The 118,296-nt window shown below is 51.9% G+C and overlaps 3 protein-coding genes, 1 long non-coding RNA gene and 1 other non-coding gene across 9 annotated transcripts; 2 read left to right on the top strand and 3 right to left on the bottom strand.

The window, feature by feature from the left end:
• The first annotated feature begins 1,103 nt into the window (after window positions 1–1,103).
• On the top strand, window positions 1,104–11,840 carry RBM22 (RNA binding motif protein 22). The gene is made up of 11 exons (XM_025924128.2): window positions 1,104–1,259; window positions 1,704–1,757; window positions 2,718–2,747; window positions 3,583–3,715; window positions 5,211–5,311; window positions 5,413–5,585; window positions 6,869–7,069; window positions 8,518–8,682; window positions 9,439–9,527; window positions 9,738–9,869; window positions 10,720–11,840. The coding sequence occupies exons 1-11, from the start codon at window positions 1,206–1,208 to the stop codon at window positions 10,848–10,850; spliced, it is 1,263 nt and encodes a 420-aa protein (XP_025779913.1). The 5' UTR covers window positions 1,104–1,205; the 3' UTR covers window positions 10,851–11,840.
• Window positions 11,841–13,895: 2,055 nt separating this feature from the next.
• On the bottom strand, window positions 13,896–37,930 carry MYOZ3 (myozenin 3). Of its 3 annotated transcripts, none has more exons than XM_086684164.1 (8): window positions 37,662–37,930; window positions 37,316–37,469; window positions 35,761–35,822; window positions 28,911–29,065; window positions 27,876–27,956; window positions 27,639–27,774; window positions 27,058–27,220; window positions 13,896–15,069 (listed from the first exon to the last, which is right to left on the bottom strand). In XM_086684164.1, exons 3-8 carry the CDS (start codon window positions 35,819–35,821, stop codon window positions 15,003–15,005), a joined length of 663 nt encoding a protein of 220 aa, XP_086540290.1. In that variant the 5' UTR covers window position 35,822; window positions 37,316–37,469; window positions 37,662–37,930; the 3' UTR covers window positions 13,896–15,002. The 3 variants fall into 3 exon arrangements, with proteins under 3 accessions (XP_086540290.1, XP_086539723.1, XP_086539295.1); XM_086683597.1 differs by lacking the exon at window positions 13,896–15,069 and adding an exon at window positions 21,072–22,059 and having other exon boundaries at window positions 37,662–37,929; XM_086683169.1 differs by lacking the exon at window positions 13,896–15,069 and adding an exon at window positions 21,150–24,063 and having other exon boundaries at window positions 37,662–37,926.
• Window positions 19,935–19,996, bottom strand: LOC147584132 (U7 small nuclear RNA). The gene has a single exon (XR_015241519.1). It is a non-coding gene; the product is annotated as a U7 small nuclear RNA (small nuclear RNA).
• A 1,821-nt stretch (window positions 37,931–39,751) lies between the features above and the next one.
• Window positions 39,752–95,416, bottom strand: SYNPO (synaptopodin). Of its 3 annotated transcripts, XM_086677736.1 has the most exons (4): window positions 95,302–95,416; window positions 77,251–77,889; window positions 47,807–50,163; window positions 39,752–42,548 (listed from the first exon to the last, which is right to left on the bottom strand). In XM_086677736.1, the coding sequence occupies exons 2-4, from the start codon at window positions 77,654–77,656 to the stop codon at window positions 41,844–41,846; spliced, it is 3,468 nt and encodes a 1,155-aa protein (XP_086533862.1). In that variant the 5' UTR covers window positions 77,657–77,889; window positions 95,302–95,416; the 3' UTR covers window positions 39,752–41,843. The 3 variants fall into 3 exon arrangements, 2 of the variants coding, with proteins under 2 accessions (XP_086533862.1, XP_086534491.1); XM_086678365.1 differs by lacking the exons at window positions 77,251–77,889; window positions 95,302–95,416 and adding an exon at window positions 55,588–56,140; XR_015241319.1 differs by lacking the exons at window positions 39,752–42,548; window positions 77,251–77,889; window positions 95,302–95,416 and adding an exon at window positions 70,691–70,958 and having other exon boundaries at window positions 50,024–50,163.
• LOC147584131 (uncharacterized) lies at window positions 91,064–92,722 on the top strand. Its single transcript, XR_015242198.1, has 3 exons — window positions 91,064–91,521; window positions 91,827–91,938; window positions 92,448–92,722. It is a non-coding gene; the product is annotated as an uncharacterized LOC147584131 (long non-coding RNA).
• Window positions 95,417–118,296: the final 22,880 nt, after the last annotated feature.

Below are 118,296 nucleotides of genomic sequence, written 5' to 3'. Positions count from 1 at the left end.
ACTATTCTATATTTGTAGTGAATATATGTAAAAATTCGTAACTATACAACTAAAAGGTAAACTTTTACTGTACGTAAGTTCAACCTGATTCTTTAAAAACTGTGGTGACTTAGGGGCGCCTGGGTGGCTCAGTCGATTAAACATCTGACTTCAGCTCAGGTCATGATCTCACAGCTTGTGGGTTCGAGCCCCGCGTCGGGCTCTGTGCTGACAGCTTGGAGCCTGGAGCCTGCTTTGGATTCTGTGTCTCCTCTCCCTCTCTGCCCCTCCCCCGCTCGTGCTCTGTGTGTGTGTGTCTCTCTCAAAAATGAATAAACATTAAAAAAAAACAAAAACTGTGGTGACTTGAACATAATAGGTATTTTAATGATACACTGTAAGTGTACAGAATGCTTGAATTCCTAAAATATTGGCAGTGCAGTAATGAGTTGTTCAAAAAACGATGTAACGATGCATGTGTTGATGCATAAGACCCTTTAAATTTCAAGAGGGAAAACACTACTATTGTCTTTGTATTTGTGGCTTCACCATTTATTAGCTACACTACCAGAAGAAGCAAGTTAATTACTGGCTCTAAGCCTCACTCTCCTTTTCTATAAAACAGGGACAATCACACTTGCCTAGAGGGTAGTGGTTTGCCAGATACAATAAGGATATCCAGCTAAATTTGACTTTCAGATAAACGAGTCATTATTTTAGTATAAATCTATTTGGGACATATTTATACTAAAATATGGTTGTTTATCTGAAATTCAACTTTAGACGTTCTGTGTTTTTGCTTGTTAAAACCGGCAACTTTACAGAGTTTATTGTGAGAAATAAGACACTGGCACGTCAAGACGTTCGTCCAACGTTTGGCATAATAAACGCTCCACGGGAGCTAACGCTGTTTGAATCCCATCCCCTCATTCCTTGCTTGTTCCTCTATTCTTTCGCTCAATTTTAAAATAAATCTATTGTACTTCGGCTCTTCTTCCTAAGCACGGACCAACTCAAAGAAAGGACCAGGGAAACCCACCAGGCCGCCGAATTGTTAAGCGAAGAAATTCCGGGCGACGTCATTACGCACGAGGCCCGCCCCCAAGGGCGCCCAAGACGCATAAATAAGACGTCAAAGGGCCGGGAACCAGCCTCGGGGCCTGACGGGATTGTGGCGGTCCTCTCTCCCAACTCGGAAGCCGCCACTGCCTCCAGACGCTCTCAAGATGGCGACTTCTCTGGGTTCCAACACCTACAACAGGCAGAACTGGGAGGATGCGGTGAGTATGCCTGCCGGAGGAGGACGGAGAGAGGCGGCGAAGCCGGGCCTCTTTGGGGCGGGCAGGGCCGTGGCTGTGGATCGGCCGAAGGAATTCCGGGAAGGAGCCAGCGCTGCGGCCTAGCTCGGCCAAAGCAGGAGGCTGGAGGGCGGCCCTCCTTCGGGCTTGGAGGCAGGGGGGCTTAGCCAGGGTCCGGGACCTGCCCCCTTCCCACCCCTGCCCTCTCCTCTCATTTCGAGCTGGTCTTTTTTTCCCGCCGCTTGCCGGAAGTGCAGACAGCGCCCCCTCCCGCGACCGGGCCCGTGCAGAACCTCGGGTTCCTGCCCTACCCTGTCCCCCACCCTCGCTCCTCGCCTCCCCTCCCTCCCCCCGTACCCACGAGTGTGGCTGAGATGGCAGGGTCTTCCGAGCCTGGCTTTCAACCAGATTTCCCACTTTCACCAGGACTTCCCCATTCTGTGCCAGACATGTCTTGGAGAAAACCCATATATTCGAATGGTGAGTAATCGCGTGTGAAACGAGAGTTCTTCAGGTTCTGTCATTGTTGTGTTACCTACACGCTGTCCGTGAAATGCTTCTCCTAGCCAAGCCAAAGCAATGATGCTCCTTTACTAACCCAAAACACAGGACGATTTGCAAAGGACTGTCATGCGTATTCTGTCTTTGGAACTCAGCGGCATTCCTGAGATCCAGGAGTCATAACAACAGCTAATATTTGTTGAGCATTTATCTAAGAGTGAGGTGTATTAACCAGGCAAATACGGTTTATGTTTTTTCGGTATGGCAAGCAAGGAGCAGAGCTTGGATATAAATTCAGATAGGCTGACTCCAGGGACCTTAGCAAGGAAGGAGGAGAAACTCGGTGTCCTGATTCCTAATCCAATGCCTTTTGGCCACTGCACCTTGTAATCTGTTTAGTGTAAGGTAACCCCATCCTTAGGAATAAGGGTAAAATCACCAGCAGTTAACATTTAATAATTAGAATAGGGCTGTGTTGTGATCCGTCTCAGAGATCTTGATTGACTGTATACAGATTGTCTGCACAGGAGGGTATAATAGGTACCTCTGACTAAACTTTGTAAAATGGGCTAGCCATAGCTACGTCCTCCATGATTTGGGGACTGTGGACACTATTAGGAATTTTAGTTCTTAAGCGAGAACTTGGGAGCCAGAAGTGAGCAGAAGAGTTGTGGCAGTGGAAACATACATATTTACCCAGTATTAGATCCATAAGATTCTTAAGAGAGTATAATTCATAGCAGGTAGTTAGAATATATCTCTGTCATCCCCTGTCCGCCCCCCCCACCTCCCAAAAGAGGTGGTCCCCACACACAGATACACACCTCATTAGGATGCCGGGGATCTCCAGACACATTCTTAGATTGTATTTAGGGAAGGAGCAGACATCTAGTTTTTTTCTTTCTGTAACCTGCTGTTTTCTATTTTTTTCTGTTTCAGACCAAAGAAAAGTATGGGAAGGAATGCAAAGTAAGCATGTCTCTTAAAGAGTAATGATTTGATTTGATTTTCCTTTTCTTTTCAATTTGCTGGGCTTTGAGCTTCTCCAGTAAAAGTCAATGCTTCACAGACTTTCATTTATCATTTATGTACTCACTGACTGTTAACTGTTTAGTGTGAGAGGTAAGAAAGTGAGGCCTTTAATGTAAAGGTTCTTAACCTGGCATCTGTGAATGGGCTTTGAACCCTCAGAGATGGTATACTGAGTGTTGTTGTCTGACCGTGCACATGAGGATTTAAAATTTTTTTTGACATTAATTTATATTTGAGAGACAGAGCACGAGCCGGGGAGGAGCAGAGAGAGAGGAAGACACAGAATCCGAAGTGGGCTCCAGGCTCTGAGCTGTCAGCACAGAGCTTGAGACAGGGCTCAAACTCACGAACTGTGAGATCATGACCTGAGCCGAGGTCAGATGCTTAACCGACTGAGCCACCCAGGAGCTTCCAAGTGAGGATTTTAGCAGAGGAGGAAGGTCATAGCTGTCATAAGATTCTTAAAGGAGTATATAGCATTCCCCACTGTCCCCCCAAAAGATTAAGGGTCATATGTTAATGGTGGTTACCTCTAGTGTGGGGAGGACTTTGACTTTTGAGTATTTCATTTCTGTACTGTGTTAATTTTTTAACTCCTGGGGATGGGTGTTCTAAATGGAATCAAAATGTCAGATGGTGTTTAGACTACATGATTGCTAAGAGCTCTTCTAAACCCTAGAGTCAAGGATCCTTTCTTTAAATCCCCTGTTGTTATTAAATCCCCTAGCTTGATTGGCCAGACCACCATCAGGGCTCTTATTTTGTTTTCCAGATCTGTGCCAGGCCATTCACAGTATTTCGCTGGTGCCCCGGTGTCCGCATGCGTTTCAAGAAGACTGAAGTGTGCCAAACCTGCAGTAAATTGAAGAATGTCTGTCAGACGTGCCTCTTGGACCTAGAGTATGGTATGTTTGCCCTGTCTAACAGATCTAAAACCATGCAGATGCAGGTGCCCTAGATGACAAATTAGTCTTTGTTTCCTACTTCTCACCCCATCTCCAGTTCTGATCCCCCTTTGGAGTGCCTTTTGTGCTCTGCTTTTCCTAGGAAGAGGAGAATCGTGCCAGGCCATCCTAGAGCCCTTCCGGACAAGGGGAGGAACTTAACTCAAGGAAAAGTTGGGAATTAATCAGGACTGGCCCAAACCTCTCTGTACATCCGTGTAGCCAAAGTGAGGCAAAGGCATTGTTCCTATGGTAGATAATCTCTTTGCCTTGGGCTTCTTTCAAAATCCAAAGCTCTTTCCCACAATCCCTACCAGAAGCATAGGCTAATTGTGCTTTAGATTTCTATGTTTTGGGGACTGATGTGCTATAACTGCTCCTATTTTAAAAGTAATTTGGGAGTGATTTTTTTTTTTTTTTTTAACTACAAGTGACTTTTTGTTTATGAGAAAAATACTTTTTGAATAAGAGTTTCTACTATACAATAAAATAAAAGGGAAAATATAAGTTTATGTATGTTAAGAAAGTTAGCTGCTAATCAGAGTCCTGGTCATATATTGTTTAATATTATTTACTTACATGTTTGTTAAAAGAAGTGTTCTGGGGGCGCCTGGGTGGCGCAGTCGGTTAAGCGTCCGACTTCAGCCAGGTCACGATCCCGCGGTCCGTGAGTTCGAGCCCCGCGTCAGGCTCTGGGCTGATGGCTCAGAGCCTGGAGCCTGTTTCCGATTCTGTGTCTCCCTCTCTCTGTGCCCCTCCCCCGTTCATGCTCTGTCTCTCTCTGTCCCAAAAATAAATAAACATTGAAAAAAAAAAAAATTAAAAAAAAAAAAAAAAAAGAAGTGTTCTGGTTCTGGAATATAGTGACTCTTACTGACTATGACTATCCAAAGGATCTAGAACACCAGCCTAAAAATAACCCACTTTTTATGTTTATTTAAATAAATCCTGTTCCAGTAAAAGCTAGGTACTTCATTAATTACAGGTCAAATCTGACCATAACCAAAGTTTGTTCATCTAAAAGATTTTCTAAAACCTTCATTTCAAATTTCATGACAGCTTAGGAATTTCGACAGTTGCATAGAATGCTCTTTGGTAGTTTTGGCCTGATGGTAATAAAGATTTCGAATAAAAATAAAGCCTCTGGGGGCGCGTGGGTGGCTCAGTTGGTTGAGCATTGGACTCTTAATTTCAGCTCAGGTCATGGTCTCATGGTTCATGGGATTGAGCCTTGCATCAGGTTTGGATTTTCCCTCTCCCCTCTCTCTACTCCTCCTCCCCTCTCACTCTCTCTCTCTCTCTCTCTCAAAATAAATAAACATTAAAAAAATAATAAAGCCTCTGATACCTAGAAAGCTGGAGGAGGGAACAACGATGTTGTATTCCATGTGCATGTTCAATATGGATTTGTTTTAAAATGTATCTTGAGGTTTTTTCCTCCTTTCCTTTGTACCAGGCCTGCCCATCCAGGTTCGGGATGCAGGATTGTCTTTTAAGGATGATATGCCAAAGTCAGATGTCAACAAAGAATACTACACACAGAATATGGAGAGAGAGGTGTGCTGCCACTTTCTTGATGTAATTTTATATTTGGTAGAATCCTAGTGGATTGATACAGTCTGTGTAATTTATCTTTTGAACTTGTCATCCCTCTGTAGATTTCTAACTCTGACGGAACACGGCCAGTTGGCATGTTGGGGAAAGCCACATCCACCAGTGACATGCTACTCAAACTAGCCCGGACCACACCCTACTATAAAAGGAATCGACCCCACATTTGCTCCTTCTGGGTAAAAGGAGAATGTAAGAGAGGAGAGGAGTGTCCATACAGGCAAGAGCTGAATTCCATTTTCATTATTTGCTTTTAGATAATTAGTCATCTAAGAAATGGGAGATGCTAGCTTAAACTATTTCTGCTTTAAAATCTACAAGTTTAGGGGCACCTGGGTGGTTCAGTCGGTTAAGCCTCTGACTTTGGCTCATGATCTCACAATTCGTGGGTTTGAGTCCCATGTCGAGCTCTGTGCTGACAGCTCAGAACCTGGAGCCTGCTTTGGATTCTGTGTCTCCCTCTCTCTCTTTGCCCCTCCCCTGCTTGCACACACTCCGTCTCTCTCTCTCAAAAATAAATATTAAAAAAATTTGGGGCGCCTGGGTGGCTCGGTCGGTTGGGCAACTGACTTCACTCGGGTCATGATCTCACAGATTGTGAGTTCGAGCCCCATGTCAGGCTCTGTGCTGATACCTCAGAGCCTGGAGTCTGCTTTGGATTCTGTGTCTCCCTCTCTCTGCCCCTCTCCCACTCACATTCTGTCTCTCTCCTTCAAAAGTAAACATTAAAAAAAATTTTTTTTTAATAAATATTTTAAAAATGTGATAAACAAGTTTATGCAATTAGTGTCGTATATCTCATGTCTTAGGACTATTAAATTTAGAAGAGCTTGATTAAATTGTTTTTACTTGTAATGGGACTTTTACTCGTAACCAAGCCTTGGGAAACTAAGTTATTTTGCCATGTAATACGATGTTGACTCTAAAAGTTTCTGCCTGAGAAGTCTGTCATGGTTTAAATCTCAGTGTGTAGTTGAAATCAAAGGAAGGCCAGACCTCTCACGGGTATGTGAGTATGTTTCAGTCAAGACCGCCAAGCGTCTGGATCAGAAGTTCTTGATTGGGTATTGGTTAACCCCACACCCACCAAAAAAAAAAAAAAAAATATCTATACTTTTTTCTGGGGCTGGTCCACAGCCTTAATGAGACTCTCCGTGGAATGCAGGACTTCAGGTTCGTTAAGAACCATTGCCCTAGAGAAGGGTAACCATGTTTTGATTACTTTTTGTTTTGAAGCAGAGTGTGCCAAAAGCATTTCTTTATAAGGAAACTCTGTTACCGTAGATGGTCATTTAAATGGCTTTTAGGAGGCTGGCAAGTGTTTGTGTGATACAGTAAATCCTTTTGGTGTTAGCTTTGTTGTGTTACTTATGTTTTGGTATGGCCATGGTTTCTAGTTCAGAAGGCATTTCAGGGTATATGTACGTAGCTACTATTGGGTGATAACCTGTAAATTCTTTTCCTTTGTTTTACCTTCATGTGTTGTTCTGTCTTGAACCATAGGCATGAGAAGCCAACAGATCCGGATGACCCCCTTGCTGATCAGAACATTAAAGACCGATATTATGGGATCAATGACCCTGTGGCAGATAAGCTTCTAAAGCGGGCTTCAACAATGCCTCGTCTGGACCCACCAGAGGACAAGACTATCACCACGCTGTATGTTGGTGGTCTAGGCGATACCATTACTGAGACTGATCTAAGGTTTGTAGATAAAATTTTATGAGCTCTCTGCTTTTAACTGCCCTGAAATACTTTTTTGGGCAAAAACACAGGCAACAGGATAATTCTGTACAAAGTACATTTTTCTTTAGCCTCTCTATAGTTATGCTAATTAGTCATGCTAACAAGAATTTTTATAAACGTGTCCTTTCTCTTGCCAGAATAGTAATGTTCATCAGCAGTGCTTATAGTGCTTACCTGATCCTTCCACGTGATAATAATCACATGAGATTCTATTTGACCTAATAGCCAAGTAGGGTCTTTTAAATATGGCACATATCCAAGAATGATTAATTATGTCAAGGAGGGAGAACTTGGCAGTTATAAAACTCTCATGGTTTAAATTGTTGGCTTTTTAAAGAGATTTCTGTTTGCTATGTTTATATTATTCTTGGCTTGTATTTTGCTTGGCCAATGGGACATCTAGACAGATAGTGATGGAAATTACCCCTTCCAATTACCCACTTATCTCCTATAAGTGTATAACCGGCCCTTGGTAGCCTGTCTCCATTAAACCCGGTCTAAGTGAGCTAGACAGTCCCTACTGCTGGCCGACGCTTTCCCTGCCCCTCCCTTTTGTTTCATTGTTGTTGTTGTTACATAGCCTTAAAAAACTTTTTTAGAGGTGCCTGGGTGGCTGTCAGTTAAACGTCTGACTTTAGCTCAGGTCATGATCTCGCGGTTCATGAGTTGGAGCCCCGCATTGGGCTCTGTGCTGACAGCTTGGAGCCTGGATCCTGCTTCGGATTCTGTGTCTCCCTCTCTCTCTGCCCCTCCCCCACTCACACTCTGTCTCTCTCTCAAAAATAAATGTTTAAAAAGATTAAAAAACGGGGCGCCTGGGTAGCTCAGTCGGTTAAGCGTCTGACTTCAGCTCAGGTCATGATCTCATGGTTTGTGGGTTCGAGCCCCGCGTCGGGCTCTGTGCTGACAGCTCAGAGCCTGGAGCCCGCTTAGGATTCTGTGTCTTCCTCTGTCTCTCTCTGTCCCCCCACCTGCTCATGCTCTGTCTCTCTCTGTCTTTCAATAATAAATAAACGTTTAAAAAAAAAAATTTTTTTTTTTTTTTTTAATTAAAAAACAAACTTTTTACAATGTTCTTGGCTCATGAGCCGCGGGGCTGAGTTTGCCAGCCCCTTATGGAGGGTTTAGGGTCCCTACGAAACCTGGATACTGGAGCCTCTTTTCCTCCATGGAACAATCCCTGAGATGTTTGTTAACCTTTATTTACTCACTATTTTTCTTATACTCTCTCTCAGTAAGTAGTACCCACAGTAGGGCAGGGTACTGGGGGAATTACCTGCAGGTAGTTAGGCAGATGGCCAGGGGGCCACCTGCCTTGTGTGTGAGTGAGTGCAAGAGTGAATAATCCACTGCAACCTCCTGGGAGTGTCATTAACTCTCCTGTTTCTCTGTCTGTATCCCTTCAGAAATCACTTCTACCAGTTTGGGGAGATCCGGACGATCACCGTCGTACAGAGACAGCAGTGTGCATTCATCCAGTTTGCCACGAGGCAGGCTGCAGAGGTGGCTGCAGAGAAGTCCTTTAATAAGTTGATTGTCAATGGCCGTAGACTCAACGTGAAATGGGGAAGGTGAGAATTGGGCTATTTTACGATGTCTTTATTGAGATTTTCAAGGAAGTGTTTCATTATCTGGGGGCTAGTATGCTTTTGGTGAATGGGTTTAAGTCAGTAGGACCGTTAAAAACAATGTTTCATTCTCTGACACTTCTCTAACACTGTGGACATTGGGAGGATCCTGCTTTGGAAATTTATTCAGGGCTTTGCCGTTGTAATCTACTCCTTTGAAGGTTCTTACCTTTTGTGACCAGCTATTATAGGCCAAATATAACATCAGGGCAAGAAAGATTGGATTTGAGAGTTTACAAATGCATTAGACCTAGTTTCTGCCCTCTAGGGGCTGGTTGTCCAATGGAGAATAGCTAATTGAAGTTTGAAAGTGATGATTGCATAAGAGAGACTCAAGTGAAATACCCTGAAGGTTCAAAGGGAGAACATGTTTCCAGCTTGGAACCAGGAAGGAGCGCCCCTTGTGGGTGCTTCCTGTGTGCTGATTAAGCACTGCGCCAAACACACATAGGTCGCTGCTTCTTGTCCTTAACAGCATTTCCAGCAGAGTTTGAATCCAGGTCTTTCTGGCTTTAAAACATTTGCTTCTGTCTACTCTGCACTGTGGCATTTAGGGGAAAAGAGTATTCTCTGAAAAGGAGGCAAGGAGTAAAGGAACTCTATTTGACTGGGAAACATGAGAAGCAGAGGTGTGAGAGAAGGTGGGACAGAGTGCTGACATTGTGTGTGTGTGTGTGTGTGTGTGTGTCTGTTGCCCAGATCCCAAGCAGCCAGAGGAAAAGAAAAAGAGAAGGATGGAACCACAGACTCTGGGATCAAGCTAGAGCCGGTTCCAGGACTGCCAGGAGGTGAGTGCAAACTTCCTGCCTACTGGGTAGCTTGCTGACTTCAAATGCTCACACCGCCCTGCTGTTCCTCAGTGTCAGGAGAGACCCAGGCAGGTCTCTGGCTACTGTAGCAACTCTTTTCCCCCAGCAGGAGCCCCAGGCTTAAAGGAGGTAGAAACATTGTTGCACGGTCGTCTTCCCTTTGACCGTTGGCTGTTTTCTCTTCTCCAGCTCTTCCGCCTCCTCCTGCAGCCGAAGAAGAAGCCTCTGCCAACTACTTCAACCTACCCCCAAGTGGTCCTCCAGCCGTGGTGAACATAGCCCTGCCGCCACCCCCTGGTATTGCCCCGCCCCCACCCCCAGGTAACATCCATCTTCTTTCTTAGTAAATAGGTCTCATTTAGCCCAGAAAAATCTTTGTGAGAGTCCTGTCTCCACACCTCATTATCGTGGCTAAATCCTCTGAGTTTGCCCCGTAGAGGTCTGTAAGTAAGCCTGATTTGTTAGGATCCCTGATCTTTCATTTTTTTCCCTGGCCTGCCAAGGAGGAGAAAGTTGCCAGTTTTCTAAAGATCTGAGTGTGTATGATCAGAATGGGAGTTACTGGATTATAGTGATCGCTCATCAGTTTGTCCCCTGTTTGGCTCAAGTTACATTTGACTTTATCTTGGGGTGGCGGGGGCAGTAATAAGCAGTTCCAGGACCAGCACTTTGTGTAGCGCTGCTCTAGAAAATGTCAGTGGCCATCTGAACAGTGTAGGTAAGTCACAAATAGCCGGTTCTCCTGTGGCAGAGTTCCCATACTCTGTAACAAAGTCCTGGTTTCTGAACACCTTCCATTCTAGTATAAAGCATTGAGGTTGGTGGTGACAGAGTCTGGCATCAGCCTGGTTCCTTCCTCACTTCCCAAATCCTGATTGCATCCTGTCTGGTAGGCTTGGCGTGTTAGGCACCAAAGGCTCAGATGACATACTACCAGATCCCTTTGGGTCCTGTGGAGTTTTCTTTTAACCTGGTCTGAGGGGAAAGCTTTCTAAAGCCGAGGAAGTACTACAGGTAGACATGCCTAAGCAAGTCTGTGAACTGACATTTTCTGAAGCCCCTTGTCAATTTGACTTACGGCTAGGTGGTTTTGACCTTAGAAAGATTCACAGGTTTGAAAGGTTGTCCAGGAAACGGCAAGCCTAACAAATTTGTCCTCTCCCATCTGCAGGTTTTGGGCCACACATGTTCCACCCAATGGGACCACCCCCTCCTTTCATGAGGGCTCCAGGACCAATCCACTATCCTTCTCAGGACCCTCAGAGGATGGGAGCTCATGCTGGGAAACACAGCAGTCCCTAGCACACTATCAGCACGCCAGGGCTTTACGGAAGAAAGGGCGCTCAAAAATCCCAGTAAATGAATCTTGGAATAAATATATTTTTTCCTTCCTTTGTAGTTTCCGTGGTAGCTGAATGTGTTCAGATGTGGGCAGTCGGAGAACGACAGCCATGCTTTCCTACACGTGTTCCAAGGATTGATGGACCTCAAATAAGCTGCCATTAACACATCTGGTTACTGCTATAACATTGCTAATAAAACTCAATGCCTGTTCTCCTTACTTGTATGGCGAACAAGCGACTGGGTGAATTGGAATGTCTAACGGAGTTACCATCCCAATTATATGTTCATTTTGTATCTTTTTTGGGGGGGAAAAATTGACCTGCGCTAAGATCTTTTTGACCATTTTTATGTCCATTGGGTACTTTTCCTTTTTATCATCTGAGAAAAGATTACTAGTACTAATCATTGTAGTGGCATGAGTGTGATTTAACACTTCGGAAGTCACGTTCTCAAGGAGACAAGTAGAAGCCAGCACCCAGCACAGCCCAGATCCTTCCTTACCTCTCCTCTCCTCATTTATTACTAAAGGCATCTGGCGGCTAGTTTCACTTCTCTGCCCTGCTAAAACAAGATGAAAACAAAAACCGCTTTCTAGTTCTATCAGTCGGATGGAAACACCGATGTGGAGCTCTGTGTTGTTGAAGAAATCTGGCGTCTGGGATGAAATGATTTTAAAGAGCTTCCCGTAAACCATGTGAACAAACTGTGAAGTGGAAGTGGTGGCGTGCGTCGGGCTGGAAGGCTGTGGCCCGCGGCTGGGACTGTCCTCTAGCATTCACCCTCGTGTGTCTTCAGCGTCTCTCTCCTCGTAGTCCCCTGCTGCTGGGCAGAGGACTCTGTTTGGTCTTAGAATGTTTGGATATAACTGAATTGTAGACGGCAAGAATAATTTGATGTTGTGTTGTGTGTTTTTGTTTTTAAAAAATTAAAACGGGTCAATTTTCCAAACGTTGTCATAGGCTTATTTCTAGATTTTTGTGCTTTGTCCTTCGGTAGCTCACCTTGAGGTCAGCAGCAGTTAGAATCAAATTATGTATAAATGTAAGTTTTTGGCTTTAGACTGTTCTGATTTTTATCTCTGTATCCATTCTAGGATGGGAAAACGGCCCAGGCCTTTTTCGTAAGTGCTTGTGGTTAGTTGTGAGGTTGGAATAAGAGAATGCACAGAAGGCACTTGGCACGGAGCTGCCAGGAGGTGGTTGAAAGATGGGAGCTTTAAAAAGTCACTGCCATATTATCCAAGTCACTTTAAAGAGAAACAAGCAAAAATTATCCAAAAGTCTATTTTTCCTGAAGCCAATTCCATGTCACTTGGGTAAACTATGTATTTCTGGGATGGACATAACCCACAGGACCCTTTTTTAACTTCCCTGGAGAAAATTGTTTTTTCCTCTAGAGAGCTTCCTCTGGGTTGCTTGCTTTTTTTTAATTTTTATTTTTGTTTTTTAAAGATTTCAAAATTAATCTAGAAGGACTTAGAAAATTTGATTTAATTTCTAATGCCAAATGTGAATCGGTGAGGGTACTTCCAAGTATTTTGACACCGTTTGGGGTAGGGTTTGTTTCTGTTTTGGGCTACTTTTGAACTTGTAAAAGATTTTTAGCCAATTTGTGAATAAGATGTGGATTACGTGTAGTGTTTTAATAATGCCAAGTTTGATTATTTATATCTGTACGTATATATGTATGTAAATATATGACTCCAATTGTATATTCTTTTCGAGAAGGAGGGGATTCTAAATTTTCTGCACTCTCTGGCTGTGGATATATTTTTTTTTGAAAAGCATAATATGCCAGCATAAGTTGAAGTGTAGAAGCGATGCTGTCTTTTCTTGAGTAAATCAGAATTAAGAGCAATTGGATTTTGACAAAAACTCTTAGGTACTTAACCAACTCCGTTTCCTTTTCCTCTAGGGCACACAGCTGGGGGTGCACTTGGTGAAAAGTAACCTTTGCCATTCCCAGACCAGGTCTGTAAAAACATCTCACCCAATCCCATGAATTCTTTTCCCATCTGGCTAAAGACACAGGAGGATGATCCCTCCTCTGGAGGGAGGAAGATGGCAGAGTCACAATGGAAATTGCCTGGGTTCCTTATCACTGCTTTGAGGAGGAGAGCATTATGATGGGGGGAATTTTTGTTATAGTAAAGTGTTGAGACCTGGGGGTTTATCTGTTAGCAGCTAGTGTTACTCGAGTAACAGAGATGTAGTTGAATCTCATCACAAAAAAAGAAAAACCCCGTTTTTGTTGATAACGAGTAATGGTTTAAACAGACTCTGGAGCCAGATGATCTGCATTCAGATCCTCACTTCAGCACCTCCCAGCTGTGTGCCCTTGGGCACATTACTTAACCTCTGTCTCCTGGTCATAATGCCTCCCCTCCCAACCCTTCTCGTTGCCTGTGGTATTTTGGGCTGCTCCCCTCATGGAGGAGGCTCAGAAGGCACTGCATCATGACAGATTAAGGCAGTGACTGCCCATGGGGCAAAGAGTGATGTGACAGATGTTTTAGACAAGTCAGCGAGCCACCACTGTAACCTGAAATAAATGGAAATAGAAGAGTCAAGGATGACCCGCCCCCGCCCCCCCCCCCCCCCCCCAGGTCCCTGGGTTGGTCAGATGGGTGGAAGGGTGCTTTTCCTGACCGAGAATGATGGTTAGGGGAGGACAGTGAGGTTGGGATGCAGGGGTAGGAAAATGAGTCCAATGTGGGGGTTGGTAAGTTTAACCGGAAGACCTATGGAACTTCCCAGCCCAAAGGGAATTGGAGCTAAAGAAAGACCCCAAGACTTGGGAGTTGGCAATGAAGTGGCATTTGAAGCTCTGTGTGTGGAGTGAGATCCTGCATATAGAACACTAGTTCTTAAACGTCAGTATTTAAGTTCCTTCAGTGGGTCTACACAAGTTGGTGAGGCAAAGACCACCCTCCAAGAAACACTAATATGAGATGAAATGGTTTTCTAAGATTAGAAGAAGCTACCCTCCTCAGAGATCCTGAAGTCTTTGTATTCTCCCTAACATTTTATTATGAAAATTTTCTAACATACAGAAAGGTTGAATTTTACAGTGAGCAGTCACCTATCTACTAACCAGAACTACAATTAACATTTGGCCATATTTGCTTCAACACATACCTGTCTATTCATCAATCTGTTTTTTATGCATTTCAGAGTAGACTGAAAACAGCAGCATACTTCACCTTGAAGCACTTAAGCATTTATATAATGAACTTGAGTTCAATATTTGTAGATTTTCTAGGTAAAATTTATACAGATCGAAATGCACATATCTTGAATATGCTACTCAAGAATTTTGACATTGTATCCATCTATGTGACCCAAATCCCTGTCAAGATGTAGAACATTACCATCATTCCAGAAAAATGTCCCCTGTTCTCCCTAGTCAATACCCTGCCCCCATCAATCTCCAGAGGCAACTACTGTTCTGATTTTTTTCACCATAAATTAGTTTTACTTATTTTAGAACTTTACATAAATGGAATCATGCATTGTGAACTCCTTGTATTTGGCTTCTTAACAACATGATGTTTTGGAGGGTCATCCAGGATGTGTATAATTCCTTCTTATTGTTGAGTAGCATTCCACTGTATGATTATACCATCACCTTCCATTGTATGATTATACCATCACTTACCTATCAACTTTTTGCTATCATGAATTAAAGCTGCTTTGGATATCCTTGTATACTTTTTTTTTTTCTTGGTGAATATATGTTTTTATTTCTCTTGAAATAAATAGAGTGGACTTCCTGGATCACAATGCTGGTGCCCATTTAGTTTTAAAGGAAACCGTTGGAACTTTTCACAAGATGGTAGTACCATTTTACATTCCCACCAACAAGAGTTCCAGTTGCTCCAAAACATCACCAAAGTTTCATATAAAAAGTCTTTTGACTTTTAGCCATTCTGATGGGCATATTGTATTTCATTGTGGTTTCAGTTTGCATTTCCTTTTTAAGTAGTTGTTGGTTGTTTATATATCTTCTTTTGTGAAGTGTCTGTTCAAATATTTTGGCCATTCTTACTGGGTGTCTGTCTTTTTATTAACTAGTTATAGGAGTTTTTAAAATATATGTATGTTCTAGATGTTAGTCCTCTGTCAGATATATGTTTGCAAATACTTTCTTCACATCTGTGGCTTGCCTATTAACTTTCCTATTGGAAAGATGATAAGCAATTTTCTTGATGAGCAGAGATTTTTTATTTAATGAAGTCTCATTTATTGTCTAGCATACAAAAATATGTATTAGTTTGCCAAAGCTGCTGTAACAAAGTATTATCAAGTAGGTGGCTGAGCCAACAGAAATTTATTGTCTCACCTTTCTGGAGGTTAGACATCCAAGATCAAGGTGTTGGTAGAGTTGATTCTTTTTGAGGCTGTGAGAATGTGTTCCAGGCCCCTCTTCTAGCTTCTGGTGTTTTTTGGCAAGCTTTGGCATTTGTTGGCTTATGGAACTATCACCCCCTGTTTCTGCCTCCGTTTTCACATGGTTTTCTCCCTGTGTATACATCTACTGTTTCCAAATTTCCCCCTTTACATAAGGACACCGGTCAGATTGGATTCAAACCCACCCCACTGACTTCATTTCTTCTTTGTTGAAAAGCTTTTCCTTTGTTAGGTCTTTTACATTTCCGTATACATTCTAAGATCAGTTTGTTAATTTCTACAAAAACATAGGGCTATGATTGGGATTGTGTTGAATTTGTAGATCAATTTGAGAAGAATCAACATCTTTTTTTTTTTTTTCAACATTTATTTATTTTTGGGACAGAGACAGAGCATGAACGGGGGAGGGGCAGAGAGAGAGGGAGACACAGAATCGGAAACAGGCTCCAGGCTCTGAGCCATCAGCCCAGAGCCTGACGCGGGGCTCGAACTCACGGACCACGAGATCGTGACCTGGCTGAAGTCGGACACTCAACTGACTGCACCACCCAGGCGCCCCTGAGAAGAATCGACATCTTAACAGTACTGAGTCTTCCAGTGCAGAGTGCGGCACGTGTCCCCATCGCGTGAAGTCTGCTGTAAGTTCTCTCAGCAGTATTTTGCACCATCAGCGCACAGGTCTGATGTAATATTTGTTACATTTATCACTAAGAATTTTGCGATTTGTTCCTATTGCAGCTGGAATTTTAAAAAACATACTTTCTAATGATTTCAGCTAATATATAAAACTGAATGGGTTTTTGTATATCAACCCTGTATCCCGTGACCTTGCAAGTTCTAGTACTTGCTTTATAGATTCCTGTGATGATCTATGTAAGAATAATATCTGCAAATATAGACCAGTTTACTTATTTATTCCCAATCTTCATGCCTTTTATTTCTTTTTCTTTTTTTTTTTTTTTACTGAACTGGCTAGCACCTTGAGTAATATATTAAATAGAACTGGTGAGAGTGGACATCTGTATCTTGTTCCCAATACTGAAATACTTCAGCATGTTACCATTAAGTATGATATTAGATGTAGATTTTCTTTTGTAGCTGACTTTTATCAGACTGAAGAAGTTACCCTCCAAATTCTCTGAGAATTTTCACCGTAAACAGCTGTTGAATTTTGTCAGTCCTTTTTTTATGCCTCGTATGGTTTTCTCTTTCACTATGCTAGTGTGGTGAATTACATTGATTTTTAAATCTTTTAGATTAAGTTTATTTATTTATTTTGAGAGAACAAGCAAGCTGGGGAGGGGCAGAGAGAGAGGGAGAGAATCCTAAGCAGGTTCCGTGCTGCCAGAGTGGAGCCCAACACGGGGCTAGAACCCATGAACCATGAGATCATGACCCGAGCCAAAACCAATTAAGTCACTCAGGCGCCCTGACATTGATCAATTTTTAAATGTTAAAGCAACCTTGCATTTCTGGGATAGACCTAACTTCGTCATAATTTATTTCTTTTAAAAATTTATTTTATTTTTTCTACTCTTACTGAGATACAGTTGGCATTGTATTAGCTTAAGGTGAACAATGTGATTTGATACTTGTATTTATAGCAAAATAATTATCAAAGTCAGTCCAGTTTATATCCATCACCTCACATAGTTACATTTTTTCTTGTGATGAGAACTTTTAAGATCTATTCTCTTAACAACTTTCAAATATGCTATATAGTACCATTGACTATAATCGCCATGCTGTACATTACATCCTTAGAACTTAACTTGTAACAAGAAATTTGTACCTTTTGAGAAAGAATGAAAACTTGCCATTTGCAACAATGTAGATGGAACTGGAGGGTATTATGCTAAGTGAAGTAAGTCAGTCAGAGAAAGAGATATCCTATGTTTTTACTCATACGTGGAATTTGAGAAACTTAACTGAAGACCATGGGGGAAGGGAAGGGGAAAAAATAGTTTCAGAGAGGGAGGCAAGGCATGAGACTCTTAAGTACAGAGAACAAACCGAGGGCTGATGGGGGGAGGCGGGGTAGGGGTGCAGGGGAGGGGAAAATAGGGTGATGAGCATTGATTGAGGAGGGCACTTGTTGGAATGAGCACTGGGTGTTGTATATAAGCTATGAATCATGGGAATCTACTCCTGAAGCCAAGAGCACACTGTATACACTGTATGTTAGCTAACTTGACAATAAATTATATTTAAAAAAAAGAAAAAGAAATTTGTACCTTTTGACCACCATCACCATTTGAAGCCCTATGACCCAACATAGACATAATGTATCATAACATATATCTATATATGATATCTATCTATATATATCTATATATAGATAATCTATATATATCTATCTATATACTGTTTTTTGTGTTTATGTTCATGAGAAGTATTGGTCTTGAATTTTTTGTAATGTCTTTGTCAAGTTTCTTCTGGCCTTGTAAAACATGTTTGGAAATGTTACCTCTTCCTCTATATTTTGACAAAGTTTATGTAACATTGCTATTAGTTTTGTCTTAAAGATTTGATACACTTCACCAGTGAAACCATCTGGGTCTGGAGTTTTCTTTTGGGGATTTTTTTTCCTTTAGTTTTAAAACTTTATTTTGGAGTAACTTGAGATTTACCGAAAAGGTGCAAAGATGTACAGAGAGTTGTTATTCTTCACCTAGCTTCCCCTAATGTTAATGTCTTACATAGCCATGGTATCTTTGTCAAAACCAAGAAATAAACATTCGTATAGTACTATTAACTAGACTAAGTCTTTATCTGAATTTCACCATTTTTCCCTCTAATATCCTTTTTTCTGTTCCAGAATCCAACCCAGTCTACCACATTACAGAAAAGTACTGGTGAGCTATTTTGCAGCCTGTCTCTTGACTTGAATTTGTCTGATGTTTTGTCATGATTAGCCTGGGGTTATAGATCTGGGGGAAAATATCTCAAGGAGAAGTGCCCTTATCATGTTATATCATTGATGATGTTAACCTTGATTACTCGGTTAAGGTGATGTCTTCCAGGTTTCTCCTTTGTCAATTTACTGTTTTTCCCTACCTATGCTCTATTTTTTGGAAGCAAGTCAATAAGTCCAATCTATAATCAATAGGATGGGATTTACATTCCACCTCCTGAAGGACAGGTTTCTACATACATTATTTGGAAGTCTTTTGTGGGGAAGAAAGAAGACTTGTTTTTTCTCTCCCCATTTATTTATTTATTTATTCAATAATTTATTGTGGATGCATGGATATTTATTTTTTCTTTGAGTTTATAACTGTTTATTCTGTAGATTGTCTTTTCACCATCTTGATAGTGTCCTTTGATGCATGGAAGTTTTGAATTTTGTGTATTCATTTTATAAAGTGTTTCATAGTAGTTAAAAATAGTGAGTATTCTCTAATTTGGCAGTGCAGTATTCTACATTTTTATTTTATTGTACAAATTTCCTATATTCCCTACTCTGTCTGATAACCAATCAATAATTAAAAGAACTGTGTTAAATCTTCCACTATGGCTTTGGTTATATCCTTATGTAAGGATCCTCTTTATCACAATAATGCTCTTTGAAAGTCTCCTTGTCTGATGTCAATATGACTGGAACACATTTCTTTGAGGTAGTATTTAACTGGTTTATCCTTTTCCATTTTTTTACTACTGTGTCGTAGTTTTAGGAGTGCTGTTTGTGAAAAGCGTAGAGCTGGAATTACTTTTGACTTAAACTGTTATCTTTAAATTGGTGAATTTTACACATTTACATTTATTGTGATAACTGATATATTTGAATGTATTTATACTACCTTATTTCATGTCCCTTTAATTGCTGGTTTGTTTGTTTGTTTGTTTTTCATCTTTCCTGCTGTCTATTGAATTGATTTCTCTGCTCACCATTGCTTCTTAGACTCTATACTTTTATTCTGGATCCTTCCTAAAGCATGTTCTTTTGCTCTTTCAGAGGTTAGTGGGAAATTCTCTCACTACTTATTTGTCTAAAAATGAATTTGTTTTGCTCTCACCTCTTGAAGATGTTTTTCTATTATGGTTGTCATTTTATTTTTTTTTTTAATTTTTTTTTTCAACGTTTTATTTATTTTTGGGACAGAGAGAGACAGAGCATGAACGGGGGAGGGGCAGAGAGAGAGGGAGACACAGAATCGGAAACAGGCTCCAGGCTCCGAGCCATCAGCCCAGAGCCTGACGCGGGCTCGAACTCATGGACCGCGAGATCGTGACCTGGCTGAAGTCGGACGCTTAACCGACTGCGCCACCCAGGCGCCCCATGGTTGTCATTTTAAATACTCTTTTGTAGGTAACCTAGCTTTTGTGTTGGGTAATTTGTAGGCAATATCAACTTTTTTGAAATTTCTCTGTGACTTTGGAGTTCTGCAGTTTCACTACAATGTTCTTTAAAATTTTTTTTTAAGATTTTATTTTTAAGTAATCTCTACACCCAACATGGGGCTCAAATTCATGACCCTGAGATCAAGACTCATATACTCCACCAACTGAGCCAGCCATGTGCCCCTCACTGCAATGGTTCTTTTTTTTTTTTTTTTTTGAGAGAGAGAGAGTGGGGAGGGATAAAGGGAAAGAGAGAGAGAATCTTTTTTTTTTTTTTTTTTTTTTTTTTGGAGGGGGTCTTCCGGTAAAAACCGGAAAACCTGCTAGACAAATTCTAAAAGAGCTGTAACACTGAGAGAGAGAATCTTAAGCAGGCTCCATGCCCAGTGCAAAGCCCAACATAGGTTTCGATCCCATGATCATGAGATCATGACGTGAGCCAAAATTAAGAGTTGGATCCTTAATCGACTGGGCCACCCAGGTGCCCCATAATGGTTCTTAAGTGTGGATTTAATATCCTTTCTCATGATAGGGTGAGAATTGTGTGAATTTATGTCCTTTTATCAAATCTGAGAAAACCCCAGTCATTTTAAAACATTCTGGAATTCCTGTCAGTATTGTTGGACATTTTCATTTTATTCTCCATGTCTTTTAATTTCTCTCTCATACTTTCTAACTCTTTACCTCTCTATGAAGCATTATGGGCACATCTGGTTCACTAATTCTTCCTTCAGTACATCTGATCTACCATTGATTTGTCCATTAACTATTTTTTCTTTTTCTTTTAGAGAGAGAGAGACAGAATGAGTGAGGGAGAGGGGCAGAGAGAGAGAGAATCTCAAGCAGGCTCCATGCTCAGCACAGAGCCTGATATGGGGCTTGACCTCAACTGTGAGATGATGACCTGAACGGAAATCAAACGTCAGATGCTCAACCAACTGAGCTACCCACGCACCCTTGCCCATTACCTTTTTAAAAGGAGGGACTGTTTTGGTAAAACCTAACACATGTACAGAAAAAGTACATAAAACACAGACGTACAACTAAATATTCTAAAGTGAACACCTATGTAACAATCACCCAAATTGTAGCAGAAATTGCCCAGCTGTCCCCAGAATCATTTTATGTGTCCCTTTCTGATCACCACCCTCTCTTTCATCCCGAAGTTAACACCATCCTGACTTTTACATTAACACCTCCTTGCATCAGCAAACATCTATGTTTGTATCTTCCTTCCTTTGCATTTGCCATTTTGTTTCCAAGGTGCATCAGTCTCTGGATGTTACCTGTAGCTGCAGCTCACCTACCTTCACAGCTGCAGGATCTAATGGCTGCTTTCCCAACGTTGTGGCTATGCTCCGTCTGTGCCATTTCTATATCACTGTGCGATTTTATTTATGTAAGGAACAAAACAGCCAAAAGCACAGAATTTTATGTGAATGAGCAAAGAATAGGATTTTATATGAAGGGCTTCCTAGGCCCACAAATTACATGAAAGGCTAAATGGCCTGCTTTTTCAGGATCCAAATTTTACTTACTGTTGAATAAAGGTGCAAAATACAGAATAGTGCACATAGTATGATCCCATTAAAGACATATTTTTGTACCTATGCATCTATGTACGCATCCATGTTTACCGGTTCAAGTAATTCTAGAATTCTACAAGGTCCACACTGTTACCAGTGGTTACCTCTAGTATGTGGGAATCAGGCAGAATGCAGGAGGCTGGGAAAGTCTATCTGTGTGTGTGGGAGGAGCTATGTGGGCAAATCTTTTCACATTTTATTTATTTATTTATTTATTTATTTATTTATTTATTTATTTATTTAAAAAGCTTTCTTTCTTTCTCTTTCTTTCTTTCTTTCTTTCTCTTTCTTTCTTTCTTTCTTTCTTTCTTTCTTTCTTTCTTTCTTTCCTTCTTTCCTTCTTTCTTTCTTCCTTCCTTCTTCTTTCTTTCTTTCTTTCTTTCTTACCTTTCTTTTTTAAACAACATCAGTGAAAGTCATATTATCAGAAGAAGAAAGAGTGAGGATTTGCTTTTGGGAGCAGCCGGCTCCGCTAGGCTCTCCTCTCCTGGAGCTGGTGGTGGCCATCACCCTCCAGGACACAGCAGAGGCAGACACTTTAATGGTTGGTTTTCAGCTCGTGCAAACATGGCTTTAAACAGCAGCCCCCAAACTCAAGACAACACGTTAATTGCAGGCAAGTCTAATGGGCTGCTGGCCCCTTGAGAATGTGTGGGGTGAAGTAGAAGTCCAGAACAAAATGCAACCACTGTCCCATGCACCCTGGGAATTAGCTGGATTTCTCACCTTCTCATCTCCCCAAGAGAGGGAGTCAGGGAAGAGGCAGAAGGAGGCGGGGTGGCAGGGAGTTGGGGGGGGCGGTGAGGAGGTAATTCATGTCCAGAGGGAGCCCTGCAGTGATCAGAGGCTTTCTTTCAGGCTTAAGCTTTACCGATCCCAATGGTCTCTCGCAGACAACTTCTCAAGCTGCATCTGCTACAAGAACGTCTCTTCCAGTCAAGAGCAGGGGCTGCACGGAATCTAAGAATGACTGAGAGCTTCTTAGGTATGTGGCCATCACTGTGCTCGCAACAACCCTACACAGGGCTTCTGGTCTTGCCCTCATGTTACGGGGTTGGTGGGGGGGGGGGGGGTGGGGAGAGACAGGCCCACCAATGAGAAATGGCTTGTTCAAGTTCACACAGCTAACAGTAGCAGTTCATCTGGTCTGACTACCCAGCATGCACTTTTTACCTCTAAACCCTAAGGCGGGACACCATGCTTAGATGATTCCAGAGTGAGTGGGCTTGGCCTGGCCACCCAGTGGAGTGAAAAGGGAGAGCCACTAGAATTAGACAGATTCCCATTTTAGCTCTGTCCCTGAACAAGCCGCTTCTTTTGAGCCTGGATATCCACATCTGTAAAATGGGACCATACCTTTTCCTCAGGGTTGTACTGAAAATAAGAAATAGGACATGTGAAGAGTCTACTACCAGCCCAAGCACCGAGGCACCCAATAAAAAGCAGCCACCAGCACCATCGTCATCATTGTCCTTCCCATCATCACGTGAACTGAGAGGCACTCCTTTCTTTCCTTTTCCGAATGAGCTAGAGCACAGCCCTTGAACTACCCCTGCTGGAAACTAGGACATGATTTACCCTGAGGCTTGCTCAGGATGGGGAGCAGAAGGAGAAAAGAAAGAAGGAGTCCTTATAGGTGCCCCACATTGCACCCGTCTTAGAAGGTGGCCAGAGGCGTGCCCCTTCTTCCCATCCCCGTGGCCACCTGCCTAGTCCAGACCTTGTTCTCTGTAGGCTTCCTGGCTCCCGGCCTCAGTCCTCTCCAGTCTTTGCCCCACTTAGGAAGACCCATCACTCCCCAGCTTAAAAACTGCCCCCATCTCCTTAGCAGAGTGCGCCCCACGGTGGCCCTCACCCCTCCAACACAGCCCTCTCCTTTCTCCAGAACACCTCCACCTGTGCACAATTCCACACTTCGCACGTGCTGGTTTACTCGGCAGGAATGCCCTCCCCATCACTCCCTCTTCCCGTGACGGCTCTCACTCCTCCTCTGGGGTCCCACTCAAAGTCTCTGAGAAGCGGCCCAGAACCCCACCCCACACCCAGGGGTAGGGACCCCCTCCTCTGCCTCACGGCACTTTATTCCCCAGTTAGTGTGCTGTAGGGAAAATTAACACGATTTACTGCTTTCCAAAGCTGGCTTCCCTACTGTCCTCTCTTCCTCTAGGCCACAGCCTGGGCTTATTCACCACACACTCTCCCTGGGGCTGGCAGGGTGTCCAGTGCATAGTAGGTAAGTAGCAAATGTTTAGCACATGAATGAGGGCCAACTGCATCTCAATAAAAGGAAAAGCTTTCTAGTTATCAGAGTTATCCACAGGTAAACAGGTGCTAGTGAGCTCCCTGTCGCCGGAGGAGTGTAAGCTGGAGTACATGAGCAGGGAGGGGTGGTGGCATGGATGTGAATTCATTGGTGGCTTGGATTCCTAAAGACACAAACCATGGAAGAGTTTCACTGGAGTCTCCTGGGAGTGTTGGTTACTAATAGAGATTCCCCGACTCAGGAGATTCTGATGCTGCAAGTCTGGGGCAGGCCAGAAATCTGTGTTCAAAACATCGTCTCCGGGAAATTTGGAAACACACCCCACTTAGGGACTGTCCCCAAGTCTTGGCTCCAAGATGTCACCCGGACACCAAGATAAGGGAATTGAATATTCAGGCTGGGGCTACAGGTCCTCAGATTCGGGGAGGTTGCGGACCCAGCCCTGGGCCACTCTGTTGAAGCTGGGTCTGAGACGGAGGAGTTCTAAGCCACTGATGAGCTCCGGGACGAAGTGGGTGCCTGCCCTGGGAACAGTCTCCCCAACCAGGGGTCCTCCAAAGGGCACCGGGGTCCTGGGGAGAGAAGAGCAGCAGAAGAGGTGGGCTGTGTGGGAGAGGGATGGCAGAGCACTGACATGCGGGTCACGATGTGGGGCCCCCTCCGTGCCTCCGTTTCCCCACCTATACCAGGCTTTGTACTGTCTTTAACAGGTTTCTCTGGCTCTGCCCATTCCCCAGTCTCCTTGTGCGGATGGCTTGTTGCTTGGGAATGGGAATGAAATTTTCAAAGCTAGAATTGGCTGGTCCCAGACAAAACTCTAGGTACCCCTTAAGTATTAAGCTCCAGAAGCCAAAGGAGCTGGAATGGGGTTTTTCCTTGCCCTGCTCATCTCCCCTTAGAACAGGGGAGAATTAGAGAGGGAAGAGAGGATTAGAAAGAGCACTGAGAAGGGCCCCTGGTTGGCTCAGTTGGTTAAGCAACCGGCTCTTGATTTCAGCTCAGGTCATGATCTCATGGTTTGTGAGTTCGAGTCCCAACTGCCCGTGCAGAGCCTGCTTGGAGTTTATAAAGGAGACGCACCATTTGTCACCCATAAGACTGGTAAGAAGAAATAATTTGATAAGGGGGCAAAGTTGATGAGGTGGTGGGGGCAAAGTTTCACTTAGATACTGCTGGTTGGAGGGTAAATTGGTGCTGCTCCCTTGGAGGACAATTTGGCAGGATCTTTTTCACCTAAACATGTGCAAACTCTGTCAACCAGCAATCGCACCTGTGAGCATACGGCTTAGGAAAGCATGTGCACAGACAAACGGCTACAAGCAGTGATTGGTGACAAACCAGAAACAGCCCCTATGTCCACGGCAGAGAAATGGACAAGACAAATGTATATTCACATGGTGGAATACCATACAGCAGCTTAAAAGGCATGAAAAGATCTGTTTGTATTATGTAGGATAGATTTCAAAAGCATACTGCTGAGTCAAAAAGGCAAGCAAGTTACATGATGAAATACAAAGTATGAAAATGCCCACTATCCATAAAACAATCCCATCCCCTATCAGAATGTAGCTGCTGGTAGAAAATGATCTGAAAACACACACCAACCTGACAACGGTATTCCATTTGGGAAGGGAACTGGGATTGGAGGATGGTGAACAAAGGGCCCTCTCTTTATTTGTAGTGTGTGTGTGTGTGTGTGTGTCTTTATTTAAGAGAATATAAGTATGTTATTTTTAAACTTTTTTCATTTTAAGACAAGTTAAAAAGCATTGCTTGTGTAGTGTTTTCCTCGAAGCCCAGGACCAATGGGAATGGGGGAGTGTTTGCCCCCCGGGGGTAGAAAGGCAGACCGCAGGCCCCAGCCTGGGTTCCAGCCAGTATAGCATTTCTGCCCAGACCACCCCGGCTGTGGCGGCAACAGCCAGGCCCTGTGGGAACAGGCTGGGCAGTTTCCAAGCTGCACAGGCCTCACAATTCGGCCCTTGACTAGAAGCCCAGAGCCCTGGATCCTGAGCACAGCTTGGCCACCAACACTGCTGTTCCCCCCTTCTTAGCCTCAGTTGGCCCTTCTGTCTCAGACGGGGCCTGGGCTCAGGGCCCCCGAAGGTCCTCCTTCTGCTGATGGGAAGGTGCTTCAGCCTGTCATAGCTGCAGTGTGAGATAGATGGGGCTATGACTCGACTTGGCCAGCCTGGAAGCCGGTGCCCGGGACTGAATGTCTGCTGAGGGTTTTAAATAGCTGGGCAGGCAGGAGCTGAGGGCCCCCGGAGGAGGGAGAACGCAGTCTCGCCTGGCAGAAACCCCAGAACGTCTGCCAATGGCTCGTGGCTCACACGGTGCCTGTTGGGCACAATTCTTCCTGTAGGGGCCCTCCTGGCTATCAGCTGTTTGAGGGCAAGCACCTCCCTTCCGAGCAGTCTCTTTTCAGTGCTGGTCACCCCCAGTTGTCAGACTGTCTCCACATGTGGTCTGGGCCAGAAGAGCTGGACCTTGGCCTCCTCCGGTGGACCCTCCCCTTTCTCACTTTAATGCAGCCAAAGCCAGAAGAGCATTTTTCAGAAATAGCATCAGACCGAAGAAGCCGACTGCAGTTGAAATGCATCCCCCAGCCCAAGGCCTTCCTCCAGTGCCAGACTCCTGTCTTGACTCCTATGATTTGTCTTTGGGCCCCTAGGTCAGCACACTAAGTTTATCCCTTTCAGTTCTCCCTAATAGCTTTTCCAACCATCATTTCAGCCTGTAACTACTACTCCTAATACCAATAGCTACTGTTTATTGACAGCTTATTCCTTGCCAGAAACTTTGCCTATGACTTCTCATGCCAGCCTCACAACAAACTTATGAAGAGATTCTGTAATGATGCAGACGGGGAAATGGAGGCTCAGAGAAGTTAAGTCACTTGCCCAAGGTCACACAGCTAAGCAAGGAGTCTGCATTTAAGCCCACGTTGAGGCCCCATGCTCTGAATAGTACAAGCCACTCTTCTGTGGCTCTCACCTCTGCTGTCCAACGTCTCACTGCCATCCCCCACTCTGATAGAGCCTCAAGCCATTTCTAGACCTCTTCCAGACCATTGATGAACATGAGGAAAAGGCTGAGCTGATCTAGGAGTAATGAGATCCAGGGCCCCTACCTAGGGAGGATATCCATCAAAGGGGTGGCACCAGGAGTGTGGGAGAAGAAGACCCTGGGCTCTGGAGTCAGACTAACCCAGACTTGGATCCCAGCCCTGCTCCTTGCCTCATGACTGTGGGCAGGTTGTCGGTGTTCCTGAGTGGGTCTCTTCACTGGCGAAGTAGAAAACATTGAGGCACATCCCCACCCTGTTGTGTGCAGAAACCGAGATGTGTGGCACATTCACCCATTCACTCCCTGTACATTTACTGCGGACCTACTATGTGCTGAGGCAAGAGTTCTACCGAGTTCTAGCAAGAGCTCAATCAACGTGTAAGTGTTCAGATAGAGCTTGGCATGTCCAAGGGCTTGGGAAATGCAGCCACTACTGTGTTGTGCCAGGCACCTGCACCCCCTAGGGACCTCTCCCCAAGCTGCCCACCCATCCTTACTTGTTGAAATTTCGAAACTCGGCAGGGCTGGGGGTGTGACTTCTGCCATCGCTTTGGTAGTCCCGGTAGCTGATGAACTCCTGCCAAGGACAGCGGTAGCCCTTGGGGATGGCCGTGTGGTTGAACTTCTCCGGCGGGACGCCCTTCAGCGGCTGGGCATAGCCTGGAGGCGGAGCAGGGCGTGTGGGAGGCAGGCAGGCTGGGGCACCCGGGGGGCTTTTCTCCCTCTGCCCCCACGCCTGCCCACCTGGTGGATATGGTTGGGGGAGGGAAGTCTGGAGCTGGGATAGAGATGTGGGAGGGATGTAATGCCAAAGTTGCGCCAGCAAAGGGGACTGAGGCTTCCCCACCCCTGGAAGCAAGAAGGACCGGCATCTCGAGTCAGGGCGTAGACTCTGGCTGGCTTTGTGACCTTGGGTACGTTGCTGTGCCTCTCTGGGCTTGTGTTAGATCTGTGGAGGGGCGTGGGTGGTCAGGGAGGTGGACTAGACAGCCCTCTGGGTGCTGTCCCTGCCCCACCCTGGAGCACTGCCACGCTTGGGTCCCCCAGCCCTGGTCCCAGGACCCGGAGCTGAACTCACCTGGCGCCAGGGCGCTGGGGCTGCGGGGGCGCTCCGCAGGGAAGGCTGAGGGCTGGGCCACCTCGGGGCCCCCGGGCGTGGCCCGGAAGATGTGGAGCTCAGAGCTGCAGCTCTGCCCCTCGGGGCCGTTGGCAACCTGGGCACAGGAGCGGGCGCTCAGAGGCCGCAGACTGGCCCAAGCTGCCTGGCTCCTTCCCCCGAACTCCCCCATTTTCCCGGGGCTCCCTCCACGCTCACCTTCCCCTGGGCGTGAAGGGGGCCGGCCTCCGCTGTTCCCGCTGTTCCCGTCACCTTCCCCTTGGCGCTTCGGTCTACCAGCTGTGAGCACAAATAGACCACAGGGAGGCTCAGTGGGGCAAGGATCCAGGGTTGTCCCAACACCGAAAAAGGGAGGGGCGCATAATCTTAGTGCCCACATCCTTGGGATGCGGGGTAGGGGAGATGAGTTAATAGCGTAGAACGCTAAACTCGGTGCCAGGGACAGGGAGATGGGCTCTATATGTTAGATGCTATTCTAATATTGACCCTGGCCAGTCTGTTTCCTTGTCTGTGAGATGGAAGTACTGATGATGATAATATCAGCTCACAGGGCCCTATGAGCATGAAATGAGATGATACATGTGAAGTGCGTGGCTAGCGCTGTCTCAGGCACCTCGCGAAGGTAGGTGTTTTGTCGTCTTTACTCCTGTGCATCCTGCCACATCGTCCCCTCTCAGTCACCCCCTGTCTAGTCCAGAAATGGAGTGGCGTATGCGTGGAATGCCCCTGAGTGACTGAAACTACCTGTGGACTCTTTGAAGCCTGAGGATAAGCCGTTCTTGTCTCTACCAGCAGACCGTTTTCTGGCCTTTTCCTTCTTCTAGAGGCAGGAAGAGAAGGAGTTCTCTCTCTTAGGTTCTCTGTCCGTTCTCTCTCTCTGTGTTCTCTCTCTGAGGTCAAGCCCAAGTCTCATCTAAATCCTGCTCACTGCCAATTCAGCCCAGAGCACTTTTTGTAGGAGCCAGAGTGCCCTTCTCACCCCACAGCTCGCCCTGCCCGGTCCGCTCTCCGTTTTGCGTCTACGGAGAGGCGCCCTAAAGAGGTCACGCTTTTCTAGGATCACACGGCAAGTTAGGGGCTCCAGCCGATGGGAATGTCACAGCCTTTCCAGCTGGAGCTGGAGGGGCTCCCCGGGGGCCAGAGGTCTTCATCTGACTCGCTGCTTGGCTCTAGGCTTGGCTCTAGGCTAACCGGGCCTCAGTTCCCCGGTAAGCACGGTGGGGGCTAACTCACCGCCCTCTGGCTGGCTGGAAATTCAAAGGTGAACCTCTGTACCCGGCGCTGTCTCTTCTGGAAGAGGAGGGATCCTCTGTTGTTGCGTAGCGAGAGCTCCTCCATCATCAAGTCCTGGGGCACGCTCAGCTTCTTGCCCAGGTCCAGCAAAGGGACTGCTCAGAGAGGCCAGAGGGAGCTCTTACCACCAAACCCTCAGGGCACTCGGGGCTGCCAGCCTCCAAGTGACCTCCTCTGAGCAGCTCCAGTACCATGCCGCGGAATCTTAGCCCGCCTGGGGGGCAGAAATGAGCTCGCAGAGTTTAATGTGCATGTGTTTGACACTCAGTGAAACTGAGTTCCTCCAGATGTTCTCTGGCCATTTGTATTTTTTCCACGAATGTCCTCGACAGCTCTTTGCCCACAGTGGTGGGAGCTGTGAGACATGGTCAGATTGTAGATATCTCCTAACGGTAAGCCATGGGTGTGAGCCATGCGAGGGGAGGAGGGGGACTTTCTGGCCTGAGCCACTGGCAGGAAGGCACAGCCGCTCACTGAGGCGGGGAGGGCAGGAGGAGGGTGAGAGGGGGCAAGATCAGGAGTTCAGTGTTAGACGTCTGTTCTTTCAGTTTTAAAATAGCCCTTTATTATTATAAAAATAGCATATATGTGCATTGAAGAAAGTTAGGAAATACAGATATAAAAGGGAAAGAGAAAAATGCCATTTCTATCACCTGGAGATGTCCACTTTTAACACCTTAGTGTGTGTCCGTTCATATCTTTTTTTAAAGACTACCTATTCATGTATGAGTTTTCAGCCAAAATGAAGTCATAGTTATACAAGCTTTGTGACTTGGTTTTATCAGTTGAAGATCTTCACCTGTACACACATGAAAAGATACTCAGCCTCACTCATGATCAGGGGAACACAAATCAAAACCGTAATGAGATATCACCTCACACCTGTCAGGATGGCTCACATGAACAATCCAGGCAACAACAGATGTTGGCGAGGATGCGGAGAGAGAGGATCTCTTTTGCATTGTTAGTGGGAATGCAAGCTGGTGCAGCCACTCTGGAAAACAGTATGGAGGTTCCTCAAAAAACTAAAAATAGAACTACCCTACGACCCAGCAATTGCGCTACTAGGCATTTATCCAAAGGATACAAAAATGCTGATTCGAAGGGGCACATGCACCCCCATGTTTATAGCAGCACTCTCGACAATAGCCAAAGTATGGAAAGAGTCCTAATGTCCATCAACTAATGAATGGACAAAGAAGATGTGGTATATTGGAATACAATGAAATATTGCTCAGTGATCAAAAAGAAAGAAATCTTGCCATTTGCAACGGTGTGGATGGAACTAGAATGTATTATGCTAAACGAAATAGGTCAGAGGGAGATAAATATCATGATTTCACTCATATGTGGAATTTAAGAAGCACAACAGATGAGCATAGGGGAAGGGAAGCAAACATAAGATAAAAACAGAGAGGGAGGGGCGCCTGGGTAGCTCAGTTGGTTAAGCATCCGACTTCGGCTCAGGTCATGATCTCGCAGTCCGTGAGTTCAAGCCCCGCGTCGGGCTCTGTGCTGACAGCTCGGAGCCTAGAGCCTGTCTCAGATTCTGTGACTCGCTCTCTCTCTGACCCTCCCCGCTTCATGCTCTGTCTCTCTCTGTCTCAAAAGTAAATAAATATTAAAAAAAAAAATTTTTTTTTAATTAAAAAAAAAAAAAACCAGAGAGGGAGGCAAACCATAAGAGACCCTTAAATACAGAGAACAAACTGAAGTTGCAGGAGGGGAGGGGGGAGGGGGATGGCTTAAATGGGTGATGGACATTAAGGAGGGCACTTTTTGGGGTTAGCATTGGGTGTCACATGTTAGAGATGAGTCACTGGGTTCTACTCCCGAAACCAAGACTGTATGTTAACTAACTTGAATTTAAATAATAGTAAGAGATCGTCACCTGTGCGAGTGAACACATTTTTATTTCATACAATCCCTAATCCATATTTAAATCCCCTTAATTGCCTGCAGAATTGGGCATATAAGGTTTGAAGAACCTCGACGACACCCAAACGGAGAAGCCGAGGAGGGCACTAGATATGTGAGCCTAGTGCTCACGGGACAAACTGACCTGAGATACACATTGGGGCATCGTGGGCCTACAAACGGTGTTTGTCATTGTCTTTGTTGTTTGATGAAGACTATTACATTTACTTCTTTTCTCAAAGTTAGGACGAGTCGTTGTAGCCATGGAAAGGGTTTCCAGGCTCTCCTGGAAGAGGAGTTTCAGAGCCCAACACATACTGTTACACACTTCCCAACAAGGGAAGGCTTTTGGAGGCAAGGAGTGACAGAGTGGTGAGGGCACTGACAGGAAAGGGATACGGGGGGGACAGCGTGGCCAGAGTTGTCCATCTCTAAAATCCGATACACAGAGGTTCGTGTTCCAGCTCTATAAACGGTATGTAGAGCCGGAAGGCTGGATGAGATCACTGGGGATGTGAGAATGGGTAAAAAGATCCCAAGCCTGAGTTCCAGGCCTGCCGCATTCAGACGGAGGAGGTGAGGAACCAGCCACGGAGCCTGGGAAGGGGAGCCCGGTGAAGCAGGAGGAAATCCAGAGTGTGGGGCCCTGGAAACCAAGTGATGAAAGTGTTTCGGGGAAGATGGGTTGATCACGAAGCCACATGCTTCTGCTCAGTGAGGAGGAGGAAGGCCGAATACTGGCCGTCCTCTTTACTGTCATGGGGTTATTATTGGTCACCCTCACAAGAGTAGTTTCCATGGAGTATTTGGGCGTGAAAACCTTATTGGAAAGTGTTACGAGAAAATGGACAGGGGAACATTTTAGCCACACCACGAGCAAGCAATGAACCAAATCTAGGATGTGGGACATTTTATAGGGCAGCTGGCCTGGGTTCCTCAAAGGAGTGAATGACATGGAAAAAAAAAAGAAGACAGGGCCGGAAGGGCGGGGGGTAGGGTGTAGATTAAAAGAGATTTAAGAGACGCAGCTACCAAATAAACAGTGGTCCTTCTTTGGATGCTCATTAAAACAAACTAGAAAACTGAAGAAAGTTGATGGTGGCACTGGTTATCAAGCCAAAGTTGCTAACAACTTGAGAGAGAGAGACAGAGAGAGAGGGAGAATCTCAAGCAGGCTCTACACTCAGGCCAATGTGGGGCTCAATCCCACCACCCTGGGATCATGACCTGAGCTGAAGTCAAGAGTCAGACGCTCAACTAAGGCACCCAGACCCCCCTCTTTTCATTATTTTGGATGCCTCCTGAAGTATTGGGGGATGAAATGACAGGCTCTTTGGGTTTTGCTTTGGACTCCAGGGATGAAAGGAGGGCCATGGGGATTTGCACTCTCTATTTTTGTGTGTTTGGAAATGAGCTTAATAAAATGTTGAAGACAGCGAGCGAGGAGGGGAGAAAGTATAGACAACAACGTTGAGGAGTTATGCTCTACAGGACCTGAGGCATCTGTAGAGTCAAGAGGTGTTTGTTTTTAAGAGGGAGAGGTAAAAGCATGCTTTTTGGCTGATGGGAAATTTTGACAATGCAGTAGAGAGAGGGCAGAATGGAAGAATGACCTTGGGCAGGAGAGAGGGGCAGGGAGGGTATCTGGTGCCCAACTGGAAGGGGTAGCTTCTTACACGTGCACGGAGAGGTCAGCCACCACGTGGGCAAGAAAAACAGGGAACGCCAAACAGAGGTTCCCTTTTGGTTCCATAATTCTCAGTGCAATAGGAAGCAAGGTCATCAGCTGGGAACGAGGATAGGGGAGGAGGAGGCATTGAGAGTTTGGGGAGAGAGGTTGCCAACGTTGTGTAAGAGAATAGTACGGGACGGGGAGACAGGCCTGATGTGGCCACCAGGCGGCATCGAGGCCCAGGCAGGTGCTGTGATTCATTCCACTCGATGGGATCCAAACAGCCTTTTTAAAAAAGGAGGCTGATGATTTTTTTCATTCTTTCAGCAAATAAAGAGAGCGCACCTCTTACATGTTAGGAACGGAAAGAGATCCATTGTAGGGTAAGAGGGGGAAAAAAGCAAGTTTCAGAAGAATCTGTATTCTAGGATTGCACTCATATTTTAAAAAATAAGTACTATCTGTTTATGCACACATTGAAAAATCTGCATGGAGACGTGCCAAATATTAGTAGTGACTACATACAGGACATAGGAAGAGGAGGGCTGGAAATCACACTAATTTTTAACGAGAAAAGGTATTGCATACTTAAAAGCATGAAAGACTATTTATACCGAAATATATAATAAAAAGTCCCCTGGCATCATCATACTGTCAAATATTATCCAGATGAATTGACCTCGACAGTAAAAAAAAAAAAAAAAAGTTACAGATAAAATCTATTTAAGGAAACAATTCTATTTCTAGGCTTTCATTCTTAGGGAGAAAAGTTGAATAAGCATGCCTGAAGTTATGTATACAAGGATGTTTACGGCAGTGAGGGTTCAGATTGTGAAAACCGGGCAGCAGTGTTGTGGGGGTGCTGCCCAGATGTCCTTTATCAGTGGCTCCGTGTCACAACTGGCCCCTTCTGCAGCGAGCTGCCTGGCTGAGCAGAAGTGCTCACGGCCCCCTCGCTGAAGGCAGGGTGAATTCTGTGGACTCTGGGGGCCTGGAGCCCCCACAAGGTCAGACTGAACCTGGGCTACAGATGAGCCCATATCCTGGCTTAGCAATTTCCCCCACCCTCTCCCACTCCCGTCATTTCCCTCCTCCTGAGAGTCCAACCTCAGTAAGTCACTTGCTTGACAATCTTCAACTCTGTTCCTAAGGGTCCAACCTGAGATGAGCCTTCACGACTGCCAGTAAGGTGTGTGTGTATCAATATGCTGAATATATTACGTGCTGGGGGAGCAGGGGGAGGGGGTGAAGAGAGAAATCATAGCAGGAGGGAAAGAAGTCTCTGGTACGCTGCTAGTGGAAAAAAAAAAGCAAGCTAAAGAACCCAGCATATAGTACTTAGCCCACATGTATTTGCGTTTATATAAATACGTTTGTATATGAACGGAAAATGGATTTACACAATTATGCTAACAGTGGTTATCTCCAGATGGTCCCATTACGAGGAACTTTCACTTTCAAAGTCATTCATGTCTGTTTTGTCTGAATGTCTTATAAAATGGATGTATTATTTGTACAACCATGTAGTAAGGAAGAGGGCTCTGGAGACAGAGATCTGGAGTGAAATCTCAGCTCTATTGACTGCTACATCCATGATCACCTAGCTCCTCTGAACCTCGGTTTTCTCATCTACAAAACAGGGACAATAATATCTAACTTACAGAGTTGTTGTTTATGTGTATAACATAGAGCATAAAAGCCCTTAGCACTGGATCTGATGCAGAGTAAGTACATAATAATGGTAAGTGTTTTCATTATCATCACCTTACAGGGCTGTCTTCTGATGGTGAGACTATGAGATTTTTTTTTTTTCTTTCTACTTTTCTTTAGTTTCAGAATTGTCTTGCGTTAATACCCTAGCGATAGTCAACAACGTATACATTTCCAGTCTGGCATAAATGATATGTGTCCACATTTGGGGGGGGGGCGCAACTAATTACTTAGACAAAGGGAAAGATAAAGCATTGCCTGGTTCTTCTAGTTAGAGCATCAACACCTCACCAAGTTGGCATATTTTAGCACTTGAAATCATGAGGTTAAAAAAAAGAAAAACTTGATGCCAACAAAAGGAGGCAAGAACACACAAAACAGGTTAGGACCACTCACATATAAAGTCATACGACATGGTTAGGGGAGCCTGGGTGGCTCAGTTGGTTAAGCGTTTGACTTCAGCTCAGGTCATGATCTCACAGTTTGTGAGTTCGAGCCCCATGGCGGGCTCTGTGCTGACAGCTCCGAGCCTGGAACCTACTTCGGATGCTGTGTCTCCCTCCGTCTGCCCCTCCCCTGCTTGCGCTCTGTCTCCCTGTGTCTCTCAAAAATAAGTAGAACGTTAAAAAAAAAAGTCATTCGACATGATTAAATACTTCTTAGAACCCTGCATGGGGCAAAACCGCAGTGGTGTCCATTGATGAGGGTTTACCGGAGCTCGGTTCACTGTCCACGTGCACCAGGACACTTGCCTGAAAGGTGAATGTGTGGCCCCCCTCCAGGTCCGCTGAATCAGAATCCCTGGGGGAAGGGGCTGGGACTCTGTATTTTGAACCCACAACACCACTTCACTATCATTCACACTAAAGCCTGAGAGCTAGGACTTGGCTGAATTCATTTTTTTAAATACTTGAAATGCCCTGACGTAGGCCAAATGAACAGACTCCAGAATTACGCAGAGAGTTCCAGAAGGGGTCTTCTATGGTGACACACATGTGTTTTAGATGATTTCTTCATTGGGTGAGCTGGCTTTTAAGTGAAATGGTCTGAGTCACCCTGGGGAGCCTGCTCTTGCCAGCCTGCCTTACTCTCCCCGCCACCTTGTCTCTTGCCACAGGGGCTCGGCGAGACCCACAGTTACAGGAAGCAAGGGCAAGTGTACGGGGAGCTTGGGGCCACGGTTAGGCTGCATCTGGGACCAGCGCCCTCAGTGCTCAACTTGGGGCTGAGGTAAGGACTTAGTTGGGCCCAGGGCCCAGTCTAGGGCATTCAGTCTCAGCTCCTGGGTGTGTGGGTGTCAGGGCAAGGCCCCTCCCAATGCTTCGGGAAACTTCCCAGCCCAAGTGGCAGATTCCACAGGCACTCCCTCAGGGCTGGCCTGGAACTCACACCTGTTTGCCCGGGCCTCGGGCCAATAGGCCTGCGTGGCTGCACTTTGGGACCAGGAAAGGATGGGGTCGGAGGAACCCACAAGGGCTGAGTCCACCTTACCTGGTTCAGTGAGGTCCCCCATGGCAGCCATCACGGACCCCTTCTGCTCCTTAGGGATCATCCTGTGGAAGAGAGATGCCTGCAAATGGGCCAGCCCTCCTCCATCCACCCCCAGACCTCCTCTTAGTCCCTGCCAGACCTCCTCTCTGTCCCTGGTCCACCCAGCCTCAGCCCTGAACCGCCTTGGTCCACCCTAGTCTCAAGGAAGGGCTGTCTGAGCTGGAAAGGGCTTTGGGGCCTCTGGGTACAGAGGAGGAGACTGAGGTCCAGGGAAGGCAAGGGAGGTGTGAGAGGCCACACAATGTGCTTCACAGGTTGTCAGGGAGGCACTCTTTCTTTAGGGGCTGATCTCTGGGACATGAGGGGTAGGGGAGGTGGGGGTCTCAGACGACTGTCATCCACTCAGATGAGCTTCTAATCAGAGGCTGAAAGAAGATGGAAGTTTAAGTCAGGGAGAGGGGGGTATGGATGGGTTGTCAGTCTGGGGTCTACAAGGCTGGTCCTGTCCTTTTATCCCCAATACTTGGCTTGGAGGCTTGAGGGCACAGGCTGGTCCAAGGAAGCTGAGAGACCCATCGCCCCCCTTCCCTATGCCCCCTCCCTCAGCTGACTTATAGGGGGCTCTCTTCTGCCTCACCCCTTCTCTCTTTCCTCCTCCATCCCCCCCCCCCATTTGCATCTCATGGCACTTTCCAGGGATCTTGGAGGAGATTTACAAACAAAAAGAGATCTAGAGCCCCAGAGGATCCTTGCAGGCTCCAAGTCCAGATTCCCTGATTTGCCCCCAGGAGAGAAGGCAGAGCCCTTGAGGCTCCTGACAGACTACCCACCCTTGTGCTTTGCTTCCAGGTTTTTCTACACTCCTTCCTTTGGAAAAAAGTCTGCCTCTATCTATACCCCACACCCACACATGGCCCCTGGTCGGTGGGCACTGAACTGGGCAACCTGGAGTCCAATCCGTGCCCCTGACTTCCTCTGTAACTGTGTGCAGGTAGCTCTCCAACTCTGTGCCTCAGTTCCTCTTATGTGCCCTTATTACATAAGGAGGGTGAGCTAGATCATGGGATCCACACATAGACTTTGGGGCATCCACAACCCCCTGCCCGCCCCACAAACTGTATCAGACATGAGCATGTCTACAGGCTTTTGGGGGGAGGGCCATGAGTTAGGGGAGAGTGCTCTGACCGTGACCACTCAGGAGTCTACAGTGCACGGGTCTGTTTCTTGATAAACACCCCCCTTACAGACAGGCACGGACATTGGGAAGGGCTCTCATCTTACAGACACGGACGCTGCTCCCTTCCACAGCCTAAAGATCTTGAAATGCTGTGCAGAGCCATCACCAATGCCCAACTCGAATCCCAGCCACCCCTCCTCATTCAACCTAAAGTGGCCTAGAGCTTAGAATCCCTCTGCTCCCAACTCAGGCACTAAGCTTCCTTGAGGCCCCCCGTTCCCCAGCCCCTCCGCAGGGCCCTTCCTCTGCTTGGGGGCTGGGGCTCATGCTCTCTACCTACGCCCCGAAGCTCCTCGAGCTCCCCTAAGATCCTGGTACCTGAGAGATGGAACCGAAGTGTGCAGGAGGGAGGGTCAGACCCTCAAGATTAGCACCTCTGTCGGGAAGCTGAGAGCTGAGTAGTCATGTAGGTGTTAGTGGTCCTCAGTCCAGTCCGAACCGGGTGTGCCCTTGCAGCCGGCTCTGGCCTCAGCTGAGAAGAATCAAGAATCGTTCCTGCCTTGTCGTGGCTCACAGCCTTATTTCGGGCTGCAACAGGATCCAGGGACAGATGCTAAAAGCACCAGGCCCCAGGGAAGACAGGTGCCCCGGCAGCAGGCCCTTACAGACAGAAGGGCTTGCACACACACACACACACACACACATATGCACACACCAAAGTCACCTGGAAATGCTGAGAGTCAGTTGCCAGTCACTTGAGCTTGCTAATTGTATCCTTAGTGCCTAGAATGGAGCCTGATAGGAATTCAATAGATATTTGTTGAATGAATGAATGGATGGATGGATCCTTGAATGAATGAATTCTCCCCTGGTATCTTTGCTTGACTTGTTCATTTCTTCTTTCCTTTTTTCTTTCCTGCCTTTCTTTCCTCCTTCTGCTCCCTCCCTCCCTTCTCTCCCTCCCTCCACCTTCTCACATTCTCTAAGTCTCTCTCTATGGAGTGCAGATAAATATGGCAGGGCTCTGTCCTCAAGGAGCTCAGCCAGGCCCAAGTCAGACCCGTAAACAAGCCTTTGCGCTGCATGATGGGAAGTGCTCTGGGAGTACCCAGGGGAGGGTGCCACCAGCTTGGCCTGGGGGTGGAGGGGTGGGGAAGGCACTTCCCGGAGGAGACATTTGATCTGGGCCTGGAAGGCCAGTGGGAGTTCAGTGGGCCGAGGGGCACGGGCATTGCAGGCGGAGGCCACACTGTGTATAACAGTGTCAGGGGTCCTCAAGCAGAGCCAGAACTTACCCCCAGCGTTGAGAGATGGGTAGGGTGGGGCTGAGAGATGAGGCGGACAGGTGGGCCAGATCACAGCAGGCTTTTCAAAAGGAAGATGTGCTTTATAAAGGGCTGTTGAAGAATTTGAAGCAGCGGAATGCCACGGTCAGATTGGCATTTTCCAAATATATCTCTGGCTGCCAGGTGGGCAGGGGGCCAGACTGGAGGCGGGAAGATTTTGCTGTGCTCAGGTGGGAGATGGGGAGGCTGCACAGGGGTAGGAATAGAGCCCACGGAGAGGAGAAGGACCTGAGGGGTATCTGGGGAATCATCAGGTCCTGCTAAGAGGCTGGATGTGGGGAGCGAGGGAAACACCACTCTGGCTTGAGTGACTCGGAAAGGTAAAAGGGGAACAGATTGGGGTGGGGACAGATGCTCAGCTCAGTTTGGGATAAACTTGATTTGAGGTGTCAGGAATGGGAATCACCAGGAGGAGACTGCACCCAGGAGGGGCTCCAGCTGAAGATAAAGATTGGGTCACTTGCAGGGAAGGGTGGGACCGGCAAGGACGTGCTGGGCCCCGGGGTGGCCAGCACCTGTACCCATGTGCTGGGACAGACTGTCCAAGGGTGCGTTTTTTTTTTTTTTTTTTACATTTGTTTATTTCTGATAGAGACAGGGCACAAGTCGGGGAGGGGCAGAGAGAGAAGGAGACACAGAATCTGAAGCAGACTCCAGGCTCCGAGCTATCAGCACAGAGCCCGACGCGGGGCTCGAACTCACAACCCGTGAGGTCATGACCTGAGCCGAAGTCGGACGCTTAACCGACTGAGCCACCCAGGGGGTGTATTTCTGACACACTCATAGGAAGAAGCCTGGGCTCTGCTGTGGCCCGCAGGAGGTCCACGTTCTGCCCCTTAGGATCCTGCGTCCAGCCTCTGCTGGGAGCTCCTAGAGAGGAAGGAGAGGGATGTTCCCAGGGCAGGCTCGGCCTCACCTGGGAGTGGGGCCACAATCCCCTTCTCTAGACAAAGGACACCCCCCTCAGGTGAGAAGCACTCCAGATAATCTGGGTCTTGAGCTCACTAGGGTTATTTGGACTCACATGGGATCTCTTGTAGGGGCTTCTCCTCCTGCATGGAGCCCCAACCTGCCATGAAGAAACAGCCCCGGAGCACTGGCCCCTGACCCAGCTTGGCCCTGCCTGCTTCAGTGACAGTGTCTTGTGGTGAGGGCCTGGGAAATACCACCCTGAAACATCACCTAGCCCAGCTCATTCTGCACACACAGGGAAGCTGGGGCTGGATAAGGAGTGGCCTTATTCAGGGTCACCCAGCTAGTAGACGACAGGATCAAGATTTCAACCCTGGGACTTCATCTATGGCCTGGAGTTTTTCCATTGTTCCCCATCTCTCTTCATGGCCGCTACTCCCCGAGCTCCCGTCCCACCTGTATCAAACATTCTCATCCACCCAGAGCCCCTTGGACTGTTCCATGGGGAGAAGGGAGGGGCTTTAGACACAGCCGAAAATGACACAGGAGGCAGAAGCATACAGGAAGCATTTATTGAGGGCCAGAGATGAATTCTACAGGAGGCAAGAGGCAGAACACAGGCAGTCTCTAGTGGGTTAGAGAGGATAGGGGCGGGGAGAAGGCAGTGACAGGGAGAGAACAGCCAGGAGAACTGCAGCTTCTCAAGGCTGCCTCCTGCTGGTTCTTTGGGGGAAATGCAGGCAGAAGTGGATTTGCTATGCTTTGGCATCAACCAGGGGCCCAATAGTGTCTTTTCTCTGAAAGAGGCCCTTAGCCCCAGTCTCCCATGCTACAAGGAACCCTGAGACAGATGGGGACTTTGGTAAATGTGGTCACTCATCATTGACCAAGCAGGAGCACCCTTTTACCTTCCCACTGTCAGGGCCTATGTTCCCAATCCTTAGGCCCTAGGCACCCTCTGGGATCACTCCTTTATTCCAAAGCCCCCCTCCCAACTCTCTCCCACTGTGGCCCAGCTTTCCCTAGCCTCACTTAGGGGTTCCAGGTCTAACATCATCTGATGCGTGGGTAAGTCTACCTCTAACCCCAAATCACACTCGCTCCCTCACCTTTAGCCACATCCTGGTGTCCTTTCACCTGCATCTCTTTGATCCTCAGCCCATTCCAAGCCCCACCCCCCATGCTCCCCTGCTCTTAGTATCCTGAGGCTGAAACTATAGAATTCAACCACATTTCTCCCATGCCCTGTCCCTCCTGGGGATTGGAATGAGAACCACCAAGGTTTGAGGGTCAGGCCAGGGCCTGCAGCCAGGCTTCTCGAGGTCACCGGGCATCGGGCACTAGCTAGGCCAGAGTGTAGTGGGAAAGAGATGGGGCAAAGCGGTGCCCATCATCTGGGCAGGATATGCATACTGGGGCCTAAAACTGAAGCATGCGGTATTTCCTAAGGAGCCAGAAACACAGGCAGACTCTAGTCTAACCCTTCACTCACCCACCCGTTCTCATCTGCCCCCAAATTCTGCCTAGCCAATCCTCTGCCGCCAATCTCCTTCCCTTCCTAACACCACGGAATGCATTTCAGGACTGGGAGAGCCCTCAGAGGTCATCTGAGCCAATCCCCTTCCTACTAGAATCTCCTCTATGCATCCTGGCTCCTGCTTGAATACCTCCTATAACAAGGAACTCTTGCCTCCCTCTTTCCAAGTGGGCAACCTCAAACTCGGGGCCATCAGGTAAAACCACAGGGTAGCGGATAGCTCTGTATCAACTCTTCTCTCCCCAGCTCAGATTTTAGCCCAGAACTTGCCATGGAAGGGCCCAGAGAAGACAGACGGGCTGGAGGCACCTGTAGGATGCCTGGACTCCCAAGTCCTGGGGCTGGGGATAGAAGTCATCCCCTTACAGCTCTCCTCTCTGGCAGCAGGTAAGATGCCCAGGCAGTCTGAGCTGAGGTGGGGAAAGCATGAGAGGGATCTGGGAGGAGGGATCTTCCCATCTCTTGTCTCCAGAGGAGCCCGGCCGGGCACCTTGAGCTGGCCTGGGAGACCTCTCTAAAGGTCACCATGGTAAAAATAGAGCTTGTCTGGGAAGGGATGGAAAACAGCTGCTCCTGCCTGGGACTTGGTTCCAGGGAGGCGGATGGTCAAGCCAGGGCCTGGACAGGGAACTTAGGCCTAGGATCTTCTGAACACACCCCTCGTTTGCCAGCTTCCAGAGAGCAGAGGCAGGAAGGGAGGGAGGAATAGGGAGCCCCGGACTGCATGCAGCAAGCCCAGGGGTCCACGTGCACAACACGCTACCTCTTCCAAGGCACGTGTGTGTCTGTGTGTGTGTGCTGATGGGAGGGGAGGGGGAATCTAGACCTGTGAAGATTGCCTTGGCCAAAGACCCACTAAACAGATGGGAAAGCCCAGGATGGGACAGAGCAAGGGTCTTGCCCAGGGTCACACAATGACTGATTCGAATAAGGGCCAGAACCCAAACTTGGATCACTACCCCAGCCCCAGGCCCAGAGCTCTACTCCCCTGACCCCCTGTCCAAAGAGGCCAGGCCTCCTGGGGATGTGGTGCCAGGAGCTACCAAGCCCCACAACTCTTCTTCTGGCTCAGCCCTCCCGGGGTGGGGATGGAGCGGGAGCGGGGGAGGCTTTAGGTGGTGCAGGAGGCCTCGGAGGGGAGGCTGCCACGCTTGAGCCTCAGGCTGCCGGTCCACCCGCGGGGACAGATGTTGTAGCCGAGGATGCCGGGCGACTTAGCGCCGGAGTCCTCGGAGTCGAGGGACACATCGGAGTCTGTGGGCGAGCGGCGGGACGGGAAGGGCCTGGGCGGCGCCGGCAACGGGCTCCGGGGGCTGGCGCACGGCGAGGGCCCGGCGGACAGCGGGCTCCGCGGGATCGGGGAGAACGTGGCCCCGGGGGCGGCGACGGGGCCGGGCCGGGCGGGCTTCGGCGAGCGCAGGCGCGGCGGCGGCGGCGGCGGTGGCGGCGGTGGCGGCGGCGGCGGCGGCGGCGGCGGCTGCGCCCCGGGCGGGGAAAAGGGCCGCAGGCTCTCGGCTCCCGCCGGCCGCGGGGAGGCGCTCTTGCGCCGGGCCGCGTTGATGATGTTTCGCGCCAGGAGGGCCTGCAGCTGGCGGCTGGGAGGCCGCGCCTCTGTCTCAGGTCGCAGCGGGGACACCGAGCGCTCGCTCCACGAGGGAGACATGGGCGGCGGCGGCGGGAGCGGCGGGGGGCTGCTCATGCTGCTCCCGCGGCCCGGCTCCCACGGCCCCGGGCTCACCCAGCCGTCCAGGCTGCTGGGGGGCCGGGAGGCGCCCGGCGTCCAGGGCGGGGAGGTGGGCAGGCTCTCCCGGCGGTCCTGGGGAGAGAGCAGAGAGGGCGGGGGCAGGCGTTAGTGCTGGGGTCCTCTAGACCGGGGTTTCGGGAGGGACCGAGTCTGGGTTGTGCACTGCACAGAGTCGGGAAGCCAGGCCCCCAAGTCAGGGGAATAGGGCCTGCAGTAAAACGCAGGGGTCCCGGCTCTCAGCCCATGCTGCCTGTCCCTGCGCTCAACGGGGAGGCAGGTGAGTGGTGGTGAAGAACGCTCGCTCTGGAGACAGACCCCTTTACTTACTACTGAATGAACTTGGGCAAGTTATTTCAGCCGCGGAAGCAACTGGAAGCCTCCGGGCTTTGGTTTCCTCCTCTGTAAAATGGGGGTATAATACCAGCACTAGACTTAGGGGGTTGTTGTGAGGGTTACATGAGATAACTCGTGTAAAAGAATGTTTCATGTATTGGAAGATGCCCTGGAGGAGAGGAAGGGCTCAGGAGGTGTTAGTTACCGGAAAGAAATACTGGAAGGATACACCGGAAACTCACCAAAGTGGGTCTCTGTTAGGAAATGGGGCCACTGGGGTGGGGTACACAGCCACGGGGGTGGGAGTAAAGCTCTAGCGTATTACTTTCTATGTAAGATTAGGTTTCTGAAACATATGGTTGTATTATCTATCTTAAAATGTTAAGACAAAAATACTGATCATTATTATTAAGGGCTTAGGGAAAGACCCTCTTAGTCCCAACCCCCTTGCCAGGTTGCCATGGTCACCTCCGAAGTTTTCCCTGGATGCCCCGAGCAGGGAGGAAGTTCCCAGTGACAGATGGGGACACCAAAGGGAGTTGGCTCATTCTGCCGTAGACGGCACACTCCCCCGACTGGACTTCTTGTCAGCATGGGGCAGGGAGTGTGGATTTGGTGGACATCTCTGAGGTGATAAAGCACGGCTCTGCTATATACTACTGTACCTGTTTCCCATCTATTTAAGGACCTTCTAGCCTACAAGTTTCAGTCTCATCCTGTATCCCTCCTTGGATCCTCACAACATACTGATGAGGTGGCTGGCATTATCACACCCATTGTACAAGGATGAAGATGAAATTCAGAGGTGTAAAAAACTGCCTGCTGTGTTCTGTCCCACCAGGAAATGTGTGGGGGTGACCACCTCCCGTCCAAAGGCTACACCATGCTTAAGCGGTCGGAAGCACTGGTTTGGACTGGTTTCGGAATCCATGCCCAGCTTGTATCTGCTAAATCATCCAACTCTTCGATCAGATTGCAGCAGTAAATCAGTCCACTCAGCCTTCACTCCAACCCAGATTCACCAGCAGTCATTCCTGAGAGTCCAGACTTAGCCAGTCCATTCAGTGTCTTCTACTCAATCAAAATCCAGACTCATTCAAAAGATCCAGTCTTTCACCCAATCAGTAACCAGCCACAGCCAAGCCAGTCAGCCTCTCATCCAATCAGAATCCGATTTCTCCCAATCAAAAGGAAGTAATAAACTATGTTTTCTCCATCCAATGCAGCAGCTACTAGATGGGCTGACTCAGAAGGGGTTCCCTTAAACCTAAAGAAAAATGTACAGCCGTCCCAATAGGAGATTTTTCATGGGATAGTAATGCTGGAGGGGCCCTTAGGGACCTCCTGGGGACATCCAAGACCCCAATCATCAACTTGGAAAGTTAAAGCTCAGCGTGGGATCCACCCCTTTCACTCCCAGGGTCAGAGTTGGGTATATGTGAGCCAGAGACCCTGGGAGCTGTTCTGGCCGCGACATATCCCAGGAAGCTTTTAGTCAGCCCAGCTGTGGGAAGTGGGGCCAGGAGTTCATGATCCCAGCCCATCAACAAGCATCCAGGGCTCTGCAGCCAGGAGAAAGGCGGGCTAGGGCAGGTAGACTTATCATACCTGTCTGAAATCTCTAAGGGTTATGTCTGCCGTTGGTGGCCACAAGGGGAAGGCTTGGGCCAGCAAGTGGCCCTAGCCTGACTTCCCAAGCCTGGGTTGGAATGTGGGGCAGTGGTAAGCAGCTCCTCACCATTTGGAAGAAGGCCAGAGCCTGACCTCATCGGAACTGCCATGTCTGGGTACTGACTCTCTGTGCGGGGGGCGGAGGGGGGAGGTGGGGTGCACAATACAAAAAAGCTGTGAGAAATCAGGACTGTTCACTTTCTGACAAAGCTCTCAATGCATTACATAAGCCAGAACTCCCTGGAAATGCACATGGGTGAAGATTCAGAAAGAAGCACCCACTTAACCCAGCCCCAGCCCCATCGCAGGGCATGTGTGTGGGGTGAAGGCTTAAACAGAGTCATCAGACAGGAACCATCAGCGACCAAGCAGAGCTAGCTCCCCGATTGCCTTCTGCAATCCTTTCATTGGACGCAAGGCAGACTAAGGCCCAGCCAGAGGTGGGAGGGGTCGTCTAAGGTCACACAAGGAGTCAGGTATAGATCTGGGACTACAACCCACTTCTGACTCTTGATGGCAGTTTGCTCCTCTCCACCAGGGGCAGAAACTCTGTTTTCAGGAGCTAGGAGGTGACAAATATGGGACATTGCCAGATTAGATAACAGGGAGAGGAGGAGGGGGACTGAGGGAACCAGAAAGTATATGCTCTGGCTCAAGGCATTTAAATCCCACTTTTAGGGGCTCCTGGGTGGCTCAGTTGGTTAAGTGTCCGACTTCACCTCAGGTCATGATCTTGCAGTGCATGAATTCGAGCCCCACATCGGGCCCTGTGCTGACAGCTCAGAGCCTGGAGCCTGCTTTGGATTCTGTCTCCCTTGCTCTCTGCCCCTCCCCTGCTCAGGCTGTCTCTCTCTCTCTCTCTCTCTCTCTCTTTCAAAAATCAATAAACATTAAAAAAAAATTTTTTTTAATTCCACTTTTAAAGAACTCAAACAAACATGGACTGTAAGGGGCTGTGGGTCTTCCCTATGCTCCACAGCCTTTTTGGCCAAACTCTGAAGGAAGGAGAAAACAGAAGAATGTGATTTCCACAGGACTATGGTTCCCTAAGTGCTGACCCAGGGATGAGAGAGAGGCAGCCCTTGCCTCCAAGCCGGCACACATCTATACACACGGCAGATCCAGACACGCAGCGGATTCAAACAGTACTCAGAGACACGCCACACGGTAACTGGGTCGTCCCACCCCACCTCCCAAGCCAGAATCGGGAAGGAGAGAGTCCTGACCACCAGCCAGGGAGTGCGGAAGAAAGAAAGAAGCAAGACAGATTTGAGGCCGAGTGTATTGAGAACAGGAGAGAAAACAAAGTTGGGGGAAGAGCTCGGCCAGCCTGGCCGCAGGAGCTGCAGGATGGAGGGTGGCCTCTTCCACTGCTGGCCCTGGGGGGGGGGGGGGGGGTAGAAGGGAGCAGGGGTCCAGGGTAGGGGCTTCGCTCTGTCCTGGGAGGGGCCCGGCACGAAGAAGCTGAGCTCACTTACGACTCCCCCACGCATGCCCCCCAAAGTTCTGGGCAGAATGAACTCACTAGGAAGGCACCCCCTGTTCCCATGGAGACGAGCCCAGAGCTCACGAAAACTGCAGGCTCAGCCCAGCATGGGCACCGCCTCCACCACCCCTCACCCCGCTGGGGAGCCCAGAAATAGGGCTGGGGAAGAGAAAGTGGGTGGTGCTCGGCCCCCAGCCTTGGGAAGCTTCCACCCAAATTCTGCCTCTTGCGTCTGTATTCTCTCCCTGCCCACAAAGCCTGGTTTGGGGGCTGCATCACATCAAAGGTGTCAGAGGTGGTGAGCATCTCACACTACCTGACTCAGCACCCTCATGATATGGGGAAACCGAGACCCAAAGATACACATGGAATTAATCTGGTAGAATCCAGATCTCTTAAGTGCCGGCCCTGTCCTCAAAGCCTTAAGGTCTCCTCCTCTGTCCCACTGAGCCGCTAGGCCCCTGCCCAAGCCCCTGCCATGCTTCTACTGTCTCTAGGCCACCCTGAGCCTGTGCCGTCCCAGCCGAGGCTTCTGATCCCCTGGCTTCCTGAAGCAGCTCGTTCTAGCCACGCCCTCCCCAGGACGCCCTTACAGACCTCTCATCTCCAACGGTTCTATGGCAACAGCCCATCCCCTCCCCTTCTCTTTCCAGGGGACTGTCTTATCACTTACAAGGCCTTTCTCTCGAAGCACCAGCCTATATCCTCAATCCTCGAAGACCGTCACAGCTGGAAGGGTCCTGACTATATAAATAAGAAAAGTGAGGCCCAGAAAGGGAAAGTGACTTGGCCAGACTCACATAGTGAAGGGGAGGCTGAGATGGGACCAGACCCTCCTCTCCAGCCTCTCTCCCTGGGGCCCCTTCCACTGCGCGGAGATAGCTGCTTTTAGCTGGGCAGCTCTCGGCTGAGGTTGAAGCCAAACTAGCCAATGGATACATTGCCCGGGCGGGGAGCGGGGTGGGGTGGGGGGCTCTCTCACTGCACACTCACATCTGCACATCCTCCTACAGGGTTCCCCTTCTCTCAGGGATCCCCCCGGGACTTCGCACGCCCTAGCACACTGAGGGCCAGCCAGATGGGGTCTGGGATGAACTGCTCTAGCTATCCCCAAAGTGGAGCCAGGTGTTTGGAGAGGGCACGGAGGCGGGTTGAGCAGAGGGGCAGGAAGAAAAGCATCAGACAGCAGTGGCAGGCTAAGTCCTCGTCCAGCAGAAGAACCCACGAGAGGAGAAAACGTGGCAGCCGAGGCAAAGCTCTCTGAAGCGGCGGAGAGGAATCGGTGTCCAGAAGGCAGAGATGGAAGAGAGACCTGTGCAGGTAAGAAGCCAGCGACAGGCAGAAAGACGCCGGGAGCTGGGGCAGCTGAGGAGGCAGACCCTTGGCTGGCTGGTTGCACAGAGGCACTGGCAGGCTGTTTGCTCCAGAAGCCCGTGTTAGGGTCCCCTTCTAGGCCATTCCCCAGCAAGACGCTGGCATCCCTAAGGCTCACAAAGGCCAGAGGAAGCCCCCCAGCCTCATTTCGGCCTGCCAAGGGAGTTCTCTCTCCGTGACCCTCCCTGCTATCCGGTATCGGACTGCAGATCCTTCAGACTTGGAGTCTCATGACCCTTGTGGCAGGGAAGGAGCAGCTGCAGCCCAGAGAGGGCTTGCCCAAAGTCACAAAGCTAGCTGGTGGCAGCATCAGCCTTTGAGCCCTGGGTCCCCATACTCCTGACCCTCAGCTCTGTGCCACTTCCAGCCACATCTGCTCTCCATCCAGCCCTCGGAGAGGGGACCCTGCCAGGCAGTGGGATCCCTGCAGGGTCCGTTACTTGAAGCAGAAGGAAGGCTTCCACACCTGAGCCTCGATCCCAGCATTCCGGGTAGAGAAGGAGGGCCTGGGGGCCTGCTTGGCTCGGGGAGACCACGCCCTGGAGGGCGACACAGGGGAGATATCACTGCTGTAGGTAGGGCTCACGGTCGTGGGCTGGAGGCCATCCTGGCCGGGGGAGGTGTAGAGGCCTGGTGAGGAGCGGGAGGGCCGAGGCAGGGCCGGGGATGCCGGGAGAGTGGCCTTGGGCAGGCTGGGCACCAGGTCCAGGGAGCTCGGCTTGGCGGGCGAGGCGGCTCTCGGAGAGACCTTGACGGGCTCCTTGATGGGTGAGAGGACGAAGAGAGACTGCCGCATCTGGTAGGCCGGCTGCTTGGTGGGCTCGGGGCGCAGGACCCCATTCTCGGGCAGGTAGCCGTGGTAGAGGGAGGCAGGCGGGGTGCGAGCTGGGCTCCGGGATGCCACCCGGAAGCCACCAGGAGCATTGGTGGAATATTTCCAGGACGAAGGCAGGGACATGGTGGGTGAAGGGCAGCGGGCCAGTTCGGTGTGGCCGGAGGACTCGATGACATACTTCTCCATCCGGGACTGGCGGCGGGCGTAGAGCTCGGCCCCTTTCCCAGAGGCCTCGGACAGGTTCTGGTTGGGTTTGGGCTTCGGCTTGGCCTGGACGCGTGGGGACTTGAGGCACGAGGCCCACTCCGGGAGGACTTCCTCGGCGGCCCCGGGGCTGACCCTGTCCCGGGGTGCGGGCTCCTGCTGGAAGTTGGAGGCCTCGGCCCCCAGGGCAAAGGGCTCCTCCTCCACGCCCGCCTCCCCCTGGTCCCTCTGCCTCCGCTTCTCATCCGCCGTCTGTACCAGATCCAGCAGGTCTGGGTTCGGGGTCACCTTGGGCTTCTCTACGAAGGTGAACATGGATTTCCGGCTGCCCCTGCGGGCCATGGACTCCTCCAAAATGCCCGTCTTGCTGGCCGGAGCTGCCTGGCCTTTCAGGTGAGAAGGCTTGGGGTCAGAGCTGGGGTAGAGGGCAGAGTAGGATGGGGGAGACCTGCCCCGGGAAGCCAGGGGAGCCGTGGACAAAGTTTCAGCGTAGGTGGGGGGTGGGGTGAAGTTCCCCAAGGGGCGTCTCTCCAAGGCAGGGCTGCGCTGTGCCACGGGCCTCCTCTCCACCATGGGGCTGTGGGACATCACATGTCTCTGTGGCCGAGGGCTCCTGTCTACCACGCTTGGGGGCTGGGGAGCCCGGGCCTTCTCCCCGAGATGTCGTCTCTCTACCATGGGGCTCCGTTCCACCTGGCCGGTGCTCCCTGGAGCCTGGATCCCGAAGGGCCTGGCGGTCCTGTTGACCACTGATGGGGGCTTGGCCAGTGTGAAGTGGACCTCACTGTATAGCTTGGTGGGCGTGGGCGTGGCTGCCCACCCAGACGGCTCAGGTTCCGCTGACACCGCTGGGACACCCGGCTGCACATCGATGAGCAGGCAGCTGGACGCGAAATCTGGGGCTGGGATCCCAGAGCTGGAGACGGGAGTAGTTTCTCTGGAGAAGGTGTTGGTGCTGGTAGGTGGAGCTGACACCTTATCGATGAGGAGGGTGCTGGATTTGACCTCTGCAGCCGGCTCGGGGGGCTGCCCGCTGGCACACGGGGTGCTGGGTTTGGAATCTGACACCGTGCCATTGGGAGGGGGCTGGCTTTCTGAGGGCTGCTGGCTCTGCGGGGCGACAGTGGCCGGGGGGTTCTGGTTGACGTCTGCGTGGTCTGCGTCTGGCAGGCTGTGGTTGCTGTTAGAGGCTGGCGTGATAAGGGTGGCGCTGAGTGAGGAAACGTTTTGGTTGACGTCTACAGCTGGGCTGTGGGCCTCAGCCGCGGGCGGGCTTGGCGGGGTCTGCTGGGCTTCTCGGTTCTGGGACAGGTGCAGTCCATTGGCTGTCAGCAGGGCCGCGTTCTCCTTCAAGTAAACCACCAGCGGCACCTCCTCCTCCTCGCTGGCCACCTTCTCCAGGTGCCGCAGCAAGCTGGCTTTCTCTGAGCACCCCTCCATGCTGTGAGCGGGGACCCCTGTGTCAGGGCTCTGGCGGTCGCTGTTCCTTGGAGGGCCTGGCTCAGGGGGTGAGGTGGGACTCAGGCCGGGCCCCGAGGCGTAGCCCGCAGGGCCGGCAGGGGGCACTCTGAGGGACTCCTGGCTGGGCTTCCGTTCCCGTTCCCGTTCCCTCGGGCCGGGGTTCTCCAAGGTGAACTGGTTCACCCTCTGCCGACGCCTGTTGAAGAGCTGGACGCCTCGGGAGTTGGAGCTGGGCGGGGTGGTCAGCTGTGCCGCGATCTGCTGGCTCCGGGCCTTGGCCTCTTTCAGATCTTTCTCAGTGAGGCTGGTGCTGTGGGCCAACGCTGTTGAGAGGGACAGAGGTCCAGTTAGCAAATGGGAATGCAGAACCACGGGAGCAGAGACAGACAGACAGATGGCCACCATGCCCCTCCTACAGATGCTCTTTTCCTCTGGGATTTGCTCTTTACTCACTAGTCCCTGGAATCCCCTCTCCTCAGAAAGATCCCTGACCCAACAACCATCATGGCCCAACTCAAAGGCCACCTACCTGTGGCAAAACCTCCCCTGACTACCCTTTCAGGGTGAACCGGCCCCTTATTTGGCTTCTCCCTGAAGGTTATTGATACTGTACCTTATTAAATTCTGCAAGAACACCTCACCCTAGCAGGAGAGGCCACACTACATCCCTGACCCATTCTCTACCACCCTCTCCGCTCACTGGGCTCGGCCCTGCTGGCATTCTTTCAATTCTTTGGAAATGCCAAGGTTGTTCCTGCCCCGGGACCTTTGCACTTGCTCTTTTCTCTGCTTGGAATGATCTTATCCCAGATGGAATACCATGTCGGTTCCTTCTTGCCATGCAGGACTCACCTGAATGTTCCCTCTCTGGAGGGGTTTTCTTCTCTAATCAACTCTCCCCCCATCCTATCCCTTTGTCTTATTTCCTTCATGGCATTCACCATCATTTGCGATTATCTTCTTTACACATTTCCTGGTTTATCATCAGTCTCCCCACCTAGAACATCGGCTCTCAGGGGACTATGTATGACCTTGCTTGACCTGGTCATCATTCTATCCCTGGCCCCTACAATAGTGCCTGGCATAAAGCGGGCACTTGGTAGGTATTACTGAATGCATGAATGAACCCCCAGGACATTTTCTATGTGCCTGTCTTAGGGGCCTTTACACTTTCACGGCATAGTCATTTGCTAACACTAACACTTCCTCTTTTTAGAATAGGTAATACACTCACATGGGCTGAAAACTGAGAAAAACAAAAAAGCGTGCGGTAAAAAAATGTCCCTCCACCCCCGAGCATCCACACCACAAATCAGGTAACCACGGTTACTAGTTTCTTCTTATAGAGTTTCTTCCCATGTTTATCCCCATAATCATTTTAAAGTTCTCATATTTTAATATCATAAAAGTAATACATTGGGCTAATTTCAGCAGCAACCGTACTGGAATGTTGCATTAGTCTATTCTGTCCTCATAAGAACACTAGGAGACCAACATTACTTGCCCCTGTTTTACGGAAGTGGAAAATGAGGTCCAGAGGCTGTGTACGTAACTCACGCACAGTCACACAGCAGAGTGGCCAAGCGAAAGTCAGCACCGGTTCCCTCTGGGCTCACAACCCATGCTCAAGATGCCTACTCGTCCCCAAAGTTCCCTTTGGCACCTTGTAGGGTGCCACTACAGGAGACAGAGTCAGTGGGGGACAGGCTCAGTCTAGGATTGGAGTCTGGGGCCCGAGGTCGGTGATCAGGCTGGGGTCAAACCCTGTTAATCTGTAAGTTCACTGTAGGCAACCATTTCTCTTCCAATCCCCAGAGCCCAGGTGGCACACCGTTGGTGCTCAATTTATGCTTATTGAACAAAGAATGAACAGATGGACCAATGGGAAGATGGATGAGATAGCCTGTGGCCAAGGTTACCAGCTCAGTCAGTGGCTGGGAAAATTCCTCCCTCCGTCATCCTCCCCCAGCCCTCCCTACTGTGGGAAGCTAATTAGTTCTTGAGGAATCTGACCCTGCCCTCCCTCCTACCATGCCCTCATTAGCACTGGCCATGACATGCTGAATGGGTCTCCAGGGACAGTCTTTCTAGGCATCCTGCCAGCGAGGCTCAGAATTCACGGACTCCCAGAGCCGCAGGGGCCCTTCCAGAGGAGCTATTTGACCACCACCCCCATTGTAGAGGTGAGGAAACTGAGGTCCAGAGAGTGACGGCACAGAGTAGAGCTCACACTAGGGTCAACAAAGACGTCCACGTGGAGCAGCACAGCCGAAGAGGTTCTCTGGCCCCAACCTCCTCCTTCCCACCTCCCATCAGGATCTGGCTCCCACCCACACACACCCGTGCCCACCGTTCCAGAACAACCTGCCCCATGTGTCCCTGACGCTTGCCCCCTTCTGGTAGGGCTCCTCTCCTGCCTGGATCACCCCATCCATGAAAGATGAGGGATTTGCAGGTTGGGCCAGGCCGCTGCCGTGGGTGCGGGGGGGTCGTAGGCAGGGGCGAGTCAGCCACGCAGCAGGGCCTTGAGAGGTTTCGTGGCTCACGCAATGTTCGTCTCCTCTGCCCTGCTTAGCAACCAGGACTCCTGGCCCAAGTCCGGGCTCTGCCATTTGTTACTTGTGAGACCTTGGCAAGTTACCACACTTCTCGGAGCCGGCTTCCTTGACTGAGAAGAAGTGATAAGAGCACTGACGTTAGGGCCGGGAGGCTGCGATGAGGTCACGAATGCCAGCACTGCTCGCTGCCATCAGGCCCAGTGGACAGGGCAAGAGGGTTCATGCTCCCTGGGAGAAACTGCTCGTTGGTGACCCTTCTCTACTCCCTGGAGGGGCCAGAGCTTTTTCTAGCAAAGGAGACTCACTCCACAGATCGGGGTCCTGAGAGGGAATGTGACTCTCTCAAGGTCACACAGCAGGGCATTCCAGAGTTATGGAAAGGGAGGGATTATTGTCCCAAATCACGGGACCTTGGAATCTCAAAGATGGCGGTCACTAGGCCCAACTGCCCACATAATTCCTGTGTCCCCAAAACCATGCCCCTGAGTTACAAGTCTCTGTTTACATACTCAACCGACAAGGAGCTCACTACCCTAAAGAGGTGCCTTCTACTCATTAGTGCTCCTTACATTAGCTCCCGACCTCTGGACACGGTTCTGTCCCCTACTGCCACAGATTTTTCTTTCTAACCTGACTGTCCTGCAGAGTCACAGATACAAATCATATCCCCCTAGGGTATGGTCAGGATAAACACCTGTGTAGCCCCAACAATGTTTCTTCCGCCACAATTGCTAATGTTGATTCTACAGATTATTTAATTTCCACAACAACGCTATGGAAGCGCGAACTATTATTATCCGCCTTTTAGTGATGAGAAAACCAGGGCTCAGAGAGGGAAAGTGAGTTGCCCAAGGTCACAAAGCCAGAAAGTAGTGGAGCTGGTTCACCCCCCGCTCTGCAAGACTCCAGACAGCACCAGGCTTTCTGGCTAACGGGTTCCCACAGTGTGAGGCTCACGGAAAGTGCTTCATTGTTTGAATAATCCAGACCTCCCAATGTCCCTGCACTTTCCTGTTTTTCTTTTTACTTCTCTGCTTCCATCCTATCCCCAGACTGGTTCTAAAGGCCATGGGTTTAGAAAATGCTCAAACGTGAGAGCACGAAGGGCCCTTGGGGATAAGCTGGCCTGGGAGGCTTCTCGAGAGGCTTCGAGAAGAGTGGGCCTCGGGCCAGGACCTGGTCTGCTGACCCCCGGGCTGGGCTTGGAACCTCCCCCGCCCCGCGCTGCTGTTCTGGGACAAGAGGAGGGCAGCAGAAAAGGCCAAGGGGTGAGGGAGTCCAGCCTCCAAGGAAGCTCCCGTACCCCACCCCCAGCCCGCAGTGACTCCACGGAAAAGGAATCCGGCAGGAGGCTTGGGCAAGACCCTGCCAGCAATCCAGATGATTTCTGCCACCCTGCGCAAACCACGCTGAGGGAAGGGGGCTGGGCCAACCCCAGAGTCCCCCACTTGCAGGGCGCCAGGGAAGGCAGGTCCGTGCAACATTCCCCAGACGCAGGAATTGTTGCCCCCGGCCAAGCCCCGGCCAGCCAGGTGCAAGACGGTGCTCCCTGGTGCTAGAGAAGCAGGAGGTAGCCAAGGGCCAGAGGGGGCAGGTATCTCGCTGAGCCCCCCATCTGCCTGGCTGCAGCCTGTTCCTGTGCCAGCCAAACACCCCCTCTTCTCAGGTTGGGGTGCTGGCCCTTGAAAGACCTACCCTGGACATTGGATCGGGAGCTCTGAAGACAGGCCTTCAGGAGAGGAAGGAGTGAGGGTAGATACAAGGAAGAGCTGCCCGGGGTCAGGAGAACTGGCTCCAACAGGGGTAACTCCCTAAGTGGGTTGGGGGACAAGAAGCCCCAAGTACAGCCGTCAGAATAAGGGCTACAGTGGCTGCTGCGATCAGGCAGCCCTCACTATAGCCCGGGGAGTCGTGCCGCACACTTTACACACATTACCCTATTCAGTTCTCCCCCCAAACTCCGAGAGGTAAGCACTAACATGCTCCCCAATTTGCTGATGAAACTGGAGCTCAGAGAGACCTGTTGAAGGCCATACAACTTGCAAGTAGCAGGGCTCGGATCTTTCCAGCCAAAACTCAAAGTCTGGTTGCAGAGTCTCATTTCTTAACCGTTCCGCCTTTCAGCCCCAGACTTTGGGTCCAGTGCTCTTGGATAATGGTCTGCAGAACCGCCTGTTTCCTCATCTCATGATCGATGTCCCCAGCAGTGCCCTCTCCCCTCTCAGCTGCCTAGAACAACCCATGCATCCTCTCCCTTCTGCCTGTCAGGAGAAGAGCTGAGAAAACTCATTCTTACTAAGGTTGAAATGACTGCTAGGAGATGAAAGTCCAGGGGAGTGGAAACAGCATGGTATTGGGAGTCAGGAGACCTAAGTTCCAGTTGTGCTCAGGCAGGGATAAGCCCTTTCTCCCACCCCTGTCACTTCTATAGGTAGTTGCCTGGTCTGCTGCCCACCAGGCCTGTCTGGACCTAGGATCTGAAGGAAGGAGGTGGGGCAAGGGAAGGGAGGCCAGAGCAGAAGGTCAGGACAGGGAGAGAATTCAAGGAAATGCTTCTTCACACGGCTGCCGTCAATGGGAGTATCCAGGCCCCAAGCAGGGTGGAGTGGGACAGGGAGCCAGAGGTGGGAATAGAGACTGGCTGGAGGCAGCCCATTGTGGACGCCCGGGAGTCTTGGCACTGGGACAGGTAAACAGGCTGGGTAAACTGCCCCCCTGCTGGGGTCAGGAAGGAACCAATGGCTGGCTGCACAACCTCTGGCTCAGCTGGGGGCAGGAAGATGAACTGGGCCTGAGTAATGGCCTGACCGCCTTGCCAGCCCCTTCCCCATATCCTCCGGGCTGAAAGGAGGAAATGACACAGCCTCCATTCCCTAGGGAGTTCTCCATCCACGCCAAAGTCCCAGTGAGTGCAACCTGACTGAATTGTGGCAGACTGCCAGCCCTCCTCTCAGGAGGAGAATAATTCATACTAAGGTGAGGAGGACTGCCAGGACATGGGAGATGCATAAGAACAGGGATGGGAGTCCCAGACCTAGCTCCAGCCTTGCCACTGACAGGCTGGCAGAAGTCTTCACATGCCTCTTCTCTCGATGCCCAGAGGGGAACTGAGACCAGAGAGGGATGCCATATGCCCTAAGTCACACACCCCAAACCACAAAGGCACCTCCGAGTGCTCATCTTACTCACTCCAGCTGGGTCCTCTCTGCAGCCCAGCTTCCCCCTGGATGCTGAGCCGGCCTCGGTTCTCAAAGCCTCCGGGAAAGGCAGCCAATTGCCTCGCTGACAAGAGAGGAAAATCCCACATCGAAGGCAACGGAGAAGCTGGATGTGACTTCTCTCCTCCACAGATGACTCAGCCCAGCTCTTTATCAGGAAAACCGATTTTGCAACAGCTTTTTAAATGGCCTCTCCGCCCCCAATCTCTCCTCCGCCAATCTACCCGCCCCATGCTGCCAGATTCATCTTCCTCTGCCTGGCTTCACTCACTTCTCTCTCCTGCCCCCCCAGGATGTGGAGGGTCAAACAGCAAGTCTTCATCGTGGCATTCAGGGCCCCCGACACCAGAGCCTGCCTGAAAGCTTGCTAACCTGCTCTCTGTGCCCTCAGCAACGGCCAGAGAAAATCCAATGGCCCGTGCTTCTCATGCCCACGCTGTGAGTTCCTGCCTCCCCTGTGTGGTTTGCGCCGACCCCTCTACAGGAACCCTTCTCTGTCTCACATCCTTTGTACACGCCCCAGCCTTCCCACCTAACTGGAATGCCACCCCTTCCTCCAAAAAGCCTCCCTTGGGGCGCCTGGGTGGCTCAGTCGGTTAAGCGTCCGACTTCAGCCAAGTCACGATCTCGCGGTCCGTGAGTTCGAGCCCCGCGTCAGGCTCTGGGCTGATGGCTCGGAGCCTGGAGCCTGTTTCCGATTCTGTGTCTCCCTCTCTCTCTGCCCCTCCCCCGTTCATGCTCTGTCTCTCTCTGTCCCCAAAAAAATAAATAAAAACGTTGAAAAAAAAAAATTAAAAAAAAAAAAAAAGCCTCCCTTGACCCACCAATGTATTATATGCACCACTTAGTAACCTCATCACTTTGCATATTATTCATAGGAGTGAGAATTACCTTTCAGGGCGTGCTCACCACACGCCAGGTCCTTGCTTCATTTACAGCAACCCTCATCCCATGTTAGAGAAGAAACCGGCTCAGAGGGGTGAAGTGACCTGTTCAAGGAGGCGCAGCTAGGCAGTGGCACAATCAGAATTCAAACAGGGTGGCCCAGCGCCCAGTCCAGGGCCTACCACGTGGGTCACATTGCCTCCTCCCTCCCAAGGTCTTGCTTTGCAGCAATCACAGTCTAGGTTTATTCCACCCCCCATCTCCCCCCCCCCCCCCCCCACTCACCTCCTGAGACTGCAAGAGTCTCCGGGGCAGGGCAGGGCCTCAACTGCTTCACTTCTGTATTCCCCCCTTGTTCCCCGTACTTTCCATGAGTGCTGGCAGAATAATGACAAAGTCAATGGGGATGACAATAGCCAACGTGTGAGGAGCACCAGATGCTGCTGAGCTAAGGGTTTAGCATATATTTTCTCATTGAACCTTCACAGCGACTCAGAGGGGAGGCTCCCTAACCTCTGTTGAGGAAAATGAGAGCCGCAAAATCAGAGAACTCACCCCCGGTCTCCCAGCCAGCAAGGGGCAGGCAGAGCCGAGTCGGAGCTGGGAGTCTGATTCCAAGCCCGGGCCCCTCCTTGTGAAGAGCTCTGCCTACAAAGCACACTCATTTCCCCCACCCACGGTTCCAGGCCCAGCCCTGCTGCCACTTCCTCCAGGAAGCCCTCACCAATCCATCCAGACTCCTAGATCGGTGCTCCACCTCTGCTCAAGCTGGCCCAGGGGCCTCAGAGCAGAAGGGGGTCAGAAGAAGCAATAGGTTGAGAAAGCTCAGGAACCCAGGCCCAGAGGAAGCAGGCCCGGCCCAACTCCTGGTATCTCCCGGTTGGAAATGGGCTGGGATCAGGCAGGGCTGGTGGCTGGGTTGGGGGGGAACCTAAGAAGAGGGCTCTCAAGTGGGCATGGGCCTCAGCTGGCACCTATCCCCTTAGGCTACGGGCACTGCTCATTGCTGGACTTCTGCTGTGGGGTCCTCTGCCGAGGACTGGGAGCCGCCACCTCTCTCCTGCCGGCTCCACTGGACTAAACACTCATCTACAATTCGAGTTTTAGGGACTCAGAAATGGTGACCCAGAGAGAGTCAGGTTCAGCCCCAGGTGCACAGCAAACTGGAAGGGACTGGTTCACAGAGAACCAAGCTCAGACTCAGGCTCCCACCTCCCAGTCCAGCCCTGGTAAGCCAGGCCTGACCGGCCTCCATCATCCTGGCCCTGGGAGCCTTAGGAGTACAGAAAGGACTGCCACACCCTGTCCTTCCAGAGAAAATGTTTACTCCAGGAAACAAAAGGTAGTGAGCTGAGGGCGGGGGTGGATGGAGATGGTTTCCCCTAAATTGCCTCTGCCAGGGGTGTGGTGGGCCTAGGCCACCTGTGGGTCTCCAGCACCCAGCCCAGGGCCTAGCACGCTGGGTCTTGCATCGAGATGCAGCCCTTTCCCTTGGCCCTGTAGCAAGCCGGGGCTGGCGAGGCCTCCATCCTGTCTGGAGGCCCCCAGGCTCAGCAGAGGCCGCCGCTTGGGAGGGGCTCAGTAAGTGTTGAGGAAGTAAGTGACTGAAGGATGATCCCTCCCACAGCCCAAATCACCTTCCCAGTTCGCCCCACCATTCATCCTGGGAGACAGCCTCTAGATCTCAGATTCATCTAGACTGTAGATCATAGATCTAGAAGATCCTGGAAGACCTTCTTGGATCCTGGAAGAAGAGAGGAGAGAAGGAAGGAGGGAGGGAGCCACACCTCTGGGGGCAAAGAGGGAGATGAAACCTCAAATCACAGAGTTAGACCTAAGAGCGCAATATTCCATTAAGTGCTGAGAGAACACAGAACCTAGAAGAGAGATTAATTAGGATGAAGGAATCCGGGAAGGCTTCCCGGAGGAGGTGGCATATGCCCTCCATCTTGAAAGATGGAGCTGTGGGGGCATTCCAAGCAAGGGGCCAGCCCAGCAGAGGCTGGAAGGCTCAACGCCACCCTCACCCCACGCCCCTCCACCACCCCTACCCCAAGTCAAGACCAGATGGAAAGGAAGAGGGATGGTCCCAGGAGAGTTCCTCGGAACTGTGTATATTACAGGGCACATGCCCGGGACGGGAGGCACCGCGCCACTTGCCCAGGGGGCCTCCGGGTGGGTTACATAACCGCCCTCCGCCGGGGCCTCGGAATCGGCCTGGGACCCTTCTCCGCCTCCGAGTCCTCAGCCATCTGTCTGGGCCGCTTCCCTCTTACAGAAGAGGCCGCTGCAGCGAAAGTGAAGGCCAGCGCCCTGTGGTAAATTCCCCACATTCCTTCCTCACAGAAAAATAAATAGCCCGGGAGAAGGAACGCAGGAGGAATGATAATGACGGCAGGGCTCGGTGGTGGAGACACAGAGCGGGGTAAACAGAGAAAGGAGCCGGAGCGCCCCGCAGAGCTCCCCAGCCTCGGGGGACCTCTGCCTGTCCCCTGGAGGCCGCCTGTCCGTCTCCTGTCTACCTGTCCTCCGGAGGCTGCCGGTCCCCAGAGGCGTGCTCATCCGCCTCCCCTGGCGGCTCACTGGGCTGTGCCAACGCTCTCGGGTCCCAGGCTCGCTCACACCTGCCAAAGAAGGCTCTGGGAATCCCTGGGTCAGGGCAGGTGACAGCTGAGGGCAAGCTTGTCAGGACAGGGCTCCCCTGGCTTTTACCACTCAGGCTGCTGTCTACTGGGCACTTCTTACGTTCCAGGTATTCAGTTTTAGTATCATCCTTACGTTGGTATGTTGTTTTATTTTCTCTTTGCAAGCTGTGGCCTGGGGGTGCGGTTGAACCCATTTGACAGATGAGGAAACAGGCTCAGAAAGGTTTTGGGGAATCGCCAAGGTTATTTGGCCAGCGAGTGCTGTGAGGCCTCGGCTCCTGCCTCTCACTCCCACATCCGTTCAGCCTGCCTGCCCTTCCCAGAAAGCCCTCCTCTACCAACTCCAGCCAGAGGTGCGGCCTGTGCGCCTCCCACGCCCTGTGCGGCAAAGCGTCCCGTACCACTGGCAGGCTACTTTTAGTAAGTCACCTCACCTCTCTGGGTCGCAGCTTCCTCATCAGGAAAACAGGGATGATGAGATCTGCTTTGCAGAGTCGCTGCTGAGTACGTGAGCTACAGCAGTGTGATTCCTACAGTAGAAACTACTGTGCACACCTGAGGGGGATTTAACGTCAGCCTTTTGCACAATCCACCTGTGCATGATTCTGCTGGGCTCAGGCTCTGTCTGTCTGTCTCTCTCTTGTCCTCCCTTCTCCAGCCCTCTCTGGGTCTGGTCTTGCTATTCTGCTCGCAGTCAGACACAGCCCAACTTGCCCTCACCCTCACACCCCCTCCTGCCCCAGCATCCTGTCTGCAAGGGCACCCCAGCGTCAATCTCTAGCTAATGTGCTGTGGCAGAGAGAACCAGGTTTGAAGCCCACGTTTGCCTCTTGCTAGATGTAAGTGTCCAGGCCGCCCTGGAGTGGCCCCAGATCCAAGAGTCCTACAAGGGAAGGTGCAGCCAAGGCTGCTCCCACCTCTCCGTGCACAGCCCCACAGCCTGGAGGGCACTGTGGCCCTGGGTGTGCTGGAGGCTGCTGACCCTGCCATGCCCCCTATGCCATTCACCAATTACCAGGCCGGTCTGGCTCCCCTCCAGCAGGAGGATTGTGCTGCCAGAGGAGAGGCTAGATCACCCAGCGCTGCCCTCCCCTCGTCCCTCAAACTACAAAGGCAGTTTAGAGGCAAGTCTAGTCCAGAAGACTGGAGGCCAGGAGGTTTGGTATCTGTCCTGTCACAATTTGGGTGAGATGCTGGACTAGTTCCTGACCTTCTTTGGGCTTCAGTTTGTCTGTGTGTTCCAAGAAGGGACTGGACTGGAACAGTGATTCCTAGAGAACGGTGCCCCTATACCTCCAGTGGCAGCAAAAGGATCTAAACGGCACCCTGATAATCTGAAATCTTAAGAGTTATGTAAATTTCACATGTGTATTGGCAGAGGGGTATAATGAACACGTCAGCCCTGTGAAAGGCGTATTACTGCTTAGGGAGAGGTAAAAGTAGATATTTCAGTAATGAAAGCTAGACAATTTAAAGGAAATAAGTATAGGTGGTGCATGGACTCATTCATTCAACAGATATTTACTGCACGCCAACTAAGGGCCAGGCACTGTTCACAGCCAGGAAGAGTAACAGAGATCCCTGTTTGCATTCTGGTAGGGGAGCAAGATAATAAATATATGAGTAACTATACAAGTAAGTCAGAAGGTAAATGTTATGGAAAGAAATAAAGCAGGGATAAGACATCAGCCGACTGCATGGGGTGGGGAGTGGTCTGCAAAGGTAAATAGAGTGACGGAAGTCACTGAGAAGTCACGCCTGAGTAAAGAAGAGAAGACGGTGAGGGAGTGAGGCACGTGCCTGTCTAGGAAGAGAGAGCAGGCAGAGGCAACAGCTGGTGTTAAGGTCCCGAGGCAGGCTCGCACCTGGCAGGCTTGACGACGACGGTGCACCTAATGGGGAGGTGGGGCACAGATGGAGAAACCAAGCTCTCTAATGGCCCTTCTACCGCCGCCCTTCAGGGTCTTAGGGATCCCCCTGCATTGCAGCCATTTGTGCACACACGTGCACGCACACCCTGCAACGCACGCATTCTCAATAGCTTCTTCGTGCTGGCGATAGCCTAGACTGCAGCCGTACCTCCTTCTGCTTGCTTTACACCTGCACTACAGGGGGCAAAGTGTGCGCAGGCTCGCCTGCACACCCACACACAGGGCGGGCAGAACCTGCCCGTGACCTGCAAGCACTTGCAGTCATGCGGGTGAGAGGCACAGGTCCTCAGGTGGCAGGCTGGCACGGATCCACACGCAGCAGGCATACGCCTCGTGGGAGGGCCCATGCATTTCTCTCCCACCAGCCCGCCCGGTCTCCAGGTGACTGAGCTCTCAGACAACCCCTGCCCAGAGGGCACGTGCTGCTGTAGAATGTGAAGTGCACTGCTGGTGGGTCACATTCTCTTCTCCAGGCTCTCTGCAACTCGGCCATGGTTTCCTCTTTCTAGGGGTACATTAAAATCTACCACCTGATACTCAAATGTGCCAGTGGATTTTGTCACTCCGAAGAATGTCCCCCTTTCTCCCCATACTGCAATTAAATGGACAAGCCATGTAAAATGCCTCGGGGAGCACTGTAAATGCCACCAGCTGCTTCCAGCACCATCGCCTGTCACAATCCTGGTCCCTGGCTTCATCCTTTGAGGTTGCTTGGGGCGGCGGGGAGGGGCAGCTGAAGAGTAGGAAGAAAGGGCCAGACTGGGAGCCGGAGGTCTGGCTTTCAGTTTCAGTCTGGTCTCCAACCCATCATGAGGCCTCGAGCACATCTCCTCTCTGGCCCAGATCAGAATCCTGTAAGTGGTATAGGATCCCTCGGGAGGTGTATCCCAAATGCACATTCCTGGGCTCCACCCCAGACCCAGACCACAGATTATCCACATGAACAGTCCCCCTGAGGGGTTCTGAAGCAAGCCACGTTGGGGACCCACTGGGCCTGTGATTTTATAAACATGTTTGTGGAAGTGAATTGACATATGGGGAAATGCTTGGAACACAGTTGGGTACCTAGCAAGACCCCATAATGTCAACAAACAATGCACTTAAGAAAATATATTTATTTACGGAATCATACGCCATCCCTTGAACACGCACCCTTTTAAAGTTCTACCAGCACCTTCGCATCCATCAGGGACAGAGGCAGAGCAGGAATTGTTACACTATTTTATAGATTAGGCACCTGAGGCAGAGAGAGACCAAGGGGCCTGGCTAGGATCTCCCAGAATGCAGGTCTTCAGCTCCCAGACACAGACCTTGGCTCAGTCTCACGAGATGTGCCACCCTGGGGCCTTATCCCTCATCCCCGATGGTTCTGATGTCCGGCCCACAATGCACCTGTCCTTCCACTGCAGGTTTACGAAAACTCTGGACACACATGACTTCTCACGGTTCACTGAGAACAGGACAGCCTCAGATAGCTGAGTTCCTTAACTAGCCATAGTGTTCCTCTCACTGGTCAGGGCAGTGGCCTTCCAAAGCCGTAACGTTACATGCTACCATTTGACCTGGTGTGGTCCTTCTCTCCCCGTCAGCCTGAGTTCAAACCCCAGATGAGCAGATCACTACTTTGAGCAAGTCTTATAAATGCTGTGCCCAGTCTCGTCCTTTGTAAAGGGGTCTCCTAATTCCTACCCTGCAGGGTGACTGTGAGGGCTAGGTCTCCTATGTGCTAAGCACCCGGTTTCAGGCCTGGCACAGAGGCTCCTGTGATGACACAGCACCATTAACTCATAGGCTAAAGTGTGAGTTGCTGGAGGCAGAGACTCTGCCTCATTCGCCAGGGTGCCCGCGGCTACTGCGTGTAATACGTGCTCAGTAAATACGTGCTGAATGAATGTAGAGATGATATCTCCAAAGCCACTCAGTCCTCGTCCCAGCTTACCATTCTATTTCCTGACCCATCTCCCAGCCTGGAGGCTGAAGGCACTGAGCAGGAATGGTCAGAGACAGAAAGGATGGGTTATGGGTGGTGGGAAGTGCCCCCCCTTCTGCCAAGGCAGTGACAACAAGCGGCATCCGGGGAGGGCGGTGTTCTTGGAGCCCTGAATGTAATCCTGTTGACTCAGAGGCATAAATAATGCACTAGCATGTTCTCTCCTCACTACCCTGTCATGCTAAGAATAGCAGCAGCTACCCTTTCAGGAATTCCACAGGGAAGAGAACAGGACACCAAGATGGGGACGAGAAGGGAAAGACGTCACTAGGCTGTGGATGGTCAAGTGCCCTCCTTCCAAGCCCACCTTCCCAAATTCATAAGACAAAGGACCCTGGAGGTAAGAGTGGAAAAGGCTCTTAGAGGCACCTGGTCAGGGGCTCTCCAGGGACAAGGAACAAGCACCACCCCCACCCTCTTCCTGGTCTCTTTTCCTCCTCCCTTCTGATGCCCATCCTAATACGCCCAGGCCTCAACCACCCCTCCACACTCCTCCCCTCCCTATTCATGTGAATAAATATAGAGTGGGTGGTTCCTCTCTTATGGGTGGTTTCCTATGTAAAACTTCTGAGAGAAAAGAAGATTCTATAACTTTTAATTTAAAAAAAAATTTAAAAAAATTTTTAACTTTTATCTATTTTTGAGAGAGAGAGAGACAGAGCACGAGCAGGGGAGGGTCAGAAAGAGAGGGAGACACAGAATCTGAAGCAGGCTCCAGGCCCTGAGCTGTCAGCACCGAGCCCAACACGGGGCTTGAACTCACGGACCATGCATGAGATCACGACCTGAGCCAAAGTCGGACACTTAACTGACGGAGCCACCCGAGCGCCCCTAATTAAAAAAATTTTTTTAAGTTTAAAAGTGACTGACCTAGAACAGTGCCTCTCAAACTTTAATATACACTTAACATAATTGCTCAGGGATGTGGTTCAAATGCAGATTCAGATTCAGGAGGTCTAGAGTGAGGCCTGAGAGTCTGCATTTCTAAGAGGCTTCCGAGTGGTGCTGATATTGCATCCATGGGCTGTACCTCGAGCACAGAAAACTAGTATTTCCCTATGATACAGATGGAGAAGCTGAGGCCCAGAGAGCAGCAGGGATGTGCCCAAGAGCATACAGCAGAGCTGGGCTCAGAACACAGGCCACCTGACTCCTAGGGTTTGGCCCTGAGGGGTTTGGGGTTGGAAGGTGATGCTTGGTGTGGGGCAGGGGACAGACAGCAGTGACAGGCAGTCCAGGGGCAGGCCTCCATTCAGCCACGAGCCAGACCTCCTTGGGTCCGCGGGCTCCCACAGGAGTAAAAGGAAACAAGAATTATCCTGAACAGAGGCACTCAGCTGGAGTCAGTAGCTAAGACCCTGCTCTCAGCAACCTGCATCTGGGCCCTGATGGGCCACCAGAACCTCGTGGAAGGCACGATGCATCAGGCAGCCATTAAACTGAGAGGATGAGCTGGCCTGATGAGCACTGTGCGTTCAGTTGTTGGGTAAAGCAGCTGGCGGAGTGCTGAAGGCCCCCAGGGCGGCTCTGCCAGGGGGGAGACCCACGGGAAAGGAGCCAGAAGGCAAGACCAGCCTCCCAGACCAGCACTGGGAACCGCTCCTCCTTCCCAGGATGGGCCTCGGACCCCTTGGCAGGCTCCAGGCCCTGCGTGACCGGCCCCGCTGCCCCTGCACCCACACGCCTCAGCAGCGCTCCTCTCCCCCCCCCCCCCCATTGCCTCCCCGCCATACACTCTGGGCGACGTGCTGGCCCTCCTTCAAGTGCTCAGACAGGGCCCAAGCACTTCCTCGCCCCAGGGCTTTGGCAGTGGCTGCTGCTTCTGCCTAGAGCCCTTTCGTCCTCACCCTCTCTGTTGTCCCTTTCTGGCCACACTTATCCTTCAGGTCTGTTTACGGGTCTCAGGGAGGGCTGCCCGCCCTGGGAGGCTGCATTCCTCTGCCTGTCCTCCAAACTCTCATTACATCTGTAATTCCATTGTATCTTTGAAGCGTCAGTCTGCCCTGACTGATGGTGGTTAGCAGCCCTGAGGGCAGGGACCTTGGCTGTCATTGCTCCGCTCAGTCCCTGCCTCTGTGTGTAGGCCACGGCTGGGGCTCAATAAACATTTGTTGACGGGATGAGGGAATAAATGGATGAAAACACTGCTCACGTCACTACTGCAAAGCCTCCCACCTCCGTGGTTTCTGGCCCTGCTCACCCTGAAGAAGTTGTACAGGACTGGGGTTGGCAAGATCATCTGCCTCTAGTCCTGTGCTCTGCCACTCTCCAGCTGAGGGGGCCTCACAGGTCATATCACTCTCCGAGGCCGGTGGGTCTCTCTCTAGGGCTCTTTTTGGGTCTAAATGGGCGATGGCATCTGGCAAAGGCTTTGGAAGCTATAAAGAGCTTTAATTGGTAGCATTACGCTGTCTGTGTTTGAGGCCCAGAGAGGGAAAGAGCCCCACTCAAGGCCACACAGCCAGTGTGTGGTGACACCAGACCCCACAGGCACAGCTTAAAGCCAACAGCTAAGCTTCAAGCCCACCCAGGCTCAGTGAGAGCACCATCTGCCTGGAGGCTGGGCAGGGGTGGAGGAGGGAGAGCATTCAGCCTCAGGCCCAGAGCCAGGGTGGGGTGGGCGGAGCCCCCAGCGGGAGCCCTGAGTGGGGCCTGGCAGCTGGGCATGGGGGAGCCAACTGGCACAGGCTGGGTGGTGGCATGCTTGTTCCCCATGCGCGTGACAGTCTATTTTTTAATCGGCACCCTCCCCATCCCCCAACTCCATGTGCCCTCCCAAAGAGCCCCATATCAGGAATCGTGTCCTGGCTGAGCCACCTTGGGGATCAGTGGGAAGGTCCCCAAGTCCCATCTCCTCTTGGAGCCCACAAGTACTAAGCATCCCAGAAGGCAGGACAGGAGGCCTCGGGAGGAAGAGTACCTCCTACTCGTGTGACCTCTGGCTGGTCCCTGGATTGTCTGACCTCAGTTTCCCCCATCTGTATAGTGATGGGAGGCATGCCAGACTCCGCAGGAGTTCACTACAACGCAAGCTCTTGGGATTCACTCGAGCTCCATGACACTGATGATGCCCATTCGTCAGGTTCTGGCAGAGCCTCCATGCCCACAGCCCTCCCAGGGTACACTTGATCCTCCCTGACCTACTCCCAGGGGAGGAGGGCAGGTGGGGAGAACAGAGGCTCAGCTGGCTTAAGGGCCAACCTCAGAACCCCAGACCCTAGACCTCAGGTTCCTCCTTCCAGAACCTGAGGGACAGAGATGAGGAAGATCAAAGAGGAATGCTGTGTGTTCTTAAGCAGGTGGCCTGGCCTCTCTGAGCCTCTGGCACTCCATCTAAAACAGGAAAGATTGTGTTGTGCAGAAGTTGAGTTCCCAGGATTTGGAGCCAAACTGCCTGGGTTTGAATCTGGCCACTCACCAGCTGTGTGACCTTGGGAAGCCCATTTAACCTCTCTGTGCCTTAGTTTCCCATCTGTAAAATGTTGATAATAATAGTATTTACTTCATGGAGTTGTTGACATGTAAGGAACTTAGAATGTCCTTGGCACATAGTAAGTAACCATAAATAGCAACCAGTTTTCAAGAACTTTGGTTTTTATCTGTCGAACATTCTTAGTCTCCAAGAGATTTTATTCCAGAAGATTAGGCATAAGAGTCTCAAGTCAGCTTACTCTCCTGTCTGTGAGGCTCATCCAGCCTGCCCCTTCCTAGTCCCTCCTGTTGGCCCCATGTTTTCGGCGTCTGCTGAGCTCTTTCACCCCCATGATCCCCTCGCATCCTTCCTACCCCATTTCATAGCAGCTCAGAACCCAAGCCTGAGCCCCAGAGGAAACAAGTGATTTGTCCAAGACCACCAGCCAGTCAGCTAAGACTGGAGGTTCAAGTATTTGTTCCTGAAGTGCGGTCCAGGCCCTTTTCCACTGTGCTGTGCCCGTCCTCCCGCCATCAAAACCTGTTCCTGGCCAAACGTCAAAAATTTATACTGAGATGTGAGTCTTGAGCTAGAGTCTGTCTCCTCAAAGGCTTGCTAGTTTAACAGAGATCAAAACATGACCATACTATTTAATAAGTAATACTTATCTTTTTTTTTTTAAAGCATTCACCATCATTTAATTTCAAAACAGTAAAGACAGGGCTTATTATTTTTTCTATTTACCGATGTGGAAACAAAAGCCCAGAGAGGTTATATAATAGGGTTAAGACCTCCCAGCCAGTCGGGAGGAGAACCCAGGGGTCTAGTCACCGTATCCGTGTATCAGCCATGCAGGAAGCAGGTCACATAGGAGTAGACTGAACTTTGTTTCACCTGCCGCAGCCCTGGGAAGCTGGACAGGGGAGGGCAGGGGAGGGGAGTCACAGTCCTATAAGACGCTGCCTCACCAAGTGGAAAAGATGAGCTAGGAGGCAGGAATTTCAGGCAGTGGCCAGTTGGTAAAGATTTCATTCTGGAGAGAGAGGGCTTTTGTAAGCCTCTGGAATTACAGGGCCTGGAGGCCGTCCCCACATTGATTCCCCCCTCTGGCCACACTGGGTAGCGATTGAGCCCCAGTATCTAGGGACAGTTCACAAAGGACTATGAGCTCACACATACACAGGCCTAACTCAGCAGAGCCCAGCCACTCCTCTGACCAGAGCACAGGCCTGTGGTTCCTTTGGGTCTGCAGCCTGAAGCCGTGAGGGATGAAGGCATTTTCATAACTTAGAGCCAATGGCTACCCCACCTCCACCCCAGCTCCTCATGTAAACCATTTACTGTCCTTTGAAATACCCTTCCTTCCAACCAAATCCCTCCCGTATCTCTAGATCCAAGTTTTGGAGGTACCTCCTCCATGAAGCCAGCCATGACCACTCCTTCAAATAACACTCAGGTCTCAACTCCAGTGGAGTGAGGGAGGCCTTCCCTAGCCACCAACACAAAGTAGCCCCACCAACTGTTCTCTATCTTAGCAGGATGGGTTAAAATAAATAAATAAAAATTATATATATATATATGTATACACACACCACTTTTATCTACCTGAAAATACCTTATTTATTTCTTTGCTGTTCTTTTTCTTGTCTATCTCCCCAGTTAAAATGCAAGCTCCTTGAGGGCAGGGACCTGCCTTGTTCACTATTGTAACCCTGGTGCCTAAGAACCCACCCCATCTCGTTGCTATCCAGGGACACTGAGGTTTCCATAAAGAGCAAGGGATTCACGCAAGGTCACACAGCCAGCAGGCGAGCAGCAGAGATCAGCTTAACACCCAGGTCCCTGCCCTGCAGCCCAGGGCACTTGGCCACCCCCACCCCCACCCCAGTTGACCCTCTGCTGGCCTATCTTGTCACTGCCTCCACATGACAATGGGGGGCCAGAGCCTGCAAATCCTCCACCCATCCACTTCCCTGGGGGCCTGCAGTTCCCCCAGCTAGGCAGCCCTGCCTGCTTCCCCCCTTGGTCCCTCCCTTCCTGGCATCAACAGCTCTGATGAGCTCATGTCTGGAAGCCTGGGAGCTGCCCTGAAGGAAAAGGTGCCTCCCAGGCCAGGCCCCTGGGCCTGCAGGTGTACAGCTCCCTGGGATGGCAGCGCTGGCAGGTGGAGGGAGTGTGCTGACCCAGGCCCAGTCCACCTCCCAGAGCTGAAAGTAGGCTCAGGGTGACAAGTGTCAACCACGGACACAAGGCACGGGGTGACAAGGACATATAGAAAAGTTTCCTCCTGCACTCCTCCCATTTTTCCAGATGCTCCTCTGCCCCTCGCCCCTCCCCTATCAAGGAGCTGCTCTGTCCCAAGAAAAGGGGGCTCTGCTGCCTTCTACTCACAGAACTAGCCTGGGCAGATCTCGTCCCCTCCGCAGCCTCAGTCCCTCCAACTCTAGAATGGGGAGATTAGATCAAGTGCTGACCCAAGAGGCTAGGGCTCAGTTGAGCCGCAGGCACCTGAATGCCACAGGATTTTTTTCTTTTTTTTCACCTTAGGGGAAGGGCAATAGCTAACAAGAGAGGGAAGGGGTTAAAGGCCTTATTTTAACCATTAAAGCTGATTCCAATCACAGCTTAATTTAGGTGCCAGCTTAATTTGGGGAGGCGGGGGAGGGGGTGGCTAGCCACCCTGCAGGCCACCCTGAAAACAGTGGGAGCCAGGGTAGCACAGCAGCAAAACACTTGCCTTTTGGAAGTTCTCTGAATATCAAAATAGAGTGATTCTAGTCCGTTCTCCTTGTACAGATGGGGAAACTGAGGACCAGAGAGGAGGAAGAACCAAACCAAGATCTCATAGAGACAGAGGCAGGGGACCCCACTCCAAAAGGCATTTTCGAACTCCCTTGAGAAGTCCCTTCCCACTGCTTGAGGTAATGTGGTGGTTGGTTTGTGGCTCCGTCCCCCAGCACAGGATGGGGGCAGACCTGGGGTTGGTGACAGGCTGGTGGGCACCAGCACGACTTCCAGTCCCTGACCCCAGCATACCCTAGTCCCTCTGATCAGTGTCTAGCCTCACCCTACACCCTGCAACATGACAGGGGTGAGGCACCCTCCGACTGCCCCTCCACCCAGCAGGGTCACCGCTGTCTCTAATGCAGCTGTCCCCTCAGGGGTCACTCTGCCCACCCTCTCACCGCAGAGAGGACAGGGACTCCCCTCCAGATCACACAGCAAGTTGGTTTATTCCAGTGCCACTTGTCAGTCAGGGTAGGGTGGGGGGTGGGCTGGTCTGGTGCTCTCCTGCTCACTCTTGTCCCTTGTAGACAACCCAGACATGGAACACAGGGGGCCCTTGTCCCAATCTAGGGTAAGCCCATAAACTGGGGTGGGGGTAGGGAGCAAGGGAGACCCTTCCCTCCCCCCCAGAGTCCTCAAAGAGGTCTTGTCAGGGCCCGGTTGGAGCCCCTGATCCACAGTGCAGTGGTTAGGAAGGAACCCCGCCCTCCACTCACTTCACCTCCATGGTCTCTCACCTTGGCAAACTGGGGAATGGTCGGGGTGTTGTGAGAATCTGCTGTAGAGCCCTTAGGACAGTTCCTCCTCTGCCCCAGGCGCTCAGGAAGGGCCTCGATTTCCCCAGGGGGTCCTGCCGGTGGTCCCCGCGGCGGGAAGGTCCCGCGTCCCCGCAAGCCTCGCCCTCTCGGCCAGAGCACTGCGCCGCCGCCCCGCCCGCGGGAAGTGGGACGCGAAGCCAGCACACGCCGTTCTGCTACCCCACGGGCGCCCATGTTGGTCAACCCGGCCCGAGCCCAGCCCGCCTTTCCCAGAGCCGGCTAGGGGGCGCAGACCCGTCGGTCTGGTGCCCACCCGTCGGCCCGCGCTGCCCCGGCCCCCGATGTGCTTGCGGGTTGGGGCTCGAGGGCCGGAGCCCCAGCGCAGCCCCGGTAAGTAGCTTCACCGCGTCGGGGCGTCCTCCCGCTCCCGGGCTGCTCGAGAGCTTCGGGATTTCTCCAGCGCCCCCTCCCACCCCGCCCCACGGTACAGATGGGGAAACTGAGGTCCGGAGTGTAGCAGCGACTCAGCCAAGGTCACCCTGTGCGCGGGGGACCGGAGCCCAAATGTGCCACCTCCACCTGGGCGGCACAGGGAACAGCACAGGTGGGAAGGGGCGAGGCCCGCTCGGCACCTGCACCCCCGCCCCGCCAGCGCCCCTCACTCACCTCCAGCCGCCGCGCGCGGTCCCCGAGCTCACCGGCGCCGTCGCCTCCGCGCACCTGGCTGCGTCCGTCAGTGCGCCCCGCCCCAAGCCCCCCGCCGCCCCCGCCCCCGCCCCGCGCCGGGCGCCCCTTCCGCGTCGCCGCCGCCGCCGCCGCCACCTCCCAGCGGGCTTCTCGGGGACCCAGAGCTGGGAGCCCGGAGCCGGGAGGGCTGGGCGGGCGGGCGAGCCGCGCTCCTGCCGCCCGTTCCCCGGGGCCCTAGCGCCGCCCCGCCCGCCGCCCCGCCCCGCCCCGCCCCCGGAGGTGCGACTCCCTCCCCCGCGGGCTCGGCCCCGGGATCCTGGCGGTCTCGCTTTTCGCCCGCTTTCCTTCCCTGTGCTACACTCTGCTGCCTTGTTGTGTCTCTGTTTCCTCCTCTTTTTTTGTATCTCCAGGTCGGTCCCTAAATCCCTCTGCTTTCTTTTCACCCAGTTCTTTCTGTCTCTCCATCCATTTCAGCTCCCCCTCTTCTCCCCCCACCCCATCCCTCCAACCACCCCTCTTTTAAATCTTGGTGATTCCGGCCCCATAACTGACACCACTCCCACCTCTCCAGCCCCTTTCCTTTCAGATCCAGATGCGGTGCCCCTCAGGCCCATCTTCGCTCCCCCTTCTTAGCCCTGGTGATTAGAATAACTGTCTACCTTAGTAGGACTTAGGCAAACGGGGACTGAGGAAGGTCGTCACCTCCCCGCTGGCCTGGGGCCATCCCCTGACTTCACTGGTAGGTCAGCAATAGGGATGCTGTGTGGCTCCTGAACTTCGGTTCCCCATCTTTTTATTGAACTAAATGCCATTCAGACTGAGCTCAGCAGAGCCCCATGACAGTGGTCGGTGTGCATCAGAATGGGGGGGGGGGTGGAGGGGAGGAGGGGGAGATGCTGTTAAAAGCGGAGATTCCCACATTCTAGCACATCCTCCCAGTGGTGAAGAGGCAGTGGGCTTGGAAACAGTACTGATAACAAGCACCCTTCACACTCCCACCAATTTTGAAACAAAAGTAACTGCACTTGGAAAAATGTTGGCCTGGGATTTCACCAAAGTTTCCTGGGGTTCCAAGTACCCCACCCCTTCAACCAGGGTGGTTCCACTTTCATTTGTCTTTCATATCAAGGTTCTGTGTTTAGACTCCTGCTAGAGGAAGTTAGCCATGGGCTCACGTAAGCCCACCCCACCCCACCCCACCCCACCAGAGGTTCTGTGAAACACTAAGCTGCAGGTGGCCTGGGTTTGGGACATCCCCTATCCCCAGTGGGCGGGCTCAGAGTGCGGGAGGTCAGGTGACAGAGAGGCAAACCCTGTCTGGCTGCTCCCATCTCTCTTCACTGGTTGGCCTCATGGTCTGCAGAGAATTCCTCTGCCCCCACGGCTGCTCTTGTGCTGGGGCCACCACAAGTGGAGGTGGGAAACATGGAGAGAGAGGGTCCTGGGGACTGGCACCAGGCAAGGTATTGCCTGCCTTGTAAGCCCATGTGCTAGAAAAGTGGCTATAGTCCAGCCTGTGGAAAACCAGGAAACAAACTGTGTGGGAGAGAGAGAGAGAGAGAGAGAGAGAGAGAGAGAAAGGGAGCGAGGGAGGGAGGAGAGAAGCTAGAATTACTGTGTGGGTGGGTATGAAAGAGAAAGAGATGGGGAAGAGGAAGGAGGACAGAAAGTGGTTCAGTCTGTACGTAGGTGTTTGACGGTGGGTGTGCAAGAGTGGGTATGCCTATAGGAGAGAATGTGTGCATGCAGGAGAGATTTTAAAGTGTGGGTATGTGAGCAAAAGAAAATGGAGAGAAGAACATGCTTTTGACCTGTATCTGAGGAAAGGAATATGTGTACTGGTATGTTTTCAGGCGGGACTGTAGCTGTGTATGCAAATCTGATACATGTCATGTGTCACAGGTGAAAGGTAGGCATGCCTGAGTGAGGGGTGTGCGTGTGTGTGCTCATGTGTACCCCACGTGTGGATAGGTAGGTGTCTGAGGGCATGTACATGCATGCGTATGCAGATATGTGATTATATACACATGCGTATCTGCATAAGAACATGGTATGCATATGTCTGTGTATGCACCCATGGGGGTGTGAACATGTGTGTGGGTGCACGGGTGAGGTATATGTGACCCTGTGAGCCTTGCTTCTGCACCATTGCCCTCCTATTATGGTCACTATGGAGTATGGGATTGAGAGGGGGTGTGGATGGCATCCTGCCCAGCCTCCTGCTCTTTCTACCTTCTCTCGCACAAGCCTAAAGAGCAGGGATCCTGTCTTTGGCCCAGTAACCACTGTCAGCTCTTACCATGACTGGGGGTTCCTCTGCCTCGACCATAGAAACATGGTCGGGGCAAGGTGCATCTGACAAGCCAGATCCACACCTTCATCCCCACCTTAGAGGCTCAGAGCAGTGTCCATTCGAGTGGGAAAGGCCCCCAAGCCCTCTAGATGGCCTGGGCCCCCAATGACAAATGGCCTGGAGAGGGGGGAAGGCAGCTCTCCCAAAGCCACAGACGAAGGAGGGGCTGGATCAACAGTGGGTCCCAGGTCTCCCTAAGTGTATCCAAGGGGGAGGGAACATGGCTTGGCAGAATCCCCCACCATCCTCCAGAGCCTGAACAACCTTTTTCCAGCCCTAGGTGGGTGGAAGAACACAGCCTGCTGCCTTGTTTCCATGGAGACAAGGCAGCACAGAAGGTGGTTGAAAGCATGGGCCTAGACCTCCTGGGGTTCAAATCTCTGCTCCTCCACCCACAGGCCTGAGACTCTGACAAGTCACTTAAAGTCATTGTGCCTTAGTTTCCTCATCTGTGAGGCAGAGATAAGAAAGGCGTGAACTTCCTAAGGGTGTTTAGAGGGTGAAATGAAGTGACCCATACAAAGCAATTAGCACAGCGTGTGGCAGCTGAACTGGGGGGGGGGGGGGGCGGCAAAAGCCCTGGGTTCCAGCTCTAGCTTCGCACCAACTTACTGAGTGACCTGGGGCAAGTCTGTTACCATCTCCGGGCTTCAGAGTCTCCTCAGGATTATCTACACAATCATCTCCGTGAGCCCTGCCAGTGTTGACCAGCTGAGACTTTGCGGTGAGGACGGCGGCCGTAGCTCAGGGCTGTCTTGGTGAGCCGCGGACCAACTACCACCACGGCGGAAGCCCAGCTGTGAGCCTTACACACTTGCCTTCTCATATCTATTCTCTCACTTTGGCAGCAGCTGACAGCAGGAGACTTGAGCCGCAGGCTGCTACCCCCATCATCTCTCTGCACCCCCTGCTCCCCTAGCCTGCCAAGGACCCCGTTCTGCCCTGCCCAGCTGGTACTCGGGCTTTAGAGCAATGGCACCACGTACCCACCCACCCCAAGTGGTGGGTGCCCAAGGCCGAAGATGCCATGACCCATACTTAAAGCTGCCAGGGAGCACTCAAGGGAGGCAGGTATAATTGCGGAAGGATGGGCGTAATTGTCTGAAGATGCTTATATTATAATCCTTTGGCGGTACCGGGAGGAAGCTTTAAAAGGAAGCCCTAATCCACTAATAACCTGGCAGCCCCACAGGCCTCTTCCCTCCGGATCTCCAGGCAGAGAGAAGGGACTCTAGCCACTCCCTTTCCCGAGGGAGCAGAAAGGCCAGTGTGGGCTCTGACGCACGACCACCCGGATTTCTCCTCTCCTGCGAGACCCAGATTCCTTCCTGCTCGCACCCGTGAGAAGACTTCCCTGAGACATCCTCCTGAGGTCCCTCCTGCGCCCTCTGTCCCCAGAAACGGTCAGGACAGAACCGGAGACCATCTGACTGGACGTCAGAGAAAGAAATGAACGGGACTGTGAGGAAGAAGACCGTGATCATAGTCTCAGCTCCAACACTGACTGTGTGACTTTGGGCAAGGGACTTGGGTCTCTGAGCTCCAGCTGTGTCACCTGTCAAAGGGGCAGGGTGATACCTGCCTTGAAAGACTATACCTATACGGGAAGATCGACAAGAATGAGATAGTAAGAAATGACCTAGCTCTGTGTGAGAGGCCAACAGGATTCATTAAGTGTGGCCCCTCTCCTCCCTTCACCCATGGTCTCTCCCACTCCAGGATGTCAGCAGACAGCACACTCCCCTTGTAAATCCAGAATACAGCGATGGCTAAGAACAAAGTCCCATATTCAAAAAACTCCGTGGTTGAATCATGGCATAGCGGCTTACTAGCCAGGAGTCTTAGATAAGTCACAAGGCACCTACGTTCTTTGAACCTCGACCTTCTCATCTGTGTAATGGAGATAATCATAGTATGTCCCTCATGGGGATTACTGTGAGGTTGCGTGAAGTGATGTATATGAAGCTCTTAGCACAGTGGGCTTAGCACATAAGGGCTTAACAAATAGTAGCTGTTATACTGTGGAGTTGAGGATTATTTTAATTATTATTAACATCTGTCACGGGATCACCTAACATTTCCAAAACACTACCCCAGTCTAAGATCACTGAAACCTCATAATGGCTCTGTGAGGTAGAGAGGCCCCTGTTTTTGTTTTATTTTCACAAATGAAGAAATTGCAACTCTCTAAGGGGGAGCAATTTGCTGGGGTTTGGCTGGTTCGTATCAGGTCCAGAACCAGCACCCATGTCTCCTGACCCTCAGCCGTGGTCTGTAAGAGGAAAAGGAGGAGGTCCTGGGGCTTTCAGGCTCTAGGGGACCTGAGTTGGGGCTACTCTGGTGTGAGGGCCCACCTCCAAGTTTAGGGCTGCTGGGCGCTCCTGGGGTCCTCCTTCTTCTTGCCCTAGATGCATCGAAGACATCTCCTGGATCCCGCCCAGCTTTCTGTGTGACCCAAGCATGGGGCAGTTGGTGGGGTGTGGGGTGGGGATGGCCATGGGGGGTGATCAGAGCCTGGAGAAAATTATTTCAGAAAAGAGAGTGGGCGGGACGGCTGGTGCGATGCCAACCAGGGCGGTAGCAATGCCTGCAGAGAAATGAGGTGTTCCTTCAGCTTCCTGACGCATTAGCCCTCCCAGGCCTGTGTCCCCCACACGCCCTGTGCCCCCAGGATCTGCTGGCAGCAGCTGCCTTCTGAGCAAGCATGGCCTGGCTCACGTCCTCTCCATCTGGACCCACTTCAGTGTTTCCATGGGCCCAGGCAATGGAGGTGATTCAGTGCGGGTTTCCCTGTCCCACCCTGCTCTGCTGGCTCCTGACTCCTGCAGCCTATAGGAAAATTATCTCCCTCCCTCCCTTCCTTCATCCCCCTCTTCCTTCCTTCCTTCCTTCCTTCCTTCCTTCCTTCCTTCCTTCCTTCCTTCCTTCCTTCCTTCCCTCTTCACTCCTTCCTTTCCTTCCTTCTCTTCCTTCCTTCCTTCCTTCTTCCTTCCTTCCTTCCTTCCTTCCTTCCTTCCTTCCTTCCTTCCTTCTTTCCTTCCTGCCTTCCCTCTTTCCTTCCTTCCTTCCTTCCTTCCTTCCTTCCTTCCTTCCTTCCCTCCCTCCTTCCCTTCCTTCCTTCCTGCCTTCCCTCTTTCCTTCCTTCCTTCCTTCCTTCCTTCCTTCCTTCCTTCCTTCCCTCCCTCCTTCCCTTCCTTCCTTCCTTCCTTCCTTCCTTCCTTCCTTCCTTCCCTCTTCCCTCCTTCCTTTCCTTCCTTCTCTTCTTTCCTTCCTTCCCTCCCTCCTTCCCTTCCCTCCTTCCTTCCCTCCTTCCTTCCTTTACTCCCTCCTTCCCTTCCTTCCTTCTTCCTTCCTTCCTTCCTTCCTTCCTTCCCTCCTTCCTTCCTTCCTTCCTTCCTTCCTTCCTTCCTTCCTTCCTTCCTTCCCCTCTTCCTTCCCTACCCCTCTCCTGTCTTTCTTCCCTCCTTCTACGTTCCTTTTTTCCTTTGTTCCTTCTCTTTCTCCATTTGTTCATTCACTCTTTCCTTCCATCCAGTGAATACTGAGCTCTTCCCTATACACTGTCCTTGGGTCCTCACTTCAGCCCAGGTGACACGGGTCCTGCTTTTGTCATCTCTAACAGATGGGAAACTGGAGCCTGGGTGAGGAATGTGGGCCCAGCTCAGTCACCAATATGCCGAGAGACCTGGAGCAGTCTCTTCCTCACTCCGGGCCTCGGTTTTTCCATCTGTAAAATTAGGAGGTCAGCTTGGATCAAAGGCTTCAGTCTGTACCTCAGAAACCCCATGAGGGCAGCAACCACGTCTGCTTTGCCCGGTGCTGTGTCCCCAGCACCCTCAAGTAGCCGGCACACTCAATATGTTCAATGAGAGGCAGTCCTGCCCCTTCATTGCCTGGAATCCAAGGCCATTTGTTGCCACGAATGATTAAGGGCAGACAGAGTGAGGGATGGACTTTCGTGTAACCAAGCATGATATCAGGGCTTTCTTTCCGTGCCTTCTCCTGTGCCCCCCTTGGCAGAGAAAAGAGTGGGCACAGATGTGGCGTGGAATCCCAGTCTCCCCTGTCTCCCCACAGTCTGTGGGACTGTGACAGACTGTTATGGATCATGGGAAGATATGGTCAGGAGACCTGTGGGGTCCCCAGTGGGCTCTGGCAGTCCAGGGGAAAAGGGACGTGAGCTTACCTGGTTTCTGGGCCACCCTGGGCCCTGCGCTGGGGCTGGGGCCGGGGCTGGTTGTCATCACCAGCTGAGCCTTCACCGCGTTCCCGTCCTGGCCGGCCTTGTTATCATGCTGGGACCCCCCTTGTGCTTCTCTGGAGTGTCTGGGTGCCTGGATGCCCAGGGCCTTGGGCAGCTCTGGTGCCCCCTGGGTGGCCCTGCAGGCAGGGCTGTCCCCATTCCTGCTGGCCACCCTGTCCTCATCCAAGTTCGTGAGCCCTGCCTCTCCCTGAAGGCCCTCCTCACCGCTGCTCTCCTCAGCCTCCAAGGCCAGACACCTGTAGCTCCCATCAGGGATCCGGAAGGTGCAGGGAGTGGGCCTGTCTTCGCTGGGTCCCAGGGGGGTAGGTGGGAGGTGGGGACCCAGCATGGTGCTGCCTCTCCTTAGAGACGCACAGAAGTGGGGGCCAGGCCGGCCACCTGTCTTTGCTCCTCTCCAGGGGTCTCTTCTGGCTCTCTGCAGCTTTCTTTTCTTCAGCCAACTCACAGAGCTGCGGCAAGGTCCAACTGTGGGGCCCTCCTGGGCTGGGTCGGGTGGTGGACCCCCAAGCCCTCCTCTCAACCTGTGTCTGGTCTGTGAGGCTCTCCTTCAAGATGATCTATCTGCACGGGGAGAAAAGAAACAGCAGATGAGACCGTATGCTGGGTGTTCTGGGCTGAATTTCTGAGACTTGTCCACCTTAAGGTGGCCCTGAGAACTGGCTGGGGTTTGGAGGTACAGGTCTCACACACCCACAGCCAAGTCCCAAGCTTCAGTCATTCGACATCCCAGATGTTCACCATATCCTTATGCCACCGGACACTTTATTTGCTTACTGTTTTCCACAAATCAACTTTAAATAACTTAACTTCTATCACTTTAGACTTATCTTAAGCCATAATCGCAGGAAAACCACAAGTATGTCACGCTAAGTCATTTCCCCCCCAAGACCCATTAAATAAATATCTAGTTATTTAAAAATACTTAACTGGGCACCGCCTAGAAAACATTCTCTCACATGCCAGAAAAGGTACATACACCACAGGAATCACAGGAACCGTGGGGCGGAGGACACAAGACTGGGGCCAGGGGGCCACAGAAGAGGCTGTGTGCACCAAGGGGGGACGGGGCAGCAGTGTGCTTGTGTGCCCAGACTTTGAGCTAGAACCCCAGCTCGGCCACCTGCCTAGCTGCCCTCTCTGAACCTCAGCTTCCCTGTCTGCAAAATAAGAACTGTACCATCCCCATGGAGGACTAAGTGAGAAAATACGTGCAGAGGACTCAGTATGGTTTTCGAGACGTGTTGGCTGTTCTTCGACTTCGCAAAAACGTCTTGAGCTTTTATTGCCAGACACCATACAATGGGGGATAAAGAAGGTATGGTATTCTGATTTCTGAAGCCTTAAAATCTGGTGGGGGGAGTGGTGAATGATAACAAGAACCATAATAATAACAGTAGGATTATTTATAAATGTTAACAGTGATGATGGCTTCGGAGCGAGGGCATGTGGGATGCGGAGAGGGGTGCGTGGGAGAGGAACCTGGGCGGGGAGAACTGGCTGGGCTGGGAGGCAGATGGAGAGTGGGTGTGGAGGAAGAGGGAGGAGCCTAGGCGCAACCAGGTTTGTTGCTCTGGTGATGGGGGGGGGGGGGGTGATTTCGTTAATAGAGATCGGGAGTCCATGTCCCAGGAAGGGCAGGTAGAGCTTAAGATGGCCAGTGGCCACGTACACTGGGAAGAAACCCTGGGATTTATAGATCTTGGTTAACAGATTCCACCTCCGCTTAGCGGTGTGAACTCGGGCAAGTGCGCACACTCCGAATCCCACTCGTCCTATTGCAAAATGGGGAGAGAAGAACCCCCCCGCCTAACACACACATACACACACACTCGCAAACACACACACCCTGGCTGGCCCATGGATAGTGAGAACCCCGAGTTGTGAAAGTCTGGACACTGGTGACCTCGGGGCTTACACTGACCTTACCTGCTGTGGTACTTGACCTGGAGGTCATGCCTCCACCCCCAGGCACCCCTACCCCCCCACCCCCCCGCCACCACTGAGACCAGCAGGCTGGGTTAAGGCCTTGGCTTCTTGGTTGGAGCTGTGCCAGGAGAGTGTGGTAGGTAAGAGGCAAGATAAGCACATTACCGGGCCTTGGGGCAAACCAATGCCAACTAGGGAAAGGCCAACAAGCATCAGGATTGGAAAGATAACAGGCACCTGTTATAGCAGCCGCAGCGGAAGGGAAATCAACACAAAGAAGCTAGCCTTCTGCCCAGAGAAGAACGGGCACTCACGGTATTTGAACACCTACGCCATACTGGGCCATTTGCTCAAGTTGTGGAGATAAATCATCACCACCACCCCTTGAGAGGGGTACTGTTATCTCCTTTCAGAAGCGAGGAAATTGAGGCTCAGATAGCAAAGTGACTTCTGCCTAAGTCACACAGCTAGTAAGTGACAGGGCTCCATCTGTCCCCAGCTCTGACACCTTGACCGTGATGGTGGACACAAAGAGAAGAGATGGCTCCAGGGCCCTTCCCTCTCCATGCTTTTTTCGAACTCACCAGCTGCTGCCAGATTTCCGCCACTAGAGAGTCACAGAATCCTAGAATCTCACGAAGAGCCAGTAGAATTCTGAAAAGGCCTAACTAAAAGGCCACGCGACCTTGGGCAGATGCCTTTTGTACTCTGGAGTCCGTTTGCCCAAAGGCACAATGGCAGGGTTGAGCCACATGATGCTGGAGGGTCCATCCAACGTTGGCATTGCAGGATGCCATGATTCTAGGCCCTTGGAGCCCCCCTCCCCCTTCACCACCGCCACTCACACCATCACAGAGCCAGATGGCAACAGGCAGGAGTGGGTGTGGGGGGCAGGGCTCTCCCTGACACGCCACAGGGGCCTCGCCTCGCTCTATCTCTGCTTCTGTTTTGCTGTATTTGACGGTGGCCACGGTTTCCAGGAAAGAAGAGAGAGGCGGAAGAGTTAACTTTCCGCCACCCACACAAATATTTTTGGCCAGCGTTGTCTTCACGCTGCCAAGCCAGGAGGGAGGGGTTGGCAGGAGCACTCCAATTCAAGGCTCCCTCCTGAGGAGGGAGGACTCCCAACCCAGCTGGGGGGCCTGGGCAGGCCCCTTGCGGCCTGAGCCCTGGAACACCCACTGAGCTCAGGAGGCCAGGGCAGGGGCAGGGTGGTCAGGACCCACAGCAGTAAGGGCAGCTGCTGCTTACTGAGCATCTGCTAGTGTGTGGCCAAGCCTTTTACCTAACACTCATGGGGGGCGGGTGTGTGAGCGCTGTCTACAGATGAGGAAACTGAGGCAAGAAGAGGTAAATTCCAAATCCAGAGGCACACCGGTGGTGAGTGGTAGAACAGGATGTGAATTCAGCTGCTGGGCCCTGTGCTCTCACCCTCTGCTCTCAGTGGCTGCCGACTTAACTCCGGAACCCCTGCAGGGGGCCTGTCTGTGTGGGCACATCTCCAAATGTGGGCAGGAGAGAGCCAGTTCCAACCTTGGCAGAAATATGGGGTGGGGGGGGGGTCCTCTAATGCCAGCTCCCTCAAATCCACATCCCTCATCTGGCCACAGGCTGTAAGGGCACGGAGGCTCGGCAGGCAGGGCCGACGCAGAAGGCAGCAAACATATTGTCCTCTTCCCCGAAAGGGCAACTCTGAGCCCAGGGCCGGGAAGGACTCACCCAGGTCCTACGGCAGGTCAGGTGCAAGTCTTGTACTAGGACCCAGGCATCCAGGCACCTGCCTCCAGCTAAGCCCTGCTCCACCCCAAGGGGTCAATTTCCTTCCTCCCTCCCCTGACCTCCAGGAGTCCAAACAGGGTACCGAGCTGAGCTGAGCATCACATGCTCTATGGTCCCCTTGCATACGGATCTGAGGGGCTGCCGAGACCTCCTGAGAGTGGGCCCAGGGAACATGGCCTTGGGAACCTCATGTTCTTCCTGCTGTTCCCTGTGTGATGAGGGAAGGACACTGGCTTTTTGGGATCAGATCGGATTCAAATTCTGACTCCAGCATTCGGTGGCTGCCTGACCCTGGGCGAGTCTCTTCATATTTCTGAGCTTCAGTTTTCCCAGCGGCAGAATGGGTTAAAATAGGGCCTATGTCCAAAGGTTGCTGTAGGGATTAGTTGGAAAACATAGGCTGATTCCTTCACTCAGCAGGGAATGAAGGAGCACTGCTGTCTTCTCACCTGCTGGGCTCTGGGGATGATGGACAGCCAGGCGAGTATGCAGCACTGGCCTCCCCTGACTCCCCGACTGCAGTGCCCACAGCCTGCTTTGTGGCTGCAGGGGAAGGTAGAGGGAATGAGGGGTGCGGAGGATCCGTACATTCCAGGGGTCCGAGCATGGAGAGTCAGTTTTGACTGTCCCAGTGATTTAGTGAGTCATGTTGGGGAAATCAGAGTTGCTGATTCTATAGTGGGGACATGGAAGCAGCAGAGAGGGGAGGAGCAGCCCAGGAAGACTGGACCCTCATTCCTCTGAAGGCCTTTTTGCCCCGGAAGTCTCCACACCTGGGCTCCCCACCTGCAGTCTCTTCCTGTCTCCACCCTCTATGGGGTCTAGTCCATTCTTCTAAAGCCCAGCTTTGAATGTCTTGCTCACTTGCTCAAGGACCCTCCATGGCCCCCCATTGCTCACAGAACTTAAAAAAGAAACAACAATTGCAAACAAAGGGAAATGCAGATTCAGAGGCAGATCTCATGATTCTTGGCTGAGGGGAAGGAAGGAGGGCTTCCTGGGGATGATGACGCTTCAGTTGGATTTGAAGGACCTTGATAGGAAGTGCTTGGCATTCTGATGGATGGAAGAAACCATCCATCCATCAAGGCCCAGTGAAGGCAAGAAGGCAGGACGATTTGGGGATGAATCTGGAGACATATGTGGGCCTGGAGAGGCTGAGGCTAGGGTACGTGTGGCAGGGCAGAGGGAGGTAAGGCTGGAAGACCAAAGTGTGACAGGCTTCACTTGCCTGGACTCTCTCCTCCTGGCTTGAGAGGTGATGTAGAGGGCGGCCCTATGGGACTAGGGGAGCTACTGCAAGGCCGAGTTCTTGGGGTGGGGCTGGGAGGAGAGGATGGGCGGCTGGAACAAGGGCTGGCGTGCAGGGATTCCTGCCAGAGGAACATTTTGGAGCAGTTTCCTCAACACCTGGCACTGCGCCAGGCACATAACAACAAAGATAATAGTTGATGTTTATGACGTGTTTACTATATCAGGTGCTGTTCCAGACACTTAGTGTGCAGTAACTCATTCCCTCCTCATCACAACCCTATAAGGAAGGTGCTATTATTATCCCCATTTTACGGATAGGGAAGCTGGGCCTACGTGACTTGCCAAGCTCACACAGCTAGTAAGTGGATGGGTCAGGGTCCGTCTCCTGATAGTCTAGCCCCAGATATCACTCTTATCCATAAGGCTGTACTGCCTCAATAGTGTAATTAATACTGAATGAATGAATGAATGAATGAATGAGAAGGAAGGAAGGATGGGAGGGAGAGAGGGAGGAGATTATCTCCAACATCTGGTACATTGCCTGGCACAGAGTAGCCACTCAATAAATATTTATCAAAATAATGAGTGCGAGGTGACCAAGGAATTAGCTTTACGTGTAGCCTAGGGGCACAAATGGACTTCTCCTGGGGAAAGGAGTAAGTCAGATCTGGTGCAAAGGGCTCATCTGCCTACCCCACCCCTGCCCGATAGCACCTCAGCATCAGGAGTAGTTTGGGGGGTAGTGTCTGGCCCATCCAGAGCTGAGTTCCCCCATCACTAGGAAGAGATCTTCTGTTGTCCTCAAGAATCTGAGCTGAGAGTATGTTCCTGCCTTAGTGCTTCTCTCCAAGGAGGGGATGGGAGCCAAGGTGCGGGGTTTCTTCCTTATGGTTCCAAAGGGGGAATCCCAAGCCCCCCAACCTCTAGAACAGCTGGGCATGAGGAAGCCCAGCATTCATGATTATCTTGCTTTATGTTCTTGGAAGAGTCACTTCCTTCCAGTGGGGCCTCAGTTTCCCCAGCTCAAAAGGTCTTGGGCAGAGTGGTGGTGGGGGTATTCACAGGCAAGATTGAAACTATCCCTGAATTCACCCTGTCCCGTCATTTTCCAGTGATTGAAGTCAGCTCCAGAGAGATATGCAAGTGGTGGCCACACATTACTGACTGACCCCTCCTTCCAGTGCTGCAGGACAGATTGACCAATCCTGGCCTCCTTCCTGCCTGCCTCAGCCTCCAGCTATCACTGCCCTGGCTGCCCAGCCTGCTGTGACCTCTCTTCCTTCCTCCCTACGTCTCTCCTCTGTTCCCGTCTGCCTCCTGGGGCAGATGGAGCCAGGGTCCAGTGGGCATCACATGAAGCTGGGCAGGGTGGGGGGAGTTCAAGAGGCGTCAGGAAACGATCGCTTGGTAGGAGGTGAGGGGCTGGGAAGAGGTCCCTAAGCTGGGCTCGCTGGGTGTTCTCAGGAGAGATGAGTGTCAGCCAGGCCTCAGTGCAGCCTCACAATAACTGGGCCAGTCACGTCGTCTCCCTGAATTTCAGTTGCCTTCTTGGGAGAATGGCTACTCAGTCATTCATTTATTCATTCATTCATTCGACACGTACTCACTGAATGCCAGCTGTGTGCCAGCGGCTATTTTAAGCACGGGTGGTACACAGTGAACAAAAAAGAGAAAAACCCTGCCCACGTGAAGCTCACATGTTAGTTGGGGTGGATGGATGATAAATAAATAAGAAACTATGTCAGATGGTGATAAGTACAATGGAAAAATAATTAAGCAGGAAAGAGAACCAGGGACTGCGGTGTATTATTAGGACAGAGAAAACAGTGATATTAATGTGAAAAACCTTGACAGACGCCACTCTGTGTTTTTATGGCATATGTATTTCAAGTTCGCAATTACGTTAAATTCTCATATGCAATTATAAATACATAAAATCAACATTAGGTGGCAAACTCGGGAACATAAGCCTGCAAACCTCTGGGAGATTTATTTCTTATGCTAATATTCTGATTGTGCAATTGTTCATTTCATCTTATGAACACATCTGCCATTTAGGGTTGAGTATTTTTATAATCCTGGATATACAAATATGATTTTGCATATTAGCATTATCTCTTTGAAAAACATTGTTTTCCAAATTCATTAAACTGAGAGTATCTCCTCAGTGTAAAACACCTGCTATGCAATGAACTTGAGGATTATAATCATGATGTCATAGAGTTGTGAAGATGAAGTCAGGTGATGTGCATAAGTACTTGATGAGATGCAGCTATTGTTAGAATTATTTTTGGCAAGGGGTGACTGGGGATATAATCAGAATAAAAGCTACCATTTATTGAATATTGACTATGTGCTGGGCACTGAGCTCATACATTATAGCAGTTGTGATCTTATTTATTCCCCATAATAACTACCTACTAGTGGTAGGCAGCAGGTACCTACTACTATTCCCATTTAACAGATGGGGAAATAGAGGCCGGGAGTATGAGTCTACCCATGATTCCAGAGCAGGAAAACAACAAGCCAGGACTTGAGGGTGCCCGGGAGCTGAGCTGGCCATCTGGGGGTTCTCTGAGGGTCAGTGCAAAGAACCCTTCATACTGGCCATGGCTCTGCCATGTCCTCTGTGACCTGTGCCACATGTCTCCACTCCCAGGCCTTGAGGACCCACAACCGGACAAGTACAGGGCTGGGCTTGGGGTCTCCAAGTGCCCTTCCAGCTCTGGATCACCCATGAATTGCAGCACCCAGGATGCTGGAGGATTCGAGCCCGTTCCAAAAGGACTTGCCAGATCCAGCCTGCTCACAAAATCAGCCAAGTCCCATGCACGTCACATCTATTTCTGCCCTGCTGGGTTTATAAATATGTGGGCCAGGGAACCAGCTTCAGCAGAACCGGAGAGACTGAAGTCATGGCTATAAATACAGGACCAAGGCTTTCTGGGGTCAGGTGGGGGATGCTGCAGGGTCAAAGCCAGCCTGAAAAACCACACCCCAGAGGTCCTACATGCAGTTCTGTCTCCTGGAAACCCAAGAGAATGGCGGCCCCAGGAGCAGGGACTTGCTCAAGGCCACAGGGGCAGTGAGAGTCAACGGTGGGCTTGGAGCACGGGTCTCCCGGCTCTGAGTAGAGGCTGTTCCTCACGCCACCTACCATCCATGCTCATAAGTGCCCCCTCACCCCGCCCTGAGGGGTCACCTGGGAGAGCCCAGTTTGCACAAACACATGATATTATAATTTAAGTTTATAAAATAAGCTTCTACTGGGGCGCCTGGGTGGCTCAGTTGGTTGGATGTCCGGCTCTTGGTTTCGGCTCAGGTCATGACCCCGCGGTTCGTGGGTTCGAGCGCCACGTCAGGCTCTGCGCTGGCAGCGTGGAGCCTGCCTGGGATTGTCTATCTGTCTCTCAAAATAAATAAACTTAAAAAAATAAATTAAGCTTCTACGAACAACATACTGCTTTTTATCTGTGGAATGTATTGGGGTTCTTCAATTTTTTCATTTGAGAAAGTTCTATGACTAAAAATTGAGGAAATTACTAATAATACCTACCTCCCCCTCGATGGGACGCTTCCCCATGCAGACAGGGGGCCCAGCCACGTGCTGAAGCCTGCCATCCTGACCCAACAGTCACCTGTGTGAATTTCTTCCCAAGTCTGCACTCAGAGATATCACTTTGATAGCTCAAAATTGGCCATGGTGGGAGTTGTTACAACATAGAGATGGGCGGGTGCTACAAATCAGGCTCCCCTCCCCTCTGCCATCGCCCCCCCCCCACTACCCCCCACCCCCACCCCAGAGAGCCAGTTGTTAAACATTTAGCAGCACACTACTGGTTAAGACCATAGCTGGTGAATCCCTACTGTGCCTGTTTCCTGGCTGGCTGAACTTGGGGGGCCGGTTATCTTACCACTGCGAGCCTCCATTTTTCCATCTGTAAAGTGGGAGCCATAACCACACCTGCATCATACCTACCGTGAAGGCTAAATGAGCTTGTACCCCTAAGGGTTAGCACAGCGGTTTCCAAACTTGTCTGCGCAGTAGAACCCCCGAGGATTTTTTACACACGCCAAAGGCCCAGCCATACCCCAGGCCAGTTCAATTACAACCTATGGAGGTAGGCACCAATGTACTATTTTGAAGCTTCCCAGGTGATTCCAATATGCAGTCAGGGCTGGGAACCACTGGCTCACATTGCCTGCCTCTTTGTATGTACTTAGCAGCTATCCAGGAACCAAGAGAGAGAAGGGGGCAGTGATGGGGGTGTTTGTTTGTTTGTTCTATTTAAAGGCCCAGTCTGCCTAAAGTGTGCAGGAGATGCTGTTTCCAGGGACCATGGAAGGAGGGCCTTGCCCTCTCCCTTCCAGATGTGCTCTTGGACCCCCCACACGCTCCACAGCAGATGGGCACAAGCCTATAAACCCCAAGGGGGCCTCACTTCATTTGGTACTTAGCTGGCCAGCCAGGAGATAGGCAGGCCCCAGCCGGGCCTCTCCCACCCTTCCTAGAGACAGTTAGGCTGGCTTTTCTCAACCCACAGGCCAAGGATCCACGAAGCTTGGCTTAGCCTGGGAGACAGCAAACTGCTGGCTTGAAAGACTCAGATTAAGAATAGAGCTATAAGAGCCGATGCCAAAGGCTTGGGGCCTCAGCCCAGCTTTTCCATGGACCACCACCAACGAAAATCAGTGGCAAAAATAATCATAATAGTGGCCAATATGTATTGGATTCTTCCTATGCACTAGGAGGTACCACATAGGCACCTTGACAGACAGTCTGATCCAGGGGACGCTAGCCGCGTGCGTTACTTGCACTCGAGATGTGGCAAGTTCAGATTGAGGTGTATTGTGAATAAAGGATAGCGTCGGATTTCAAAACTTTCGTCCCCGAAGAAGAATGTAAAATGTCTCACTGATAACTTTTTAAAGATTTATTACATGTTAGGACGATGCTATCTTGGTTTTAAATAAATGTGTTATTAAAATAAATTCCACGAGGTTTTTTTTTTCCCCCACCTGCTTCTTTTTACTTGTTTAGGGTGGCTGCTAGACAATTTGAAATGACATATGTACTCGTGTTATTTCAATAAACGGGGCTGGCATAGAGGTCAGGAGGGCATACTGCCTAGGGCCACAGTCCTGGGCTTCACATTCTATTCTGTATTCTGCCACTTACCAGCTGTGAGACCTTAGGCAAGTTCTATAACTCTGTGCCTTGGTTTCCTCATCTGTCAAATTAGGGTAATAATAGTACCTACCTCTTTTTTTTTTTCAAAAATTTTTTTAAGTTTTATTTATTTATTTTTGAGAGAGAGACAGAGAGAGTGAGTGGGGGAGGCGCAGAGAGAGGGATAGAGAGGGAGTCCCAAGCAGGCTCTGTGCTGTCGAGCCCGACGCGGGGCTCAAACTCACACACCATGAGATCATGACCTGAGCCAAAACCAAGAGTCGGACTCTTAACTGACTGAGCCACCCAGGCGCCCCAATAGTACCTACCTCTTACGCTTTGGTGTGGATTCAGTGTCTTGGTACAGAGAAAGCGCCCATGAAAAATCAGCTATCAGGGGACCATGTGGCACACAGCTAAATGATTTCCTTGGATTATCTCATGCCACCGTAGGGGCTGAGCTCCCTGTCACTGGCAGTGAACAAATAGAGCCTGGAAGACTCCTTGGCAGGCTGCTCTAGAGGTAGTCAGGAAATTGAATGTGGGTCAGGGAGGCATTGGATGAAGTGGTCTTTGAAGATGGCTTCCAGTGCTGACACTGCTCTGTGCTGCTGTCTGTCCCTTGCTTAGTGTTTTCCATTCATCTCTTCTCCACCATATCCTTTTCATTCAACCCAACTGAATTTTCATTCAACCCAACGGAATATAATGAGCATTTAAAGGTGCCACCAGGGGCCAGCTGGACACTGGGGGGTGTGGGGGGGAAACCAAGGTAAGCAGATGGGGCTCCTGCCTTCAAGCAGTCCAGCATGGGCAAGAGGACATGAGGCAGTGGCTTGGATATTTATAACACAAGGTAGGAGGGGACAAAGGCTGTGAGCAGTTACCTAGCCTCTTTAAGCCTCAATTTTCCATCTGTAAAATGGAGCCAATGACAGAACCACCTCCTAGGACTTGTGAGGATTACATGAAATCATATGGGAGAAGCACTTAGCACCATACCAGGCACAGGGACAAGTCCAGGAAGTGTTGGTCATCGTTCTGGTCCCACAAGTGCTGGCACGGTGTCAGCTTTGCTCGCTGCCATTCATTCAATCATCCATTCAGCAAGCAGTTTTTAAACATGTGCTGTGAGCCAGGGCTGCTCTGGGAGCTGGGAGTACAGCGGGGACAAGTCTCCTGGACTTGGAAATGCTGAGGGCAGGGCATGGTAGGACACACGACAAAGTAGTAGTTGAATAAATAAGCCAGGTAATTGCAGATCATGGAAAGCACTCTGTAAGGGATAGAGGGACGAGGCACGCTCCCTGCTCTAGTGCAGGAGCTATCATCCCTAGGACCTACTGTAATGCCTGGCACCTAGTAGGTGCTCACTAAATGCATGTAGCACAGATCTCAAATGAGAGACACGATAGGGTGTGGGAAAGGGGTGGACTGGTTCCACCTGGAAACTTTCTCTGACGGGGGTGGGGAATCAGACTGTCAGTTCATCAGCGACCTGGCGGTACAGGGAGGTGGGCACCTAGGGTTGGAGACCTGGGTTCAAGCTAAAGTTATGACCTGCCATCTCCTGTGAGCCACTGACTTCAGGCAAGCTGTTTCTCCTCTCTTGCCTCAGTTTACCCCTCTGTAAAGTGAAGAGGTTGAACAAGACACTTGCCAAGAGTTCCTTCAACTCTGGTAAGTCTGTGGATCTATCTTTCTAAGATTCTGTGTCTTGGGGGCGCCTGGGTGGCTCATTCCGTTAAAGGCCTGACTCTTCATTTTGGCTCAGGGCATAATCTCACGACTCGTGAGATCGAGCCCCGCACCAGGCTCTGAGCTGACAGCGCAGAGCCTGCTTGGGATTCTCTGTCTCCCTCTCTCTCTGCCCCTCTCCCACTCAATTTCTCTCTCTCTCTTTCAAACATAAAGAAACATTTAAAAAAGAGGAAGATTCTGTGTCTTGATCCTGGAGGGCAGGGGGTGGGGGAGGGGTTGAGGCCGTGAAGCATGGAGAGACCTGGCTGAGAGAGTGTGCCCAGGCCTCCCTGGGGACCCCTCAACTTCAGCCCACCTGTGGAAGGAGCCAAAGGCAGGAGACACTGGTACGCATTGGCCGAATAGTGGGACTGGGAGAGAGCTAAAGCCCCCATCTGATTCTTGAATTGCCTTTCCCTCAGGGCCCTGAGCCTCAGCTTGTTCACTTCTGGTATCGGGGGCCTCCCTTTCCCCAGGGACAGCTCATTCAGTCTGTCTTGAGCACCCCTTTTCTATAGAGGTGACATCTTCCTTCTAGTAGCCCCTCCACCCCGCCCCACGGATCTCAGCCCCATCGTCTTGAGTATGACAGAACAAGTTCAGCCCTGTTTTCTATCCCTTCCCTCAAGCTAAATCAGTCCCTTCACACTATTCCACACGGGACAGAATTTTCTGACCCCCCCCCCCGCCCCCGCCCCATCCTGTGCACCCTCCTCTACTGTCAGTCCGGTCTGTCAGACTCTCCGAAGGGAACAGACCCCAATATTCCAGGAAAACCAAAGCAGCACAAACTATGGCAAGCCCATCACCACCTCCACTTCGGATACTCTATCATGATCAGTGCAGCCTAGCATCAAACTGGCCCTTTCGCCCTCTTTCAACAGCGGTATCTCTGCTGGGTCGTACTGTCCCCAGGGATCCCAGAGACCTCTTCCACTTTCATACCACATCTCCCGCATCCTGTACCTGTGCTGTGGGCATTTCGAGCCCAGGGGAGGACTCCGATGTGTATTTCGGTTAGTTTGACCCTCTGTGGAAAGGATTCTCAGGGAGGGGTGAAGTCAAGATACAAGAAAATCATAGTCACCACCGACGCCTCCCCCCACCCCGTCCGGCACATACACGCACATACAGGATGAAATCAAATAATGGACGGGAAACGTGTTTTGTCAACAGTTATCCAAAGCTATCATTAAGGAAACTCAGAACACACTGAGGCAAGGGCTGGCGGGCTGAACAAGCGTGAGGTGTGGGGCACTGGAATCCCAGGTCTAGAGAGAGGATGGAGGTCCAGTCTTAGGGGGTGGGGCGGGTGGGGGAAGGGGAGCTTGGGCAGAAGGTGCTGAAGGAGGAGGCTGGGGGTGCCGAGTCTAACGCTGCTAACGCTGTGGATGCGATTCTTTGTCCGTCTCCGACCCCCGCCTCTCCTCTCCGCTGACGCCTTGGCTCGCACACATGGAGGCATCCCAGCCCTGCTGCCTCTGCGCTCTGTCGCCAAGGGCAGGACGCTTCCCTTCCCTGGGCCGGAGGAAAGGGCAGCCTCGGGGTGCTGCTTCACACGGCAGGCACGGTGGGGGTGAAAATGCTGAACGCGGTTGCCTGGAGCAGAGCCACAGCCCAATGCCCCCCCCCCCCCCCCCCCCCCCCCGGGCGACAGCGTGGGGCAGCGCTTGGCCGATGGGCCCTGTGCTCCGGGGACCTGCTTTGGCGGGGGCGGGGGGAGGGGGCAGCGGTGCACAAACTGCGTGACGTTGGCTGAGTTCCTTTGCCTCTCTGAGACTGGTTTCCCATATGCAAACCAGGGCTAATTACTGCGCCCACCTCATCCGGCTGCTGTGTGGATTAAACCAGTTCATGTAAGTAAAGGGCTTCGAGCTCAACAGTAAGTACCCGGTAAGTGCTATTGTGGTTGCAGTGAAGGGCTGAGCCAGGGGTTCTAGAAACCCTCCAGCTCAGCACCTGCCCTCCAGCCGGAGCTGCCGCACCATGTGCGTGCGTGTGTGTATATGTCTGTCTTGTGTGTGTGTGTGTGTGTGTGCATATCTATCTGTGTGTGTATCTGTGCATGTGTGTGTCTGCATGTGTGTCTGTATCTGCGTGTGTCTGTGTGTGTGTGTGGGTGCGCACGCGTGTGGGGCGGCTGTTGGAGTCTGTGCAGTGCTGCTGGGAGTGGCCTAGGAGGTGGCTCCGCCAGACCAAACAACCCCAGTGCTTCAAGCTCCAGGCTTTTCTCTGACTCTGTTTGCTTTCTTTCACTCCTTTCCGGTTCCCCTTTAACTGGTTCCTGCTTCCAGTGAGCAGAGCCGGAGGGAGGCCCTGGCAGGGTAGGTACTGGGCCCTCCCCTCCCCCTCCACAGGAGGTTTTCTAGACCCTGCTTCCCTGCCACAGCCCCACACAGGCCCCTTTCCTGTCTGAGCCTCAGTTTCCCGGTTCCCTCCTGTAGGAAGCCACCCTACTCTCCTGCTGGCAACGCCAACAGAGAGCACTGTTACCAACCCACCCACTGCCCGGGACTGGGGCCCAGGTTTCCTCCAGGAGGTGGTTTTGGGAGATCTGAAACCAGCCCCCAGAGAGGAGCCTTCCTGAGGCTCCCTAAGCTTCTGACCACCTGGCCTTACTACCTATAAGGGCTGTGACGCCACCGAGGGACCAAAAGGACTATTTGGGAGCATTTGAGGGGCAAGGGACCCTGAGGCCAGCCATGCCCAGGCCTCAGGCCTCCAGGGTTCCATTCAGCCAGGTGAGTATCCACTGAACACTTACTACATGCCAGGTTGGCTCACTTGACCCCCACCGGTGCCCCACGAAGTAGGTGCGATCCCTGCCCCAGTTTTACAGATGAGGAAACTGACAGAAGAGTTGAGTGGCCAGCTTGAAGTTACAGGGCCAGTAGGAGCAGGGCCGGGCCTGGAGCCCAAGGCTGGGAAAGAGTTAGCACTCTCCCCTCATCTCAGGGCAATCACTCTCGGTCTCGTCCTCCCCCTCGTGAAGTGGTGATGACACCCTGCTCTTAAGTCAGCAGAGTCACTGCCAGGCCCGACACCTTTGAGCTTCCACTTATTGGGTGCAGTGTGTGCCGTGGCTTCTGTCCCATCGTCTCAGGCGTCTTCATGACAACCCATTTTACAGACCAGGAAAGTAGAGATGAGAGAGGTGCAGTAACCCGGCGAGGTCCCATAGCCGCAGCAAGAACGAAGCACAGGTCCACCTGACCGCTTTTCTTCCTTCTCTTTTTTCCTAACCCCACAGCAAGCTCCAGCTTTCCTTTGCCTGAAGTCGATATCGTCACCGGTAGACCTGTGTGTGACTCTACCAGGAAAGGACCTTGCTGCCCCTCCACGTTCTGCCTCTAGCAAACCCAGGAAAGGGAAATCAAGGTGAAATCTAAGGAAGGGGTCACCCAGGGCATCACTGTGGCTGGGTTTAACTCGAATCCTCTGCCTTCATTGGAACCCACCGTTTAGCACAACAAGGGTTACATACGTAAGTGGACCCTGGTCGTATGAAAAGTTCCATCTGCTAAATGGGAATGTTTCTTTAGGAAGGGGTTGCTCCTTAAAGCCCATTCCTCCCAACTAAGCAATGCCAACGCCCACTCTCTGCTCAGGCAGACCTCTCTATGACGATGCCCAGAAAGCTGGCCAGTGCAGCATAAAGCAGTCCTCTGTTTGCCCTTGGCCTTGGGTGTAGCCTCTAGCAGTTCCGTAGGACGCACAAGGCCGCTGAAGGCCAATTGAAATGTGATAAGTTCTGTAAGCAGGGACTGTGCCCCTGACCCTGGCCAGCTGCTTCTCCAGGATTTGAAACAGCTGGTCTAGGCCGCAAGGGAACCTGGTCCCAAGGACGGTGGCTAACTCCATGTGGCCCACCCCTGCTCCAAGAAGCCCAAGCCCAAAACTCTCAAGGTCCTCCCCACACCCTGGAAAGCACGCCTCTAGAGGAACAAGAACCTTCTAGAGGTAGAAGGATGTTGCTCCCTCCTCGGACAGAGCTAGATAATTACTGCAGCCTCGCTAAGAACAATGCCTCCAGAGCCTGGTGTGGACACTGAAGCCTTAGGGGGGCAAGGAGCTTACCCTGGGCTCCTTCCTCTTCACCTGCTGCCTCCCCAAGAAGGGGTCTTGATTTGCGCCCCCCCCCCCCCCCACCCAAGGAGGCTGCTCACATCCTTGAGCCAATGTGTGGTGCCCTCTGCCTGTTGCAGGATGAGACAAGCAACACAGTCTCAGAAGCCCCACCCCTGCATCCTCCCGGTGCGCCCCTCCCAGGGGGTGGTCCTGGGTTGGCACATTAAACACAGCCAAGTAGCCAGGGAGCCAAGGCTGAATGGCAGGAAAGGCTGAAGCCAGGGTGGCCCCTCGCCTACCCGCCCAACCCAGCGATTCAAAGCAAGGCTGAGGCCGGATAAAGCACTTGAAAATGTCAGTCAGGGAACAATCTCTTTCCCAAACTCCCTGCCTTTGACCTTGGGCACCCAGCCCTGACCTTGGGACAGGCTGATCTTTTTCTCAGCTCTGCCGACTCCATCCCCAGTCCCTTCACACACACACACGCATGCACGCACGCACAAGCACGCACTGTGACAACTGGACTTTTTGCTGTAATCACAGAATTACAGAACTGCTCATTTGCGGGGGCCAAAAAATGGTTTATAAGCAGACCACACTAGGTGCCAGACAGCCGGAACCAACATTCTTCTGAGCATTTAAAATGGTAAAAGCGTCAAGAAAGCCTGTGGCCAAAATGGACGGGACCCCAGGGACCATCTGGCAGTCCCCAGCCTTCATCCATTTGAGCAGTTTGTAACTTTCATCTAATGTATCTTTATGTATTTTTTCCCTAATGTAGGTGAAAATAACACACAAGCCTCGTCAAAATGAAGATTACTAGTCCACGTGGCCCCATCTCACCAGCTCCCAGGGTGGCACATACCGCTTTGGGAAATACTACCTTGGCCCAAACTTGCCATTGTAGAGATGGGGAAAACTGAGGCCCAGAGAAGGGAGGAGACCTGTCCGACATCCACAGCAAGTTGGTGGCAGGGCCACCACCAGATCCCAGAGCCCTGCTCCCAGAGAGTCTCACTCCTTAGGGAGAGAAGACCCCGGACTCAGGTCACTGAGACCCCCAGGTGCCCCTGTTTACCAGAGAATCGGAGTGCAGGCTCCAGCCTTTTCTCCAAGGCCTCGCCCTTGTCCCAGTTATCCTCTGACCCCTCCTGGAGCTGACAGCCCCCAAGCCGCCTCCCTGATGGTATGGGAAAGCTGGCCTTTTCCTTGGGATTGGTTTCCTTATCTTCCATGGCTACAGCGAAGATGCCATGCTCCTGGGCATGAGCGCTCTGAAAAAAGATGACAGATATGGGAGAGGGGGCTGTTAGCTCCTTGCTCCGTGCCTCAGCCTTTCTCTCTGGGAAATAGGTACAGGTTTGCGGGTGTAAGAAGGCTGAGCTGGGCTAGAGGGAAAGGAGCGAAGGAGAATGGTGGCCACGGGGGTGTCCCCGCATGGAAGGACCGGCACCAACTCAGCTGGGGTGTCTCCTCACCCCCCGAAGACCCTCCTGGGAGGCAGCCAGCAGGCTCCCAGGCTCAGGGAGATAGGTAGAAGTCTGCCCAGGCCTCTGGCCACAGGAGGCCAAGAGGGAGGCCAATCTAGCCCTGTGAACAGGGCCACCACCGACCTGCAGACACACTCACGCGCACACACTCATCCACACGACACGCACACACACACAGCTCAGACATTCACGCGCGGTTTTTGACACACTCTCATTTGCGCAGATGCAAATGACCCCAACCCTTCCTACCCCCCACTCACCCTGGGCACACAGCGGGGCCAGCCTGCCTCTTTCCTCCCCCCCAGTCCCAAGCCCCAGGCCTGGCGGCGTCTCTGTCCCGCTGCCTGGGAGACACATGTGGTTTCAGTTAGCAGCAGAACGGGCATTTCCGTCCCAGACAGCCGGGCCCTGCCAGGGCCCCGGCCCCACAGGCGCCCCCAAGAAGGACCACTTCGACCCCCACTCCTCCACTGGCCACACCAGCGACCCCAGAGGGCCCTCTCCCCAGGAAGACCCTGTTTTCCTCTCCCAAGGTCTCCCCCTCACCTGGAGCCAGAATCCGCACCCACTCGCTCAGGGACCAGCTATGCCCGGGGCCTCCGGCCACGACTGCCAGCCTGCCTCCTCGCTCTCGCTCTGTCTCGGAGCAGAGGCTGAGCTGGATGGAAGGAGGGCAGGGTGTCAGGGGGGCGGGCGGGAGGGAGGGGAGGGGGCGTGTGGAAATGAAACTTTAATAACAGAGCCCCTTTTGTTTCCGAGCATATGGGATATTTCATACATACTGAAGACATTAGCCGTCTATATTTTTAAGGGCTCCGGCTAAAGGATGAATAAATACAGCCCATATTCCACTCTGCAAACACGCACATGCAGAGTGCTCGCTTCTGGAGCATTTCAAAACCCAAAGAGAAAGCCCCCAGTGACACCGGACACTTAAAAATAAATATGTTTCCAAAACCTCCAGCTCGCCTTGCCCCTCTTACAGCCACCTGGAGGCCGTGGGGCTCCTTTCCTCCTGTCACCCTCCCCGCATCCTCTCTACCTTCTACTTCGGAGTAGGGAAGCAAGGCCCTGGAATCCCGTCTCCATCCTGGTTCTCTTTCCCAGGACCCCCTAGCCCCTCGCCCGCCAACCCCCAGCAGGATCCCAGCGTGTCAGAGTTCCAAAAAAGCTTGGAAATCTTTGTCCTTTTCGTTTCAGAGAAAGGGCACCAAGGCCCAGAAAGGGGCAGAGACTTGCCTGAGGTCACACAGCAAATCAGGATCTTGAGCCAAGGGGCAGTGCCTTCTTCTTTCAATGGAAGGGATCCCCAGCTTCCCCACCTCAGGCTGGGGGTGGGGAGACCCCAGTGCCCCAGAGGGAGGGCCAAGGTATGGGCTGGGAGAGTGCCCGCCTGCCTTTCCCACTGGAGTGCTGTTCTGGGCAACCCCCCCCCCCCCCCCCCCAACTCTGGGCACTCATCCAGAGCAGACGTCAGCAGGGCTGGGAACTGGGCCGGCCCCAGGAAATCCCCTTCAGGCCGGCAGATCCCAACAGGCCTGGAGGCCTCAGGTGAGGGAGACTCCCTCCCTGACAGCTCGGCTCCCAGTCCCTTGTGCCCTCCATCTGTTCTCCCGGAGGAAAAACAGGGGCCAGGCCTTGGCCAGAAATCACATGGCAAGATGACAGCCGGTGGAAAATTGAACCGGGTCTTCAGACCCTGTGCTTGTTGGCATGCTTTGCTGGTGAGCTCTTCCCCAGCTCCCCCTACTCAGGGCCCCTTCCTCCTGGGCTGCAGCACCCCCACTGATGTTCATTCACCCTCAGCGGTGGCCTCTGCTCCCCACTCCTGTGAGAGTTCACCAACGGTCTCACCATCCGTTTAGCTGAGCAATCTACACATAGCAAGTGCCCAGAATAAATGTGGATGATGGATCATGATGACACTGACAGTTTATGTGATGCTCTGAGGCCCGCGCCAGGCATGGGGGCTCTGACAGTTACTATGAGACAAGTTTCCTCCCTCCCAGGGCTTGTGGAAGAGAAAGAGCATCCCCTGTGGCAGACAGCTTCACATTCAGGGGAAACTGAGGCCCAGGGAGGTTCGGATGCTTCTCCAGGCCACACTAGTGGTAAGTAATGGGGCTGGGCCTCCAACCAGGATTCCCTGACTCCAGAGTCAGTGCTTAGAACCCTCTAGGGGCTCACTCATCGCCTGAACCCCACCCTGGCCCCAAGACTGTGCAGTGCTATGTTGTTCTTGAATGTCTCTGCATTTAATAAGAATCGGCAGGCAGAGCACCCTCAAACCCTCCATGGGAATGGAGAATTGATGCAGGAGCTGGTGGCCTGGGGTTTTGGCCTCACTGTGCCACTAACAGCTAAGTGAGGTCCCTTCTTTAAGGACACAGCTTTTCTCCGCTGTAAAGTGGAGATAACCATTTCACTGAATTATGAAGATCACATGATATAAAGGATGTGAAGGGCGGGGGGGGGGGGGGCTTTGCCAAGTACGTGGTGATTTTCCCGTCTGGAATTTCGTGCTGTGGATAGGTCCTGGCATTAAATCCTGTCTGGATTCCAACGGGTCCCGACTGGCCTCCTTGCTAGCCGGTGGCCCTCACCATAACCTGCATTAGCCCCCAGAGTCAGCTTCCTGAAGAAGGCCTTGTAGCTTGCCATCTCCCCCACCCACAGTGACCCCACATCAGCTCCCCCATTGCCCCAAGGCAGCCAGTGAGTTAGAGGTGCATTCAAGACCCCTGGGAACCTGGTCCCCACCTGAGCCTCCCCACTCTTTCCCAGCCCAGACCCTCCACCCATGTCAGCCTGGCATCTTCAGGCCTCGGGAAGCTTTCCTGCCCCCGAGTGATCCAAACTAGCACTACCCTCACTTCTGTCATCAGTTTACTGATGAGAAGGGCCTGCGAGCTTTGGTGACAGCTCAGAGGACTTTTCAGAAGGGAAGCTTCATGTGAGTTCTAGGCCTGGTTCTGCAAGGGAGGAAGGTTTCCAGGTAAGTGAGAGGTTATTGTCTTAATGCTAATTATTTCACAAGATAATAATGAAGCGGCCATTCATGGAGCACTTTACTCTGTGTCAGGCACTGTGTGCTCCGTGCATTGCTTGCTCGTTCCTGACAACCGAACAACGTTTTGAGGCTGGTGGGGAGGCTAAAGTCTCTGCCTGAAGCCCCCCACCTGTCCATGGCAGAGCTGGTATTCAAGTGTGGCCTGCCCAGCTCCAGCTCATGCTCTTAACTGGCTTTACAGGTCAGTGTTTTCTATCCCCATCGACAGGGTGAGCCCTTGGGGGAGTGAGATTTGGCCTCGGACTTTTCATTCTCCGCAGAGCAGAGCTAAGCTCAGCGCTTTGTTCTTAATTGGCATCAGGGAATTGTTGCCGGATTGAGATTCCGGTGAGATTCAGTGATGGAAGGAGGCAAGGCGTGGGTGTGTGTGCGTGCGTGCACCGTTTCCTCAGACTGGCGAGCCCAGCCTAGTTCCTGCGGAGCTATGACCATGGTGGGTCACCTGGCGGGCAGTAGGCACTCTGAGTCGCGATTCCACTGCCGATAAGCATGACTCACTCTGTTTCCAATCCTTTTGGCAATCTGGTGGCCCCCGGCTCCCAAGAGGTTACTATAGTATTGATAGGCACAGCACACCGAAGCCCAGATCTCTTGGGCTGGGTGACCCTCCCGTGTATGTGGATGGTGAGGGGGAGGGAGGCTCAACGTACAGGAAAACAGTTCTTTAGCGACGGGCTCAGCATAAGAGGTTTTAAATGCAGACTTGAAGAAATAGGAAACTCCAAAGCCCACTGTCCCCCACTTACCAACTTAGTAGAAGCCACAGGAAGACGGCAGGGATCACCTTAATTTCCCAAGGAGGGATTCCTAAGACACAGCACTCTACCCCCAACCCTCACTACTGCAACCTTGCAAGTAAGCACCAGCCTTTACCATCCAGGCTCCCTGCTAGGGATCGGGAGGTAAAGAGAAGCCATAAGGGTTACCACCCTTAAAGATTCCATGGCTGGACACTTAGCCAGACCAGCTGGTCTAAAATTCAAACACCATCTTTCTTCACCCTCTAGCCTTTATATGCTGATTCAGGTCTTGAATGGATAGGGAGCCTGAGACAGAGCAGGAGGTGATACCCCTTCTGGATCCCCAACCCCCTGTTCATCAGGACACTGCCCCCCCCCCCAGGCCCTGTCCCTCCAGCAGCGCCAGGAGGACACCCAGGCTGTGAGAAGAGTGGAGGAACCCTCATCTCTGGGAGAGCAACCTTCACCAGGGCCCCCTCTGACACATGAGCCGTCCTGATCAGATCACCGGTAATTGAGTTGCTTTGGGGGGTAAATTCCATCCAGATGTGCAGGGCGGGGTAGACTTCCTGAGCAGAGCAGGGGCGGGGTACTGATACATGGGGGCCATGCAGCCAATGTGCCAAGCACCCAGGAGGCCTGGGTTAGAACATCATCTTGTGAACAATACAGCAGTAGAATTTTAGTGTCAGAATATGAGTCCAAACCACGCCCCCCCCTTAGCAGGTAGTTGGGGAAACTGAGGCCTGGAGAGCCTAGAGAGCAGAAGAGACTGGTCCATCAGTGACTAGTTGGTCCCAGATCTCCTGTCCGGTCAGATCTCTTAAGTCTGGGAGTTTCTAGATGGAAGGAGGTAGGGCAGCCTTTTCCCTAGAGTTTCCCATCAGTCCTTAGATTAGGAGGTCAGCACCCAGGGTGCTGATGGAGTAGGGAATCTTCAGATGGGGAAAACTCTAATCACCTCCATCTTAAACCCCCCAACCAGAGAGAGTTCTGTGTTCCATTTGCAGGGATTGGGGGGGTGGGGAGCTTGGAGGGAGAAGGCTCCAGTGACAAACCCATAAATAACATGCACCACCCCACGCCGCACCCCGCCTGGTCCTCGATGGTGGTGGGAGAGCCTGTGGCCTGGCCCTCTTTTCCCAGGGGAAGCCCCTCCGCACTTCTCTCCTTTGACCTCCTCTGGGCTACATACCTTCCTGGCTCCTTTGGGCTGGCTTACTGGAAGGCAGGAAGAGGCCAGCCAGCCGGGTGGGTTGGCGGTAGAGGGGGTTGGGGGGGGCATGAGAACTTGGAGAGAATGAGAGGAAACGAGGGGGGGGAGTGGGCTGGGGGGGCAGATTAAGAAGGGAATTTTTTTCCTCCTGCCTCATGTTTTGGCTGCCTTAGTGTGAGCATGTCTAGGCGCCTTATCGCAAAGGCCAGCATAGTCTGCACGAGAAAGAAAATAGTGTCTGCAGCGGGAAAAATTACATCTTGATAAAATATCCCTTTGGCGTGGCATTGTGGGTCTCTTATCAGCAGGCGGCTGGACCCCACATACCTCTTGTCTGACTGTCTCCAGGCCCCTAGCCCCCTCTTCTTCTTCCCCCTCCCTGGCCCTCTACCCTGTTGCTTCCTCAGCAAATGGCCTGTGCTGAAACTGTGGGGGAAGTCAGGAGACCCAAGTTCTAGTCCATCTCTGCCACTGATGCTGTGTGACCTGGGCCAGATACCTTCATCTCTCTGGGCCTCTGTTTCCCTTTAGTAAAGGGCAGGGAGGGAGGGGTGGACTAGATGGTTTCTAAAGAGCCTTCCATCATGAACACTTTGTGACACTGACATCCTCATTCTTTGTCGTTCTATGTGTTATGAAAATTCCCAGCCTCCACCCGAACGCCATCGTGCTAAATGTCTCTGATAAAAAAAAAAAAAAAAAAAAGTGCAGGGGCGCCTGGGTGGCTCAGTCGGTTAAGTCTCCAACTTCAGGTCAGGTCATGATTTCACTGTTCGTGAGTTCAAGCCCCTGCATTGGGCTCTGTGCTGACAGCCCAGAGCCTGGAGTCTGCTTCGGATTCTGTGTCTCCCTCTCTCTCTGCCCCTCCCCCGCTCGCACCCTGTCTCTCTCTCTCTCTCTCTCTCTCTCTCTCAAAAATAAATAAACATTAAAAAAATTTTTTTAATGTAAATCCCTTTCATTTCCATTAGCCATGGGAAGCTCTTGCCTGAGCTTGTGCCACTGAGAAGGGGGTCCTGTGGCCTGTGCCTCTGAGAAGGAGGGGTCCCTCTCAACTCCACCTGAGAAGTCCAAGGAGAGCATAAGGCTTTCTGGGTTTTTTTGTTTTGTTTTGTTTTTATATACAACGATTTTTTTCCCACAAAATACTTCCTACATAGAAATCCATGTGGAAAACAGGTAAGGGAAGCAATCGTGCCTGGTCTGACCTGTGCCCTCATTCCCTGCACCCCGAGAGGGTACAAACCGCCAGGGTGGCAGACGGAGGTCTGGACACCGCCACAGGAGACTGGCTCAGCCGCCTCCTCACTGTGTGAACTTGGAGGACCCCCTCCTCTCTCTGAGCCTCCATTTGATCATCTGAAAAAAATTGGAGGGGTAGAGCTCACCACATCCACCTCACTAACCACCAGGTTGTTAAGAGATAAACTAAGCAGGAAATAGGACAGTGCTCTGTAAACTCTCAGAGCTTATCGTTGAGAACTTGGGAGTCTCAGAGACCAGGAGGGCTCAGAGAGACCATTTATCCAGGTCCTTCCTTACGCGGCTGGGGAAACTGAGGCCAAGAGAGATGGGCAGGGACTTGGCCAAGGTCACGCAGTGAGATAACAGCAGAAACAGGGACCAGAGGGGAGAGCCCGGGAGGTGGAAGGACGCCCGCCTTCTCTGACCATCTGCCATCTGTGAGGAAGGCCTCTCTGAAGGCCAGGGGGTGGACTTGTTGGTTTTTGGAGACCTTGCCCAGCTTGAAGATTCAGTATGAGCCCTCTGAGCTTTCCCCCTCACTCAGCCTCCCGGCCCTGAAGGGCAGGGCCAGGAGAAAGCCCCTTTGTGTAGCAGCCAGGCCCCAGCTCTGACTCGAGTTTTTGTTTCCTAAAGACCTTCTCCCTGGCAGAGAAGCCCCATTTGCACCCCCAGCCCCGCCCAGCCAGCCTCCCCCACTGCCTTCTACACCAGCCTCAGGCCATGAGCCTTGGCCTGCTCGCAGGACTCCACAGAGCACCTCTGTCCTCTGGCCGTCCGGGTGGCAGGGTGTGGGCTGACACACGTGTGAAAGTCTGCAGGATGGAGTGACACAAGGCCAGGGCCAGCTCAACCGTGCGGGCGGGGGGGGGGGGGGGGACACCTCCTTCCTCCCAGCAGGGAGGGCCCCTCCCCCATATGGGACCTCACTGATCACTTGTGTTGTCCTGCTTTGTCATTCCAGAGCCACGTACTGCCAGAGCGGGCAGGCCCCTTATGCCACGATTGGCACACAAGCAGTTCCCAGACTGCCGTTGTGTTTGTCCATTACGCTGCCGTTTTCCCTGCTGACCCCACACCCTGCCTAACACCCTTCCCTCAGGGAACTCCAATGGCCAGGGCACCAATCACTCAGAACAGGCACGAGGGGTTTTACCCATAAGAATAGATCAAGTCGCTTGCAGTGCATAAAGCAGAGCTAAGGCCCAGGAAGGAGAGGGGGCTTGCCTGAAACCGCACAGTGGATTAGGTGCTGAGCAGGGAACAGAGCCCCGTGTCCCCAGATCTCCCTGCAGTTCCGCAAGAAAGACACTTCCCTGCCACCCTGGTGCTAGCCTCATCTCCATTCCCAGCATTCTCCACGCACAACCTCTTCCTAAGGATAGCACGTAAGTAGGGCCACCCCAAGCAACAACCCTGTCCCAGCCCTAAGACGTGCCCCTGCAAGTGAGGAGGTCAGAAGTCAAGCCTTAAGAGGTATAGTCCAGAGAGCTGGGTCTGAGTAGACTCCAGCGGGCTACCCTCATGACTTACAGATCTCTGAAGGACTGTCCTGGGACAAAAGGAAGACTTTGTTCAGAGGGCCGAAGTGAATCTACACAGACTCAGCGGGAAGGCAGATTTCTGTTCAGGCTAAGGAAGGGCTTTCTGACGGTCAATACCACCTAACTATGGAGAGAGATGCCTTAAGAGGTAGTGAGCACCCCGTCACTGGAGAAGTGCAAGTAAGTTTTAGATCTCCCCGTGGGATGGGCAGGGGCTGGGGGAGGTGATGGGGGAGATGCCCTCAAAAGCTCTTTTGTGTCCTAAGTAGGTGTGATTTGAGCAAACACATACAGCCACTCATGCTCACAAGCCACATTTCCTCAAACACATGCCCCTCTGTCCCCTAAGAGTAGGGTTGACTGCATCCCTGCGGGGTGTCCTCTGTCCCGCAAGTCCTGGGGTCAGTGGGGGAAGGGTGCGGCCCTGCACTCACTGGTCCCTGACTAGGACCCAAACCCCACACCTCTCTCTTCCTCATGGAGCTGTTCAGAATTTCACTCAAGTGCACAGCCACCTTCAAATCCCCACACTACTTTGCTGCTGCCTGCTCTAATTCCACCTTGAATCAGGACAGGTTTTCTCCAGATTATTTTTGGTGGCATAAGGATACTGCATGGAAATATCTAATCTCTTAGCAGTGAGGAAGTTATTCCGTTAAAAACTGTCTTCCATTCATCAAGGAGAGAATGGAATTTAGCAAATAAAATACAGGATTCCCAGTTAAATTTGAATTTCATTTTTTTTTCCGGTGTAAGTATAGCCTATGCAACATTTAGGATACACTTATACTAAAAATATTATTCATTGTTTATCTGAAATTCAAATTTAACTGGGCATCTAGCATTTTTTTCAGACATTTTCTCCTCTACTCAAGGAGGCAGTCTTCGTTGGATGCTAGCCTGTCTTCCTGTCGCATTTGCTAAACTCATTTGTTCGTCTTTATCAGAGAGAGCAAGTCTCAGGCTAGCTAGAATTGAACGACATTGTTTTTGTTTTATTTAATACGGTTGCTCTGCATGGCAAGTGCTAGAAGTCTTCCATTTACAGTAGCAATATACAGTTCCTTTTCAAAGAAACGTATTCAAGTTTTAAAAAGGAGTCAATTTAAAGAAAAACGTCATATGAGTAAAATCACAGGCTAAACACAGATATGACACAAAACCAAGGTAGAACCCAGGGGACTATCTGAGAAGGTGCTTCCCCCCTTCCCCACCTGTGAGCTCCTAGGACACACAGGCACCCTGACTTGACTCCTTCTTGACTTGGTCCCCCTGGCCCCTGGCCCCTGGCCCCGAGAATTATCCAGCCTCCAGGGCAGGCCCTCGGGAGATGTGGGAGCTCAGTGGAGGGGGCATGTGTTGCAATTCTGAGGGAGAGGTTTTAGCCTGTCCTCCATCACTGAGGTCCCCTGAGCCCCTTTATATAAAACAGCCTCCCCAGCCTGGGCTCAACTTCAGAGAGGCCGTTTCAGCGGAGGCAGCCGCCAGGGACTTCTCAATGTGTTTCCAAGTCAAATCCAAAGCTTTTCAGCTTTGCCAGAAAACCAACCCCCCTTTCCCACCCTGGCTGCCTCCGGAGTCAGGGCTACAGGGCCATGTCCTCCCAGACAGTTCTCCCCTGTCTCCTCTTGAGCCTCCTGGTCCAGACCTCATCAGTGCCCCCACCCTACGCCTGGCACCCTGTTTCCATCCGTCCTCACACCCTCCTTGGAATCTGAGGTGGGGATTTAGGGGAGGAGCAGAGAAGGATCTCATTCCCTGGAGGCAGTGATGGCCCCAGCCCCTCCTTGGAGCCTGACTAGACAGGGGTGGGGTCTTGGATTAGCAGGGTTACTCCACACCAGCCCCCTCTGCTTAGAAACCCCTTTCCCACTCCTTGGTTGTCACCATCATCAACAACAACCATGGTAGGAGTATTCTTTTTGAGTCTCCGTATCAGGCACTATGCTAAGTCCTTTCAGGGATCTTCTCAGTTCCCTTCACAAGGACTCTCTGAGGTTGGAATTGTCATCATCTTGTTTTACCGAGGAAAAAGTTGAAGCTCAGAGGTGTTAAGTAACTTGACCAAGGTCACACAGCTCAAAGGGACAGATCCCAGGATCTGAACCCCAACAAGGTGACACAGATACCACACTGCCCCTCCGGCCTCAGTTACGGGGTGTCGGCACCAGGAGGGTTCTAGGAAATAAGAGGGGGGTGGGGGGGTGGGGGGGGATGGGGGACTGAGAGACCAACAAGCAAAGGCTGCCAGGTTCTGCTCGATCACAGTAGAAATCCCCTTCATGGCCTCCCCCCCCATGTCTGGACACCATCTGAGAGGGAGCACTTCACCAATTTGTTGTGTGGCCTGGGGTGGCCCCTTGGCCTCTCTGGGCCCCTGAATCCCCTTCTGGGCTCTATCACAGGGGCCTTGGTCTCTCCATCCACTCCACCCCCACCCCACCCTCCACCCCACCCCCCACCCCACCCCCACCCCAGGAGCCTGGGGTCCCAGCAGGAGTGGAGCTGGGGGAGCACATGAGGTAGGGAAGGCCTGGGGACCATCGCAGCTTGACTCCCTCTTGATCCTCAGCAAAGATGCTTCTCCCTGAGGCGGAGGCAGGATCGGCCCAGACATCAAAGGGCCTGCACGGCTGGCGCTTTGATGGGAGTCTTGTAAAGTAATAGGAAACATGAGGATGACACTGTGCCCCGGCCCAAAGCACAAGACTTGGAGAAATGAAAAGAAGAAACTCTTGGCAGCCTTCTGCACGGGTTTTGGCTGAACTCGGGCCCCTCACAGCTGCCGACAGCCTGTCCTCTCCCCACTAGGCTGCTTGCGGCCGCCGTGGGGGATGCGGGTCCTGTGCAGGGCTGTGGGCCTGGGAACGTCTCCCCATGGCAAAGGAACACATCCAGTGGGGCCCCTTCCTCCCAAGTTCCTCGAGGCACTGCAGGGAGCCACCGAGCCCGGAGCTCACAGGGGCTCCAAGGGAATGCACACTTGAAGATCCTTTAAGATCTTAAAGGCCCCCCTGGGGCACCTGGGTGGCTTAGTCTGTTGAGCGTCTGCTCAGGTCATGATCTCATGGTTCATGAGTTCGAGCCCCGCATTGGGCTCCGTGCTGACGGCTCTGAGCCTGGAACCTGCTTCCGATTCAGTGTCTCCCTCTCTCTCTCTGCCCCTCCCCTGCTCACACTCTGTCTCTCTCTCTCTCTCTCTCTCTTTCTCTCTCAAAAACAAATAAACATTAAAAAAATTTTTTTTAAACGGCCCCCTCGACCTTGAGACCTTGTGGTTCATAATCAGATACCTTGCTCATTCCGCCCCCTACCTCAGAAACCACTGACCGGATGCTGGAAGCCTGTCATCCCCCTGATCAAAACTTGCAGGGGGCAGTTTGGTGATGTCTGCTGAGTGCCAAGTGCTTGTACCCTTAGGCCCAGTGATACCACCGCTAGGAACCTGTCCAGTGGGTACCAGTCCACGTGCCCACAAGTGGATGTGCACAAGAATATATTCATCCCGGGATGGTTTGTGCAACCGAAAGCCTCAACAAAATTGTCCCTAGTAGGGACTGGGGAACGAAGGGCAGAGTGGTCACACAGTGGAGCAGCACACGGCAGTAAAATCCATGCGTGGAAATGACCCGAATGGGTACGTTGCAGCAGAATGGTGTGTGTGATATGCTTCTGCTGTGTCAAAAGGAGGGATGGATACATTGAATAAATATAGCCTAGAATATTGCTTCAAAGATACAAAAGGCCCCGCAGTGGGGGTCACTTCTGGGGGAGGGGAAGGGAAACTTAGATTTTACTGAGCATTTGGTGGTACTCTTTCCTTTTTTTTTTTTTTTTTTTTTTTACAATGAGCGTGCAACATGGATTTTTTAGTGTCAAAAAAAAAAAAAAAATGTGAAAGCCCTAACAACAGCCAAAAAAGTTTCTCTACTTTCTAGAGGATAAAGTCCAAAGGCTTCAGCCTGGCTTTATGGCCCCAGGAGTCCCTGTGACTGCCACCCTGGCCTCCTCTTCTGTCCTTTGCCCCCTTCCTGCACCCCACCCCATACCTCTGCCACCGGGTCTATCTCTTGTTTCTGACACACACACACACACACACACACACACACACACACCAGAATCCCTTCCTCTTCTGACTGCACACCCCTGTGTCTGGGGCCTGAGAGTACACTTAATGCCTGCTTTCTTCCGGGGCAGAAAGCCCCCTTCCTAGACAACACGTACAATCCCTTTTCCTCAAGGTTGGGACCGACAGCCCAAGGCTGACTCTGGTGGGGGTTTCTCCCCAACTAAACACACCTCTCCTCAGCTTCGGGGGCTGGGCTTACAGGGGTCCAGGTCGGTGAAGAACTTCCACACAAGGCATGTGGAGCCAGAAACCCACCGAGGGGCCCCACGGCCCCCTCCCTGAGAGTGCAAAAGCACGCACTGAGATACAGCTGATGGTCAGGCCAGCTCAAAGGGACACGGAGGCTGGTCTTGCCCCTCCAGATCTGGAGCCTCAAGTGCCCTCTGCCCCAGGGGCCTGGCATCCACTCCGAGAGCTCCACTGGGCTTTCGGAAAGGTGTGGGGGGAGGGTATCTGTACCCAGGTCTGGCCAAGCCCAGGGAGGCTGGTCTTCCCAAGAATGCAAAGAAAACCCTAGATTTTGCAACCTTTTCTTCTAAAGAGGAAACAGAGAGGCCCATTGACTTGTCCCAGGTCACACAGAGACTGCGGAAGCGACAGGACTGGAACCTGGGACTTTGACCCCTTTCCCAGAGGCTCTTTTGCACAATGGTCAGAAAACAGGGACTTGGGGTCACCTAACTGGTGATCTTGGGCAAATCTACTTCACTTTTCTGAATCTGTCTGCTCATCTCTTATCACAGGGACTTGAGTTCTGTAATTTCTCCTTCTAATTTTGATGCTGAGCCGTTTTACTCCAAGTGTATAATGCAGTTTTTAAAAGTATCGGACTTTAGCAACCTGGAGTTTCATGATTATTAATATTCTTAGAGTCTAACATTCCAAACTTCTGCCCACCTATGCTTTCGTTCATGTATCTGTCCCTCTACCCATCCATTCATCGACTCACCATCCAGCAGCCATTCATTAACATGTCCTTCCACACATTCACCCTTCTGCTCACCTATCCATGCACACACACACACACACACACACACACACACACACACACACCTGCCCACTTACCCATTTGTTCAACAAATAGCTCTTGTGTTTTTACTATATGCCAGCGCCTGTGGACATTCTGGTGACCATGAATCACTCACCTCCTGCCCTCTCAGAGCTTACAGCTAGAAGGGGCACAATATCAATCAAAGAATCCCACAAATGAGAACATAATTACAAACTCTGCTAGGAAAAGCCCCAGTTCTAGAAGTGCTATTCCAAAGGAGTTTGACCGCACCTCCGGTGTGTGGTGGGGGCCAGAGGGCAGATACCAGGGCAGCTTCCCCAAGGAGAGGCCACTTGAGCCGAGACCCAAAGGAGGAGGAGTCGGTTAACCAGAAATCACGGTGGGAAGTGAAGGGTTGTGGGTTAGAAGGTTCCTGACTTAATCACCCACTGGCTCTATCATAGTGCACTGGGTTCTAACTCCTATGGTTTGGGGATCTGACTGAGCACATCACAGCGCTGGGCTCAGCTGCCCTGCCCACCCTAGAGAGAAACAAATGGCGGAAGTAGCGTTCCCCTTCTCCCTTCTCCACTTTCCAGCCTCTGCCCAGGACTCACCTCTGCCAGCCCGGCCCGCTGGCCTGCAGCTGCCCCGAACACCGGGAAGCCTGATGCCAGTGGGTCCCGAGGAGCTTCGGAGCCTGGTTCCTGCACCTGACCCGGCAGTGTCCCTCTCCAAGGGGTGGCACAGTCACTAGGGGCCTCTTGGCTCCTCCTTCCATGGCACCTGGTTAATGACACCAGGGAGAACTTTGCCCAGCTCAGGGCTTCCTGTGGTTTCTCTGGGGCCAACGCCGCACAGTCCCCAGGAGCACTCCACACCAAGGTCGAGGGCCAGGCTCATCTATTAGTTCCTCCTTCAAGAAAGGATCTGAGGTCAAGAGCTTGCTGGGCTCCCCTCAGATTGATCTGTCTGTCCCCTTGTGAGCTAGGGCTCACGGGTACCTTGACTTCAAGCTGGACCTACTTCCCAGGATGCTCCCCTCTCTCCTCCCATCCTTTGATTTATTTTTTTATTGTTTATTTTTATGTTTTACTTTACATCCAAGTTAGTTGGCATGTAGTGGGGAAAAAAGATTTCAGGGGTAGATTCCAGTGATTCATCGCCTGTGTATAACACCCAGTGCTCATCCCAACAAGTGTCTTCCTCAGTGCCCCTTGCCCATTTAGCCATCCCCCTCCTCCCATCCTTTTAAAAGCCTGCTCAAATCCCAGCTTGCCAAAGCCTTCACGTGTCGGGTGCCACAGCCCCTTCATCACCCAAGGCAGTGCAGACTCATGAGAGAGCTTGAGCTTTGGAGAATCAGGCCTGGGTTTGAGTTCTGACCAGCTGTGAGTCTTGGTTCCCTTGCCTGTTAAAAGGGGGAAAGATGGTAATGATAATACCTGCCTTATTGGGCTATCAGGAGGAGTAAATAAGAGAAGGCATATAAAATGCCTGGTGCCATTGTTGCTACAGTTAGGGTTCAGACTCCTCTGAGCTCCTGCCACGTATACAGAGCACAGCACCATCAGTCCTCCCGGTGGGCTTGTCTCCCCAAGAAAAGCCGTGGCCTTGGCGTGGGAGACGTGGCTGTTAAGTCTGACTCTGCCGCCCACTCCTCGTGTGGCCTTGAGCGAGCCCGTCCTCTGGGCCTCATACGACCGACCGGCTGAGCCGTCGTCAGTCCCTGGAGGATGGAACCTGGGCTGCTCTCCCTGCTATATAGCCCAGTGTTGACCTCGGGGCCAGGCACAGGTAAGTAAGTCCTCAAGGCTGGCTTGAGAGGGCAAGGAAGGAGATCAAGGGAGATGAAGCCGGGGCAGGGGAGGAGGGTAAAGGGAGGAAGGGAGGGTGCTGCTGCCCTTGTAGTTCAGAAACGCAGGTCTGGGGGAAGCTCTGGTTCTACGTTGAGAAGCCAAGAAGGTGGTTTACAGACTGGGTTTACTGTGTCTCCAGCTGCCGGAGTCTGGACAAGCCTGGTCTGTTCGACTGTGTACCAAGGGCTGGGTGAGACTTGGAGGCACTCATGCGGCAAGCGCTCCCTCGGCCAGGCCACCAGCAGCCTGGGCGGGAAGGCAGCCTGCAGGGAGCTGGGGTGGGTCAGGGTGCATCCAGTGGCGGGGAGGGGGGCTGCCACTGTGTGCCGAGGGCGGGGCTCCTCCACTCCCCACCTCTGTGACCTTAGGCAGGAGGCAGGTGACCTACTCCCCCTCCTCTGTCCCGTGGAGCTAATGATCGTGCCGGCTACTGGGGGCATTAAATGATGCGCGGGAAGTGCCCACCACATAGGAAATGCTCAATGAATGTGTTATTAAAATCACTGTTATCCTGTTGTTACTACGGTGTATCTGAGTGTGAGGCAGAGGAGCGTAGGCTTCAGTTTGCTTGTGTGTGTTTGTGAAAGGGAAGAGAATGCTGGAATGTTGTCCCAAGTAGCTGATGTGTGGGTTTGCGTGTGAAGTTGGATGAGAGTGCGTACACGTGAACGTTGTGAAAGCTGACGGTTCCATGCAGTTCACGGGATTCTTGGGTTCCAGGAACCCTTGAGAGGTCACCTCTAAGTCCATTCCCCTCCCCCCCACACTTCTCCAAGAGGTCACCCCTCAGGCTGCGTTGTCACACCTCCTTCTCCCCGGGGACCAAGGAGGCGGGTCCTCTAAGACCCCAGCCGCAGCTGTCTGCTGTCTGGCGGTAAGCAGACCCATCACTGCATAGCACTGTGCCTGTGGTAAGTGCTCAGGAGTGACGTCCTGCCTTTGTGCCTGCCACAGTCCCTACACGAAGTCACGGAAGTCCCTGCTGGCCAGGTGGGATTACAGAAGAGGGTGCTGTCATCCACGGACCATATGCACTGGAGAGAACTGTGATACGGGGTTCTCCCAGTTCGCAGGTGGGCAAAGTGAGGACCAGACAGGACTTAGCCAAGTTCTCCTCAGTTCCAGTCCAGGACGTCCCCACTCCTTGGTGTCCTTTAGAGAACATTAGGGAATGATGTGTCCCTGGGCCGGCAGTGACATCCAAGTGTCCCCGCAGGTACCACCACCTTCCTTCAAAGGTGGGGCCAGGCCAGGGTGGACGTGGAAGGCAGCCTCCACCATGAAACACATGAGGTGAGTTGGGGGAACGAGGGCTCACGCGTGCAAGTTAAATGGGTCCAGGCTTTCAGAAGGTCAGTTTGATTGTATGTCCCTCAAAGCCCCCACAGGACATATTCTTCAACCAACTGAGTTTACTTCTTGGAATTCATCCTAAGGAAATAAACTACACGCGAACAAAGGTGTAGGTACAGAGAGACTCAGTGCGACACTGTCCATTTGAGAGAAATTCTGGAAATTTCCCCAAAGCTAACGACATGAGGCAGCTGCATAATGAAAAGGCAGCCGCAAGGTCGATGTGGATCCACATTTCTGAACGTGGGCAGATGTTCACAGCGTGCTGCTGAGTGGAGGAAGGCAGGTTGCAGAGCTAGACGTGTGTGATGAGCCCACTTATTGAAAAATATGCATACATAAATATTTATATCCACAGACACAGAATATAAATAAAGAAGAATTTGCACCGTGTTAGCAGTTAATAATCATACATGGTGAATCTTGGGGGGAATGTTTAGTTCTCTTTTATTGTTGCTCCTTATGTATTTTTTCCTGTTTTCTTTTAATTATTATGTATTTAATTTTTTTTTAACGTGTATTTATTTTTGAGACAGAGAGAGACAGAGCATGAACAGGGGAGGGGCAGAGAGAGAGGGAGACACAGAATTCGAAGCAGGCTCTAGGCTCTGAGCTGTCAGCACAGAGCCCGACGCAGGGCTCGAACTCACGGACCGCGAGATCATGACCTGAGCCGAAGTCGGCCGCTCAACCGACCAAGCCACCCAGGCGCCCCAATTATTATGTATTTAAAACCAAAATCATTAGAAGGCCAGAGACGATGGTGTGCCCTTTGCTACAATCATGGTTCTTGAGGGGAGCACGTGAGGCAATAAACCCTGGATGGATCTTAGCACCTGCTGATGGAACACCACCTTCCTACCCAGAATCTGCCTTCAGACCCACTCCTCAAACCACAAATCCAGGGGCCTCACCCGGATCTCCCCACCCTGTGGAGGTTCCAGGCCCAGGTCACACCTCTGCCTGTGGCTCTGCCCAGAATATCCCAAGAGCCTTGGGCAGGTGGGACATTTTCCTCTTTGGAGCTTAAAGCTCTTTTTTGGCAGCTGCGTGCCTCACCCAGCAGGACAGGGTGGGTGAGGACCACCATCCCCAATTCTGAACAGAGTCAAGGCCCAGGGAGACGCGGCCACTGGCCAAAGGTCAACAGCAGAACCAAAGCCACCTGAGCCCAGCTGCTGAGGAAAAGGAGGCAGAGGCTCAACATCTGGGCGGCTGCCCCCTGGCCCACTGCCGGTCTTCCCTGCCCCCATCCCAGCTCCGCAAAGGCCAGGAACATCTGGCTGCTGGCCTCATTCCAGGAGGGGTGAGTGGCGGCTGAGGGGCCTCCTTCCGCCAGGCCCTGCTGCTGTGGTGCAAGGCACATCAATCAAGGCTGCAGGGCTGGCTGGTGCTAGGAGGGAAGCCGATTCCTTCCCCACCCCCTCCCCAGACATTCCTGCGTAATGGAATCTCCTTTCCTGTCTATTTATTACCAACCCACAGAGCTCCGCCAAGCTCAGTCTGCAGATTCAAACCCCACTGGCCCTGACTTTTCCTGGGGGAAGGGGTTCCCCAGGGGCTACCTGGGAGGAGCACCAGACCCTAACCCTCACTGGTATGTCCCACCCTGTTCTTCCCGCCCTGCCCGTGCATTTGCTCAAGGGGCCAGATCTGAGCTAAGCAATTCACACATTTTATGTGTCCTGACCGACCGGGGAGACGGGAGATGAGCACTTTCTCATCATCTTCATGTTAACAAATGAAAAAAACTCAGGCTCAGAGAAGTTAACTCACTTGCTCAGAATGACACAGCAAGTCAGAGTCTGCCTGATCTCCAAACCCAAGCTCATTCCTTGCTTTTCTTGCTGAAAATACTGTTCTTTCTCCATTGAATGGTCTTGGCAGCCTTGTTGAAAATCGGTTGACCACAGAGATGTGGATTTAATTCTGGACTCTCAGTTCTATTCCATTGATCTAAATGGCTAGCCCTACGCTGGTACCATATTGTCTTGCTTAGTGCTGCTCTGCGGTGAGTTTTGAAATTGGGAAATGTGAATCCTCCTACTTTATTCTCCTTTTTCAGGATCATTCTGGCTATTCTGGATCCCTTGAAATTCCATATGAACTCTGGAATTAGCTTATCCGTTTGTGCAAAGAAGTCAGCTGGGGTTTTGACGGAGATTGCATGGAGTCTGTAGATCAGTTTGGAGAGTATTGCCATCTTAGTAATATTAGTGGAATCTTCCAATTTATGAGTATCTGATATTTTTCCATTTATTTAGAGCTTCTTCAGTCTCTTCCAACAATGTTTTCTACTTTTCAGAGACAACTTTTGCAGTTATTTTGATAAATTTATTTGCATGCATTTTGTTCTTTTTGAAACGACTGTGAAAGAATTGTTTTCTTAATTTCAGTTTTGGATTGCTCGTCGCAAATGTACCGAAGCACAACAGATTCTGGCATATTGCTCTTGTAAACTGCAACCTTGATGAACTCATTTATTAGGTCTAATAGTTCGTTAATGAGTTCCTTAGGGTTTTCCATGTACAGGATCATGTCACCTGTAAATAAAGATTAGTTTTACTTCCCTCTGTCCAATCCAGATCTCTTTTTAATTTTTTTTTCCCCTCTTGCTTTGTAATTCTGACTACAATCTCCATTACAATGTTGAGGGAAGAAGCCAGAGCAGACACCCTTGTCTTGGCCCTTCTCTTCTTCCTGTCCTACATCTCGCCCCTTCCTTTCCCCTGCTTCCTTTTCTTCACCTTCTAACCCAAACAGTGGGTGAGGGTAGGGGCTATCAGGAGAGAATACACACACACACACACACACACACACACACACAAGGTAAGTGGCAAGAATCCCATGAGAAAGAAGGAAATCAACATATTGGACAACTGAAAGCTCAAGGAGGAAATACATCAGGAACCCCACTATATAACAGAGGGAATTGAAGCTCAGAAAAAAGATGAAACAACTAACATTGATTATATACCTACTATGTTCCAGATACCCAGGGTACACAGAGGAATCAGACAATGAAGGCTCAAAGCTGGAATTCAACCTGAGATCAAAATTCAAGGAGACACACACTTATCTTATAACGAGGAAAAACATAAAAGGACCTGTTCACTGTCACAGGAAAACCTCTTTCAGTTTCTAGAAAGTAGCAGGCTAAGAGCTGTCACAAGAGCAGCGGGATAAAGACTCTGATTCCGGTTGGGCCCCTGCTCCTTTGCTACGGCAATAGGATCTTGGGTGCACAATGAGCATCCCTGTGACTTAGTTTACCCTTCTGCAGAACGGGGAGAATTCTGGTAGCTACTTCAGAGGGCTGTTGTGAGGATTAAAGTAGTTAATATGTGAAGTTAGTAGAGGCGTGTAATGAAGCTACGTGACTGGTTGCTCTTCTGTGTGTTTGACACCCACAGACACCAGCCTAGTTGTGTGGGAAGCTGCGGGGGGGGGGGTGGGGTGGGCGATGAGGCTGCCCATGCTGGGGTCTTGCGAATGGACTTGTCCTTGGTGCTTGGATCCCTTTGAGTCATGGAAGAAACTGACATGACTTCTGTTCCATGGTGTTTGCCAAGGGCTTACTATGTCCAGGCCCACTGCTGGGGACTTCTCAAAGATGACAATAATGATTATTATTCTTATTGTAGCTTACTATATGTATCAATCAGGTCTCAGCCAGAGAACCACAATCAGTAGGAGGAACACACTAAGACATTTATTGCAAGCAATTGGCTTATACAATGGTAGGGGCTGGTTAGCAAGTTGGAAATCTGTATGGGATGGCTAACTTTATGTCAATTTATCTGGGCCCTGGAGTGCCTAGATACCTGGCCAAACATTATTCTGGGAACTTCCCTGAGGATGTTTTTGAATGAGATTAACATTTGTATCCGTAGACTAAGTAAAGCAGATTCCCCTCCCTAATGCAGGTGGGTCTCATCTAAGCAGTTGAAGGGCTTGAAGAACAAAAAGGCAGACCGTCCTAGATGTAAGGGAGAATTCTTTCTGCCTGAATGTCTTTGAGCTGAGACATTGGCTTCTTCCTGCCATTGGACTTGAACTGAAACATTAGCTGTCCTGGACCTCAGGCCTTGGAACTACACCATCAGCTTGCCACCACAGCACATATATACATAATCAATAGAATGTATGTATACATACACACAAATACATTCCCTTGGTTCTGTTTTTCTGGAGAACCCTACCTCATACAGCTGTCAGGCCCAGGTGGAATCTCTTCTTCAGGGACACATAGGCTCTGCTCTGAAGGTCTTCTGCCTGATTCAGTTAAGGCCCATCCAGATTATCTAGGATGATCTCCCTCACCAAACGTCAACCGGTTATGGACTACAGTTACACCTATAAGATACCTTCCCAGCAACAGCTAGGTTCGTGCCTGACTGGATAGCTGGGCACGGTAGCCTGGCCAAGCTGGCATACTAAATGGACCAACACAGCATGGGCCAAATGGGATGCCAAGCCCATGGCCACATGTCAGCTAATTGGTTTCTCTAACAGTCCCATGAGGAAGATTTTTTTTTTTAACTTTTTTTCTAGAAAAAAGTGACTGGCCCGAGGTCACACCGTGGTGAGGGAAGGAGCTGACGTTTGAACCCAGGTTGCCCCCCCGCCGACATGCTGTTCACCCCCCCCCCCCCGGGTCCTGCATCCCTACCCGATCCTCCTCAGCCCTCACACAGCCAGCCCCCTGTGGTAGATTCTCCCCTCTGCTTTAGAAGCAGGTGGAGGCTCACAGAGGGCCGGTGGGCGTCCTGGTCGCTCAGTCAGGAAGTGGAGAGCTGTTTCACATCCGCTCAGATTCCCCTTCTCACAACAGCCATCTTCTCGCCTCCCCTTACCTCAGCTGTCCGCCCCCAAAGGAAACCGCGGACCCTCTTTTCCTTTTTAATTTTATTGATTTATTTTTTATGTTTACTTATTTTTGAGAGAGACAGAGCGCGAGCGGGGGAGGGGCAGAGAGAGAGGGAGACACAGAATCCAAAGCAGGCTCCAGGCTCTGAGCTGTCAGCACAGAGCCTGACGCGGGGCTCGAACTCACGGACCGTGAGATCATGACCTGAGCTGAAGTCGGACGCTTACCCGACTGAGCCACCCGGGTGCCCCAAAATGCTGACCTTCTGCACCTGAACGCCCTGTGTCTCATGGACACCCTCTTCCTCCTGGCTTCAGCATTGTGCTGTGTAAGGAGGGGCAGGACTCTTTTGGATTGGACATTGGAGGGTCTGCATGCCTTGGAGCACAGGGTGGGGCCCAGGGATGCCTGTCTCCAGGGAGCTCCTATTCTGGGGCTAATCCCACCCTTGGGGATGTCCCAGGGCCATCCTGTGGGAGACACCCAGCCAGGACCACAGGCCCTCAAAGTATCTCTGTCACCAGCCTCAGGCTGGACAAGGCCTGAGTTGCCCAGTAGAACGTGCTTTCCTCGGGAAACCAGAGCGTCTTCTGAGACACCAGGCCCCCGAAGGGTCCTGGCTTAGCCAAGACTGTGGTCAGTGCTGGCCATAGTCTGGCCTGCACACCCCTTCCTGTGGGGGCCTCAGTGCCAGGGAGGCGGCCCTGCGAACAATGCCCTGCTCTGTTCCTGGCGTGGGAGGGGATGGTTAGTTTAGCCGCACCTCACCCCAGCGGGGGATCCAATGCTCCCCTGCTCACCTCCACTAACCGGAGCCTTCAGGCCCCAGAGGAAACACAGACACCCCACACTTAGCACCCTCCCAACTCCCAGACAGGCCACGACTCAGAGGTCAGGAGTTAGAGCCAAAATGCCTTTAGGGGTCCTAGGTCCCACGATCTAGGGATGGCATCTCAGCAGAGCCAGCCACGGCCACCCAAAACCCAACCCCAACCAATGTGGCTCCATCTTTGCTCAGACCCTTTGATCAGGCCTCAGGCCTCATCTGGTGAATGAGAAGGGCTCAGAGAGGCTAAGCAGCTGCCTCTGCAGCTAGGAAGCAGCAGAAAGGGAACTCAGACCCAGGTCTGTGAGTCTCCAGAGCCTGTGGTCTTAATCACTGCACCAAACCGTCCTTTCGAAATCCTGAAGTGACCATGAGTCCCAGGGCGCAGGGTACCCTGCACAGACCTCAGCACGCGGACACACACATGCACACACACACGCGCACACACACGCACACCTTCCTTAGTGCCCAACCCTGCCAAAGAGAGTCTTGGAAAGCCTCGGGGCCCAGTCCCCCACCGCTCACACGGAGGGGGCCTCTGAGCCTCCCAAGTCCCCAGTCTGGGTCCAGGAGTCAGGGTCCCCTTGGTGGCTACACAGGTGGAGGAGGAGGTCAGTCCTGCCCTGGAGCTCCCCTCAGCCCTGCAGGCCTGCAGGTCAGCTGGACCTCCTCCCCCAATCCTCCCAGGGCCCACAGGCCCCGGGCCAGGCTTGGCTTCCGGAGCTGCCGCCACCTTGGCCGGCTACACCACACATGGTTTCAATCAGCAGCCTGCGGGATGAATGGTGCCTTGTGAGAGCTCCACGGGGCTCACCTCGCACACAACAGCCAGGTGGGGCACCCTCGGGGAGGCAGGAGTGCAAGGGGACGTCAAGTGGGGGATGAGCCGGGGGTGCAGGACAGCACAGAGGGAGGAGCCAGGACCTTGTGGTCAGACTGGGTGAGGTCCCAACCCGGCCACCCACAACTCGCCAGACATCTCTAGGCCTCGGCTCAGGCCTCCGGGTAAAGGGGAGCAACAAGCCCCATCAGGGGGTTGTGAGCATTCAGGGAGATGATGCCCAGCACGCCGTGAGGGGCTGGCACACAGTAGGTGCTCTGTACCTGGCGTCCCACCTGTCAGGGAACCGGGAGCAGGAGGCTCACAAACTCGATTTAATGGGGAAGGGAGAGGAGGCGACTTCATTTGTGAAGGGGGGAGGCTGCCATCAGCTGCTTCCGCCAGCCGCCTCCACACGGCCAAGGGGCCTCCCACAGGGAGCTCTAGAAGCAGGCCCCAGGTCCGTGAAGGGGGGAGATGCCGCACCCCAGCCCTGTTGGAGAGGAGAGCTTGAGGGTAGCCGGCACAAGTCATAAGCAACGTTTACTGAGTACTGAGTGGAGGCTGCCCTCCGTGCCTCCTTCTGTGGATGTTTCCATTTTACACACAATAAAACTATGACTCAGAAGGGGAAGGTGACCAGGCTACAGCCACACAGCTGGCGAGACGCGGAGCTGGGATGTGAGACCGTGCGATGGGTGGCCGGCACGGGGCACCCCCACTCCCACCAACGGAGATGAGAGCTCATTTTCTGAGGGTCTCTCGTGGACAGGGCGGGTGGGGGCCGTGCTTCCTGGCGTCCCCGCTCAGCCTCTTTTCCCGTCCACAGAGCTTCCAGTGACCCAGTCTGGGGTGCGCAACGACCCACGTCCTCTGCCCTG

This window comes from Puma concolor, chromosome A1, assembly GCF_028749965.1.
Source record: "Puma concolor isolate L17-30 chromosome A1, mPumCon1.1.hap2, whole genome shotgun sequence".
Lineage (NCBI taxonomy): Eukaryota > Metazoa > Chordata > Mammalia > Carnivora > Felidae > Puma > Puma concolor.
Note: the sequence above shows the minus strand (reverse complement) of the source record. Positions and strands in the feature narration are given on the sequence as shown.

Excerpts from the sequence above, each read along its gene's own strand:
- RBM22 (XM_025924128.2), top strand. The coding sequence starts at position 1,206 with ATGGCGACTTCTCTGGGTTCCAACACCTACAACAGGCAGAACTGGGAG. Across the intron at positions 3,716-5,210 it reads CCTCTTGGACCTAGAGTATG|GCCTGCCCATCCAGGTTCGG; the intron begins GTATGTTTGCCC and ends CCTTTGTACCAG. Across the intron at positions 5,312-5,412 it reads CACAGAATATGGAGAGAGAG|ATTTCTAACTCTGACGGAAC; the intron begins GTGTGCTGCCAC and ends ATCCCTCTGTAG.
- MYOZ3 (XM_086683169.1), bottom strand. The coding sequence starts at position 35,821 with ATGATCCCTAAGGAGCAGAAGGGGTCCGTGATGGCTGCCATGGGGGAC. Across the intron at positions 27,221-27,638 it reads CCCCAGCGCCCTGGCGCCAG|GCTATGCCCAGCCGCTGAAG; the intron begins GTGAGTTCAGCT and ends CTCCGCCTCCAG. Across the intron at positions 24,064-27,057 it reads GAGTTTCGAAATTTCAACAA|GACCCCGGTGCCCTTTGGAG; the intron begins GTAAGGATGGGT and ends TTCTCTCCCCAG.
- SYNPO (XM_086677736.1), bottom strand. The coding sequence starts at position 77,656 with ATGCTGGGTCCCCACCTCCCACCTACCCCCCTGGGACCCAGCGAAGAC. Across the intron at positions 50,164-77,250 it reads CAGGGTGGCCCAGAAACCAG|CGTTGGCCCACAGCACCAGC; the intron begins GTAAGCTCACGT and ends CCCTCTCAACAG. Across the intron at positions 42,549-47,806 it reads ATGCTGGGATCGAGGCTCAG|GACCGCCGGGAGAGCCTGCC; the intron begins GTGTGGAAGCCT and ends CTCTCTCCCCAG.